General features: G+C 37.9%; 4 protein-coding genes across 6 annotated transcripts; 3 read left to right on the forward strand and 1 right to left on the reverse strand.

The window, feature by feature from the left end:
* Nucleotides 1-2,853: 2,853 nt before the first annotated feature.
* On the forward strand, nucleotides 2,854-102,918 carry LOC139127405 (uncharacterized). Its single transcript, XM_070693319.1, has 4 exons — nucleotides 2,854-2,897; nucleotides 3,378-3,761; nucleotides 3,989-4,402; nucleotides 102,319-102,918. The coding sequence occupies exons 2-4, from the start codon at nucleotides 3,434-3,436 to the stop codon at nucleotides 102,699-102,701; spliced, it is 1,125 nt and encodes a 374-aa protein (XP_070549420.1). The 5' UTR covers nucleotides 2,854-2,897; nucleotides 3,378-3,433; the 3' UTR covers nucleotides 102,702-102,918.
* LOC139127415 (uncharacterized) lies at nucleotides 50,730-52,408 on the forward strand. Its single transcript, XM_070693338.1, has 2 exons — nucleotides 50,730-51,096; nucleotides 52,003-52,408. The coding sequence occupies exons 1-2, from the start codon at nucleotides 50,730-50,732 to the stop codon at nucleotides 52,386-52,388; spliced, it is 753 nt and encodes a 250-aa protein (XP_070549439.1). The 3' UTR covers nucleotides 52,389-52,408.
* LOC139127394 (uncharacterized) lies at nucleotides 56,560-61,072 on the forward strand. 3 transcript variants are annotated; one of them, XM_070693310.1, is made up of 5 exons: nucleotides 56,560-56,737; nucleotides 57,264-57,359; nucleotides 57,634-57,720; nucleotides 59,095-59,165; nucleotides 59,432-61,072. In XM_070693310.1, the coding sequence occupies exons 2-5, from the start codon at nucleotides 57,273-57,275 to the stop codon at nucleotides 61,065-61,067; spliced, it is 1,881 nt and encodes a 626-aa protein (XP_070549411.1). In that variant the 5' UTR covers nucleotides 56,560-56,737; nucleotides 57,264-57,272; the 3' UTR covers nucleotides 61,068-61,072. The 3 variants fall into 3 exon arrangements, with proteins under 3 accessions (XP_070549411.1, XP_070549412.1, XP_070549413.1); XM_070693311.1 differs by lacking the exon at nucleotides 56,560-56,737 and adding an exon at nucleotides 56,863-57,080; XM_070693312.1 differs by lacking the exon at nucleotides 56,560-56,737 and having other exon boundaries at nucleotides 57,151-57,359.
* On the reverse strand, nucleotides 76,046-104,027 carry LOC139127406 (uncharacterized). The gene is made up of 4 exons (XM_070693321.1): nucleotides 103,862-104,027; nucleotides 79,729-79,828; nucleotides 76,978-78,184; nucleotides 76,046-76,703 (listed from the first exon to the last, which is right to left on the reverse strand). Exons 3-4 carry the CDS (start codon nucleotides 77,267-77,269, stop codon nucleotides 76,219-76,221), a joined length of 777 nt encoding a protein of 258 aa, XP_070549422.1. The 5' UTR covers nucleotides 77,270-78,184; nucleotides 79,729-79,828; nucleotides 103,862-104,027; the 3' UTR covers nucleotides 76,046-76,218.
* Between the last annotated feature and the right edge of the window lie 30,848 nt (nucleotides 104,028-134,875).

Raw genomic sequence — 134,875 nt, forward strand, 5'->3', positions numbered from 1 at the left:
GACAGGTTGTCAGATATCTACTGAGTTAGTACTTGAGAATGACCATTATTTAGCGTTATCAATGCCATTATTTTGACTTGACTCTATTTTCCTTTTCGGTATTTATGTTGCAGAAATTCCTGCAGTGTACCCTGACCTTATTCATGGATAGGCCACTCCTTCAATAGCATGGCATCGCTACGTTTTAGCAATTAACTATTGCAGTTAATGTGTGCATACTATCTTTATGTATTTTATGTCTGACTGATAGTCTTTATTTGCTCTTTTTGCTGTGTAGACGGTGGTTACTGGTCAAATTTACATTAAAACAAAACAGACTGAGTGGTAATCGTTGACACAGCGATGTCTTCGACAGAAAGTAGTTTTCGAGGTACAAGGTGAGTACGTCGATGCAGTCAATTGTTTCAACATCCAAATAAAAAAGGATTTACAACTTCTCTTCTTTGTTGCTCGTTTGTTGTTTCGCTGTTGTATCGCCTTTTACCGTTTTCTATAGCTTGATTTGTTCCGGTAACACATGATTGACGCCGCTGAAAACGCGTTTCTACGAGTATATGCAAAGTGAAGCGAAACCCTTTATCCTTCCAAACTTCTCCCCGTTAAGTTATCAGCTTTTCCATTTAAAAGACGTTTATTTCATGGAAAAATTACATCAATGTTATTCAAATAGTACTGCATAGTGACACTATAACATTTCATTGTCTGCCATGTGTTTCATATTACAGTAACAAAGAACGCCCGGTTGCGTTGGTCGTCTGCTCGTACCTTGGCGTGCAAATCACTGGTGGAGTGGCCGCTGCTGTTCGACAACTGATATATTATTTGCACGCAATAGGGTTGACAATTTATTGCACTGCCTTCAAAGTAAATGATGAAGAGCAGAACGAATTTCGCAAACCTGGCATCAATCTCGTTTATCCAAACCCTCCGCGTTTATATCGTCAAGATAAGCAAGAAATTGCATGGCTTCATAATCATAAGACGTATTTTCCTGACATCAGCAAATTAGAGTCAGTTAAAAATGATCTGCAGTTTAGTATGGTGACATCAATACCAGCTTCCGCTATAAGAGAAGATGTCTTTCCTGATGCGTCATTTTACGTTGTAAACCGTATAAACTTGACACCCCTTTGAGTATTCTTGGTTACGATGAATATCGATACAAAATTGGAAAGAGTTTGCAATAGATAGTAGTAAGGACACAAAAGCCGTATTTTCGATCGGTTCAGAAATATTTGACGACTTTGATGACTACTTTCAACGTGCTGACGAGGTTATAAATCACTTTTCTTTAATGCTTACACCCGATGACAATCTTTTCGACATTAAACGCTCCAGTAAAATCCTACAAGTGGCAAGTTTCAGATTGTGATGTTCGTTGACGAAGTTGATATTGAAGCGTTATCGAGCGAATCTGTATTAGCACAAGTTATGAATCATGTGGCTGAATCTTTACATACGATTAAAAAAGAACCTCCAAAGTGGGTCATTGTTTCAATACCGAAAGGTCGCGAGGATGATTTAAAAAGTAAATTAAATCCTAATTCTCATCCCCATCTCAAAATTGAATGTAAGTCATTCGAAGTTTCCGAAGCTATAAACCTGCTACAGGAATCGCATTTACTTATTGTGCCTCCATCTTCGAACAACTCAGTTAAATTGTCACTCTCTGCAATTGCAATCGGAATCCCACTTCTGGTACCACAGTATTCGTCTAGTCAAAAGGCAATCGACGAGTATTTACCTGATTTAGATGCATGTGAAAGCGCTGTTGATATGAAAAGTAACCACACCGAGCTTTTGAGAAAAATAAACGGCGCTATTAATAATTATACCCGGTATACTGAGAAGGCTGCGGCATTGAGGAAAATGCTGAAGGTAAAGGCGAAGAAAGTATCAGACGATGTAAAAAACTTGTTGATTACTTTCATAAATCAGCATGAAGATTTCAACCTTGCCAATACAGGGGAAGAAGAATCTGAGAGACCAGGTAGGCATCTTTTAAAGAACCGCGATCATCTTCATACTTGAGTAGCGACATCAAATTTTCTAATCACATTGGTGATGTCAACTTTATGATACACATTTTTACACTGCCATTTCCCTGAACTATTTTAGAAAGTCACCCTAGTATTCTTTGTGCCCTAGGTACATTTACCTACTTCGAAGTTGGTTTACAATATATTTCTACGTTTCCTTGCTACACGCCAGTTTGGCTTTCACTAGTCTAGAAACATATCTAGATAAGGTTGCCTTAATTTCCATTGATAAACACAGCTTTTTTGCTCAACATGTCTACAGGTCAAATGTCTCCTGGAGATGATAAATCCAGATGCCATCCTAAACCTGACCAAGAAGAAACAGGGACAAAAACGCTCAAGCTGAAAAACGGTCAGTACACCTTGTATCTCTTGTGAAAATATTTTGAAAAAAACTTGCTTAACGTCTGTTGTATGAAAATGAATGTAAAATGAGCACGCAACTATTCTAAATCGACAGTTCCCCAGTGTGTGTAGAACATGAAACATATACAGTGTTTTTTTTGGCATTTACCTGAATGTAATCCCGTGTTCTTAAGACATGTGACTGAAACGACTTCCGAAAGTTCTACTGTTCATTCTCACTCATTTTTGAACCGAAGGCAACATGTTATTGCTGAAAGAGGAGAAATAAATGATGTCAGTTTTACGGATTCTTTACAAGACAGACTTCTAGCAATAGGGTCTATCATATTTATTTAATTGAAGATTTAGAGTATTGCCCAATGTGTCTTATTTTAGGTGATGTTCACAGAAAGACAACCAGGGGACTGTTCAAGTACAAATAACGGCAGTGATGGTGATGGTAAGAAAACCATTCCAATCCTGATGACACAAATCGGCATCAAAATACACAAGGTAGATATCAATAGTAACTGTGATTTGGCGCTACTCCTAATCCACCAGTGTATTTCAGGGTATAAGTTCGTCTCCTACCTGTATCTCTTGATGTGCAAGGATCAATACAGCTCAAGACTTAGATAATGCATTGTACAAACTAACTTGGTCAAATCGCAAACGAAGAAATACTTGTTTCAGTCCGAAGTCAACTATTCAAGTACTTATAATTCATTCTCCCCGAATCCATGAATATTGCTGTTACTATTTTTTGACACGGCAGTAGATTAATTATTGGTTAAAATGTCAATTTATAGTTTCCGGTAGTTTGGAAAGTAATCAAACTTGTACTATCGTTGTTACTACTAATTTATTTTAATATTCGATTTTGTTGGCTGTCTCTGCCGATGATGACATTTCTGTCAATACTGCTGTAAAGTGCAACTAGTTATTGTGCCGTCTATTGTATTATTACATAAAACTATTCATGAATTTTTACAGGTCACATTAGTGTACGATTACGTGTCAATGGTGGTGTGCCCGAGAACGACAGACCAATGGCTGACATAGAGCATGATCTATTTAGACATGCAAGCACCCAGACAAATGCTGATGATTATATGAATAGAGTTACAGCGCTTCATCCAGACCTTACTGGAGAAGGCGTTAAAAAGGGGAGCCTGAACTTCATCATACGATGTGGTTCTTCAGATGCAGCGGACGCCTTGTGGAATGCCTACAGTAGAGGAATGCTAGATAGAATGGCGGATGAAACATTTCTATCCATACCTATTCTAGATGATATCGGTGCCAGGATGTTGTCTTTGGAAACATTTGTAGATTATCAGGAATACTTACAGTGTAAGGAAGAGATCACACGTGGAGGTATGCGATGGTGATTTTTCATTCATGTCTTGTAAATTTATAATTTTATGCACCTATGTTTTTCAATCATTTGCATTCGCAGGAAAAGTTTATTTTACACAAATATACAAATCAAAGAACTCAGAATCAAAGAAAAGACATTGTTGTAAGCATTGTCATGATATCTCCACGGATCACTCAAGACGTTATTACAGATTCTCCACTACTTGCACATTCTCTTTGCTTAGATATCCCCCGTCAGGTATCTTCAAAAGGTGCTAATTCGCCGGAAGATATGTGTGACGTCGAGCTGGTAAGCATAATGAACATGGAAGTTGAGAAACAGGCGAAAGAGCAAACCATTTGTATCCAAAGGAAGCAGATCAATGTGAAGATAGAGACCAAGGACAAGCTACAGTCGACAGTCTTCAGTGAGAGTCAAACCTTCAGCGAAAGTGAGAAAGCCAGTGTGGATGAGTGGGTGATGCTGAAAAGAAGAATGCAACAATCTATTGACAAGTTGGTCCTCAAGGAAGACGGGGAAAAATTGAAACAACAAAAGAAGATGCTCATCTATGATTTGTTATCAATCAAAACTATCACGAAAAGAAAGGTTGAAGAACTCGAGGATGTGAGATTATCTCATGACCGGATAATGAAAGGTTAGTATACAGTCATGTTAGAATAAGGCGTACATTTCCTGAGTATCACACACATATTTTTAGTCCTGTGTTCAGTACGTAAGAGATTATCCATACTAGTGGCTATATCTCTTCGGTTCAAAGATCATATTTTGAACTCATTGAAAATTGTTGACCATAATGTTTCTCTAAGCGTCGTTCTTAGCCAAGTCAAAATCAATATGTCTTTTATTTGTTTTCTTGTTAAGTGCACATTTATGTCGATTTTGGTGCATTGAAAATATTGTTTCTCCTCAATTCTGCTGGTTTCGTTTAGACCCCTGATGACCCCATACTTACTTATCGATTTTCTCTTGAACAAAAACGCTCAGTCTGATCTCAAAACTACAAGAAAGTGTTCTACATGGTATCAATTTAATTTAATTTTACAAATTAATATTGCCTAAATTAATGTTGCCAATGTTGCCTAAACTGTCATTACACCTGTTAAATGTAAACAAATCGTACTGTTTTCAATAAAATGACTGCCATTTTTAAGTTTCACACTTGAATACCAACTGAGTGCAACAGATTGATTTATTTACCCGATATTCAGTTATTGATGTGAAATAGTATTACCGCGGGCGCTAGAATCATTGCCAACTTCACAGTTCAAAAAGTTTTACTCAGCAAGTGGAAATCATGAAAGTTACATTAGTTTATAATGTTGGTAGAATGAATTGAAGGGACAGCTTAAGGGCAAATAAGGCGAGAGTGATACTTGGCCGCCTATATAGATCGTGATCAAAGGTGCCTACCCCTTGGCTCAATCACTCGACTCACTGATACCCAAAGGTGCTTGATTTGAAGATATTGTACTGAAGCCGATTAAAGAAAAAAGGCAGTACTAAGATTCAGAGAAGAAGGCGTTTCAGGGAAGATGTTTTTAAAAAAATAATAAGGAAATATTGGCTAAAATACAACATAAATTTCAACAAAATTTGAACAAACCTGACTTAGGCCACCCCTTTCAACCAATCGGACAAACGGTTTTAGGACAATGATTTTCTGACCAAAGCACGTAAATTTGCCCTGAATTCGGAGAAATGTTTTTAACAAAAAAGCTGGGACAACTACAAACAAAATCAAAATATGCAATTTCACTAAAATGTGAACAAACCTAACCTACGTCACCCCTAGAAACGTGCATACAAAATTTCAAACCGATCTGAAAGCTATTTTAGAAAAGAAAATTAATATACATCGATGCGAATTCTAACAATCTGCAACCACAGCAGCGAAAAAGGGGTTTCAGAGAAGAGCTTTCACTGAACGGGGGAACAATTTTCCCAAAAAATACCAAAATGCAAATCCTGCCACAATTGGAGCGATCCAGAAATAGGTCACCCTGAGCAATGAAATAGCGGTTTCTAAGAAGAAGAGGAATATTGACGGCTAAAAGGAAAAATCAGATGAGGACTGAAACTTGTCCTTGTTTCAGCATACTTCATCAGCAGAGTAGTCCGTAATTATTTTGGTTCATATCTTCCCAGTTCATACCTTGTTATGATAGTAAAATTGAAATTTGAAAACAAGATTTTAGTAGCTCATTAAACATACAACTTGTAAATCATGATATGCAACACTTATTTCAATTCATCAATGTTTTGTGAAGAGTAATATCTCAATCTCATTCCATCCAAACTTCGATTATGAATACGATAATTATGCAAATTAGACATTTTCTGGCTTGGCGCTGCCATACCTTTTGAAATAAATTAGCTGCTGTCACATTGATAAAGTTAATGCACTGTAGAACACTACCCTGATTTTTGTAAAGTCCCCATTGCAAAAGAGTTCTGCATATAATATACATCATATGCCCATTACCGTATCAATATCTCCTCTGACGTAAGAACATAAATTATCAGCTCTTATATGGCCCGTTACATGTTATGATGTTATTAACACTTTTTTGTTGTTGTAATACATGTAATTTTCACACGGCAACTCAGTACCAAAACTAAACACAAATTTCCTAACTAAGTAAATCGATAATCTGAAGACGGTGATAGCTCTGCATTAGGGCGAGGCGTGGGGAGCAGTGGTACTCAGGACATGTGCTGATATGTAATTTTATTAAAGATACAGAGACCATCTTTTGTGCATCTATACCATCAACTTACAAACACATCCAATATGGTGGATGTGGTATTCATACACCTAAACTATGAAACTCACAGCCACTGAATATCACAATATCCATAAGCTATTGCAATAACTTTTCCCTCCATTATTAGTCTTGCAGCAGTACAGGTTGTTTCTATTCTAAATTCCAAGGCATTCTCAGGTATATGCTATAAGCCTGTAATTACATGTCAACTTTGTGCTGAATATTTAATTCCCAATTCACATTTGTCATGTCTTGTAAAAGAACTCATCCCCACACAAAGAATAGGGAACATTGGCATGCATATGTGCACAGAAACAAGATTCTTCTGAGGGGAAAGTAAAAAAATGTCAGATTTGAAAAATTGCCAGGTGAAGCAGAGAAGAAAAATAGGGCTCTCTTCCAGTCCCAGTCAATCTTTCAGGTAACTTGCCCACGGGCATGACATCATATGGTCCATCGTCAATTCATTTTACATTGAATATTACAATGGGATCAGAATTCAGCTGCTAGAATAATCACACACAGGGGAAATCTTTGCCAATCACCTCAACTGCTGCCCATTTATATGCACTGACAGTTAGCTAGACAACTGAGTGTAAAATCATGTATTTATTTTCAATGCAGATTTGAACTAAAATCCTGCATTAGTGATCTAATTTATCCTCTTGTGCCATTTCCTTGTCTCCATTCTTCGAGTAAGAAATACCATCAACTTACAAACACATCACATATGGTGGATATGTCTTTCATATGATAGACCACAACTATAAAGCTCACTACCACTGAATATCAGTATATCCACAAGCAGAGCTTGCAAATATTTCTAAATCAAAGTGTGACTTGAGTGATCACCTTGGCAAATAGGTATGTATTAGGTGGACAGTGCAGTGACAAAGAATATCAATTCCAGCCAAGCACTCAACGCAGTCACTATTAATTATATGAAGATCAAAGTATGTGCATAGAATCATCATGTTGGCTTGAGTATGTTTTAGAAATGGCCGAGGCCAAATGATGAAAAAAGTAAATCGGAGATTAATATGCAGGCGATGGTCAACCAAACTGAATACCAGGTTACACTTTTAACTTTTGTTTATATTGTATCATAGTATGTACAATGTACATAGCAAGTTTCATCAACTTTGGTCAACTTTGGTACAAATGTATTTTTAACATGTTATACAAAAAAATTAAGAATTCTTAAGGAAAAAGGAGTCTTATCTATGCTTGTTCAAACAATTGCAGAAATTTCCATAAATTAAGTATTTGTTGATGAAGAGCTTAACATATTTTAAGCTTTTTTCTGGAGATATATACTTGTACAATTAGTTTGATCTATATCTATTTTTGACAGAGTTGTTGTTGTTATGTCATAAGATGATTTACGACGAATTAAAACACTGGTTAAAAAGCATCACCAAAGCACCAACGTTCAAAGAAATGTAAACACTTTCAACTGTGGTGAAAATTCATCCTCTTTTGTAGTTTACATAATTAATTTAAATTAATTAATTTGAATAGATTACAATTTTGTTAAAAACTTTACAAAAGCGTAAAGTATATCTTGAAGATCTAGACTACTGTTTCAAATTTTATCAAAATCCATCCAAAAATAAATGGGTTGCATCCTTTTTCATAGTTATCCTAATTAATTAGTCTATATGCATAAATTAAAAATTTTGTTAAATGAAAACAACGTCGTTCACTTATCAGTCTCAAAAACACTCCGATGTTTCAAATTTAATCAAAATCCATCAATAAATATGTGAGTACTGACTTTCGTTAGGATAATCTAATTCAATCTGCTTATTTGCATTAACCAAGTTACCTATTTGTTCTAAATAAAGTACACTTAGAAGTGAATGTTCTCTTTCTAACCAAACTATTCCTTGTCAGTGGTCAACTGTTGTAACTACATTCACTTTGTCTGTCAAAAGCAGAGATATTTGCATTATTTTTCACAAAAAATGAAAGAAAAATGGTTTTCAAACATGTTGCCATGGTAACGATGGTCTAACAGATTACTTTCAGTAATTTTCTGTTATTGCCATGGTAACAGTTTAGGGTTAATGTCATGTTTTGTTTACAAAAAATAGCTTTTGTGAAGCTAGTCTGCTTTGATGACCTTTGACCTACATTTGTAATGGCAGGCATTGTTCCCAAAGGCACAGTCAGAGAATTGTCAACGTATGGCAGTGGACGAGGAGAAGTCTGGAGGCCATGGGGATTGTCAATAAACCAGAATGGAGAAGTAGTTGTCAGTGACAGAGGACCTAATGACCAGCCTGGCAGTGTGAAGACAGTAAAAGCAGACACTGCACAGATCATATCAACAATCACTTTTCATGGCTTGCAACATGGCTTGCAAATATATTCACACCAATAGATGTGAAAATGTCTAAAAACAACTTATATTACATTGCCGACAAAGGTAACAATTGCATTCTAGTGTGCGATGCAAACGGTAGATTGAAACAAATAATAGATATTGGTGAAGTGAGGTACCCTATGATATGTCTTGGTCCAGACAACACTGTTTTTGTAGCAGACTACAATGGCCGTGTGATAAAATACAGCAAGGCTGGTGAAATGATATCAAGTAAAGAACTCAGTAAACCCTGGTATCTGGCCATGAATAGCAAATATCAACTCATAGTGTCATGTCGAGGTGAACATTGTATCTATGTTTTGGACAGTAATCTCAACACATTGCACACATTTGGACATAAGCATTTAGTAGATCCACATGGAGTCAGTGTTGATGCAATTGAAGAAAATATTTATGTAGCAGATAAGAATAAAATAAAGATCTTTAGTGCACAGGGTGAATACCTGAGAGATGTAACTGTACATGGAACACCTCAGTTCATTGCATTGTTTGCAGACGGAAGAATAGTTTATGTCAGTGGCACTGTGCGTGTAATCTACACGTAAGAAATATGAGAAGACAGTTTATGCAAGTATTGCAGCAAATACAACTCTACAACAAGTGAAAATTCCTCTTTTTTCATCAAAACTTTCAATTTTACGTTATGATGTAAAGAAAAGACTCAAGTGAAATTGAAGTCATTGGTTGAAATTTTGTATTCTTTAAGAGTAATTTTTTGTACAACTGTCAAGAAATTGTATTCTGCTTTGTTGAAGAGCAATTGTAATGAATGCAAGAATACAAATATTCTCATTTTTTTGAGAATTGTTGATATTTTCCCTACCATGTTTGGGTTAGAATTTTACGTCTTGATGTAATTGATTTGGGAAAGTGGAAATTTTAATGATCAGTTGAAATTTTATATTTGTTTACAACAATATGTTTGAAAATTGATGAAGGTATTATTTGTATTCAATGGTTTGAGATGATTGCATTGCAAAAATGTAAACAATATCATGGTTTTTCTTGGAAATACTTGACACTTTCCATGGCATGTTAGGGTTAGGAATTTCACTTCAGAATGTAATGAAGCTGGGAAAGTGAAAATCAAAGCAATCGGTTGAAATTTTCATATTTTTTACAAGTTGTGTTTTGATAATTTTATACATGATTGCATTGACAGTTGTATTCATTGAAACCATTGATCAAAGCATCGCTGTCAAATCTTGTCATATTTGCTGCAAATCAATAGATACAATGTTCAAACTTTACCTGTAGGTCGGACGAGGTCAAAAGCACTTGTGATTTCTTGCATTCCACTACGATCACTCAAAAAAGGTCTGAATTTCACGATTTTACACGGAAACACGGTCAATTCAGTCTGCTACTAATCCAAGACACACTGTTCATGTTGTATACGTCCGCAGGATTCTACGTGTGTGACGACTGTGTTGTTGACGTAATGTGGAGGGACGGTGACGTAATCAATTAATCCGCTGAAACGGACAGCGTATTAGCAAGTTGGCTATGTTTTCGGAGCAATTACAGTGGTATGTACACAAGTTGGAGAGGAGATAAGGATTTGTCGATAATGTATAAAGCAGTCAGATGGTGTGGAGTCAAACTCTTTATTTGAAATATCACAGTCAAAATTAATAAAATCAAATAAGGTAAACCATCTCACAAAAAACACATCCCTCCCCACACCAGGGGACTGATTTCTTTCCGCTGTGGTTGTACTAGACTTTTTAACATGGGTCAAAGGTTTGTGTGAACTTTTCATTGAGGTATTTCAATTTTATATTCATTTTTAAAACCAGTTCTACATTTTCCTATAACAATGGCAGACTGATCAATTCAATTCGTTATTACACCTCTTATATTTAGTCAAAACATTGTTTTCGGCAAACTAAATGTTTGGATTTTGGCAGATATTAATTGTCACAGTTCAATATGGATTATAGTTTACTGTACGATTGTCTTTAGAGTTTGTACTTTAAATGGGTTTTACTTCATGAATCACGATTTTTTACACTTTGTATGCTTTATTAAAATTACATATTTTCTATAAACATCATAAAGACTGTCGAAACATGATTTTCTTGTACACTAATTATTTACGTAATGCCTGTAAATTGTCAAAATTACTGTATAGATTTATATCAAAGCATGACATCTGTCTGCGGAATTACTAATGCTAGTAAATTTGGACTTCACATTTATTTAAGAACTTCGTTGGAAGTTAATCATGGTATTTTCTCGCCAGATTTTATATTGGATAAAAAAGAATCATTCAAAGGTCCTTGTTTCAGATTGTATTTTTGTCATAGATAGATTGAATGTGTTGTACGCCTGTTTTATGTAAAAACATGAAGTGATAGAGAGATTTCGGTCAGACATTAATTAGACTTTGGGCACGTTTTCTCCATTCAAACATTCTGTATCAGCAAAGTAGATATGTGAGGATCGAGATCCCACTTGACCTGAATTTGTAAATTTTGTATTGTCTATGTAGGAAGCCAAGAATTTTATTCATTTAAGTAGGAGTGAAAAGAAAGTCTCAACGACACTTACTTTCAAGAGTTGTATTTGAACATACAGGTACCGTAGTAAGAGACTTTATTGGCATTAGTAAAACAACCTTGATAAACATAAATAGAAATGGCAGACTGTTTCACAAATGTATACAGGAAAAATTTAAGCTGTTATGTGTCAGTATTTTCAGCATTATTCTTATCAGCAGTTTTTCAAACTTGCAAGTTTTCCTTTGACCATAATAAAATGTAGAAAAGTAACGAGGGCGGTGAACCTGTTCGGTATGTATTGTTTTCACGTTATGACGGTATTTGTACTCCATAGTGTCAGTAGTATCACCGGATTAACTTTGCCAGTGTCAACAACGAACGCACCAGCAAGGGTATAACGGATATCCTGCTTGTGCGTTCGTTGTTGACTTTGTGGGTGACTTTCTGGGTTCCATGTGTTTAGACTGGCGGTTCTCCTTCGATCGTATCTTCATAATGTTTCTGATGATGTAACAAATATTTAAAACACTTTCCATTTGAACTGCATTTTCAAAAGGCTGCATTTTAAGATTTGCACGATTGGCAAAATTGGATTTTATATTTGAAGCAAACACCATTTCTAACATTGATGTGATTTTTTTTTAATTTAAGCGGGCATGAAAACTGCTTTTTAACTAAGATGTGTGAATATTTCATTGTAGAATTGATTAAAAACTTGACCTTATTGATTGAGGTTTCAAATCTTTAATGAGAAATCTATAAACAGTGTATTAGTGACTTAACGTACGCAAGCTTTCTCAATATGTCAGTTAATTTTATTTCTTTAACATTGTGACTCATCTACTGTTTTCTTTTCACACACTTTACATTTGAAATATATGCATACAGAAGTACTTTTAGTTTTGTAACAATCATAATTTTGCAAAATAATATCACATAAAAACTCTTACAGGTTTATTTAACTTGAAGGGATTATTTTGGAACAACTGCTTTTGAATCATCACTGTGAGTAAAAAACTGCTTGAATTGCATTCCTGTCTCTGTGAATTCTTTACATCAGCAGCGTCCTGCTTACATGCATGGGAATTGTCAGTATAGAAGTATTGACATCAACAAAAGCGAAAAATTGTTATCCAAAATACAAATTCGAAACAATAGCCGTTACATTTATGTATACTTGCCCCAAAGGTATAGACACTCAGTCTCTAGGTCTATAAAGCTATAGCACAATACACGGAACAGTAGAGTGAAATCAAAAGAGGGGGATATTTTGAAATATCAAGTAAACCAAACTGTCTGGTAAATTCACCATCAACACGCGAAATGTTCAAAGTGACGATGTACCATAACAATCTGCAGAGGGCAAAGTGATTTTCAAAAACGATGAACGTTATCCAAGAACATTGAAAGAGTGCATCAAACGTGTTTGTATTTTTGCGCAATGGGTTGGTGCTACACGCACCGCCGAGGCCACAGAAACACACGTACTAGCTATAAAGAAAGGTTTCAAAGTTATCGTAACAGAGGGCGCACTCCTACTCACCGTCGCCGTCCGTCACCCTATCACCAATAGACAAAATCTACCTAAATCCTTTACCCTTGGTATCAACAAAAATACATAAACAATGGCGATTGACAGTGAACGGAGATTTGTTCAGTACTATAAAATGTGTAGACTCAAAATAAAAGTGCGCATGCCTAACGAAATTCACTGCGTGTCTGAGGCATGGAGTGTAGCTCTCACTTTCGGTGCCTTGGCCGGCCATGCAGTCTGAAAACAAACAAACAAACAAAAAAGAATTACTACTGTAGCGTTTTGTTCTATTGGGCGAAGTTCAAATCATAAGTTCCTTGGATAAATTTCGCACTCTCAGACTTGTTTGAAGCACGGCGGAGAGTTTCGGCAGACATAAGCGTGTGTAAATGTGGTTGCCATTTAGTAATAACGCAAAAATTAACAAAAATATTCTACCATGCATTTGGCATAAGAGATTTATTCCTTCCAGAGTGTTTCGGTCCTGTCATCTGAATATCTAATCACCATATTTTCAATTAATATTAGTTCCTCTCAGTAAATTCTAGAAAATGTGGGTAAAAAATGTCGCTTTGCCCGACGGTGTGTGACTCTGTCTGCCTCCAGGTCCCCAGCCCCTCCCCTCGCGTTTTTTGTCTCAAAATTTGATTTTGTCTGTAACGTATTACCAAGAGGATATGTTTAACGCTGGCGTTTACATGTTGCGTCAGAGTCGACTGAGAGCGAAAATATTAATAAACTGTGAATACGACTGTAACTATTCAGGATAATTGGATTTTCATATTTTTCAAATTTCTCAAAAGTGTTAGGTGCCCTATAGCTGAATGAATGTTGCATATTGTAAATTATTCATAAAAACAAGTGTGTAACTCAAAAGAAAAGCAGAGGAGATTACATTTGTAGATTAAATCGGCATTACTTCACCATCCAATTATACTAAATTAGTTGTAATCGTGTTTGTGTCATTCAGGGCGTATGTGATGAAGAATATATATCGCCCCCGGGACACTTGAATTCATAGGATGGGCTCCCTACCAGACGTCATGATCTCATATATCCTATCGAAGATTATTCACAAGGGGAACATTGCCATCTTCTACAAAGCTGAACCGTGTATTTTTTTCTGGACACCTCGAACTGCAGGAGTTCTAAAGAAAGAGCACATAATTATATAATTATGTTTCGTCAAGCCGACTTTGGTTATGTCCACATCATATTGCCTGATATTTTTCCTAAATCACCAAACATTTACCTAAAGAGCGTAGTTTTGATTACAAGAAATCGCAACACACACTTCCTCGGATGCTGCCGATCGCAAAGTCGATATCCAGTCTATTTGACACCCGTGACTTGTCCCAGTCTGAGGTATTACATTTCCCAAGGCGATGGACGTCATAAAATTTCAGATACCGCTGTGCTATGTCATTCAACTTTCATGTAATGTTAACACAAAATGCTTGCATTGACAGTGAACCAGGATGAACTGAACGTGAGTACTAGTATAACATCCGCGCACCTAGGATTTGACCCGTTTGTCTAACGCTTCGTCATAATCGAATCTCTATTATGTGACAGGGGTTTCATCAAGAGCCGGCAGCCGGCGAAATTGACCGGTTACTCTCACGATTTCGCCGGCTACTTTTTTAGAAATTTGAACTCTTTCATAGCTAAAATATGTTTTACCTTCTGAAATGATACGGACAAGTTTCATAAGCTGTGTAATCAAACTTTTCAACGGCTTTTATGTGAAACAAAATTTAGAAGACGAGCGACTACTACGATCGCCTTGTACTACGATGCTGCACGGTCTTGCGTATACTGCCTCAATAAAAATTCGAATTGCAATTGACGATTCTATTGGCTACCTGAATTGCTGATTCCTATTTGGTGACCTTTATATACGCTTTACTACACTTGTCGGCCGTCATTAGGTCAACTCAAAATGGTCGATGAACAAATGAAGACGGAAGCGATCGCAAGGTCAAGCTTCGCTGTACGATCCTCGGTTTTGAAGTGGACCAAGAAACAAGAGAAGGATAACTTACCTGGATTTAAACTGTTTTCGAAGGCAATGACCTGATTTTTTTCTCACGAAAAACATTCCGATTACAGTATGAATTTTAGTAAGCCGATGTGCGTTGCACTGCGATTGGCGTAATTGTGAAGGAGTATAACCAGCTGGACGTATGATATGTACTGACTGCTCTTCGGTCTATCGACGCCAATAAGAACGTCGCACAGAGTGGTTACAATACGATCAGACCTCTAAATTCACTTCAAAAGAGTTCGTCAAGTTCAATCCAAATGTGCGCTTCTGCATGAACGTACAAATTTTCATATCCTTTATCAAGGTTCTTACTTTGCATACCCATACAGTCAAATAACCTTGAGGATCTTTGATTCTATTTGCGAAAATGTGATAATGATTGTCATTTTTTATCATTATTCGTTATATAAATTATCCTTTTTACCTCCCCAGTGGTATAAAAGTTTTTCATCTACAGATTTCCATACCAAACATCAGGGTTCTTAATTTTAAGCATAACATTATGCATTAATGAAAAGTTTCGAATTTAGGGACTGGTCAGTTTCTTCGGCCTGGGGGAGGGGGGCGGTGGATTATTTTTTGCCAACGTCAAAAAGTGGCTGACCCCCCTATACCAAATTTTGAAAACAGGGTGACCCCCCTATTCCAAATTTCGAAAACAGGGTGACCCCCCCCCGACCCCCCCGGGATGCGACATAGGTAAAACAAAAGTTGGACATAAATTTTATATATATATATATATATATATATATATATATATATATATATATATATATATATATATATATATATATTATATATATTATATTTTACATTTACATATAGTTATATTTTAAATAGTCATTCTATGTTAATGAAATTGTTGACACGTCAGTTGTAAGATAGGAATTTCAAAGTGTCAATCTTAAGTTTGAATACAGTACATTTTGAATGAGCTGTATTTGAATGAGCTGTGAATGTATTTCACACTTTCTATGCTTAAGCAGATGTCCTGAACTGTTGTACAGAAATGGATGTCAATCATTAATATTAAAGAGGAAAAAGCAGTGAATCAAAAACTTTGATGGGTGTTAAGACTTGCCAACCATCCAATTAAATCTCCTGAGGAGCCATAGAGAGCTTTTTTAGCCAAATCTGATGTGTACAGTGTCTGAGAGGACCTTTTCTTGTAACATTGAAACCATAAAAGCACAGCTAATAATGACAAAAACTGCCTTTTTAACTGTTATTTTGTTCATAAAAAAGCATCTTTCTACAGAAAACCTGTGGAACAAAGGAAAATAATTGCATCGATGAGAAGGAAAGATGTCTTGTCATTTTTCTATCTCTAAAATAAGTCACTGTATCAAATATATATTGTGAAATATTTGTGCATGTTGCTTTCTCATACTGAATTCTCATAGAGAGAACAAAAAAGTATCAGGAATTTGTCATCAGTTTCATATGAAATGCAGATTTCATAATGGTACACTTTCACTCAGCAAACATCAAGATATCTCTGATTTATTAAAGTATGGCGCCCGAAGGGCGCGCCGAAAAATATGAAACATCCTGATATCTCTGATATATATGCCTTGTATATTAAAGTCATGCACCTGAAGGGCATGCTGAAAAATGTCTGATATATTAAAGTAATGAGCTTGAAGAGCACGCTGAAAAATATTGAACATACAGATATCTCTGATGTATGTATACTTGATATGTTAAAGTTGGGCGTGCTGAAAAATGTGACTGATTATTAAAGTTACGCGCCCGAAGGGCGCGCCGAAAAATACAACTGAATGATGAAATTTGTGGCTGACACTAACATTTTAGGCAATGATGAGCCTGTGTCAAAATTCAAAAACACACTGACCCCCCCCTATTGGGCATTTCAAAAACATGGTGACTCCCCCTATCACCAAAGTCAAAAACAGGGTGACCCCCCCCCCATGAATCCACCGCCCCCCCAGCCTAAAGAAACTGACCAGTCCCTTACTGTGCTTAAAATATGAGTTTTTCATCCAGATGGCATCAATAAGGGAATTTTCCCCCTTTACCAGAAAATTTCGGGGGATTTCACAGTTCATGTGTCTACTTGTACCTCTAAGGTGTGACTGGCACCATTTCATGGCAGGGGGGGGGGAGTGGTCCCCTTGACAAATTAATTGGGGGTGCCAACATTTCAACAGAGGGGGAATTCCCTATCCCCTATCTAGATGTAACACTGTATAATATCATCTACATATCAAATTTATATCATTAATAATAGCGAATTATTATAGTTTACCTCCTAAAAGCATAGAGGCTCTAAAGACTTCAGTTTTCTTTGTTGAAATTATCGTCAACATTACCACATTTTATCATTTTTAATTATGAATTATCATATTTAGGCCTAATCTCCCAGGAAAATGGCTTTTAAGATATGAACACAAATTGCCCTGGAACACTGCTGACAATTCTCCTGAAAATACTAGAAATTCAAGTGACTGTAAGCTGTAAAAAGTAAATTTTAGCTCATTTTTCAGGGTTTTCAGGGAACACCCCCTCCCAGACCCTCCCCCGGCGACAACCGCTTTGTGGTCATGGCAGCTGCAAGCCGCCTACTTTTCCATTCTTGCCCCCCACTTCAAAACTTAATGAAACCCCTGATGTGTTTGTTGTTTCTCTGTTTGTTTCTTTTGTTTGGGCGTTAGAAGAATCGGATGTCTTCAAAAGTACATGATCATTTTACTGAATTTTGAATTATACTCTCGGTCGAAGGCTTTAATTACTTCTTACGTGCACCCGATGTCGTCTACAGGAAGGGGGTCGGAAATTCGCTAGTGTAAAATTACTTTCTCGTTTACAAACGATGTATTTTATGCACGATTACTAGATGCATCACATCAACATAGCCGTAACATTTATATTTTACAGTGAACGTCATGGTAAACATGTTTGAACTTTCATCAATCGCCAACTTACCTTGGACAGTGTATACATTTATCGCACGATACGGGTCCCCTACGAACTTTGAACTTTGACTGTTCTGATGACTCCTACCCTCACAAAGTACAAGTTCCAAACACCTTGCACTGTAAATAAATAAACAACTGTGATTTTAGGTTATCGATTAGAAGTTATCTTTTTCTGTGTAGATTATATCTTCGTTTTTTGCTCTACAATGGCTAGGCAACACACATTAGGTGCAGTATGTTAGTTACACCATTGCTTACAGAGGGCGCACTCTTATCGCATCGATTCGTCGCGCGTCTTGCGCTCTCCCGCTGAGTGACATCTCAGTAAGTGGTAATGCAATCAATCTAATTCCCGCAGATATGCAGCTGCTACCTTGAATTTGGAGGATAAGGCGGGATTTGCCATCATACATATAAGTGATGGGGCTGTTCCCTCGTTTTACAGTGTCCGTTGTCTGTTTCACTGGTCTATCGCACAGTCGCCTGTGGTTACAAGGCGAAGAGCCTGTGATGTCTTTTTTGTATAGCTGATCGCTGTGTTTGTGTTTTGTACACAAGTAGAGGGAGTAAAATGTTAACACCTTTAACATCTTTTAAGCACATTTTGCGTAATACTCGACATCAAAATCATATTTTCCTTTTCAATTTCATTTTGATTTCGTCCACAGAGTTTCGTCTGCTAAGATATTCTTTTTTAACTTTCATGTTAGTGTTTTCACTATTACCTCATCTGGCCCACTTGTATTGGTAACATGATGTAGTTACTAAGATTGGTCTGTTTAGACTACGTTGGTTCTGAACGGAATGTGAACCTAAATCTATGGTTTTCCAAGGTATACAAAATTAGATAGATAGAAAAGTTTATTTCAGTACTGATGGCCTCGGCCAAAATGTACAAATCAAAAAGCAAAAATTATAAACTGGTCGCTAGAAATGTACAGATGACAGCAAGGCAACGAATAAAAATATTATCTTAATTATTAATAGTGTCATCTCTGAGTTTTGTTGCATAGAAAATAAACCTACTGAGTTTCCTTATTGTATTTGTATTATGAGATGTTAAAAGTATCTTGAACTTATGTACAAGAGGTGGATTAAAGTAATATTGTGGAATATATTTCTGTCTCAGATTGTTATACAGTGGACAGACAAGTAACAAGTGAAACTCGTCTTCCGTGTGGTCACCTTCACACATTTCACATATTCTTAAGGCCCTTGGAATATTATTCTTGCGCCCAGATTCAATTTTCAAATTATGGGCAGAAGTTCTAAATTTACATAGTGCAATTTTGAAGATAGATTTGTCAATACAGATTAAATATGGTTCTAGAGTAAGGTCTCTTTTAAAAGTGGCATATGTATCTAATTTTCTTGATGCATTCATTTCGTCTGACCAAAGCTGTATATCTATATCTATACAACGCTGTTTAAATGTTTTCAAAAAAACAGTCTCGTTCCCAACTCCTTGCTGCTCTCCCACACTTATCCAAAGCCATAGCTCTGAAGCAAATGCTTAACATCATTTGCCCAAAAGTTATATTTTTTTACACCAATATTCTTGAGTTGAAATCGTAACATTTATAAATGAGTCTATTTTTATCCATATTTACAATTCTTAACCAATATTTGATAATCTTACAAAATCTTGGTACTCTCAACGACATTCGACCCAATTCCCCTCTAATGGCAGCAACTGAAGTATTTGTATACAAACTAAGTATATAGCGCAGCATATTATTGTGAACCCTTTCCGTATCTTTAGCAGGATGAAAGCCCCAGATTTCAGAGCCATAGAGGAGGATTGGCAAGATTTTACTGTCGAAAATGTTTAAAGCTAATGTTGGTTGAACGGTTCCAAACTTACACAAACAACTTTTTAAGCTGAAAAAGCGCCCTGTTGGCCTGGTCACTCAAGCATTTCTGAGCTTGGAACCATTGGCCAGTCCAGGATAAAACAATGCCCAAATAACTTTGAAAAGAAGTAACTGCCGACCTTTTCCCGTCATAAAACCACTTCTCATAATTCTTCAGGCTCCCACCCCTCCTAAATACAATAACTTTAGTTTTATCAATATTAACTGACAGTTTCCACTTACTACAGTAATCATACAATTTGTTGAATAAACGTTGTAGACCAATTTTAGAACTACTAGTTAAGGTAAGGTCGTCTGCAAAAAGTAAATAAATAATTTTCAAAACATCAATATCGACTCCAGAAAAATGTGTACTTTGTAGTGCTTCCCCAATATCATTTACAAACATAGTAAACAAAATAGGTGAAAGCACTGAACCTTGCTGGACACCATAACTACAGGTAAATAACTCAGTAATACAATTCGGTGTTCGTACACAGGATTTGACATTTTGATGAATCGAGAAGATAATTTTGTACATTTTACCGTTTACACCAGATTTAAGTAGTTTGTAAAACATACAGTAATGGTCAATTCTATCGAAAGCTTTCTCGAAGTCGATGAAAGCTACATACACTCTGCCCTTTTTATTTGCTAGGTATTTTGAAATAATTGTGTAAAGAATAAAAAGATTATCAGAAGTACAGTATGATTTTTTTTCTTTAAAATAAAAGTTTTATTCATCATCAATACATCATCAACATAAATACCTTTCAAAAACTCAATTTTCTCCATATTACATATCATTATATCACTTATTTAAATATTCTGTTGTCATCTACTACTTGTATTATCTCACAAGAAAAATTCACAAGTTCTTCAAGATCCTTGTTTTTCCTTATCATATTGATATAAGTTAACTCTTCTCTCAGAAATCTCCATATGTTTCCTGATTGACAATTCTTTCTTTATACACACAAAAGGTTGAAACCATTATAACAAGATTGAATATTGCTAACGGTTCACAATCTAAAAAGAATCCATATATTACATGCTTCCACATCAGCTTTATTTGTGTTCTATACTTCCTATTCAATATTTCCATCAATTTGTTCCAAAAATTATTTACAGCCTTACAATCAAAGAGAAAGTGCTGGCAGTCTTCAACGCCATGACATAATTCACACTGTGGGTGTTGTACTTTTTTCCATTTCCATAAGTTTAACTTGTGTGGTATTTTGTCATGTAATAGATAATAATTAAATTGGGATATTTTTTTTACAACCATGTTTTTCACTTTTATTGTCCAAATAAGCTTCCAATTATATGTAGTTCCTAATCTGTTGGTCCAGAGTAGGTGCATATGAAGTGACAGCACTTTTTTCCAATAGATTCCAGTATAAATCTTTGCATGTGAATTGGTATACATCTCTATATTTTCCTTGATAATTTTTCTCAGTGTTGTTTTGTTTTTTCTTCGAACAAATAATGCATTCTTAGCCATCAACATGATATTTCTCCATTCACGTGGTATGGCATTTTTCAGATTAATATATTGCATAACCACTGTTTCTTGCTATGCAATTTACTTAACACACTGTTTTGTTTGATAAAAAACACATTTTCGAATAGATCTGCCACATAGATAAAACCTGACTCAATCCATTCTACGAAAAACATGACTCTCTTATTACATGTAATGAAGCGATTTCCCCAAATGACCTGTTCACCTATGTCATTTGGCGTTTTTCTCAATGTATCATCTTGCATGACAACATTATACCAGCTCATTAAAACGTTGGCATAAAAACTGGTAATCTTTTCTTTATAAAACAGAGACCTTTCAAATCAAGATTATATGAAAAAACCAATGATGTACCCACCAAAGTCTTTAAAGTGATACTCAGCAACAGCTTTCCAAGATTCATTCCCACATTTTGCTAATCTTTGAACCCATCTACACAAGAGCGCTTTAATCATTGTTTGACATCAACCATTTTAAGACCTCCCTTTTCATATTTATTAATAATAATTCTTTTTTATTTTCCCTTTTTTACCGTTCCAAATAAAATCTGTAAATATGTAATTAAGCCTTTTATTATGTCTTCTGGGGTGTCGATCATTGAAGCCAAGTATAATATTTTTGCCATTGCCAGACTTTTTATGATTGTAATCCTCCCAAATATTGTCAAGAATCTTTTCTTCCAGCCATTTAGTAAGGTTCAATTTTGTCAAGTTTGTTATCCCAATTTAATTTTTTCACTTCATCTTCTATCCAAAGTAAACCCCAAGTGCTTTAATCGGTTTCTCTGGCCATGGAATCAAACCTAAATCATTTCTTTTCCTCCATTTTCCAAGTTTTAATCCTTCAGTCTTTCTCTATTTAATTTCAATCCCGAGTACTTTCCATATTGGTCAATTATATTTAACAATCTTGTTAATGACCTTTCTTTACTAACATATCTTGCATATCGTCTGCTAATTGTGTTATTTGCATGCTTGTCTTATTAACTTTAAAACCAGTATCTTCTTCATTTCTTATCGCTTGTGCGAGAATTTCAGTCAACTATCAAAAATAGCAGGTCCGAAAGAGGACATCCCTGTCTGATTCCCCTTTGTAACTTAAAAGATGTTGTTATCCAGCCATTATTGATTATTGAACTGGTACAATTTACTTAGATTATTTTAATCCATTTTACGAAGTTTTTTCCCAAACCAAACTTCTCCAAGGCAGTGAACATAAAATTGTGCTCTACAGTATCAAATGCCTTGCAGAAATCTAAGAATAAAATCGCTCCTTCTTTTTTTATCTTTTCTGAATAATCTATAATATCTTGAATTAGACGAACATTTTGCCCACTGAAACGCCCTTTGATATAACCCACCTGGTCTGTATTGATTATTTTTGGTAGAACCTTTTTCATTCTATTTGCGAAGACACATGATAATATTTATAGTCATGATTCAGTAGGGTATTGGCCTCCAGTTTTTTAAATCAAGTCGTGACCCTTTTTTATGGATAAGTGTGATAATACCACTATATTGTGACAGTGTCAATGCTCCTTCTTTATAACTTTCATTGAATGCATCTACTAATATTGTGCTTAAACTTTCCCAAAACGCTTTGTAAATTCAATGGGAATCCCGTCCGGACCTGGCGTTTTATTTTTTTTCATTTGAGACAGAGCTTCCATGCATTCCCTTTCAGTTATTGGCCCTTCACACATTAGTGCTTGTTTTTGCGTAAGTTTAGAATGGACATGGATGGAATTTATGTATGTGTTTACATCTGCATCGTCGGCACTTTTTGATGTATATAATTCTTCATAAAACGTTTTTTCTGCTATTAATATTTCATCTATCTTTGTAACTATTCAATCCTTAAATACTAATTTATCAATTTGTTTTTCTCTTGATCTCTTCTTTTCCAATCCCAAGAAGTATTTGGTATTTCTTTCACCTTCCTCGTACCACTTAATCCTGGAGCGAATTTGAGTCCCACGTAATTTGTTTATATATATTTGTTCTAGCTCCCTCCTTTTATCTTCATATTCTTTCAGGAGAGCTTCCTTATTATTTTTCCCATAAAAATTAAATTTTCAAGTTCTTCTATTCTATCCCGAAGAATTATTTTCCTGTCTTTCCGTTTCTTTTCCCTTTCTTTCGCATATTTGATACTGACTTCACGGATTTTAATTTTTATTAAGTCAAGCAATTTTCTCGTATCTTTCATTTTTATATAATTAGCGACAGTGTTATTTATAACCCCATTCACTTTACTTTTGTATTCCTTCTCTTGAAGCAAGCTGGTGTTAAATTTCCAGTACCCTGGGCCCTTGTGACTTTGCTGCAAAACCAACTTTACAGACACGGCATTGTGATCTGCCCTTACTGCAGGGCGGATGTCAGCAGATTTAACACAGGACAGAAGCTCTTGCGAGATCAACCAATAATCTAATCGACTCGCAAGACCTCTTGTCATTTGTCTCCACGTGAATTGCGATTTATTGGGGTTTAATTCCCTCAAAACATCGCACAACTTAAAGATTGCGTTTCTTTTGTTAGCTTTTGTGATTGCACTGTGTGGCATGTTGATCCTCTTAGTCAACCTTTGCATCCCATACTGTATTAAAATCTTCTCCTGTAAGAATATAACCTTTGTTATTGGCATGTTTATCAATCCAATACTTTAAGGAAGTAAAAACTGCTCTCTTTCTCTGAATTGATTCGAAGCATATACATTTACAATGGTAAACACTTCTCCCTTAATCTCTAGAGAGACAAGCACCTTTCTACCCCCATAGCTACTTTCTGAATACAAAACGTCATGTTCGAACTTTTCATTTATCATGATAGCCACCCCTCGACTATGATGTGAACCGAACGAATTGATTATCAGACCTTTCCATTCTTGTTTAATTTCTCTTAAAATATCTTCGTCCCAATAGGTTTTTGCAATATAACAATGTCCGCTCTTTGCTCTCGGCACCATTGAAATATTTGTTGTCTTTTGTCACGTGCCCTTAAACCTCTACAGTTTAACGTCAGAAAATGCAAGTCATTTTGCAACATAGGCATGGTGTTTTAGAATAAAAATTTTACTTGAAGCTTTTATCGCCTTCTTTGACGTTGACGTTGAGGTTTCTTTCTCTTCATCGTTTCTTTTTTTCGCCTTTGTTCTGTACCGCGCAAATCACTAGCAGCTACTTCAGAAGCTGATCTCTCGGACTCAGCGTCTATATCTGACATTTGAGTCGATGTCGACAACTCTGTTGATGTGCTGGCATGCTTACGCTTTGCATCACCTGTTCCCGCTATTGTTCTTGTTTTGCTCGTATCTGCTACAAAGCTTGTAATTTTCGGTTGAATCGACTGCTCCTTTCTGACCGTGCAAATTCCTTTTGCGATCTCCTTTCTCGGTTGTTCGCTCACTGTAGTTTCTTCTGTTTCAGCTTCTGCCCGACTTTCACTCTCAGACTTCTCCGGGCTCCTGGCCACACTTTGAAAGTCCACCTGGTTCATTGGGCAAGTTGATCGCATGTGTCCGCTGCTCTTGCAAAGCCTACATACCACAGTAGCTTGATTTTCTAAAACCCGCTTGTTCTTCAACGATGGAGAGTTTTCTTCTATCCATTTATGCAATCTTATATCAAGAATGTTGCAAAAAATCTTTCCCATTATTGGTAACAAGGTAATACCTCTATAGTTACTTGCAGAGTTTCTGTCTCCTTTTTTGTAAATAGGAACAATGACACCTTGAGCCCATTGAGATGGGAAAATTCCTGCTTCAAAGACAACATTGAAAAGTTTACACATCATTTCTTTCATGACAAGTGGACAATTTCTGTAAAATTCTGAACTAACACCATCGATACCCGAGGCTTTGCCTATTTTAAGCTTATTAATACACATGTCGATTTCATCCAAAGTAATTGCAGAATTCAAAATATCTAGGTCATTATAACCGCTTTCTTCTCCCAACTCCACGTTATCAACAAAACCCTTAATTTCGTCATAAAAATTAACAAAACTATCATTTACTAGACCTGGTGTATTTAAAAGGGATTTAAAATAATCCAACCAGTCATCAGTTATTATTTTACAAGAAGGTGGAGTTGGCTTCCCCTTCACCAATGACCAAAAAAATACCTTGAGTTCGTTTGTTTGGCCAGCATTCAACCACTTTTTTGAAGATTACAACTCGGTACTCACGCTTACATTTTTTCAATTCTTCTAAATAAAATATTGATCTATTATTTCTGTATCTATTTACACAAGCATTTAAAGTATGTTTAAAATTCTTACACTCATTGTCATACCATGAATTCCTAGAGCCGTTGCAAAGTCATTTTGTCTAGGAGCACAGTTACGTGTATGTTTCATATCATTGGCCGCAGATTGCAACATCTTCAAAAGGCAGCTAGCGGCCTCATCAATATTAAAATTCGACACATGTAACTCAAAATTGTCTATCTGTGCTCTAGCTTGAGTGGAATCCCAGTATGAAAAAAATTGCTCAGACTTTTCCTATCCCAAATATATTTACAAAGCTTGTAACTGTGTTCGGGTTGTCAGTGTCATCACCGGTACTATCACGAACATTTTGTACAATATCTGACCCTGAAAAATTGGTTACAACATCAAACAAAAGGGGTTGATGGTCTGACTCAACTCTGACATCAACTTGAAATTGTACAATATTGGAAAAATTATATGGAAAGCTTAACAGATAATCTATTACACTGGATCCTGAGCCACTTACAAATGTAAAATCCCCACTTCCGTTCTGCTTACATAACCTACCATTAACAATACGCATGTTAGTGGTTTTACAGAAGTCAGGAAGTTTTTTGCCAAAATTATTACACACATTATATTTGTTTTCACAGATTGGTACATCCATGTCAAAATCGTTCAAAACAACACTGTCTGGCCATACATATCTGGATACATCATCATTTGTAAAATCCGGTTCGTTCGCTGTGCGGGCATTAAAATCGCCACAAATGTAATATTGCGAAGAAGGAAATTGTACCAAAAAAACTGTGCTAACTCATGGCTTAAAATATCAAAGGTGCTCCCCGAATCATCACTTTCAACATTTTCGGTGAGGTGGAATGTACACAACAGAAAATATATATACTGGAACTTGTACAGAATTTTCATTGTACATAAACACCCAGACAATATCATTAGACTTGCTGCAAATAAACTTCACCTTAAAGTCTAGTGATGCCCTGTAAAAACGACTATACCCCCAGGGTGTCTTCCATACTTTGATTTTTTAAAACCTGGTTTTTTGAATGATTTAAAGCCAGGAATAACTATGCTTGAATCTTCTGAAATCCATGTTTCTACCAGATAGATTAAATCAAATTGTTGAAGGTACATGACAAAATCAAAATCACTCAGTTTTGACACTAATCCATGGACATTCCAAAAAGTGCAATGCAAGTAATGCTCACTTATGTGATCACAATGTGGAGAAATGATACACTCTGTTTCATTATTGCAAACTCTTCTCTCTTGACCTTGGCCTTCATCCTATCTGCGATCGCGGTTCACTATTCTATCGGATAATGGACGGATATTGTCTCTCGCGCTATCATAGACATACAAGATACCATCTATTTTCAGTTTATCGTATGATCGTATACAAAATTACTATTCATGGTCTAAATATCACTCTGACACCTATATCTTTCCCTATCAAAAGCTCACTTAGGTTAGACGATAAGTCGGAGATAAGGTCATCACTTTATTCCTTAGCTTTCGTTTTATAGTGTATACTTGGAATTGAATCTCTTCAAAATGTGCTCGCTAGATCAAGCAGATCGGAAAGTTGACAGAGTGCGCATCACGTTTGCGCACAACAAATTATCGTTCCCTCCTTTCCGTACCAAACCAGTAGCATGGCATTGGTGAGAACGCGAGATGAGAACCAATAAGGTAAGCACCGCTTTAGACGTCATACAGTTGCAGATAGTAAGTAAGTACATTATATTTAATACTAAAGCTTACAAAATCTCATTTTTTCAAGAATTATTTGAGCAGCAACCAGGGATACGTCACGGTTTCAAGCTAAATAAAGTTGTCCGCAGCAGACTACAGCTGACTCGAATTTACCTGCCGTACGTTCAATGCTGGCCGGAGAAGTTCACTGATGAAGAAAATGTGCACACAGACGTAGAGGCAGTATCTATTATATGATGTTTATAATACATAGATCCGTAAAACTGTGTATTAAGTAGATGGTGAAAGTTTTTTTTAATAAATCGAATAGCTAAACGTTGTTTAACGTTGTGAATCAAACTGTAAATGTTAGGGGAAACGAAATGTCGTTCAAAACAAGCGATACTTGAACATTATAAAATTTATGTAAAAACCTGATGATTTACTCTGATGATTTCGATACGGCAGATAAAAAACGGTTGTAAATTTGGTAGTTTTGTTGACAAATGGGGGCACATATATCACATTCCTCTAAGATCTGTCTTGTTTTCATGTTTGATTAACATCAGTGCAAGTCTAGAATACTTGAATTGTTCAAAGGCAGTGAGTCAAGCTGAGTATTTCATCATGGACGATGCAAAAAACACATTTTAGGAATTTCATTGGTGGACTACAGCACTGTGCGTCTTATATTGGCGGCTGACGACAGAAAGTCGGACAAGTTTTATCTTTTTTGCGACTTCGTTTACAGGTACAACGTTTGGTCGGATCTACTGATACTTGATTCATGTGATTTACATACTTTCAATTCACTTCAATTACTGTGAGGGTAACTTCCAAAAGTATCGTAAACAAATTCGAGCATATATTTACTTCGATACGATGATGCAGACTCATCTGTGCAGACATACCATACTCTTGTAGCTACATACTCTGTACTGCACCGGAAAATTATCTATCTATCAAGAGCTTTCGACAACTATCCAGCCGTCTTTATCGATGGTGGTGATTAGCACCACTAGCGCATGCGTGATCTTGAAATGTTATCCCAGATTCGAGGCAGTTGATACCGTCTGCCATCGCGATTCAACGTTGCTTTATGTGTTCTTATGTATATCGCTTCCTTAATACCTCTCTGAAACCAATCCGGCTCGCGATCAAACATTTTCACATTTTCTACCATGAAATTATGACCCGGGGAATCATTGTGAATAGGTTTAGAAACCTCTGAAGTGACGCAGCTTGAACGCCGATGTTCTCTCACTCGTGCTTGCAAGGATTGTTCTGTTTCTCCGATATAGTCCATTTTGCATTCACTATCTCCACAATCCTCACATCAGATGTGATAAATAGGACCACATGCGTCTTTCGATGGTGTGGGATCCTTCGGGCATACCAGTAGTTGTCTGATGGTGTTAAATGACTTAGCGTGTAACTGCACACCATATGTTCTGAAAGTGTGCTGCAATATTTCTGTGAGGTTTAAAATATATGGAGCCGTTACATGCACTTTCTTTTGATTTCTATTCCGCTGTGCTGAGTTAGTGTAGGCCTTCTTTCTGGTACGGGTTGCCTGCTTAATTGCCCAGGATGGATAGTTTCAAACTTGGTATACAAACAATGTGCATTTCAATTGGTGTCGCAACACAATGCAATATGGCTGCAGGATATCAATTTTGTTAGGATGTTTTCGTGTCCAGAGACATTACAGAGACATGGCCAATCAAATATCTTTCTAATTTTGCACAAGGATATTGTAATATGATTTTCATATAAGTGTCATAGATAATCTATTTCCACTACCAGGTGGCCTTTTATTTCATTTTGTCATATCAAGAACCTTTATGTAAACATATCCTTTAAAAGCAGATCTCATTCAAAATTGGATTAAGGATAAGGAATCTGACAAACATAATGATGGCTGTATTATGGCGTGTTCCAATATGGCTTCTTGGCAGCCATTCATTTCAGCATGGTCTTACTTCAGTTCACGGCAATGGTCGGTTTCCACAGAAGCTTGGATCCCAAATTGCGATCAATTACATATTCCAAAAGAGATAAAAAATTCGTACTGACACTTTACCCAGCGGGGACTATGTCATTGGTGATTACTTTTTATAAACACCAGAGTACATCGGGAATACTGGTAACATATTGTCGGTAACGTGCGAAAAAAAATGAAAATATGCTGAATGAATAGAGCTAGTGAAATTAGGAAAAGCTTACATAATGCAAATTTGCACGGTACAGATCGCCACGTTCACTCAATGCAGAGGTCAAGTCAAGCTTAAATATTATGATATTATGCTGGTATGGAAACAACTCATATTGCAAAATTATTGCATGTTTCAGAACTGCGACAGTGTGTTTAAATCTGTTTTTATTAGCAGCTCTGTGATAGGTCCAAGTGCCGCTATAGTTTGAAAGAAAACATAAGTTTACGGCAATCTGTTCACTATAATAGTGAGTGATCTGAACCACGCTGCCGAACACCGCTCAAGCAACAGAACGGAGGGATTACTCGGTACATCATGGTGTGTCGGCCACTTGCATTTTATTTGATTTAACGTAGTATGCGCTCCGAAAGTGATAAAACCCATATATAAACTTTTGCTCAAACTTTCCTTAAAGAATGTTTCAATTATTCTCTTTCAAAATCACGAATAAATATCGGCCGTCACCGTGCAATTTTGTAACTAGAGAAACAAATTACTCAGGATATACCGAAATGCAAAATAGACGCTAACCTTGTGTTAACTCTATGGAGGACAAATAAAATTTTCGATTTTTGAAGAAACTTAGCCGGTGAAGTTACACCAAGAGCTTTCAAATGAACCCCCACAAGTAATAGATACGAACAGAAATGAAAAAGTTTGAGAGTCCGAATATCTGTCCCCGCGGCGCGTTCTACCTTACATCGTTTTGAGTGTAAATGTAGTTGAACAGTTACATGACGACCATGGAGATACCAATGTCACAGGCACAAGAGGGCTTCAGATTTATGTGAATATCCGATCCAGTATGTGTTGTATAGAGTGTATCATCTGAAGAACGAACAAAATCAATGTCATAAATACTGGTAGTTATCTAAGTTTGGAAACACGAACTGAAATATTGGCATGGAATTAATAATTTTTATCAGAGCATATGATTTACTGCCATACTTTTATTGCCTTTGAGATTGTCGTTTGTAATCTTCAGTTGTAGAACCTTGCCTGGCATTTCACCACAAACCTACCTAATAACCTGTCCAGGGGCGAGTTGTCCTTTTAGGCCGTTCCTGGTGACCTGAATGACCCACACTAGTCAACAACTGATGATAAAATGAAATGTCGACGTGCAGCGCTTCTATAGAGTAAATATGTTATATCTCGTTGCTTAGATCCCATGAATAGAGCATTCGAGAGCCTCGCACCAGGCACCGTCAACTTGACACACAGAGAATCACTAGCAGAAAAGTATGGTCTGTATTGTGTGTGTGCTCTGCAATACTAGAAATTGAAACACAGGAGCTTCTGACTGTGGAGGCAATGTGTAAAAAACATAATATTTAATTTACTCTTTATCTTTTGCCAGGATTATTCCAAATCTGCTTTGCGTCAGAATTACCTTGATGATATGGATCCCACTGATCTTCTGAAACGATTTTAAAACTTGCAACATTATCGTCCTTACATTAATCGTGAAGTTATTAACCGTGAAGTTATAGCAGGCGAAACGCGTGGACATCACGAAGTCTACTGGGTATACAATGATACAATATTAAACAGTCACTGTGATTTTTTATGAGGGAAAATTTGAATCCTTTGAAGCATTGTACATACAAGTCATAAATGTGAGCGTCATGTTGACTTCATGTTGTTTAACAGATCAACCTGAAAGAGGGTGAATGGCTGAGTGGGCACGTATGACCATGCCGTCCTCCAGGGGACGCGTGATAAGATAGTTTACTCAGATAAATCTGCTTGCCAATGACTAATCAATCAATTAAACGACGTGACGGTTTCAAAGACCAGTGTATGCTTGTATACCTGTTTGAAAATTTTGAATGTAAACTTTCTTCTCGAAAGTCTGGGGCCAAATTAATATGTTGCAAACAGATTGGTGGTTACACCTCCTTAAGCTTTAAATTTTCATTCAGGTCAGCGTAGACATGGCTTTGTTGATCTATGAGCTTATTGATCGTTCATACCACCTAAGTTCGTAGATCTTCAGGCAGGTTTAGGCCATAATAGTTGAGTTGTCAATGTTACCATCTTAGTAACACAGATATTTCAAGGCACCCAAGGTTGATGCAAACAATCGAAATTGGAGATGAATCGATGATTCGGCACTGCATGCACATGCCTGTCAGCTTTCTTTGATGGATCTCCTCAATCACTAATGTTACCTCCCAAGTGACTTTAAGGTATAATCGTATTTGTAGACATACCCCTCCCCCGTATGAGTAATATTGACACCTAGGTAATACACTTTCTATAGCAGCTGAGTTTCATGTTCTGTTTCGGATATCAAAGACTGTATCAATTAAACTTGCGCAGATCTCATTTCTGTGACTGGTCTCTCTGCAAGCAAATTATTCTAGAATTCGAATTAAGAAGATCAACACCGTCATTTTAGAAGGCATCTAGTGACGATCATGTGCAACTTCTGCAGCTAAAATGAGACATAGGACGCATTTCAGTGTTACAGTTAACGGCGGGTACCAATCGTTAATCATTACCTTAAACCGTCGGAAAATTGGACGACTGGTTGACACGCATACTGCGCATGATCAACCCCATTTATTCACCGTAACTTAGCATGCTTAGTGCAGTAATATATATTACTCAGCGATATAATAGTGTATTGATAGTGTATTGTCTCAATGTTCGTAGCCTTACACGAGTTTATAAATAGAATTACACCACTGAAGTTCGTTTCCGATCTTAATATTTTACTGTCGCATCATCTTGAGTCTTAGAGAGGCATTTAAAAATTGAGGGGCAGCTTCCATCTCACTCCTATTGAAGTTGAGAAGGCTTATGTTTACAAGAATTTATGTTTATCAACAAAAAATTTGCGCACGCGCAGTGTGACGACCACTGCCCTTTAAACAATTGCCTTAAACAATTGCTTTTCTGACGGAAACGGTACGCCCCTTTCATAATCAAGAATGGAAACTAGGGGTCACTGTGCAATGTTTATGATTAGAAAACTATGTTGATCTTGAAAATGGCAGTTGCACACTGCATTGACTCTGTGAGGAAAATTGTACTTTCAATGTCACAAGACAAACTTCATTAACTTTACAGGATAAATATGATTCCAAAAACATTAATATTAGATGAGAAAAATACTGCTAAAATAATTGTCCATAAAATATCCTAGAGGATTATTCGTCCTTAAAACCAATGGCCCTCCCGCTTTGAGAAGTGGACTGGTTAATTAAAATCATCAGATTTTCCAAATCTTAAAGCTGTGGGATTCTAGGTTTCAAAATCTCATGGATTTGCCCTCCAGAACATTTTCTTTAGAACATCTAGAATGAATCACTTTCTTCAAACTCTTCCACAAAATATAGGCTCTGAAGTTTTCAATGATTCATTCACTGTAGGCCATGTAAAGAGACCTTATCTGTCTTCTGGAAAGAGCTGTCGAGTATACTATTAAAAAAAAAAAGTTCTAAATTGCCTTGTCAAAAAACTTGCTGTATAGGTGTATGCTAGTGATCTGTTTATGAATGTGTCCCTCATTGACAACACTGCTTTTGCAGTCTTCAATGATGAAAGGATGTCAGGAAACTCAACAGTCATCTTGTCTTGACGATTTGTCCATTATCAGACCAGGAAGACGAAGTGTTCAGGTCAATAGAGAAATCACGACTCTTTGATGAAACCGTTCCCAGAAAACCATGGAGACAGAGAAAGAGGTGGGCTCCACCAAAGAGATTTAGGTAAGAGTTTCCAGTGTTTAATTATGAAGCCACAGTGTAGCTATAGTTTTGGACTGTTTTGTTAAAGATCTTTTGTGCCCGAGCTTGTGCTTTTCAATCTGTTCCGTCCACTTCCTGCCGAAGAGTAACTATGTAGACTTTCTGAATGGAGAAAATATTTTCCTATGTTGTACATGGCTGAACTATTTTATACTTTACATTTGTTCCATGTAGGAAGAAACTCTCTCTTTTTAAGTCTTATATATATTCACATTACAGCTATACTCAGCTAATGTGTTTCCTGAATCTGTGTGGTCGACTTACACCACAGTATCCCAACCTTCTCCAGAGAGCCATTGTCAATGACTACACACTAGCAGCACCATATCGCAGAGGTAAGACTCTTTGGAGAAATTTCATTGATCCTATTGTCTCAAATATTCTAAACATGCCATAAGTGACATTAAGCATGTTTCCAAGACTTTCAATTTTATGGAAATTATACTTTCTTAGTCGACTCTCTCTTAGAGAAAAAAATGAACCAAACAATTAGGAAATGCATAGAAAATTCAAGATAATAGATCTTTCATAAAATCAAACTTCATATTCCCTGGTCTTTCATGTGCTGCAAGCAGGCAAAGATCGCATACAGATTGGTGGAAGGGTAGGCTCTCTCATCACCTCAAAGCTACCTCTGTCGCCACTGGCAACAGACGAAGAAGTCCAGGAGACGGCATCACATCAGTTGGAGTCATTGTACCCCATCGCGCACACCATTGACTTGGCACCACTCCATCACTACAGAGATGATCATGTGACAACAGGTAAATTCTATAGTATTATCTTACATCCAGAAAAGTCGGGGATTACAATACATTGGATCACTAGAGATGGGTTTATAATAATTTATTTATGGTTGGAGCACAAGTTTTCACAGTACCAGTATGTTTCTTTTTATTGGCACAGCATATGGCAATGTGACAACTTTTACAATCACATTGTGCAACATAATATTATACATCGCAAATTAAAGAAAATAAAAGTTGAATTCTATTTTTTCCCTGCAAACTGTCCATAATACTACCAGATTGTAAATGTTAATGTTCCAGTATTTTCATCAAGTTGTCAGCAAAAATTGCATGACATGTCTTTCCATGTTCAAAGACTAAAATGAAATAAAATTAAATACTTTTCTTCAGCTACTATTTTATTGACCATCCTGCTATAGGAAGGTTCATACACGTATGTATACATGGCTATACAGTGGCCGTGCACATATTTTTCGGACACAGGAAATGTAGCCATGCTATTAAATTGTACTGTTCCACTACTGGTATACAGATCATTTTTATCACGTGTCTGAAGCACTGCTACAGTGCAGTGTCACACACAGCAGTGGAATTACTGGAGAGCATACAAATCTTTGTTGGCAAAATCTGCACACACTTGAATCACCTTCATCAGCTAAATTACAGTTTGGGGACTGTGTCATTTACAATGACTTGTTTACATATTTTCAGGTTTAGCGGAAGGATATCCCTACCCACATGCACATCTACTACTGGTACTGAACACTGAGGGCTGGCTACCTGAGCATCTCGATGCCAAATTAATTCTCTTTGCCTTTGGCAACTGTTTAGCAAGAGCTAAGCTACAATACGGTGTCCAGGTAAGAATGAAATGGCTGGGATTGGATGAAACATGAAAAAACAAGTTCCATTATGACACAACAGAGAACTTTCGTGATAGTGTATTTATGTGCAATGTTCTTCTTAGAATACAATCAGAGTGGTGTTGTCACCAATTTGCTTCGATGTGCTGTCTCTCTATGCTCTGATGGCCACCACTATTCTTGGCCAGATCACCGTTGCCTACACTTAAAGAGTTGTGTACAAGTGGTCAGTCCATTTCTTTCCATTTCTTTACTGGCCTTTGATCATATTGTTTACCTTCAGTGGTGCTGATAGATGCAGTACATATTTAGTAAAATTGAGTTGAAAAGACAAGAGAGTATTTTCTGGACACCAAAGACTCAAAACTTACATTAAAAGGTACAATACGAGGTAAAGCATGTCAGATTTTGAAAAAAAATAATCATTTTACGGTTTCATTTACTGTCCTGCAGAACGAAGATGTTGATTTGGAGACTCCCATTGTCACACATGCTGTCGGTACCAATGGACGGCGGTGGTCATTTGCTAGCTTCCAGCTGAACACTCTGAAACTGAGAGATGACGATGGAATCAAAAACATGGTGTGGTTGGAGAGTAATAAATTGCTTTATTGGACAATTACAAGGAAAGACAAGAGAATCGCTGGTGTGAGACCTGAAGTGTTCAGGAAATTCCTTGCATACTACCTTGATGGCGGGGTTTCAGTGTAGAACTGTGGGTCTTTTGTTTTGCATTACACAGAAAATTTAATACAACAATTGTTTGCAGTCCAATTTCCAAGAGCAGTACATAATCAAATGCAAATTTAATTGTGTATTTTTTTGAGACAGAAATATCTTACACATTAATGTCATAAATGGACACATGTTTTCATACCTGGGTTTGACATCCAGTTTCACCATAAGTGTATCAGTTTCCACACAAAATTGTGAATAAAGCCTAAACTTCAACATTACAGCTTCAGTTTTCATTAGACTCCTCTTTCTGTATGTATAATCTAAGGGAGTTGTTGGTCTCTATAGTTTGTATAACACATATTTTGCCCCAACAAGGGACTACTAACTCAAGGGCAGTTGACTGTTTAACCTTCTGACATCAGGCAAATGGTGTCTGGCCTCAAGGGTATTTAGTCCCATGTTTGGACAAAAATGTTTTTATTTAAAAAGTGTCTCACAAAGATTTTGCTCTAAATTTAGGAGTTTATTTGCAAATGACATCATACACTTTATCTCTATGTTAGATTAAAAATCATTTAAAAACAACTGAATAATTTCATCATCAAATGGCGCATTGACATAATTACATACTGTTATATTGTTGATCGATTTTCGTGAATAAGTTTCGAAAATCTGGATTTCCCATGTAAAACATGATTTGATCATTTGTATATCCAAAGTTGTCAAGATGACTATGTTTGGACAGCTACATCATCAACATGTTGCTATTACATCATGTGGGGTATACCTTCTTTGATTTTAGAGGCATGTAATAGCTCGTCTAGTGGGCTGCCGAAGGTGGTCACAAGCTGCACACTAATATTCCTGTGTCAGTTATCATCACGATAAGCTTAAAATTCTTCATGGCATGGTCACTGCCATTGCAATCTCATGATTCTTGTGATTGCATCATCGTGCATCATGGCCCAGTTTCCATTGATTTTTACACGTAGACACTTGATTATTGATATTAATGTACTTGAATAGACTGGGGTGGTTACAAGAGCATATGTGTACAAGCATTTACTTTGGAATTTCACCGAAAATATTAATTCACTATACTTCGTAAATTATGAGAAAACTATGAATATTTTTTTCAGTACAAAATCAGCTAAATCCGTGTATTAAAAAATGTTTGATAATTGATATATAGTTTGCCACATGTCCCATATGTTTTTGTCTCTTGTCTGTCATAAGTTTTAACTGTTCAAGGTGTTCAATGTAAGATGCCTTGCTTGTTAAGCTTGTGGATAATGTGTATGTATTTAAAAGAATAGGTGAATTTTGTCGGTGATTTTCTGTTCGGGAAATATGACATAGACAATTGAAGGTTAAAGGTATACAGTCACCTGTTCAAATTTTACCACAGTTACCATGGAAAGAGAAAATCTTACCAATCACAGACTTTAAGTGGTGGCGGCTTTTTAAAAACAGCGCCTCGTGTTGGCATTTTGAATAACAAGGAACGGCCCTTTGACCATATATGGGCATATTTAGATTACAGGTGACTGTATACCTTTAAGCTCTAAAATCAGCTTTTGTTAAAGGCGACCCTCCCTCAATTACCCAAGCCCACCCCCACCTGTAATCACTGAAGACTCTTCACAGGGCAAAGTGTTTGGATTTAGTCATAACTATGATATTTTGACGTCTGCGTGATTTTCATGAGGGAAAATTTAAATCTTGAAAAGGAAGGATCGTACTGACTACAGTTACAAATGTGGGCTTTATGTTGACCTCCCCTTGTTTTAACAAAAAAATGAACAGAACGACCTGGAAGATGGTAAATGAGAGAGTTTGCATGTAAGCCCATATGTCGTACCCAAGGGATGCATGAAAATAGATAGTTTACTCAGGTAAATCTGCTTACTAGCTAACGGGTCAATCAAAATCAAAGTGTTGGATATGAACCATGGTATGATGTCATATGCGCTGATGTGCGTATTTAAAATTCCAGCTGACAGGCAACGTGCCTGTACTTGGGAACGGCAGTTTTATGGTCACGTGATTTATATTAAAGAATACCTGCTTGCCAATTCAATTTTGAAGGAAAACTTTCTTCTCGAAAGTCACACAGTCAAACCATTGGGTTCCAAATTCCCCGGTTCCAGGGGTCAGTGTTGTCGTGCATGTAAACAATATTTTCATCTGTCACATGCGTTTATTGATGGTTTACATCATATAAGATCGTAGATCTTCTGGCAAACCTTGGCCATTTTGTTGTCAATGCGAAGTCTGAGTAGCTCAAGAAATTTTAAGACACTAAAGATTGATTTTAAAAAATAGAAAATCGGGAGATTTATCTGTAGAGCGGCGCTGCATAAACATGGCTGTCAGCAGTCTTCGATGGACTTTCTCTATCACTTTGAAACTTTCCAAGAGACTTGTTAGTTTTACTTTTGTTTTAGCGAATGGTTTAATTAACCCACGTTACTTGCAAATCATGACAACTCAGGAGAGTGCATGTACCTTGAACAGTGAAGATTACAAACTTACAACGATTTAAGTCAAAAGTTTAATGACCTTAAGTAATATCACACCTGATTACCATAGTGGTACATTCCCGAATGCAAAGACACTCCACACTGACCGGTAATAGCACACTCTTATGGTGGGACCATAATAAAATTCTAGCCTACAAGACTTTCATAAACACATTGCTGATACCGTGCTAAAATAGTGTAGTGGCTGAAGATTCACGCTTTGAATAGGATGTCAGGGGCTTATAAATTAATCTTGTACAGGTCTCATTTCTACAAACTGCCTCAAAGGTTAGTAATAACTTCGTGGGCTATCATCAGTATATTGCGATCATTTCAATGACTTGGCTGCCTGTCAGCAAGCAAATTATTTATTATAGAAATAGAATTGAGATAACCGAACTGGTGATTATAGAAAACATCTACATAACGTGATGTGCAACTTATGCAGCTATAATGCGATATAAGACACATGTCTGTGTTACAATTGACGACTGGTACGAGTCGTTAATCATTACCTCAGTTCGACGTAGTGGTTGACATGCATACTTTATAATGAAGTATGGCGTTCCGTTGGTAATATCCCAATTCCCATACGGGCCTAAAACGTTTTGAAATCTTGCTCGATAATCATGGCATGAATACTGAGTTTTGTTAAGAAAATCACACATATCCTAGAAATTCAAATCACTGGATTTCAACGGTGCGAATATTTTAGAGTTTGAGTGAACCCATGACCTCGTAAACGTTTTGAATGTTACAGTACTGAACCTCAGCATTTGTGTACACAATTGTGACACACATCAACCCTTTGAAGTGTTTTCATTCACTGCATTTGTATACCTTTGTAAGACTAGACGTCTAATTTTATCTGCCAGTACCTGGATATCCAACCTCTTTAATATTAAGGATATTAGTGAGGACAAGACTAACAACATTTCAACAGTCAGTAATCAGATTGGTGAAAAGCTACGAAACAGGTAATCTTATAGTTCACATTTTTGACTGGGCCGTATCTAAAGTATCCATAAACTAGTCTATAATATTTAATATACATGTTGCTGTGGCTTTATTAAATACTTGAAAATATAGTCCCAACACGGAACAGATTCTATATGCAAAGTATTGTATGCTATTATATGTTAAAAGACGTATGTGTGAAAACAGAGCAGAGAACAGGTGGCGTTGAATACAACGAGAGTACCTGTAGGCAATAGTGGACGCCATTTTGTTTGAAGTTGTGGAACACTTCCGTGACCCAACGGAGTGTGACATGTCAAGTTACTGAACACATGTCGAAAATGTTTAGCAACTTTGGTGAAAACGTAAATCAAAATACCCTTTAAAACATGGATTTCGTCCGTTTATGCACGAAACGATAATGAAACACCGGTAATAGTTCTGTCGCAAAATGGGGACTTTGTTTATGCAAAAGATTATTTTAGGTGTGAGACGTTATGAAGGATTTAGTGTACCACACTCTCTCAGCTCACGCAGCTGTAGTACATGAGCCATGCTCCAAAGATTATAAGACTGGCTGATTTTTGTCTAGTGTGTAGCTGTGGTAATGAACTCTGCATTCGGATAGAGTGTCATTGACTTTCAGATGTACCAAGTCCGGTTTCCTGTCATAAGTTGGTCATATTTATTCGTATTTAAACATAGACGGACTATAGTTTGCAGTACTGGTTCAGTAGGTGTCGAACCGATAATGTCCCAGCAAAGAAGAGAGTTTTAAGTTGTTAACATATCTTATCTCAATGAATCAATATCAATGTGGCTTATTCTTTGCTCATGCATCGTCTGATACATAGGTTAGCCCAGAAGTTGTGTCAAGTAAATCCCTATAATACAACCAAAAAACCGAATAGATAGTTTGAATTTTACGGATTCTCCACCAAGTTCAGTTTCCCCGTATGTAAGTTTTGCAAATGCAATAGTTGATTGCACGACTAATATAGTTAGTGGCCTGAGTCAAATGTCGTGCCAGTCGAGCAATATCTTAAACTTATATTTCGACGACTTATCCATTGAACATTATTGATATTCAATCTACAAAAACAAGAAATACTATACTTTTTCATTAGTAATATTAAACTGTATTACCCAAATATGAAATAGTCTCTCTTAAAACAGAACTTTTTTTCCAAACACTAATTATTCAAATTGGCACTTAGTATGCCTACGACACCCAAAACAATTAACGTGCATATGTATGGCATAGTGTATTATCCTTGTACCAAATAGTTTATTATCCTTGTACCAAGTTTGAAAGGAATAGAGGCTCGGGCGTTTCTGAGATATCTGCATGGACGGACAGACGGAAGCTCGGAGCTTAATCAATAAATATACCCTGGGCCTTTGAGGACTTAAAAGTTTCAACTAACAGTTGATCCAGTGGGGACTATGCCATTGACGATAACTAGTTTTTAAATATCACAGTATATCGAAAATATTTATAAAATGTTATCAGGAAAATGCTAAAAGAACGAAATGAATGAAAACAAATAGAACTCGGGAAAATATGAAAAGTGATGGCTAATGTAAATGCACATTGTACCAATTATAACGTTCACTCATTACTGCCATTGATCATCAGTAGGATGACATAGGGTGGACGTACTTTTGACATGATTCATGAAGTTAAGCCAAGCTTGAATGCTACAATTTATGCTTGTATGGAACCAACTCATATTGCAAAATTATTACATGTTTTGGTGCTGCGACACTCTGCTTTATTCTATGTTCATTCGCTGCAGTGTGATAGGCAAATGTCCAGTGATAATTTGAAAAACAAGCACCGATTTACAGCAGAAACTTCCGTTTCACTAAAATAGTGAGTGAGCTGAGCCAATCGACCGAGAATCACTCAAGTAAGAACGGAGGGATACGCGGCACACCATGGGTATGCCAGTGGCACCATCGTAGTTGATAGCGCTTTTAGTGCAGTATAAAGGCGTCATTCTACTACACTAAAAGCGCTATCAACTACTGTGGTGCCTGTGCGGTATGCCATCCGCCTACATTTATTTCATTCAACGTTGCCATTGAGTGTAAACACATTGGAACCGCTACGACCATGGACTTACCAGTGTCATGAGAGACAGTGGGCTTCAGATTTCTGTTTTGTATCATAACTAGTGTGGGTGTATTGAGATTGTCCCAGTTAAACAGGAAACAGATTAAATGTCATAAATACCATAGTAGAAATGTAAGTTTCGAAACATGACCTGACTTTTTTTCATGAGATTGTATTTTTTGAGAATGCCACTGAGATTAACGGTTGTACACTTCAGTTGTAGAACCTTGCCCGGCTTTTCACACAGGCTCATTTACAAACCTGTCCAGGGGTGAGTATTTGTTTTAGGGCTCCCTCGGTGACCTAAATGCTATTAATAAATAAAATGTCGACGTGCATGGCTTATATGAAGTAAACAAGTTTTATCACGTTGCTGAGATCCTAGTGAATGGAACCAATTGATAATCACACATAACTTCCGTCAACTTTGACACAGAGAGAGTCACCGGCCGACAATTATGGTCAGTACTCTGACATGCTCTGCAATATTAGAAGTTTCAGCGCAAGAGGGTTTGATTGAGGAGGCAATGTGTAAAATCACAATATTGCGTATACGTTTTACCCTTTATCCCTTGCATGGATTATTCCAAATTGCATGAGACATTCCTTGGTCAGATGGTTTCCACTGATTCCCTTAAATGATCTTCACACTTGCGACATTGTCGTCCATTAGATTTATTGAACAGTAAATTTACAGCAAGGCTAATGCTTTGTGTGGTTTTATAAATTCGAAATATGGAAATTTGAATTTTGGAAATAAAGGATCGTACACACTACAGTTATAAATGTGGGCTTTATATTGACCTGCCGTTGTTTTAACATACAATGAATAGAACGACCTGGAAGATGAGAGAGTAAATGAGAGAGTTTGCACCTAAGACCATGTCGTACCCTAGGGGACGCATGATAAGATAGTTAAATTCGATAAATCTGCTTTCCAACGATTCGGTCAATTAGGGTGTTAAATATGAAACATCAATTAACAGACGCTGTGCTTTCAAAGACCAGTGTATGCTTGTATACCTGTTTGGAAATGTTGAAGGCAAACTGTCTTCTGTTGTTCTGTTCACTTTTTGTCAAAAGTCACCGTCTGAAAACCTTTTAAGTTCAAAGATCTCCATGCAGGTTTTGACCATGTCGACCATCATGATACCGTGAATTCGTATCCGTTGAACTCTGAGTAACTCAAATATTTTAAGGTACCCCTCATTGATCCAAACATTGCCATTACTAGAAAAGTCAATAAGTTTGCTGTACATGAACATGTCTTTAAACTTTCTCCGATGACCTACTTTATCACTTTATAACTTCGCAGGTGACTTTTAGTACAATTTTGTCTCTAGCCATGTGCGTACTTAACATACGGTTTGTGTCAAATCACGTTAGTTTCAAATCATCACAACGCCAAGAGAATTAACTTATATACCTTGTACAAACTGTGATCGAAAAATTAACTTAGGCTTCGCATCTTCAAAAACATCGCACCCCATTTCCAAAGTGGTACATTCCAAAAGGTAAACATACTCTGAATTGACTAGTTACTCCACTCTTAGAAAGGGACGATAATACAATTCTAGCCTAACAGTGTATCATCGACATATTCATTGATACTGCACTATGGTTGGGAGTTTTACATTTTGTTTCGGGTGCCAGAAGCTTATTATATGAAAATTGTGCAGGTCTCATTTCTACAACTGTCCTTGAGGTAATTTAGTGAGCCTATATTAGCACACTGTGATCATTTCAATGACTGGTCTATAGCTGCAAACAAGTTATCAGGCCCATAGAAACAGAATTGAGATGATTGACCCTGTCACTTTAGAAGACATCTACATGACGTCATATGCAAATTATGCAGCTATAATGATACATAGGGTGCACGTCTGGGTTACCACTAACGACTGGTACCAATCGTTAATGTTTCATCCTTCTCTTTGTTGATTTTAAGTGTAAAGCGCATTGAGATTATTTTTAATGTAATGCGCTATATAAGAAATAAATATTATTATTATTAATCATTGCCTCAAACCCTCGGAAAATTTTACGACTGATTGAAGTGCATACTTACTGAAGTGTGGTGTCCCATTGGTAAAAATTGTCTTAATGCCAATGCGGGCCGGGAAGCGCAAAATCTAGCTTGATAATTATAACAGAATCCTGAATTTATTCAGAAACTGACCCTCAACCAAAAAAACACATGCTTCAGGTATTGAAAGCACTGGAATATAAGAGACAGAACTTTAAATTTTGTGTGAATCAGTGACCTTATTAACATTTCAACCGTCACAATTCTGAACACCTAGCGTTTGTTTACACAGTTGTGACACACATCAACTCGTTGAAGTATTTTCGTTCACTGCATCTGTATGCGTTTTCAACACAATAGGTCTATCGGTTCGAGCCTGGATATCAGACTCCTTATCCAATATACTTAGTGTTGACAATACTCATAGCATTTCAACAGAAAGTAATCAGATTGGTGAAAGGCTAAGGAACATGATTTCTCATTTTTGATGACGCCATATTTGACAAATTCCTAGCTCGCATGAAACATTTAAGGTAATTCTGGACTTTCGCTCCAAAAGCTAGTGTCGGAGGTTTTCTGTTGTCATTGTCCAGCTAGATGTAATACATCACGTTGCCAAAATAACTAGCAGTAGTTGTAAACAGATCTTATCATAATGATTCAATATCAATGCGGCTAATTCTTTGGCCTTAGATCGTGCGACAAATAGCCCAAAATTATATTACGTACCCGAATGTTACACCAAGACAGTTTGAATTTAACTGATTCTCCACTATAATAGGAATTCAAATCACTGGATTTCAAAGGAGCGAGGTTGTAGATTTTGTGTGAACCAATGACCTCATAAATGTTTTCACCGTTATAAATGCTTAACATGTCGCATTTGATTACACAGTTGTGATACACATCTACCTGTTGAAGTGTGTTCGTTCACTTTGTTTGCATATGTTTTAAGGATCAGACGTCTTGTTTAATCCGCTGCAGTCACTAGCCTTTCATCTTTGTATCATTCATTTCTTCAATTTATCATATTTAGGACCTTTAATGGCAGAGGAAAACACTTTTAATTGTTAACATATCTTACATAATAAATCTATTAATGCTGCGTATCCTTACACGGCCGCGGAGTTTTGATAAGTACTCCTGTGTTCGACCAGAAAAGCTGATTTCAACGGATTCACAACCAACTTCAGTCACCCGTATAATGTAACTCTGTGACAACGAAAATGACTTATGCCTATCAGCCTGAGTCAAATATATTGTGATTTTTAACGATATCTCAAACTTCTGTTTTGACAACTTCTTAATTAAAGGCTGTTGATGCTCACTTCGATAGCAAAGAGAGGAAAGCAATAGTTTTTCATGAATATAAATAAACTGTACCGCGAATTGTGTATGTCATTGTTGTGTCATAGTTGCTAGTGTGGTGGTTACTACTGAGATCAAGTAAAAACCAGACAGTATTGTTATCAACTCCCTTTTGCAATCCATAAGAGACTATGCTTGATGCTTATTGGCACATTCAAATAGGTGATATAACTTTGTAGTTTGTCATTCTAATTATGATGTCAATAAGTAGACCTTAGTCAATCTTTATTTTCAAATCAATCATGGCAAGTGTATAAGTAAACAAAATATGATTACACTTCACACTTTCAATTCAATTCAGTTGAACAAAACTTCATTCATTTACTCGGGCCGATTGTTGTTAACAGTTTACTGGGGATCACTCAAGTAGATCGTGCAAGTATACATGGCGGACTGATAACGTGAGTGCGGTGAACAGCCCGACAGTGATTTTTCGCCTGAATGTGGCATATATTGGTCAAATGCAGTTACCAGGGTGATGATTTGCACTTTTGAAGGCATTTTCGATCGCTCTATGTAACTTTGAGGAACGCAAATGTTTTAGTGTGTTGGGTTTGGATTTCTCGCCGCTTTGTTGTCTCAAACCCACAATTCTTTTCACTACTATACCGAGGTATTAATCAATTAATTAAGCAATTGATATGCTGTGTAAGCGGATCCTTCAGTGGAAATCTTTCAGCAGACACGGCAATTTGTGGATATATGGACATCATATGAATAGCCATGAAACAATCGCTGCTATAAAACAATGCGTATATATATAGCATATAGATATGTCCTTGCACGAACTTCAACAAAAGAATTGAAACAAAATGGACACGATGTCATGTAGGATCGTATCATAACAAAATTGAAGTATTTGTATAACACAGGGTGATGTCCTTGTGCAACCATTAAAAACTGCTCTTCAAGATCTTCAAAATAATCTTGTAGACGGACGGGCGAAGGATGAAAATGGTCAAGGATGGGTGGATATGGTCAAAACAATAAGTCTGCAACTTTGTCGCAGGAAGCTAGTAACAGTCATTTCATGATATTATCCGATACGCCATACAGTTATTTCTAGAATAAGCTGCGTTCGTATGTTCAAGCAATTTGGGATACTAAATCACACGTTGAAACCTTGGCATTCTTCATGTTCTATTATCATACGATTTCCAGTCTTTTTCAATTAAGATGCGTGTCTCTAATGTAGCAACTTGAAGAAAGCCACATATTCAATAAATGATTCGTCTTAACGAATACAGAAATTTGCGACATCCGGCACCGTGTTTCCGCATTATGCATATCTTCTATTTACATAATCTGTGGTGTAAAATATCGTGACACTCGTATTACAGTTTAATTCAAAGTCTTTTGTCGCGAGGATATGGTTTTATACTATACCGGTGTGTTTTCTGAACAATAAACATCTTATACTTCGTTCAGTAATGCAATCTGAAGTACATATTTTAGTCTATTTAAGACAGTCCTATTCTGAGTGTTATTTTGGTCTTTAGCAAGGCTTCTTTCTGATCTCGAGACAGTATGATCCGTTTGTTCTGTACTATGGTGTCTCCCACAGGTTTTGATATAGGCCGAACACGGGGCTCTTCTTGGTAAACAAAAATTCACAGAATTAATCATATACTTTGTTCCATTCTTCCTGACTTCAACCAAAGTACGCAGGGCATCGTTTGCTTTCCACTATCATTCCTCTTTTACCTTACAGTGATATATCATTTTATGTAATTCTTTACTCTAGATCACGGTTGATTTATCATCGAATTATATTCCCAATCGCTGAATTACTCTAGTCGTGGAAGCTGAAGAGAGATGTCTTCAAAGGATGGTGCTGTTAAGGATACAAGGTGAGTACATCTTGCTACAAACTACCGTAGTATCATCTATAACTATTCATCATTATGAGAGTATTGCAGTTCTGTTTTTCCCCTGACACGCGATAACCATATCTACAGCTTGGAATCAGGATATTGAAATGTTGTTTCGTATTACCATCCAACAATTTATCTTGTAATTTGTTTTCATATTTCAGTGAAAAAGAACGTCCAGTTGCATTGGTCGTCTGCTCGTACCTAGGCTGGCCAATCACCGGTGGTGTGGCTGCTGCTATTCGACAATTGATATATGTTTTACATTCATTAGGGGTAGCGATATATTGCACTGCCTTCAAAGTAAATGACGACGATCAAATGAGTTAAACGAATTGGTGTCAATATTATTTATCCCGATCCTCCGGAATTTTATCGCCTCCGACCGGCAGATATTAGCTGGCTTCATAATCATGAGTTCTATTTCCCCGAACTTTGTAATATCGAAGCGGTAAAAATGGTATTCAGTTTTAGTATGGTTACATTCTATCAAGCCTACGCGATCAGAAAAAACCTTCCCTGACGCGTCATTCTATCTTGTCAATCCTTACAAGCCGGACACTCCTCTAACAATACTCGGTTACAATGAAAAAGAGTATAGCATTCTGAAAGATTTCGAAGCCAAATTTTGTGCAAACGCCAAGGCTGTGTTTTCTATCGGTTCCGAAATTTTTAAACAATTTAATTCGTTGTATAAATGTTTTTCTACAGCTGTTAATCACCGAACATTAATGCTAACGCCGGATGATAAATTTTCCAAAATGAGAAGCCAACAGATACCCCGGAAAGTGGAAATTTTCAGATTTTGATGTTTGTTGATGAATGTGACATTGCAGAGCTGTCAAGCGAATCTAAAGTGGCACAAGCTATGAATGAAATGGCCGAATATCTTGACACATTGTCACAGCAACCTCCGAAATGGATCATTATTTCTATACCAAAAGGACGAGAGGGCGTTATTGAGAGCCGGCTCAAACCGCATCATCATCTACGAATCGAATTTCTTTCGTTTAATGGCTCGAAAGTTTTCAATCTGTTACAACAATCGCATTTAGTTCTCGTGCCTCCCTCTTCCATCAACTCGATAAATTTGTCACTTTATACAATTGCGACTGGAACTCCGCTTCTGGTTCCAAAATATTCTCCAAGTCAGAAGGCCATCATGGAATATTTATCCTACGATTCATACGCTGATGATATCGTAGTCGATATGAACGAAAATTCAACCAATCTTAGTAGAAAATAGCAAAAGCAGTTTTAAACTATTCACCTTACCTCGAGAGGGCCGCAATATTGAGGAACAAGCTAGATAAAAGGCAAATGAAATCTCCATCCAAATGAAAGCGATGATGTCTGAATGTATATGTCAAAATGCTGATGTCAAACTACCAAGTCCTGTCGAGACGACAACTTTCAGATCGGGTAGGTATCCATCCTCTTAGACTAATTGCATGCCAAAGTGCTGGCATGACATGTTACTGCCTGAGTTGAAATCGAAATTTGTGTATTGTGTTGCGTCATAGGTTATTTCAGATTTGACACATAATCCTTCCATTCATGCCAAGCACTCGGTCCAACCATGGATTTCATTACAGTTGGAAAAATAGCATTTATCAAGATGGATTCTAGCATTTAAATCCAAATGGAAATGTTATGTAACTTTTTTGCAATAGATGGTTTTCACATTATAAATGTGATGATAATTTTAATTGCAGAAATTGCATTATAGTCCGAGCAGTAATCAAAATGACAGTCGCAATTTGCTAACTTATCGAACGAGTGAATAAAAGCCGATGGACTTAAGAGTGTATGACAAATACTCAAATGACGAGTTTTCCAGTGACAAATATTACTGATTTTTTTCTGTCTTTACTCTGAACCGAATTTATTGTACCGACGGGCACATTTTTCATGTCTTCACGGGCTTGCATTCCTATATTGTTTGTCATCTGAGTTGCTCATTACATGAATTTTTGTGTCATTTATTTTAAGAAAACTCCACACATGCGGATTATTGCGGAAAAGATGAAAGGTCAAACACTTGCTCTGGAATGCCCAGTGGTGACACGGGAACAGAGGAGACTTCGCGTAAGTATGCACACTCCCTGACATTTTATTGGTAGGTAAACAATGCATGTCCAATGACAACGTAAGTCTCTTTTCGCCCTTGCAATGTGAGAATAGTTACGATATTACGAGTGACATCTCATATGTCTTACAGTCTGATGCATCAAATCTTGCTCCGAGTCATGGCAGTGTACGTTTTGGCAGCTGTTTTTGGTTTATTTCTCACAGTTCGTATCTCTAATAAATTGCTTATAATGTCTGATATGATCATTGATGATGTTCAAGTTGGAAGAGAACTCTGTCTGTATCACTCCTTCAGTAAGGGTGACCGTCGTGCATTCATAACTAATATCATTGACAAGGTATACGAAAAATATTGATAAACATACAATTTAGAAAAAGAAAACAATTACTAATGAAAAAAAGCGATAAAATTATAATACTTTTCCAAAGCTGAATTTTTGCACATTGTTCATGTATTAAAGGGCTTAAATCCCTATATTGAGTCGTTCTTTATAAGAGTTAAAAATAAAACTGAAAACACAGCAGCTATGGTCCCACAGCTAGGTGTACGACTTGAGTTAGTTTTAAATGCTAAATTTCAGCCTGATGCTGCTTGATGAACTCAAAAATACTTTGCACAACCAGCGACGGCGATGAAACAACGACATAATATTAAATTTCTCGTTGAGCGTTTTTTAAGTAAAATCCTTCAAGTTTTAAGTATAATCGATGCGTTGCGTTACCGTACTGTTTGCACGGTGTTGCATGGAATCAACTGTTATAGCACTCGCGATCTGACGTGTTCGTTTAGATTTTCTGTTAAGGCGAGGATCCTGAACCCACGTTCTTACTTCGCGTCAAAATAACGACATTGTTCACTTGTGTTTATTTTATTTTATCATACCATATTGACGTTATAAATGGTGCGCTCGGTATTTGGTAGCGGATATAAAACCTCCCTTCGCTCGGTTATTTTCCCGTCAAAGATGCCAATGTTAACCCTAGAGGTCTTACATACGCAATCAATACCCTGAGTCTTTCTTGTCTTTTATAACCTCTAAAAATATCATTGTCTCATAAATATTTATAGTAAGTTTGATGAACTTTGGTGAAGTCCTCCTATTCATATGTCCCTAATTGGGAACGTTTGATAAATAAAGGATGTAGTAGCTAGCAGACTTTTATTAATATTTTATAATCGCATCTTCAAATCCTTAGCAATTTTTTTTTTCAAATTTAATCACGCATGCATATTAAGGCATCGGTCTGGGACAGTTAATAGTTAAGAGTAGGTAACGATCAAGTTTTAGAAAGTTCTGTGGAAATTACTTTAAAGGACCAAAAATCTATTGAAACCTAATCTTTAGTGTATACAAAGTAGCATGTAAGCTCATTTAACAACCACTTATTCAGAATATTAACTTTTCACAATATTTTCTTCAAAAATCCGAAAGAATGCAGTTTTTTTACATTTTACGGATATCTTAAAATATTAAATATATATTCAAATTACGGAAGTCACGTTAGGGTGTCTGTTATGATGAGTGATAATTGATCTTTTTAATATACAAAAAAAACAGACAAAAGTTTCGAGCTAATAAGTTGAAATTTTACCTTTTGTTTACCTGTATTAATTTGGTGTGAAATGTCAATTTTCAGTCTCGTTACTATGCCTGTCACCATCTATTATATTTCATCTCGTAAAGTATAATAATTCTAAGAAGTCGGACCAAATTTCAGTCTATTCTGACCATTCCCTTAAATTAACACTGTCCGGTATATTGACCTACGTCTTCAAAATTTGGAGCATGAACGTAGTAATTTTGGTTTGAATTAGTATCTAGATACGTTTGCCACTATTAGAATCCTTCAACGTTGCTTTTACAACAAATCTGCCTCAGGTCAAATGCCTTCTGGAGTTAAATACAATGGATTCAAACCAAAGCCATCTCAAGAGGAAACAACGCAAAAAGCGAGCTGAAAAACAATCAATGTTCTTGGGAAATTTTGAGTGGTGCAGAATCCGGACGTTACATTGTTAAATTGTACTCCTTTTTCATTTTGACCCAAAATTTTGCTTTGGACATTAAATGTCAGTTTACGATTCTGTACAAGAGAGGCACGTAGTAACTTTTTATCGAATGTTTATAAACGCACTTTTTAATTTAATTGTCCGATAGCTTATACACACGAAAAACGTGTGCACCTTGTTGTCGTGCTTTCTATTTTTTAATTACAAAATACATATTCATGACATTTTTACAGGTCACGTGAGTGTAAAATGCGTGTCAGTGGTGGTGTGCCCAAGAACAACAAACCAATGGCTGACATAGAGGAGGATCTATTCAGACATGAAAGCACTGACACAAATGCTCAGCAGTACATGAATAGACTTACCTCGATTCATCCCGACATTTCCGGAGAAGGCGTTGAAAAAGGGTGTCTGAACTTCATCATGAGATGTGGTTCCGACGAGGCAGCTGACGCCTTGTGGAATGCCTATAGCAGTGAACGGTTAGATAGAATGGCGAATGAAACTTTTCTATCTATACGTATTCTGGATGATATCGGTGCAAGGATGCTGTCTTTGGAAACATTTGTAGATTATCAGGAATACTTACAGTGTAAGGAAGAGATCACACGCAGAGGTATGTGGCAGTGAATTTTATCTATGCCAGGTAAATGCAACATCACGTAAATAGGATGCATAGGAAAGGAATCACTTCACCAAAAAGAAAAACTTAGAATAAAAGTAACAATTCTGAATATGTCATCAAAGTCAGGAAAGATTACCGCAAACTTTCAGTATCTTCCCATAGCTCCATCACCAATGAATTTGACCCTTTTCTACGATAGCTAACAGTGTTCCTATTTTTTATTCAAGTTTAAAAATTCAAAGTTTGGAAACGATGTTTGTATAGTACATCAGATTAGTATGAGATAATCTCTTGGTACAAGAAAAATGCATATCGATTAATAAATTAAAAGTACACGTATAGCCGTTTTGATTAACTATTCAAACATTCTCAACAGATATTAAATAATTGATCGACCCATCTAGTGACTTATTGATTGATCGACTAATTGCAGGAACCTGGATATGAACACGTTACAATTCTCTGTTACGGTCAATTATCAACTTTGGTCTACATGTCTTGCCGAAACAACATCCAATATCTCATATTCTTGGTAACATATGAAATGACAAATCGAATCAGATGATTTTCACTTATTGTTGTCTTTCGAAATGTTCAATTGATGCCGCATCTACCAATGGATCACTTTTAATTTTATGCACCTGAGTTTGTAAATCCAGAGGTCTGTCACGTTGTCTAAATGCCAACTTTGAAAATGTTATTTTATACAAATATACAAATCAAAGGAAAAGCTAATTAAAATGGAACTTGTTTTGATATTATTTAGTCGGCAAGAAACTCGCCCGTGACTTGGCAATCAAACTGCTCGTTTCTTTTGAGCATTGCCATTAAATCTTCAACGATCGCACAAAGTATTGTAACAGATTCTCCCATGCTTGCACATTCTCTTTTTCTTAGATATAAACAGTCAGGTATCTTCAGAAGGTGCTACACCACCAGAGGATTTAGTTGACGTGGAGCTGGTAAACATTGGAAATATGGAACTTGAGAAGCTGGCGAAACAACAAAGCATCAGTCTCCAAGAGGAGCAGATCGAAGTGAAGATAGAGACCAAGGACAAGCTGCAGTCGACAGTCTTTAGTAACGGTCAAACCTTCAGCGAGAGTGAGAAATCCTGTATGGATGAGTGGGTGACGCTGAAAAGAAGAATACAACAATCTCCTGCTAAGTTGGTCCTCAAGGAAGACGGGGACAAATTGAAACAACGAAAGAAGATGCTTACCTACGATGTGTTATCAATGAAATACATCACCAAAGGAAGGTTGAAGAACTCGAGGAGGTGAGATTATCTCACGACCGGATTATGAAAGGTTAGTGTATTGTCATGTTTGACACAGGCGTACATTTGCTTTGATTTCATGACACATACGTGACTGTCCATGATAGCAGCTCTATCTCTAAGATTTACGATCTGTACTGAGACACTTGAATTTGCAATGAATGAGCCAGATTTACAGATCATATTTTGACCTCATTGATAATTGTTGACCATGGCGTTTCTCGTAGTTATTTTGTTTGTTACTGAGTTTTACAAGCAAAGAGCAACATATCTCAATTTTGATGTTGGTTTAAATTGATGATAACCTCGTACTCATCCCATGGATTTTCTCCTGAATGAACCCGTTTTGATGTAAGATAAGCAAGCAAGTGTGAATTGTCTGAATAATTTACACAGAGTTTACCTTTACTAAGATTACGACAGCGAAATGTAAACAAATCATACTGTTTTCAAAAAAATGGTTGCTGAAAGATTAGTATCATACTTGAGTTACAACAGAGTACCACATTTTGTTTATCTAATCAATGTGAAGTTATTGTTGTAAAGTGGCTTTACCACAGGTGCTCGAGTCATTGCTAAGTTTTTGATTTGATTACATAATTACACAATAAATGGAAATCATTGTAATGGTCAGTTCCCTTCGTTGGTTGAAGGAATTGAAGGGAAAGCATACAAATCTTGGGATGACTGTCACCATATTAATACTTTCACTAAAATTTTCACCATTATAACAATACCCCCAAGACCCTGCGAACCGGATTCTAAAACGATTGGATAAGCAGATCCTGAGCAATAGCTGTTTTCACCAAAATGACAAAATATCCTGAAAATATTTTGGCTTCTTTTATCATTTTTACAATATTGGAAAAGAACATCCCTACCTAATACCAATTCTAGTTTTATAGTGACCAGGCAAGTTGTTGCAGAGGAAATATTTTTTATAGAATTGAAAACTAAACATATGAAAGTACATGAAACAGACTATTCCAAATATTAGCACAAAAGTATCCAATACACGTGAAGTCTACTTTATGTACTTGCATATCAATTTTCAATCTCAGCAGTTGTTTATTGAGTTTTTTACCGATTTTACATTTTTCTGCTCATTTGCATGTTTTGGTAATGATAAATTTATTTTACACATTTTTATTTATAGTTCAGGATGCATCTGCATTCTAAATGCAAAAGTAAAATGTGCAGCAGTGCTCAATTTTTTTAAATCGGATGAGGGACTTCTAAGAATAAGATACTTGGCATTTGTTGACCAGAAGACATTAACCAGAAATGAACTGAAAATGTTTCCTTTTTTTTGAGTGTATATATTGCAGTTGTCGGTAAATTTAAACTTTCGCCACGATTTTGTAACATCATTGAAATTGTTATGATCAACATCATTAACACTTTTCACCATAGATTAATTCCAAAAGTCATTAAGAATACAAATATCTAGCTGAAATGCAATTGGTACATTTCTTTAACTGCTATCACGGTATTACCATTTTACATAGCTAGTGGCCTTGTCTTTCAAGCTTATACGCAATGTGAAAAGCTCATTAGATACGCACATTTAAAATTAGCTTACATGAAATTGGAAAATGTCTTTTGCTATGTCATTGTCACATCACTATACAAGTAAGTTTCAAAGCTTTTGGTAAAGCCCTTCCGATTTTATGTCTCTTATTGTAAAAGTTCGTTAAATATGCAAATTAGTACCTATCTGATCTCAAAATGCTGAACAACTTTCATTATGTTATATCAGAGTATCTCTAATTATCATAGAAAGTTTCATCAACTTTGATAAAGTCAATCCAGATATATATCCATAATCAGGAAAGTTTGTACTTAACTGAAGTAAAAGTAACTTTAAATAATACTATATGATTGTATCTTCAATGTATATAGCACATTTCTTCAGCTTTTACAAAGTCAATGCAGATGTATCCCTATTTAGGACAGTTTGTCAGATATGCAAATTAGTAAGTAGATTATCTCAAAATGCTTAATGACTTCCACTGCTGTTATATTTTACTATATAAAATTCTTAAACACACATAAGACATTTGGATATATATATATATATATATATATATATATATATATATATATATATATATATATATATATATATATATATTACCACTGATATATCCTTGTGTGATTAACATTTGTAGCAAATCTCATCATTTTTAAGCAGCTGTTCTCAACGTACATTTGTTTTTTTTCTAAAATAATTACATAAGCATAAACATGCAAGTAACATCCAAACAAAACTAATCAGTTCTAGCTATTCCATACAAAAACGAAAATTATGTACCATACCAATTATTGCAATCCTAACAGCTGTCTTGAGATATCATACAAATAGACAGATAGACAGAACACAGGCACACATCTCTGCCACATTTGTTATCCTGAAAATAAAATATTGCAATATTAAAAACAAATGTATGCATGCATGCATGCATGCATAGAATGCACATGCTTACATACGTAGATACATGCATTCATTGCATGCATGCAATGAATTCATGCATAAATACATACATCCATTCATGCATTCAAACACATATACATCCATAAAAAATGCATACATACAAATATATACCTATATATATACACACACACACACACACATACAGACGTACATTCATACAAACATGCATATTTACATACGTCCATTCATGCATGCATACATATATACATACCTCCATACATACATTTGTACATAAAAACGTACATTTATACATACATACATAATACATACATTCATACATACATACAAACATAAATACATACCGGTACATACATACATACCAGTACATACATACATACATACATACATACCGGTACATACATAAATACATACCGGTACATACATACATACGTACGTACCGGTACATACATACATACATACATACCGGTACATACATACATACCGGTACATACATAGATACATACATACATACCGGTACATACATACATACATACCGGTACATACATACATACGTACGTACCGGTACATACATACATACATACATACCGGTACATACATACATACATACATACCAGTACATACATACATACATACCGGTACATACATACATACATACATACATACATACATACATACATACATACCAAATGTGAGCTAAATTTAACTTTTGCATTATCTAGCACATACGGTGTAAATTTTTGTGCCATACCAGCACACTATGTCATTATATGACACCACAAGTCAAGTGCACAGCCAATAGTGAAGGATTCCTCTGCAAATAAGTGACATATTTGGTCGATATAGTACATCTCTGACTACTGTGATGTATACATGTAGTTTTTGATAAGCCATCAAATCAATGCACAATTCTTTGGTAAATATATGTCAAACTGAATTCTAATGTCTTATATGTTCACAGATTTCATACGTACATAAGAGAAATTCAATAATTTTGATTTGGCAAAAAAGTACTGACACAACGTTTATCATTTATTACTCTTTTTACTGAACAAACACAAAGAGCAGCCTGCACAATAAACTGAATACTAGCCTACAGGGGGCGCTGTTCAGTCACCAACATTTACAATGCTGTGTGTATCATGTTCGTGCAGAATCATTGGTTATCATTCAACTATCTAATTACTGAATTTGACACAAAATATCTGCAAACACACAGAGCCTCACAATGTGACGGTATGTGACCCTCGTCTTCATCAAAAAGCATGTCAGTCAGCAGAACATTGAAAACCCTGCAAGTTCTTCTACAAACTTTCTGCCACATATTAACTTCTAGAAGGATTTTTTTGAAAAATTTCAATACTAGGGCACTGTAATGTTTTTATCCCATGTGATTTTGAAAAAAAACAGCACGAGTTTTCCACCTAATTAATGCTAATTATGGCACCTGTAAAGCTTGCTTATCAAAGGATATATTGCTTTATTTTTAATATTCGCAGGTTTTGTGAGATTGTATGTGAATTGTAAGAAATGCAAATTTCAATCAATACTGATCATGAAGAATGAATTTATTTTGATATCAACAGCAATAACTTTTACACAGAAGTAGTACATGAGACAGTATAGGACACTTGGGTAAGTTAGGGGGTCTTTTTTGGGTGGGAAAGATATAGAACACTTGGTAACTTAGGGGGTCCTTTTTTTTTTTTTTTTCTTTCTTGCCATCACCGAGGAGACGTACTTCATTTCACATGCTAGGGGCCCTCATTTGTACACTATATATAAACATGGAGTACCTTCAGGGCCGTGGCATTCCAGGCGGGCATTCGGCTGTGCTGATGTGTCTCAGTTGGTTGGCTGTCATGTAATTTGCCCCGGCATACCAACACTATGAACACTGTGTAAGTATTTATCGATCTGTTACGAGTGTGACGATAGATCAGTCTGAGCATGCGTGAGGCTTACAACATTACGTCATTGCCTTAGCCTTTAGTCCCTCGCGCGCGCGCGCGGCCAGATTTGACAGATTTTATCGTTCACTGGCAGAGTTCCAAAAATCCAGATACTTTGTATCAAAGAGTGTTTCCTTTTAGGGTTGACTTTGACAATGAGTGTTTCCGTTTAGGGTTTAATCTTGGCAAATATGGACATGATCCGCCCAAAGTTTATAAATAGAGGTCAAATTATGAACTCTGGGTGCACTCAAGACCTTTGACACGGAGGTTAACTCAGCCCCTTTTTAAGGTAAATAGTAGCTTTTGTCTTTGTTAGCTAAGCTTCATTAGTAATAGAATATATAAAGTCCAAATGTTCATCGAAAAGACGTGCTTCGTGTACATATTAATTTGCTGATCGCAGTAATCACCGTAAACCCCTTTCTTTCAAGGAAAGTCTGTCTTATGTGTATTTTTAATTTTATTTGTACAGAATCTAACCATGGACGCCGAGTGGGATGACCTATCGCTGACAAATTCCCAATTGGACGCAGTATTTGCGTTGGCAGACCAACACTATGAAAATGCTGTAAGTATTTATTTATTTATTTTTCTGTTTATTTAATCGATTTTCTTTTCATTTTTTTTTATTTTGCGGTGATTTCTTTTCAGGGATTGGGGTTCCGTACTGTTGTGTTAGAAGTGACAAATCCGTGCTGCATGTGCATGTAATCAAGTTGACATAATTTAATTTCACGTCCGCTTCCCCCCCTACATATTTGATGTAAACTTTTTTTAAATTGTGAAGGGATTCCTTTGAAGGAAAATATTTCATGTAATTTTTTCATTTTTCATTTCTACAGAACGAGTCGCCTCTGTCGGAGTCCCACCAACCCGTTCAACAACCAGTAATGGCAGTATTGGGATCGCCGAAAAATCATGATCATGATGTAAGTAACATTTACAAATACATTTATTGTGTTGTCTGATTACCCCTACCCCTATACGGAAACGTTTTCCTCGCTGTACAGAGAACCAAAGGCAAAATAGTTGAAATTGGACAGAATTTTCATTTCAAATTCGATGCCGCCGTGCCGTGCGTGATCAAAATCAGTGCATGTAAACACTGCGTAACAACGGTGCGGTGCGTGCATTGCACTCTGTCGTGTGTTGTCTGATTACCCCTACCCCTACACGGAAACTTTTTCCTCGCTGTAAAAAAAAAAGAACCAAAGGCAAAATAGTTGAAGTTGGATAGAATTTTCATTTCAAATTCGATGCCGCCGTGCATGTAAACACTGCGTGGCGGTGTATATGGTGCGTGAATATTGCACTCTGTCGATCTTGTCATCAGCCATAGTGCCATTGACCCGTCACTCGATGCGTGATCAGTCGACTGGGTTGAGGTCAATGATCTTTTGCAATACTGTATTAGCCAGTCACACGTAAATATTATCTTCTCAAAATTAGGTTATGCGACCAGGTCGTGATCTTACCATGCAGCAACTTTGTAGCAATTTTTTTTTGATTGACAGTCAAACCTTGCTGTGCTGTTTGGGTATGGGGCCCTGGGGGAAGTGTAAAATTCCGTCTTTTGTTCTGCAACAGACAAACCTTCTCGCCCGTATCTGGCTCTGTTTTGAGCGGGGATCCCCCCACAAACTAAAATAAATAAATAAATAAATAAACGAAGTCTGGAGTATGCTGTGCAAATAGTAATTTAACTAAAAAATTATCACCTCTTCCACCGGACCGCGAGGAATTGAACTGTTGAAGTATCGTAGTGTACAGTGCTCGAGAATTTCTGTGTACGCACGCACAGGCGACCTCGATCAGGTCATGATTTGTTATTGTATGGAGAGTTCAACTTTGGTGTACATTTCTGATCGATAGTTATTCAGTGTGCGTCCGGACATGATCACAGGGAGTTCTGTAATGGTAGTGTGTTCGTAAACTACGCGTAGACATTTTAACAGATCAATAAATTTATCGATCGGTCTTTGAAATCTCTTCAGACGTGTTTCACTTGAAATCGTCGTTATGCACTGAACAGGGCTGTCGCCTGCACGGATGTATGTACACTGCGCAAGTTTGTTTTATGGTTTCATCATGCGTTGACCTCTGCAGACCGTACATGTATATAACTGAAGTTGGGGTTCAATCCAACTGTTTTGAGTAAACAAAATACGCTTTGTTCTGATTGCTCTTTGTATTATTTTGTGTATATGTGTTTCTAAAGAGGAAAGTGTAGGAGAAAAAAAAAAACTTTTTTTTTAAAAGCTTCATATATCGTACTGAGTGTGATTACATTTATTCTATTCTAGGACCTCAGTCAATGCATGATATATGATGATGAGGAGGAGGAGGAGGATGGTGGTAGTCTCAATCAATTTCCGTAAGTTAAAATTTTATGTTCATTCATTCATTCATTAAACGAAATAGGGAAAAACAGCAATTGTATTCCTTGACACCTCTACATAATATATTTAATGATCAAAAAGTAATAATGGAAAAAGAAATAGGGAAAAACAGTCAATTTTATTTCTTGACAAACTTGTATTATATATTTACTGAACAAAACAGTAATGCTAGAAAATCAGTATTCATGATTGCTGTGCCTTTTCTGCAAAGTAATATTTTTCTGATTATTTTTTTTTACAGACGAATTCCGCATAAACCGAGAAAGCAGTACATCAAACTCAGAAGAAATCTTGTCATGGTCAAGAAAACATGGGATTTTCCATGGGGAGAAGAAACCAACATCAGCGAAGAAAACGGTACTGTGGGGTCAACATCAACATTAACTGGTAGTAGTAGTAGTAGTTGTAATTCTCATAGCAGTTGTAATAGTAGCAGTAGTTATAATTCTCATAGCAGTGACACTAGTTCCCATGATAGTGATAGTGATAGTTCTAGTTGTCAAAGCAAAGATATTCATAGTTGTAATAGTGATCATAGCCAAATCACAGAAAGCGAGGATAATATTGCCACACAGGATTTCAATGTAAAATTAAAAGACCTCCTACACTCCTACATTCCTCATTCCCCCTCAAATATTCAAGATACTCAGCGTTCATCCAATTCTTCTGTCCCCATGAATACCCAAGAATTTAATACCAAATGGCAGGCCCTCCTCTCAAATAATCATCAGCCTTCTACACCAAGTTCTTCCCCCTCATCACATCCAACACGTCAGATTGGCGGGGGGTCAACTGATGACCTGTCGTCAGAAGATTCGCCATCAGATGAAGACAGCGGCGCAAAGTATTACACCATCATACGTGTCCGTGAACGACAAGTGAAGAAATTCAATGCTACAGCTCATGACTACGAGATACAATTCAATGACATCCAACCGGTGCGTGGTTTCGTGCAAGTGATGGCGGTGCTACAAGATGTGTTTGAGAGTATTATTAGCCGACTCACCCATGGCATCTCTCCAAGGGACAGAGTACGCATTACACTTGAAAGTCCGTCCCTTCCCTATCAAATCTGGTTACCTTTTTCCCCTGTTCAAGAACTGACTGTGGACAGAGTGTTGGGCGAAATTGAACGTGTACTGCAGTCCTATGAAGAATTCACCCTAGATGAGAATGTTTCTATCAACTTCATTCATGTGCACATGCCTGTTGGGACGGGAAAGAGGTGGGGATGGAGACCTGTCAACATAGCCCGTCGCCTCCGACTGATGAGAAGTATCATTCGCATCACTAATACCGATGAATTATGCTGTGCACGAGCCATAGTGACAGCAACAGCCCACATCAACCGTAACAGTGATCCAGGATGGGACTATGTGCGAAAGGGACGACACGAGCAGACAATACGTGCATCCAAACTAATGGCCAAAGCAGGTATTTCATCAGGGCCATGTGGACATGAAGAACTCGACAAATTACAAGCTGTCCTTCCATCCTATCGAATCCATGTTATTTCAGATGAGACGTTGGGTTCACTTGCTTATCAGGGAAAGGTCACCGCTGAACACAATATTTACCTGTACCATCATAACAATCACTATGATGTCATCACATCAATGCCGGCATTTCTACAGAGAAACTATTACTGTCACCACTGTCACAAAGGGTACCAAAAAAGCATGATCACATCTGTGAAGTTTTCTGCAAGTGTTGCTATGTTCCATCTGTATGTCCAGCAACAGATAATCAGGTCTACTGCAAAGATTGTCATCGCTACTTTCGAGGTCAACAATGCTTCAACAACCATAAAACACCTGGTCCCCTCGCTCAATATGCAACATGTCAAATCATTCGTCGCTGCAATTTGTGTGGTGTAACCATCATTGGGAAAACAGAAAGAAAGATAATGACCACAATTGTGGTGAAAAATACTGCAGAGTATGTAGACTGTACCAAGACAGTGACCATTTATGCTACATCCAGCCCATCCACGTAAAAAAGAAGAAGAAGTCCACCAGAGATAGTATTCATGACGATGATGTTGACTTATTCGACTTTGAAGCTGAAGAAGGAGCGAAGAGGACAGTGAAAAGAGATGAAGTACTATTTCTTTGATTTTGAATGTACCCAAGATGAGGGCGTCCATATACCCAACTTGTGCATTGTCCAGTCCGAGTCATGTTCAGAGCAGGTGTTCTATGGTCCCAACACCAAGCAAGAGTTTTGCGATTGGGCACTCACAGAAGAAAACGCCGTCAGTACTTTCATCGCACACAATCTGCAAGGTTATGACGGACAATTCATACTGCAATACTGCCATGAAAACAACGTTCAACCTGAAGTCATCATCAATGGAACCAAAATCATGCGCATCTTCATCCCCAACTTAAACATCAAGTTCATTGACTCTTATAATTTCCTACCTGTGGCTTGGCTCAACTTCCTGACATGTTTGAGCTGAATGAACTGCACAAGGCTACTTCCCCCATTTCTTCAATACAGCAGAGAATCAAGATTACATCGGTCCCCTCCCAGATTCCAGATACTACGGCCCCGATGGCATGAAACAGCATGCGAGAGAGAAATTCCTAAAGTGGTATGAAGACGAAAGATTGAAAAACCGCCCTTTCAACCTGACACAAGAGCTTGAAGACTACTGCAGAAGTGATGTAGACATCCTGAGGAGGAGTTGTTTGAAATTTCAAGACATGTTCAAACAACAGAATGGTGTGGATCCGTTCAGAGATTGTGTGACCATCGCATCAGCCTGCAATGTCGTTTTACGCAAGAATTTTCTCAAGAAAGATACCATCGGGGTCATTCCAGACCATGGTTACATCCACCGAAGAAATCAATCTGTCATTGCATTGCAGTGGTTAGAGTGGATTACATTCAAGAATGATGTCAACATTCAACACGTCCACAATGGAGGTGAGAAGAAAATTGACCGCTATTGGTAGATGGCTATGACGAAGAAAGCAGAACACAGTATATGAGATGCACGGTTGCTACTACCATGGCTGTCCTCGATGCTATGAAGACCATGACATTGTCAACACTAAAGTCGAGAAGACGATGGCAGATCTTTACCAAAGTACCCAAGATAAGATGCGATTTCTACGTTACCATGGCTTTAGAGTGATCGAAAAGTGGGAGTGTGACTTCGAGAAAGAAATTCATGAAAACCAAGAACTGCAAGAATTCGTCAAGTCACTTGATTTACAGGAGCCCCTTCATCCACGAGATGCATTCTTTGGCGGTAGAACCAATGCCACTACACTATACCACGAATGTGTTGATGATGAAGAAATTCACTACGTGGATTTCACCAGCCTCTACCCCTACGTCAACAAGTACTGTAAGTACCCTATCAAACATCCAGTAGTCCGCACCAAGAACATTGTACTCCCTGTTCAATTATACTTTGGTCTGGCAAAATGTCGAGTTCTGCCTCCTCGAAAACTCTACTTTCCTGTTCTCCCCCTCCGAGTGGAAAAGAAGCTAATGTTTCCCCTTTGCAGAAGTTGTGCAGATACCAAACAACAGTCACCATGTGAGCATAATGACGAACAACTTGGACAACACCCGAATTAGCGAAAGCTGTCGAGAAGGGGTACAAGATCATCAAAGTGTTTGAGGTATGGCACTACAGAGAAAGAGAAGTGTACAACAGAGAATCGCACACAGGTGGGCTCTTTACCGATTACATCAACACTTTCTTAAAGTTGAAACAAGAGAATAGTGGTTGGCCTTCATGGTGTCAGACAGAAGATGACCAAGATCGGTACAATCCGTGAGTACTATGACAGAGAGGGAATCCTTCTTGACAAGACAAAGATTCACCGAAATCCAGGCCAACGAGCATTGGCAAAACTAATGCTGAATTCTATGTGGGGCAAGTTTGCACAACGCAACAACTTTCCACAGCTGCAGTACATCAAAGAACCTGCAGAACTCTTCCGCCTGCTTACAAGTGAACAACACATTGTCAACAACTTGTCTTTCGTCAATGACGACATGGTTGCTGTTCAACATACGCTTCGGGATGAATTTGTTGAGGGGGCTGTCAACACCAATGTTGTCATCGCTGCATTTACCACTGCCTATGCTCGTCTGAAATTGTACGATCTCCTTGAGGCCATTGGTGAACGGGTCTTGTACTTCGACACTGATTCAGTCATCTTTGTCAGCAAACCAGACCAGTACGAACCACCTCTTGGTGATTACTTGGGTGATCTCACCAACGAACTGGATCCTCCCAGCAATTTCATCACCAAGTTCGTGTCAGGGGGAGCTAAAAACTACGCCTTCTGTCTAGCACAGCCCGACAGGAAAGGTAACACCACTCTGTGTAAAGTCAGGGGAATCACCTTAAATTACCGCAACAGCTTAGACGTCAACTTTGATGCCATCACTCGTCTTGTCACCACCTGTCCAACATCAACCATCACCGTGAATGACCCCGTCAAAATCCGACGTGTTGGATGTAATGTAGTATCAAAAGCGAAAGTAAAAAGTATGCCCTAGTTTATGATAAAAGAGCTCTGATTGGAAATTACAAAACTCTTCCCTACGGTTATTAAACTGTACATTGTATTTGAAACCCCCCCCCAAGAAATATCAATTAATGAATGTCACTAAATATTTGGCAAATGTTTTCTAGTATTTCAAAACATTGTGTTATCAAATTAGTTTTGAATGCTTTGTCAGATATTGTATTTTGCAACTCAAGAGGTTTTAAAGATCACATTTAAAGAAAATTTTAAGAATTGTCAATGTTTATACTTAGGCATGAACTCATTGTATTTTATTGTTGCATTTCAAGTTGTTTGAGGAGGATAATGTAAAGAATTTTAGTGAAGCTGTTTTCACAATTCTCGTGTGTTTCAGCAATCAATGAATCTATTGTATAAATCCTATTCAAAAAAAAAATGTCAAACTTGTGATCTTGTATACAGGTAGTTTTGGCAATTTAAAGAAAAAAGAAATCTGATCATTCTGTTTATTAGAGTTGTAAATTTCATTCATTTTTAAAGTCTTGAAATGTATGTGTTTGAATTTTTGAGAAAAGAAGATTTGAAATGAAATTTTGCAAATGAAAGAGATAAGAATGTACATTTTACTCCATGAAACTTTAGATATTGACTTTGGAATTGTTTTCGCGTTTTTTGAGAGAGAGAGAGTTCAAATAATCTGTAGATCTCAACTTTCATCTTTAAAATTTTTTATATGTGAACCAAACAAAAGTTCCTGATTAATCTTTTTGTAAAGTAATAAACTGACATCAATTGAGTTTATTTTAAATGATTCAGAGGCTGGTTTGAATTTATTTGTGAGTGTTTATGTGTAAACATTTGTTGAGTGAGGAAGTATGTTTGTGTGTGTGTGTGTGTGTGTGTGTGTGTCCCATTGCCCCGAAGGCCAAAAAGTGGGCCCTACTGCCCCGAGGGCCACCTAGGAAGATCGGTCTTTGTCGATGAATGAGATCACACTTTCCCTGTTTATGGACTCCCTCCACCCGTCTTGACCCTTTGAAGGCCCCTCAGCCCCTCGGGCCTTATTTTGCCCTCCCTCTGTCAAGAAATGAGAACATCCTTTCTAGTATAAGCTCGTACCATTTTAGAGTAAGGCTCATTTGACGTGATGGGTCTCATTCTGCAAACACTCTTGAAGCTGATCATCAATAATCGAGATTTCTCCAGTCCTATGTTCTTCCTGTATTTGTGTGTGCTGCCATACATCATCTATGGTAAATTTTTCAAAAGGAAGCCAGTCTCATGTTATGAAAACATTGATCTGAGTGGAGAGATTGACTGAAAGGAAATCAACCAAAAAAAAAGTCCCATCACGGTGAAGATCAAGTTGGTCAACTTGGTATAACCATGCCACGAATGCGAAAGAACTGTCCTTACCCTGGTTGTCATGCAAAACATCTCGTAAGACTGGCAAATCATCTCACACAAGTGCATAATATTGAAGATAAACTTGAAAGACAGAGATTTTTGAAACTGGCCAGACAATCTGACACTCATCAATTGATGTGCCAGTTGATACGAATCGTTCGTCTTCTGTCTGAACAACATCAATCAAGTCAATCATGGATGCAAGACTACAACATCCATTCACTGCTCTCATATGTGGACCCACACAGTCAGGCAAAACTGAATTCGTCAAACGACTGCTGAAGGAACGGGAAACTATGATTTTTCCGTCACCTGAGCGTATTGTCTGGTGCTATGGAGAATATCAACCTGCCTATACGGAACTGGCTGCCCTTATCCCTAGCATTCATTTTGTTGAAGGCATTCCTGAAGAGTTGACAGTATGTTTTCCCCTCACCAATCCAACTTATTGATTATTGATGATCTGATGTCAGAAATGGAAATGACAAGAGAATTACCAATCTGTTCACCAAAGGTTCTCATCATCGTAATCTCTCTGTCATGCTTATCTTACAAAATCTGTTTTCATCAAGGCAGAGAGACTCGAACCATGAGTCTGAATTCACATTATCTGGTCTTGTTTAAAAATCCAAGAGACGGATCACAGATCACTCATTTAGCCAAACAAATGTACCCAGGACACACCCGTTTCATCCAAGAAGCTTTCACCGATGCCTCCCGTGAACCCTATGGTTATCTCCTCATTGACCTGAAACCCAACACACCGAAGTCCTTCGCCTGCGCACGAACATTTTCCAGGAGAGACTGCCTTTGTTTACGTCAGGAAAACAAAAATAGACATGATGACATGAAATGCCATCATTTCATCATGTCTCAGCGAATGAGAAAACATGCTCATTTTCTCTCTGTGTTAGCCAAGGGCAATCCAAAGCAACAGAGGGGGATCATCGAGGGAGCCAGTAACAATTTAATCCATTGCCTCTGTGAATGTTGTCTGAACATTCTTCGGGAAGTGTTCCACTGTCATCTGCTCAAAAGAAGAAATTGAGCAAATACAACATCATCTTCGCACACTGTCAAATAAAAAGGTTTCAACATCAAAGAAGAAGAAGATACTTGTGCAAAAGGGTGGATTTCTCTCAGCCGTCCTAGGGCCTGTGCTGTCTGTGTTGGGAAGTCTCCTCTTTAAGTGAATTGTCACCATGCCCATGGAACATGCCAAGAAGATGGCACTTGTGCCACAGGAATTACTAGATACCATACAACTACAGCAGAATCAAACAACAAACCCTGTGACGAAGATGCTGTCCTCTCTCGATCGGAAGATGCAACAATTCTTGGAAAGAGAAGACATCACCGATGATGAAAAGGCAAAACTGTACCAACAGACTCTTCAGCAGTACAGGGCTTACATTGATAAAAGGAAGGAACCTGTTCAAATCAGTATCCTCCCCTCTGAAACTTCAACGGGTACCACTACCGCTGTGTCTTCTTCAGGGTCTCCATTAGCTAAGGGCACGGAAGAGGAAGGCATAGACAAGCCAAAGCCCTTGGGTAGTGTGGAGCAGGATGTGATGGAAAGTGTGCCAAAATCCCTCCGACGAAAAGCACACTTGCTCCTTCAGAAAGTGAAACAGCATGACTCCGTGGATTGGAATGAGAAAGGGGAATTAACGTACGACGGCAACCCCTTACCTGGAACTCATATGGTAGACCTCATCAACGACACCTTACGTCGGAGGAAAACCTTCACTCCTAGAGGGTGGCAACAATTTGCCCGAGTGCTGTCTGACATGAATGTACCCCAAGATCTGATTGGCAACAAGGAAAGATGGAACTGGATTCAGTCTCAGCGAAAATCAAAAGGATTGTTTCAGCCAAGAGGTGATGATGATGAAGAAGGTGATCATGGAGTATTTGCTGGACAATCATCCGCCAAAAAGAAAAAGATAAGGAGGGAGATACGTCCTGTCATTTCAACTGCTGCAAGACCGCAACATCGACCATCCATGACAGGGAATTGGCTCAACTTTTAAAACATCACTCGACAATTTGATGATAGTCATTCCAAAGGAGACCTCTGTCATGGAGTGTTGTCCACCTTCTCTATCCCTTGGCGATGTCCTCAAACGGGTGAGGTGCCTCTGTGCTTGCTGCTCTGGATCCATCGTCATCAAACATGAAACCTGTGACGAAATTGACGGACTTGGATCAGCACCTAAGCCAGGTGTATTACGATCCAAGTCATTCCGCAAGTTTTGGAGGAATCGATGCTGTTTACCGTGCTGCAAAAGAGGAGGGAATAAAGACCACCCGTCAGAAAGTGAGAGAATGGATGCAACATCAGGACACTTACACATTACACAAACCAGTGAGGTGGAAGTTTCCAAGGGCTAGAGTAATTGTCGGTGGAATGGATCAACAGTGGCAATCTGATCTTGCGGATGTCAGTTCACTAGCAAAATACAATTCAGGGTTCCGATACATCCTCACCTGCATTGATATTTTATCCAAGTATGCCTGGGCCATTCCCTTGAAAGACAAACGAGGAGCCACTTTGGTGGCAGCGTTTGAACAGATTTTGAAGACTGGACGAAAACCAGAAAAACTACAAACGGATCAAGGCAAAGAATTCGTGAACCACCTATTTCAGAAATTTCTGAAGAGTGAAGACATTCAATTTTTCACCACCGGAAACGAAACCAAAGCTTCTGTGGTTGAGCGTTTCAATCGTACCCTGAAAACTAAAGTGTGGAAGTACTTTACCAGAAACAACACCCTAAGCTACCTATCGGTGCTTCCTCAGCTAATGCAATCTTACAACAACACTTGGCATCGCAGCATCAAGAGAAAACCAGCGTCTGTCAACAAGACCAATGAAAAAGAGGTGTGGGATACTCTGTACAGTGACTATGAACAGAAGACGGTGAAATTCAAATTCAGTGTGGGAGAACAAGTGAGAATCAGCAAAACTAAACGTATGTTCAAGAAAGGTTATCTGCCAAATTGGACAGAAGAAATCTTCACTGTGTCGAAAAGGATCTCAAGTCGACCACCCCTTTACAAGCTGAAAGATTTTGATGAGGAGGAATTAGAAGGTACTTTCTATGAACAAGAACTACAAAAAGTTGTCAAGAAAGAGGACGACGTCTTCAGAGTGGAAAAAATACTCAAAACAAGAAAGAGAAAGGGCAAGACTGAATATCTGGTCAAGTGGTATGGTTGGCCATCCAAATTCAATAGTTGGGTCAGGGATCTGGCAAAACTATAAGAGGGATGACTCTGTTCGGAGAGTCACAGTCTGACCCCCACTTTCATCATGGCTGAACATCCGTTTTTCATGACACTACCGAGCAATGCATCGATGGATGTTTTCCCAGACAATGCAGTGACAGGCTACACTGTGAAATTACCCAAACACATTTCTCTGCGGGGCAACTGGAAGTGGCCTTGATGGACATACACTACCCTTTCTCTTGGTACAATGTGGTCGAGGGTAGAAACGTGCTGGCGTACGAAATTCAAGACCATAGGAAAACACTTGTCAAAATACCTGCAGGTTACTACGATGATTTTGGAAGTATACTGACCACTCTGAGAGAGCAAGGTTTACCCGACAACGTCCAATTGACATTTGACCCGGTATCAAGAAAAGTAACTGCTGATGTGAGTGAGGGTACCAGCCTCTACTTTCTACCAGGTCTGGCTGAAATCATGGGATTTTATCCCAATACCATCTTGAGGCAGAAGAACGATGCACCTTTCATGTTCAGTGTTCGAAACCTCTCTTCTCTGTATGTGTATTGCGACCTAGTGGACGACCAGTTGGTGGGAGATACCTTTGCACCCCTGTTGAGAATAGAAAATGTGGAAGGGATCCATGGACAGATGATCAACCGCACCTTCCACACGCCATACTTTCTTCCCCTGAGAAACCGTGAATTTGATACGGTAGAAGTCTACATAAGAGACGACACGGGTCAGAAAGTGCCATTTCAGGTGGGAAAGTGATCGTGACACTAGCCTTCAGAAAACGACGCCCTACACTATTGTAGCCTGAACCATGCCGTATAGACGTAAAATCTATGAAAGCAATCCGGCCACATACAAGAAGTTTTATTTGGATCAGGTGGGAAATGGAGCATCGTTCCAGGGGGCAGCCGTGCAGAGAGGATATGGCTTGGGCGGTATTTTGGGAGGCCTCTTCCGTGCAGCCACACCACTGCTCAAACAAGGTGCGAAAGTCTTAGGGAAACAGATGTTGAAAACGGGACTCAACATTGCAGGGGATGCACTCAGTGGACGTAACATCAAGCACTCGGCAAAACGACGGTTGATGGAAGCCGGGAAACAGTTGATGGCAGGCAGGGTTCCAGATACTCAGTTCCCCAAGGCGGCGGTAGTATAAACGTAAAACTCCGAAACGAAGAGTCATTTCCTCCAAAGCCAAGCGAAAGAGAAGATCTCCTGACATTTTTGACTAACATGGCATTTCTTCACGAACACTCCTGCGAGTGCACCAAGAGTGAACTTGACTTGTTCACAGTTCCTCCAACGCAGACTATGTGGAAGAGGGACAATGGGAAGAAGTGCATCCCCTGACCCACATTGTGGAATCGGGACCCATCGAATTTGTGATTTCGGGTTCAGGGGAAGACTACATCGATCTGTCCTCGACACTCCTTCTGATCAAGGCCAAGATTACAAAAGTTGATGGTACTAACCTCGGTGCAGATGCAGCAGTGGGTCCCGTCAACTTGTGGCTCCATTCACTGTTCAGCCAGGTGGATGTACACCTCAATGGCAAAATGATATCCAACCCTTCCCCTACTTACCCCTACCGAGCCTTGTTGGAGACCTTGTTGAATTATGGTAAGGAGGCCAAAGAAACCCATATCGGTTCAGCCCTATTCTTCAAGGACTATCACTTGAAAATGGACGAAGTGGACCCCACTAAAGAAGGTGGAGAAGTGAACAAGGGACTGAAAAACCGATATGCCTTCACGTCTGGCAGTCAAGATGTCGATATGGTAGGACCCATCCATTCAGATCTCTTCTTTCAGCCCAAGTATCTAATGAATGGTGTCGAATTACGTCTCAAACTCAATAGAAGCAAGAATGCCTTCTCCCTTGTGAGCTCTGCAGAAAATCCAGGCTTCAAAGCTGTAGTCACTGAAGCCACACTACTGGTCAGGAAAATAAAACTCAGTCCATCGGTACAGCTGGGCCATGCAGAAGCTTTAAAGCAGGGACCGTCCAAGTATCCTATACATCGTTGTGTGATGAAGGTTCTGTCTATTCCTGGAGGCACCATGTCCTTCAACAAAGACCACATCTTTCTGGGACAGCTACCGAAACGTGTGGTCTTGGGTCTGGTGGACAACGATGCCTTCAACGGTTCATACAAGAAAAATCCTTTCAACTTCAAACATTACGACATGACGTCGCTGGTCCTTAATGTCAGTGGAAAGCAAGTTCCGAGCAAACCCCTGAAACTGGACTTCACCCAAGCAGGTGGTCAATCGTTCATCATGGCCTACTATTCCCTGTTTACTGGGACTAATAAAACAGGCAGGGATGAAGGAATCAACATCAATCGCTATGAATACGACAATGGATACACACTGTTTGCATTTGATCTCACACCGGACTTGTCTGCCGACGGAGGACATTTGAACCTGGTCAAAGAAGGCAACCTGGGCATCGAACTGCAGTTCAGACAAGCCCTGCCAAATACTGTGAATTTACTGGTGTATGGCGAACTGGATAACATCATTGAAATCGACAGAGACCGCAACGTCCTCTTTGATTACTGAAGTTGATTCCTCGACTGAAGTGAAAGATGGACACGTTAAAGTTGAAAGAGATCTTGAGTACAGATCGATACACTGCATCATCTTTTGGCGGGGTGAAACCATCAGACCGATTGCCTAAGACCAGACTAAAGTCCTATCCTGCTGCCTTTGTGGCCAATGTGGACCCAAGTACCCAACCAGGGAAACACTGGGTGGCTTTCTACTTTGCCGATAGCAACTGTGGTGAATATTTCGATTCGTACGGACGTCCACCCAACAGGACACCTTTCAAGGCATTCCTCAACAGGAACTCTCTCGACTGGATCTACAACAGACAAAGGCTCCAGGGACCTCTTTCTTCAGTGTGTGGACAATACGTCCTTTACTATCTGCTACATCGTTGCCGGGGATGGTCCATGTCGAACATTGTGAAGCAGTTTACAGAGGACTTGACTTTTAATGACTTTCTCGTGAATGATTTCATTGAAAAATTGACTGGTGTTGATTTTGACATTTATGATGTTAACTTTTTACAGACTCGTTTGACTTATAGGCGAGCGGCGAATCCACAAAAAGGGCCTTATTTTAGGAGTTTAATGTACCCACCTTACATACGGCCACATCATACGTCATTTGAAAGCTTATTATCTCTACTTTAAGAATATTGACGATGTGGAGCTGCCAAGTAGGGCCATACCCCCTAATTTGCATAATTCACACGGGTACCAAATTTGCATAAGTGCGATATAAAATTAGAAAATTCATTGTTAACTACTGTAAACATACTTTTAAACTATCGAGTGATATATCAAATGAAAGGTATTTGCATGTAGAATACAACTTTGATATCCAAAGACATATTCAAATTGATTTCACTGAAATATTTTCATATTCATATTGAAAATAATATTTTCCTCTCTTGAATAACAATATTTTAAAAATTTTAACACATACAGCTACAACATACAGCTACATCATACATCATTTGAAAGCTTATTATCTCTACTACAAGAAAATTGACAATGTTGAACTGTCAAGTACGGCCCTAGCCCCTAATTTGCATAATTTACAAGGGTATCCAATTTGCATAAATGCAATATAAATTTAGAAATTCATTGTTAACTACTCTAAACATACTTTTAAACAAGCAAGTGATATATCACATGAAAGGTCCTTGCATGTAGAATACGAAATGGATATCGAAAGAGCTATTTAAATTGATTTCACTGAAATATTTTCATATTCATATTAGAAAAATATTTTCCCCTTTTCAATAACATTATTGTAAATATTTCATCACATACAGCCACATCATACAGACACATCATACGTCATTTTAAACTTATTATCTCTAATTCACGAAAATAGACAATGTTGAACTATCAAGTAAGACCGTATCCCTAAATTTGCATGATTTACACAGTAAGCAATTTGCATAAATCCAATATAAATTAGAAAATTCATTAACTACTCTAAATATACTTCTAAGCTATCGAGTGATATATGAAATGAAAAGTATTTGCATTTTAAAAACAAAATTGACATTCAAAGAGATATACAAAGTGGTTTTACTGAAATATTTTCATATTTGTAGTGAAAAAAAGTTATATTTTCCCCTTTTGAATAACGGTATTTTAAAAATTTTAATAGCAGTATCAATGCAACCACATGCATTATGATGTGCAAAAAGTGCATAGATCACGGAGAACAAACAGCTGAAATGAGGTCTGGAAATGAATATTTTGTTTGTTTAATGAATGTTTCAAAACATATGAATAGCTCTTCTTGTCTGCATTATTATCCGATACCGATGTCCAGTTTTTATAGGTCAGAGAGTGTTTCTCCAAACATGCCCTTTGTATGGAGTATAATATACTCATTCACAGCATATGAATACCTTTTAATGTTATATATATATATATATATATATATATATATATATATATATATATATATATATATATATATATATATATATATAATATATATATATATATATTTATATATATATAGGTTAATGATTTGAACGCCGACATTTTTTCGTAAAGATGTGGTGGGAAAATATCGCTAATTACTATCAAGTCCAAACATAAAGAAAGATCCCCATGAACGACACTATTGTAGTTGTTGAAAGGCAACTATGTAGTCATCAATGTGAAAGAGTAAGCTGTAGTCAAATTTATGGCATGATTTATGATCCAAGTCATTTATGGCGATACAGTGTCATGCATTTCCAGTACATCTAGTAATTCTACAAATTCATCATCCTCTTCTTAAACAGTTTTGTCATGAGTCAAAGGGTTGCCACAGTTATAGCTGCCTTGTGCATGGAAGATTAATTTGGCAGCAGACACAACTGGTGACAGGTAATAAGAGAAAGCAAACTCCACACATCGTTCATATTTTATGGTTGTTTGAATTTGTGTGTGTTATGTTTGGCTGTTTTGTGTAAAGTGTTGATTTGCCATGGCGAGACGTACCCCTAATCTACGTATCCTGCCCTGACGCCGCACTGGAGTTGAAAGACTACTGTGACACTGCGATCCTTTGATGCTACCTTTCGAGAATAGAGTTGTCTTCATCAGTCACTTAAAATTCATTTTCGTCGGTGAAACGTGTGCACTGCTGGACCACGTTGTTTCACTGAAGTTGTTTGTTCAAGTAAGGAAGCTAGAATGTCTACCGTTTCGGTCTGGTTGTGTTTGTGAGTGCTCATGTGATTCGGAGATCGAGCTATTGTAGGTGTTGTTTGGCATAGGTGTAACGCTTATATTTCTATTTCATATGTATGTGATTAGGCTGCGTTCACAAATAATGGTGGTGAGGGGCGGAGGAATTCAGGGTGGAATCGAAAATTTGAGGGATAGTAGAGGAGCACTTGAAAGTTTTGATCTGCCTATAGGGGACCTGAAAATATTTTGGTTCCCTTTTACTTTTTGCGATTCCAAGGTTTCCAAGGCAATTCAATGAAAATCGAATAACAATTAAATGTCATCCCATTGTTCTAAAGTTAGCAATAATCCAACAAGATCTAGAATTACTTTTACTTTTATTTTTAACTTCATTACTTTTATCTCGAAAAAATCTTCCATTTTGTATCGTATTGTTGTGGCATAATTGTTCTAATGTATCGTTCGTAATGTTTCACCTTTAACGAATCCTTGAATGTTTTGCTGCTTGATTGCATGAACTGGAATCTGGTACCTGTTGGTTTTGTGTGTGTGTTCTTAAGTCGAGAATGTTAATTTGTTGCATCGACGACCTTCACAGATAATGAGGTCTAAAGATGTGATTGTTTGAGAAGAGCTTTCGAAAATTTCAGAGTAGGATGCATTTTTTATGTTTGATATGAATTTATTAAGCTCGAGTTTGGTTCCAATAAAAATCATACATTGTCTCTAAATCTCAGTCAGAGCGATATTTATTTTGTGTGTTGCTGAATTATTCTTATTTTGTGTATATTTTATTCTTATTTTGCATAATGTGGGCATTATTCGTATTTACTGCACAATTTTATGAATATTAGAAATAAGTCAAGATATTCGCGATTTAAATAAAAATGTTCAATAAGAATATTTTAGATACGTGTTTGGAATTCATAGCTCTATTCTACATGCCAATACCTTTCATTTGATATATCACTCGATAGTTTAAAAGCAAGTGAACAGTACATAACAATTGATTGTTATAATTTTATATCTGACTCATGCAAATTAGGTACCCACGTGCATTATGCAAATTAAAGAATCACGGCTCTATTTTGCAGCTGCATATCGTCAATTTTCGTGAAGCAGAGGTAATAGGCTATAATGTGGCTGTATGATGTAGTTGTATGTGTTAAAATTATTAAAATATCGTTATTCAAAAGGGGAAATATATTTTTCGATATAATTATGAAAAATTTCAATAAAATCATTTTGATATCTTATTGGGTATCTATTTGTATTCTATATGCAAATAGCTTTCATTTGATGTATCACTCGATAGTTTAAAGTATGCTTACAGTAGTTAATAAATTCCTAATTTTATATCACATTTTTGTATTTTGCGTACCCGTGAGAATTATGCAAATTAGGAGCTACGGCCGTACTTGACAGCTCAACATTGTCAATTTTCTTGAAGTACAGATAATAAGCTTTCAAATGACGTATGATGTGGCTGTATGATGTGGTTGTATGTATTGAATTTTTTTAAATATTGTTATTCAAAAGGGGAAAATATTTTTTCAATATAAATATGAAAATATTTCAGTGAAATTAATTTAAATATCTCTTTGGATATCAAAGTTGTATTCTACATGCAAATACCTTTCATTTGATATATCACTCGATAGTTTAAAAGTATGTTTAGAGTAGTTAACAATTAATTTCTGATTTTACATCGCATTTATGCAAATTGGATACCCGTGTAAATTATGCAAATTAGGGGGTATGGCCCTACTTGACAGCTCAACATTGTCCATTTTCATAAAGTAGAGATAATAAGCTTTCAAATGATGTATGATGTGGCTGTATGATGTGGCTGCATTTGTTAAAATTTTTAAAATATTGTTATTCAAAACGGGAAAATAAATTTTTCACAATGGATATGCAAATATTTCAGTGAAATCAATTTAAATATCTCTCTGAATATCCATATTGTATTCTACATGCAAAGACCTTTCATTTGATATATTACTCGATAGTTTAAAAATATGTTTACATAGTTAACAATGAAATTTCTAATTTTATGTCGCATTTATGCAAATTGGATACCCGTGTGAATTATGCAAATTAGGGGGTTATGGCCCTACTTGGCAGCTCCACATCGTCAATTTTCTTGAAGTAGAGATATAAGCTTTCAAATGACGTATGATGTGGCCGTATGTAAGGTGGGTACATTAAGTGTGAAAAATAGGTGAGTCTGCCGCTCGCCTATTAGAAGTCATATTCATTACATTGTTACTAGTTCTTGTGTTGGCTTTCCTGTTGGTGTTCAATAAATTTTCAAACTTGTTCAATTGAAAATACAAAGCATGTGCGTCTGTGTTTTTTTTTTCTCTCTCAAGGATGATGGGCATAAAGGGGGAGGGGGAAGGGGAGGGGCAATCAATCATACTCGTTCATAAACAATCATACTTTGCTAGCTCACAAAGAGTATAGACGGACAAGATATTGGTTTTTCATTTTAAACAATAACAGTAAATTTTATTTTCTCAAAGTTAACAAAATTTAACAGGGCAAAAAACATGAAACACAACACTTTTTATTGCAAGTGTCTTTCAGTGTCCTTGGCAAACTTGTAATGTCCGAAGAAAAAACACATTTATAAATTGAAGGAAATTGAAATGATTAACTGCTTGCAGAACTAAATGTGGAACAAACTGCGGTGATCATGTCGTTGCACAAGACCATTCCATACATAGACAGACTGTCCGATAGAGCTTCAAAACATCTTTCAGGGTCTTCACTCCAGCGGTAGTACAACAACTCCAACAGGTCATCAAGATCAAGTAATCCAAGGGGGGTATTATGATCCAGGGTGATGTAACACAGTTCAGCCATGGCAAGAATAGACTTCTGCACAGCCAGCATGTTGATTCGTTTGGCAGCATCCGTAAAGTATTTGCTGATGACTTCTCGTTGACCTGCTGGGGTATCGCCATAGTACAGGCACTCATGGTCCCTCTGAGATGGGTAGTCTTCTCGGCACCCCTCACAGTTTTCGTTGATGATAGCATTGACTTGGTCCAGGATAAACTTGGCGTAGACATATTTTGCCACTCTTCTTGCCACTTTCCTGTCCAAGTCATTTGGCATGTCGCTGAAGGAAGGCTCTGAAAAAGGGATGAAAGACGGGTCTGTGAGTACCAGTTCAATTGCACGTCAGTGTCTTGGCAGCCTCATCGATACTCTGCGCAATACTTTTCAGTCGACTCCACTGATCCAAATTCAAATTGATGCCCTTCTTTGTCGGTATCAGTTCTCCAGTGTCAGGTTTCTTGAAGAATTCACGTATCCCCACATACACATTTCCCTTGTACATCTGCACACTCACAATACGAGCTGACGTCTCTGTGTCACGCAGAAGAAATCTCAATTGTCTCTCACCTGCTTGACTGGTGGTGCCAGGCTTGGAAGGTGGAGGGACCAAAGCAGCTGCTGATGGCTGACTGGACGGAGTCTTATGAGGCAGGGGCACTTCCTGAGAAGGCTCTGGCAAGTCGGGGCTCTTCCTTCCTGGAACATCAGCATACCTCTCATCTTGGTCAGAGACGGTGGGCATTGTCCAGACGCTGGTGTTAGTCTTAACGTTGAAGTAGTACGGCAGTTCTGCCTTCACTGAATAACACTTGCGCCATCCCTCTTCCAGTAGTCTTGGTGACAGTATTGGAGTTGCCATGGTTATGAAGAGTTGAGTTGTTGTTGTTGTGGAGGGTGGGACTTCTAGAGCAAGACTGGCCCTTAGATGGCCCTCTCAGAACTTATATACCCTCATTTTTGCATATATTAAGCAACTAACCAATCAGAAAAGCACATTGCTATCCCAATATCCCTTGCGGCATTTAAATGAACCAATGGGAGAGGCGGGTTAATGAGGGCCCCTAGCATGTGAAATGAAGTACATCCCCAAGGTGATGGCAAGAAAAAAAAAAAAAAAAAAAAGGACCCCCTAAGTTACCCAAGTGTTCTATATCTTTCCCCAAAAAAAGACCCCCTAACTTACCCAAGTGTCCTATACTGTCTCATGTACTACTCACAGAACATCAACTCTTGCATAAATGTCTTTTACACCATGATACAAATTTCATTTTTATCCATTTACATCAAGGCTTAAAATGTCATATTTGGTAGATGTGCTATTGTTGAGTGATAAATGCAGGGATTTTATAAGGTACCTGATTTAGTCCAACAATTAGTGTACTTTATCATGCATCAAATCAGTCTCATTTTGTTTGCAGGCTAAAGACTAAATAATGATACAGTGTGGCTAAACTAGCCATCATGTTGGCTACATGCCAGTGATCTTACTCAACACATTTTTGATGATGAAATAATTTGGCGTTTTATGATAAGGCTTTCCACATGTAATGTTCTGTCTCTTAGTCTATTGGCTTAAATGATGTAGACCTTTTCAGCAAAATATATAGTGATATTTCCTTCAGCATATTGCAGGTACTGTGAATGCAAACTGGAGTCTTGTTGGAGTAATTGGTGATTTTTTGCACAGCAGTTCATCTTCTAGTCCTGTATATCCATTTCTGGGTCAAACTTCAGAGTCACTGTCCATGGTAGAGTGTATGGCTCCATCATGTGCCTGAAAATATACATTAAACTTCATTAGAACATCCCATGATGCAATGCTATGTTTACTTGAAATGTTTGAAATATTTACAACCTTGCTGCGCAGCTCAATATTGCCAACAGTGTAAAATATTAGCAGTGAAGCATACAATATACGACATATCTATTGACCTTGTGAAATATTCCTATCAACAAACAGTAAAGACACAGGTTTCACTAACATGAAGCATGACATGAAGCACATATATTTTACAAAACGGTCTTCAAGATCCCTTACAATAAATGGAAACACACTTCTGATTTTTCTTGCTAAGACACACATGAATGCATTGATTTTCATTGATTTCACCCTATAGTAATAGAGTTTTTAACAGTGGTGTGTTTCACAGTACTCTATGTTTTTTGATATTTAATGTTTGATGATCCAAAATGAAGCTGGTAAATAGGGAAAAATACTGAATGATGCAATCCTTGATTCATTTTTTCTGACCAATTAGTTTCTTTTAACATAATTTCATTCACACTAACACGTGCACTAACATATATTCTCTAAATGCTGATAGCTTGATTTCTGCGAAAAGTAGTTAATTTACATGCTACATAAACACAGTTTAAGCTGCTAACCTGTGACCAGAACAGTGAATGGTAGAAAATGCATACTGGACTGTAGAGGGCGCTATTCTACTAACAGGCTTAATGATTCTGCATGTACACAACTATAAAGCTATAGATTCTGATGATAGTAGTAGCCTTGAGTGCTGACAGAGGGCAATGGTGCCAAAAGTGAAATAAAAGCTAGCGCACAGGCCTTGATTTCTCATTAAACTTATAAGGGTGTTTGCAGAAAATGGAAAGGTTTTTTTTCTTTTGAATTTTGGTCATAGAATGACAGAACGATTATTCCCCAAGTTATTTTGATCATCTGCATTGATTAACTCTATGGTTTTTTGTTAAAGCAGTGTTTTTTGATTTTATGTCAACAAAAATTACTTGCTCTACTCCCAAAGCATCCAGACTGCATTGTTATTGTTGACAGGTGAGTTCTGGTCTGGACCAAAATTCAAATGGAAACAATAGCAGTGTATCTTATCTGTACATACACTGCATCAACAAGCTGTAGCAGGTGTTTCACCATGCTATGGGGAGTACAACAAGAGCTCACTCCTGATATACAAATCGAAAATAGTGGAATAAATCATCAAAATTTAAAGCTACTGACTGTTTGAGGGCAGTGTCCAGCTTGATTTTATATCTCATACAAGGGTACTGATTAGTATATTAATACAGTCCTACTTCCTGGGCAACGGATGTTACTGGAACCCCTAACCAATCTACTTCAATTCAAACCTAGTAATTGTTCTGGTTCAGAATGTCAAGAATAAGTGGTTATTTTGTTTTGTTTTTGTTTCCCATTTTTCTCAAAACTCAAAGGTAGCTTCTCGATTTTTTGGTAACACTGTGACCCCTATAGTCACATTGTTACTGTCGTAAAATTTGACAGAGGTAATTAATAGGAGGTCAAAAAAGCTGACATGAAAGGACTGTAAAACACATTACCTGTTTTCCAAACACCATAGCTGTGATGTGTCCTCACTTTGTACCATGCACACTATACGATAATACCAACTGACAGGAATCACGGATGAAATCTTGATAACTGAAAAAAAAATTGAGAACAAAACACTTGCAATTCAAATTGAAAATAAGGTGGTTTCAATCAGGTTTAAACTCACAGCGTACCGTACTCAGTCACCTAGCGGAGAAGCATCAGACAAACTCGCTCGACCAAATGTTTCAATAACAAAGCTAAGTTGTAATCACATAACGGTATACTGGCTCTTTATATGCAAAGATTGTTCTGACATTGAAGCAAAGAACACTAAATTCCCAGAAGGCCCAATCGACAAACACCTCATCAACAAACACCCAATCAACAAACACCCCATCAACAAACACACCTCATCAACAAACACCCTTTCAACAACACCCCATCAACAAGTCATTGTCAATGACATAGTCCCCACTTGTAATAGGAGTATTAGTCTTGATGGGGCAGGGAAATGAGGTCATTAAGAAGTATCACTGGAGTGTATATGTTCAGATCTATGGATCTATGGAGGTTAAGCATGTGTTGTCATAAGGTCTTCCATCCTACTCAATATAAAGGACATAGCACTTGTGGTTACTTATTTATTGACATTATCGTGTATTGTAGTAAAAGGTTATAGAGGTCACATGACATTTTGTCAAAAAATTTCTATCCTATAGTCTATCCCTATATACTAAAAAATCGTACATTTACCTCTATTGGCTTGCTCAAAATTAGATATGCACATAATTAATGAGGTACAATATGTGGCGGCATAAGGTGTCCCATCATACCAAATATAAGGGTGTAGCATTAATGGTTCCTGAGTTATGGACAAATATGTATATTTGAGGTCAAAGGTCACCGAGGTCACATGACATTTTGTCAAAAAATTGTATTGCTAAGTTATCCCTACATACCAAAAATCATACCTCTAGCTCTATTGGCTCGCTCAAAGTTAGATATGTGCATAATTAATGAGGAACAATATGTGGCGTCATAAGCTGTCCCATCATACCAAATATGAAGGGTCTAGCACTTGTGGTTACTGAGTTATGGACAAATATGTATATTTGAGGTCAAAGGTCACCAAGGTCACATGACATTTTGTCAAAAAAATTGTATTGCAAAGTTATCCATATATACCAAAAATCAGACCTCTAGCTCTATCGGCTCGCTCAAAATTAGATATGTGCATAATTAATGAGGTACAATATGTGGCGTCATAAGGTGTCCCTTCATACCAAATATGAAGAGTGTAGCACTTGTGGTTACTGAGTTATGCACAAATATGTATATTTGAGGTCAAGGGTCATTGAGGTCACGTGACATTTTGTCAAAAAATTGTATTGCTAAGTTATCCCTACAAACCAAAAATCAGACCTCTGGCTCTATTGGCTCGCTCAAAATTAGATATGCACATAATTAATGAGGAACAATATGTGGCGTCATAAGCTGTCCCATCATACCAAATATGAAGGGTGTAGCATTAGTGATTACTGAGTTATGGACAAATATGTATATTTGAGGTCAAAGGTCACCAAGATAACGTGACATTTTTAAAAAAAAATTGTATTGCTAAGTTATCCATATATACCAAAAATCAGACCTCTAGCTCTATTGGCTCTCTCAAAATTAGATATGCACATAATTAATGAGGTACAATATGTGGCGTCATAGGGTGTCCCATCATACCATATATGAAAGTTTTAGCACTTGTGGTTACTGAGTTATGGACAAATATGTATATTCGAGGTCAAAGGTCACCAAGGTCACGTGACATTTGTCAAAGTGTCTGAGATATCTGCGTGAACGGATGGACTCACATACTGACATGACCCAATCTATGAGCCCCCTGGATTTTATCTGTGGGGACTAAAAACTGTGTCACTGCATCCTTTTTGCAATATGAATACTATGAGAAACTAAATTGTTTATTTTTCTTGGCCTTATACATGGGAGTCTATGGAGATCTGCTTATACATGGGAGTCTATGGACTGCCTTGTACATGGGAGTCTATGGACTTCCTTATACATGGGAGTCTATGGACTTCCTTATACATGGAGTCTATAGACCGCCTTACACATGGGAGTCTATGGACTGCCTTATACATGGGAGTCTATGGACTGCCTTATACATGGGAGTCTATGGACTTCCTTATACATGGGAGTCTATGGACTGCCTTATACATGGGAGTCTATGGACGGCCTTATACATGGGAGTCTATGGACGGCCTTATACATGGGAGTCTATGGACGGCCTTATACATGGGAGTCTATGGACGGCCTTATACATGGGAGTCTATGGACTGCCTTATACATGGGAGTCTATGGACTGCCTTATACATGGGAGTCTATGGACTGCCTTATACATGGGAGTCTATGGACTTCCTTATACATGGGAGTCTATGGACTGCCTTATACATGGGAGTCTATGGACGGCCTTATACATGGGAGTCTATGGACTGCCTTATACATGGGAGTCTATGGACTGCCTTATACATGGGAGTCTATGGACTTCTTTATACATGGGAGTCTATGGACTGCCTTATACATGGGAGTCTATGGACCGCCTTATACATGGGAGTCTATGGACTGCCTTATACATGGGAGTCTATGGACTGCCTTATACATGGGAGTCTATGGACTTCCTTATACATGGGAGTCTATGGACTGCCTTATACATGGGAGTCTATGGACGGCCTTATACATGGGAGTCTATGGACGGCCTTATACATGGGAGTCTATGGACGGCCTTATACATGGGAGTCTATGGACTGACTTGCCTTATACATGGGAGTCTATGGAGGTGAAAACTAAAAAGTCCTCTAACACCGCCAAATTTGATCGCATTGTGAAACAAATCGACGTGCATCTGTATGAGGTAGGGTACTATCCTTGTACCAAGTTTGAACGAAATCGCTCCAGGCGTCTCTGAGATATCTGCGTGAACGGACGGACGACGGACGGACGGACGGACGGACGGACGACGGACGCATGGACGGACGGACGGACGCACGGACATGACCAAACCTATAAGTCCCCCCGGACGGTGTCCGTGGGGACTAACAAACACCTCATCAACAAACACCTCATCAAAAAACACCTCATCAACAAACACCCCATCAACAAACACCTCATCAACAAACACCTCATCAACAAAGACCTCATCAACAGACACCTCATCAACAGACACCTCATCAACAGACACCCCATCAACAAACACCCCATCAACAAACACCCATCAACAAACACTTCATCAACAAACACCCCATCACAAACATCCCATCAACAAACACCTCATCAACAAACACCTCATCACAAACACCCATCAACAAACACCTCATCAACAAACACCCCATCAACAAACACCCCCATCAACAAACACTCATCAACAAATACTCCATCAACAAACACATCATCAACAAACACCTCATCAACAAACACCCCATCAACAAACACCAAATCAACAAACATCTCATCAACAAACACCCATCAACAAACACCCCATCAACAAACACCCCATCAACAAACATCTCATCAACAAACACCCCATCAACGAACACCCCATCAACAACACCTTATCAACAAACACCCCATCAACAAACACCCCATCAACAAACACCTCATCAACAAACACCCCATCAACAAACACCCCATCAACAAACACTTCATCAACAAACACCTCATCAACAAACACCCCATCAACAAACACCCATCAACAAACACCTCATCAACAAACACCCCATTAAAACACATCTATCAACAAACATCTATCAACAAGTAACTCATCAACAAACATCTCACTGATACAAAAGTATAATTATAAGCAATATCTAATATCTAATTTTTATGCTGAAACCATTATAGTTATGCTGAGAATGTTGGCGATGTGTCACATATGCTCAACATACATTGTTTTACTTTCGCATATTTAATGTGGGGCATACTTTGCTCCTAGTGGCTATCAATACATACATTTGATTTTCTGAGTCAAATTCTCTGATCAGTGCAGTTTTGTGGTCTGAAAGTACATGTGTTTCTATCAGAAGAGGGCAAACCCTACTATCTGGTGTGATCATGTTTTATCATTGCAAGTCTATTGCTAAAATGCATTCACTGTCACTCTGTCAGACACTGTCCAGCTCCGGGAGATAAGATGACCCAAGATGTCTAAGGCCCCTTATGCAGATGATCAGAAAATCGCTCTTTCACACCCCTCATAGTTCCACATTCACAAAACATGCAGAAGAAGTGTTCATTCCTTTGCACTTTGTCACTCAGTCAGACACTGTCCAGGAGACAAGATGACCCAAGATGTCTAAGGCACCTTATTCCAATGATCTGAAAATCACTCTTTTCATTGTTCCACTTTCACAAAACATGCAGAAGAAGTGTTCATTCCTTTGCACTAATATTGTAACAATATGACATAATCTGTTCAAACGATTGTATCAAACAGACACTGCATGTGAAAGACCTTATAAGGAAACTTCCTGCAGTTAGCTGCAACAATAGCAGCTCACAGGCCGTGCACCGGCGTTCTTTGTCGTGCTAGTTGTGTGACACGGTGCTACACAGCCACATGACAGAAAATCAAGCGTATAGCCTGTGGGCTACAATTATTGCAGCTAGCCTGCAGATGGAGTAATGCATAAGACTCTTGGCTGGTGGCATACCAGTAGGTGCGTGACAGCAGTTTGATAGTCGATCGATGGCCAGATCAAAGTGTGGGGCGGAAGGCTGAATCTCAGTACTACCTGAAGTAATATCTATTTAATGAAATGGAGCGGCATGGCATTTGTCAACATTGGGCTCACAGCTGTTGACGTAGGAGGATTGGTTGTCGGAAATTTGTCTCAGGTTAACTCAGGTATATGGATTTCCAGTTAACCGTGGGCCATTTGATATCCTTAGGGACTTGGAAGATTTTTAGAGGAACAATTCCAATAGGTTATCTCACCTTTGAAAAAGAGCTATGGCCAGTAGATGGTAAAAATGCACGTTTCACATTGTTGAAGCTATCGTGCTATGGGGAGTTGTATGCCATTGTACATTATAGAACCCAAACGTGTAAGGCAAACGTGCATGACTAAACACTGTAAAAGTCTGCACGTTAGACATTTTAGACACGTTAGGTCCGTACACGTTGGGTTTGCACCATACACGATAGGTTTGCATGATTGGCATGATAGAAATTGGACTCATGTGGAGAACCTAAAATGACATACACGTTAGACATTTTAGACACGTTAGGTCCGTATACGTTAGGTTTGCACGATACACGATAGGTTTGCACGATTGGCATGATAGATTTTGACTCATGTGGAGAACCTAAAATGACATGCACGTTAGGCATTTTAGACACGTTAGGTCCGTACACGTTAGGTTTGCACGATACACGATAGGTTTGCACGATTGGCATGATAGATTTTGACTCATGTTGAGAACCTAAAATGACATGCACGTTAGACATTTTAGACACGTTAGGTCCGTACACGTTAGGTTTGCACGATACACGATAGGTTTGCACGATTGGCATGATAGATTTTGACTCATGATGAAAACCTAAAATGACATGCACGTTAGACATTTTAGACACGTTAGGTCCGTACACGTTAGGTTTGCACGATACACGATAGGTTTGCACGATTGGCATGATAGATTTTGACTCATGATGAAAACCTAAAATGACATGCACGTTAGACATTTTAGACACGTTAGGTCCGTACACGTTAGGTTTGCACGATACACGATAGGTTTGCACGATTGGCATGATAGATTTTGACTCATGTGGAGAACCTAAAATGACATGCACGTTAGACATTTTAGACACGTTAGGTCCGTACACGTTAGGTTTGCACGATACACGATAGGTTTGAACGATTGGCATGATAGATTTTGACTCATGTTGAGAACCTAAAATGACATGCACGTTAGACATTTTAGACACGTTAGGTCCGTACACGTTAGGTTTGCACCATACACGATAGGTTTGCACGATTGGCATGATAGATTTTGACTCATGATGAAACCTAAAATGACATGCACGTTAGACATTTTAGACACGTTAGGTCCGTACACGTTAGGTCCGTACACGTTAGGTTTGCACGATACACGATAGGTTTGCACGATTGGCATGATAGATTTTGACTCATGATGAAACCTAAAATGACATGCACGTTAGACATTTTAGACACGTTAGGTCCGTACACGTTAGGTCTGCACGATACAAGATAGGTTTGCACGATTGGCATGATAGAGTTAGACCTTACCGTGTTTGTAGGCCATCACGTGAATCTTGAGACATATCGTATAACGTGCCGACCTAAGATTTACGGAGCTAACGTGTCTAAAATGTCTAACGTGTATGTCATTTTAGGTTGTCCACGAGTCAAAGTCTATCATGCCAATCGTGCAAACTTATCGTGTATCGTACATATACCTAACGAGTACGTATCTAACGTGTCTAAAATGTCTAACGTGTATGTCATTTTAGGGTCTCCAGATAAGTTGAATGGTACAGTCATGATATACACGTTAGACATTTTAGACACGTTAGGTCCGTACACGTTAGGTTTGCACCATACACGATAGGTTTGCACGATTGGCATGATAGATTTTGACTCATGATGAAAACCTAAAATGACATGCACGTTAGACATTTTAGACACGTTAGGTCCGTACACGTTAGGTTTGCACGATACACGATAGGTTTGCACGATTGGCATGATAGAGTTAGACCTTACCGTGTTTGTAGGCCATCACGTGAATCTTGAGACATATCGTATAACGTGCCGACCTAAGATTTACGGAGCTAACGTGTCTAAAATGTCTAACGTGTATGTCATTTTAGGTTGTCCACGAGTCAAAATCTATCATGCCAATCGTGCAAACCTATCTTGTATCGTACATATACCTAACGAGTACGTATCTAACGTGTCTAAAATGTCTAACGTGTATGTCATTTTAGGGTCTCCAGATAAGTTGAATGGTACAGTCATGATATACACGTTAGACATTTTAGACACGTTAGGTCCGTACACGTTAGGTTTGCACCATACACGATAGGTTTGCACGATTGGCATGATAGATTTTGACTCATGATGAAAACCTAAAATGACATACACGTTAGACATTTTAGACACATTAGGTCCGTACACGTTAGGTTTGCACGATACACGATAGGTTTGCACGATTGGCATGATAGATTTTGACTCATGTTGAGAACCTAAAATGACATGCACGTTAGACATTTTAGACACGTTAGGTCCGTACACGTTAGGTTTGCACGATACACGATAGGTTTGCACGATTGGCATGATAGATTTTGACTCATGATGAAAACCTAAAATGACATACACGTTAGACATTTTAGACACGTTAGGTCCGTACAGGTTAGGTCTGCACGATACAAGATAGGTTTGCACGATTGGCATGATAGAGTTAGAGACATATCGTATAACGTGCCGACCTAAGATTTACGGAGCTAACGTGTCTAAAATGTCTAACGTGTATGTCATTTTAGGTTGTCCACGAGTCAAAGTCTATCATGCCAATCGTGCAAACTTATCGTGTATCGTACATATACCTAACGAGTACGTATCTAACGTGTCTAAAATGTCTAACGTGTATGTCATTTTAGGGTCTCCAGATAAGTTGAATGGTACAGTCATGATATACACGTTAGACATTTTAGACACGTTAGGTCCCTACACGTTAGGTTTGCACCATACACGATAGGTTTGCACGATTGGCATGATAGATTTTGACTCATGATGAAAACCTAAAATGACATGCACGTTAGACATTTTAGACACGTTAGGTCCGTACACGTTAGGCGTGCACGATACACGATAGGTTGCACGATTGGCTTTTTTGGTCACGTTAGTTCCGACCTAACATGTCAAACATGCACTACTAAAATGTAAAAATGTCTAAAATGAAAAAATCCCGACTTCTGGCCATGGATGTGAAATAAAGCTCCAGCTAAAGATGGCAGTATGGTTTTGTCCACACACACCTGATTTCCATTGTTGTTCTTTACTATGGACCAGGTGTATGATGAGCTGTCAACAGAAAGTTTTATTGCATTAAGAATGGGATACTGAAAAAGTTTCCTTCTTTATGCTGCAGCTTTAAATATAACTTTCCTCCATGTGGATATTCACTTGTGTCTGTTGGCAAGGTAATAATGAGAAATCATTTTGTGTTTTATACAATTTGAGTGTTCATGAAAACTGCATCTTTAACCCTTTCACCCCAGTTCCCTGTATACAGTCCGGGTCAGCTCCAAAATTGGAGACGCTATACCATAATATTTTCCCCCTCTCATTAGCCAATCAGCGGCCAGCGCGCCATCAGTAAAAATTGTATTTCCTGGCAACCTCTACATGCGTCCTTCGTTACGTACGCCATACTGTGTCGAACTCCCGCGCCGTATTCTGTCATAATGTCGAACAGTTGTGGGGCCACTCTGTCAAAACACAATTTCAAAATCGCGTACCAGTTTTATTCTGGCTAAGACAACCAAACCCCATACATCGCTGTGATTCCTAGACTCTGGCTTGAAGTCCTGCGAAATATAAATCGTGTACCTACACAGATCGTTCAGAATACCCATTAGTATCGGAGATGCCAGCCATACAAATTCTACCGTATGGGGAGCAGTTGTGTGGCCACTCTGTCAACACATTTTCAAAATCGCGTACCATTTTTAGTCTGCGTTTGACAACTACAAAACAGGTATCGTTTTAAAGCTCTGACATTGCTCTTCTTTCTTGCAAAATGTTATACGCGTACCTACACAAATAACCTTTATAACAGTATTTCTAATAGAGATGACGAACATCCACAAAATGATTCTCGGTACTTGAGCGAAATCGATAAACTGGGGGTAGAAATGAATCGTCAATATTTCGAATATTTGTTCACTAATCGGACTCCTTGTTGGATATGACCTTCTGCAGAACACGTGGATTATGTTGACTGTCGAAATTCGTCGAAATTCACAAGACAGGGACTTAATAAGCGGCCCAAACTGCCGATCACACTTGGTGGGTAATTTGTGACCCAGCGTGACCTGTACTTTATTAATGATGTAATCTGGTCGATGATTGGCTGAATGCCGGAATACATTATCATAATGAGTCTCCAATTTTGGAGATGACCCGGACTGGTATACAGGGCCAACTTTACCATAGAAAACAATGGATTTGGGACAAACCATGGTGGTGAAAGGGTTAAAATATTCCATATAATGACCACAAAAATAACTATATCTAAGTTTTAATATTGAAAAGTTTCTGTGTCGGAGGGGGACAACTATTCCTAACCTTCTCAAGAAAATGGAATAATTTGTGTCCATTCAGTGTATATAATTCACCTGACCTAGAATTACCTATATCACTGAACAGCATTATAAAGATGGACCGTGCCTCAGGGACAGATCATTGACTCAAATTTCTACAATTTTTCTTCTGATCAACTTGTGGGGGCTCATTTTAAAGCTCTTGGAGGAAAAAACTTTCACAGTCTTTGTGTTTTGAAAATCCAAAATTTAATCCCCCTAAGAGTTAACACAGGAATGGTGACCATTTGAATTTCAAATATCGCAAAATGTTGGGTAATTTGTTTTGTTAATCCAGGGCTGTCATTATAGCCGGTCACCGGCGGCAAATCGCCGTCTGACACGGGTCTTGCCGCCGGCTGTTTTCCCTGTTCAAGGCCTGCAGTACACACGTTATGAATTCTTTCCTGTCCCAATTCTACCGTTGGCTGCGCTGTGCTACAGAGGCGCAGCCCCTAAGGCTCGTTGGTAGCCGATTTCTGATTGGTTTCAATGGGTACTGTCAAAAAGCTTTGCGTGTTCTGATTGGTTTTCGGACGTACACATCGATATGGCTACGAAAAGAACGACAGCCACGTTGAATTTATGGGTCCAAAAAAGACCCCGAGAGGCTTACACTAGCTCTGGATATAAAAGTAACGTTCATATTTGTAAATAATTTTATTTTCCTGAAGAATTTCAGTGATCGGGGGTTCAATCCATCCATGGTATAGCATGCAATGTAGATTTCACGCCGCGTGTGAGCAAAGTGCCATAGCATTACGTGTATTTATCACATGAACTGGCCCGAATTCCCACCTGTGTGACGTAGAACAGGACGGATAAGAAATCCGAATTACCCCTGTTGTACGTCATCAACCGGAACTTTTTTCTTTCATGGTACCGTTGTCATACGTCGCAATACGAACAGATTTGTTGTGATCGATGCCGTGCTAGCTCGCACGTTATTTTTACAAAAAGGTGACCCGATAAATCCAGACATGGAAACATAGAAGGCATATTTGTCCAACGAAATTTCAAGTCGCTAAAACAATAGCTTTTCCCGAGAATCGAATGGAGATACCGACGATCGTTATTTTATTAGGTCAGTATTATAACGTCTCGGCTCCAGTCGAGTCGTGTGGACGTCGTACCTGGCGATCCCGGTTGGCGATAAAACCGAAACCTACACCTCAAACTGAATAAATGAGTATAGTATAATCTACGGGAAAGCGACATAGGAGGCACAAGCCTAAAGTCATTCGACTAACAACGATCAATTTCCTTAATCACACAAAAACTCCGTAAAGTCTCGCTCGGAATCAAACTTGCAGCGCGGTATAATGCTGTAGCGACGACATAAGCTGTCGAGCTGTGTGCAGCGCTGTGGAATCCCATGTACTTCCTGCACTTCGAAAGTTGACTCAGACAACACTCAAAACAGAGTTTCCGTCAACAAAATTAGGATGTATCCATGGACGAGATATGTGTCAATGCAAACATAAAAGTTCGTAAGACGAAAACATTGATGACCGAGATAGGGATTGACGAGTTGACACCGGCACGGCAGAGACCGGTGACGGCAACGCTGTGGGCACCTACATGCAATGAGTGTGTCATCGAACGGAATCTTTCGCGCTCGCAAAGGTCGTAAACTTGTGTGATATTTTGAAAGCCACGGCATCTCTGGGAATGAGAATTACTGTTTCGATCGTGTCGTCTCATTTACTTCATAAATATAATTGTAAATATAAAGTAACTCTGAATACTATGGTTATCCGTCGCTAGCACGGTGAAAGCTATGTCCGCCGCTGGCCAACTTGTCTTGGCATCGATACAGCGCGAGACAATGATTGACACGTTCACGTGACCGAATCCGTACGTCTGGTTGGTGGAGATAACCTGTAATGTAGCAAATTTCAGCTTGATGGGATTTATGAATGAAAGTATCTCCTGGGTGACGGGCCGCTTTACTCTTTAAATGAAAGTAATCCGCGTAAGTAAAACACAAATCGCGACGAAATTCATGCAATTTGTTACGATAATTTTGATCCATCTACGTCAAAAGAAAAATAAGAAGACTGTTCATGTGATAAATATATAATCCCATGGTATTTTTCTCTGTTTGACGTCATCGTATACTCGTGTTTTTCGCGGAGCCGCACAACTTCTCGCCTTCGGCTCGAAGTTGTACGGCTCCGCGAAAAACACTCGTATACGATGACGTCAAACAGAGAAAAATACCATGGGATTATATATAATTAGCGACTGGTTGTTTTCCCGTTTGCAGATCATGAACACTTTACAATGAGTAAGAATCGTTTACTCAGCGCAAAAAAAAAACTTTGTGGGGATTGACATAATTTTTAGTGAGTTTTGACTACCACTGAATTTGTTTGCACCAAGCCGCCGTTCTATCAGTGTTTCCGCTGCCCGCTCGCCAAATCGCAAATGCGAGAAAAAAGTAGCGTTTGGCGAGAAGATTTTGGCAAAAGTTAGCCAAACTTGCGAATCAAAAATTGCACTATGACGTCATCACTTTGTCTGTCCGCGCGCACACCGATGTCCTGCATTCAACTTGAGACGTCATGCTTTATCTCTCTACATCCCCGACCTTTAATGCGTCAGGAGATCCTATTTGTAACACGTACAGTATGAATAAATTGTAACGAAATAACTCACAAATCAATAGTACCGCATGTATATCATGACCAGTTGACTAAAATGTTGCGAAGTTTTGGGTTTGACTATACGCAATGTGTGATAACTCCGTGCAGTGACAGCCATGTCATCGTCAACACTGAAGGATCGTAGTGACTGTGAAACTAAGCAAAAACAGCAAACTTTCCTTTTTGACTTTGGCTGCTCCACCAATATGGGGGAACCACCCCTACAACACACATTCTACGCGCAAGTAAAGCTATGAAATGGAAAGAAAGATTATGATCAATGTAGCTGTAGGAAAGTCGACCGTGAATTTGGAAAGGAAGGCATGGCATTTGTTAGAACGTAGAGCGAGTAAGGCACACTTGAATAGCGAAAATGTTCGTGGTGTATTGCTGTCAACAAGAAAATACCTTTACTGGCGTTAGAAACTTGTGTGAATTGGCTTCCTTAAATATAAATTCACGGCAATTTTCAGAGTATCACAGACCGTGGTGTATTGTGACGTGACATCGTATACAGACTTTCAGAGAAGGCGCTCGCTCGTCCGTCCGCTGAGTCGGCCAAGTTCCGCATTCACATCGTGCAAATACGCTAAGTCTTGTCGCGATATTTGAGCATTTAACTTGATCGTCAGTGAAACAAAAAGATGTTTCTCCATATCAAAATGGTATACATTTGATATTTTACGGTTCTGTTTAAATAATAGACGTGAACATTTGGATTTATGATCCGTGATTTCCGCGATCCATGGCATGATTCAAGTGGCTGTGAATACACACTTACGTCTTTGATGATGACCCCTGACCCAAGCGCCATTGATACGCTGTGCGCTGTCCGAGCTTCGCTTGCTAAACCATGAAACTTCAAGCGTAAAGCAAATGTATTGGAAGTCTAAAAAAACGCACATATTTCTCAAGTCTGAGAGTATTTTACTTTCGAACTGCTACGATAATGGATATCTGATTCGTTTGAAAAAACTAGTATGCTGAACCAGGTTTGGTGCCGTTGTCTGTAGCGATATGTACAGTATCGCACGATAGCGATTTCAGGTTTCAGGTTTGTTACTGAATCGAATATAGTTGCATACGCCTAACTTTGGACAAGTGTCGCTTGAAATTCGGACAAATTTTATGTTGTATGCGTGGATGATGTTGGCACCTTGTAATCTGAACCATAAATTGGTGTTACTTTTAGTATCCATAGTAGCACTAACAGGGTTTATTTCCGTCATTCTTACGGAAAATGCAGACAAATATTTATTTTTGCATATTAATGAGAAAGAAATGACGTCATTTGTGATCAGTGGTATCGGCTTGGCTAATTGAATATCTCGTTTGGCGAACAATTTTTAGGGCTTCTAGCCAAATTTGCTACAAGATTTTGGAACCCAGGGGAAACACTGCTATGAAATGTATTCTTACGGTAGTACATGCTTTGTACTGTGGTTGTTTCGAAGGCCCGAGTGTTGAAGTTTGATAAATATTTTCCGACATCCGAAATCTTTCCTCAAAAGCAAATATCGGTATTCCAATCCTTCAAACTCATTTACCAAGACCAACATTTTTTAATGTTTAGGGCAATCGCAAAATTTAGCTTTGCTTGACTGTATACTTTCGCGGTATCTTGCACGTACGTATGGCGGTAAACCATGTTTTGAATATGGATATATCGTGCATGTATTGTAGTGAGCCTATACCCACTTGGCCGGCGTGGGTTTCAACAAAACTCAGACTACTGTGGGGGATATCAGAATAGATAATCATCAGGAGAAAAGATTTGATCGTTAACTTTCACGCGCAAGGATTTACTACGTAAATTAATCAACATATTCTCAATCTTGTCGATTGAGAGGCCGACGGACAACGAAGCCACGCAATGTCATGTCATCAGCGGATGTAAACTTAAGTATTGTAATTGTTTGTATGACGTAGCGTCTACTCAAATTGTCTCAGGTAATGGTCTCGTATTTACCCCATTACATTTGTAAATTTCCACACTGGAAATTCATAGCGGGTAACTCTGAGGAGAAGTCTTGAAACAGACAAAATAAAATTACAGCAGTATCAACCAGACGTAGATTGGAATTTTTTGTCGTGACGTTATGACATTTTTACAGTGGGGACAAGATTTTTTTTAATTCTAATACGATTAGCTGTTTTTGAATGGGAACGTATTACAATTATTGAATTGCTTTCTGCAGATGTTGTTTCTTAAGAAATAGTTTCTGCAGGTGTAGTTTCTAAAGCTACATCTGAGGAAATAGCTTTTGCAGATGTAGTTTCTGAAGCTATTGTTTCATCAGCCTGAGAATCGCACAATATTGAGGTATTGTCAGCTGGTACTGCCATACAAGCCTTGGGCTTAGATGAGTACTCCCGTGATTCTGATTATGGTTCAGATTATGATCTTTATTAAGCAGGTTATAATTCAACAGAATTTGTATGCAAACAATAATAACCTGGTGTATCAATAAACATATAAACTCTGTAATACTTCTGTTTGTCTTTCATAATTTATTTCACAAGATTCAATATGTTACTTTGATACTTCAGTTACAATAAACTTGACAGTAAATTGCCCTCAAAAGTGCCACCACAGGCCACCAATAGAAGATGAATAATTAGAAAAGCTTCAGCTTCAGGAGGGGGACACCCCCCTCCTGGCCTCCCCCCGCGTGCGCTTGCGCGCACGCCTTGCTCCGCTTCGCTCCGCACAAGGCTTTACCCTCCTGTTCTTTCACTTGTACCCTTCTATTCTGAAAAGCATTGACAGCTCTGTTAATCCCTAACTTTGCACAGTGACCCCCAACTTTTATTGTTAATTATGTAAAAGAATGGTGAAAAGTTTCATTCAGCAAAGTTTGAGAAAAAGTTTAAGTCTTTCACTTTGAAGGCGCATACTACCTTAATAGTTTTTCACAGACTGAGTACACAATGAATTCCATTATAATCACTGTTTCCCACAACTTTAATCTTGCTGTAGTACAGGTTGATCTCTTTTCAACTTTCCAGCTTCCTGACACAGACCATCTTTTGTGCCGCTATAGTTACATGTCAACTTTGACTTTGAGCTGCTCTTTCTCAATTAGCTTTTGTCACGTTATGCAATATAAATCATCTAAACAAAAAGAATAGGGGAAATTTGCATGCAATCCGGTACAAATCAAGATTCCTCTGAGGGGGGAGGGGAGTAAAAATGCCACAAATGGCAGGTTGAAAAAAATAATGCCAGGTGAAGCAGGGAGAGAAAAAACATACTCTCCAATCAATCTCCCAGAACTCAACCTCTTTCCGAGGACATGAGACAGTCCACGTCTAATTCATTTTTAAATGAACCATTTGATTACAATGACACCATGATTAGCTGCTGGAATAACCACACACACACACACACACACACACACACACACATAGAGAAATTTTTGCCAGTCTCCTCAGTTCCTGCTATTTTATACTGACCACCAGTTTGCTAAACAACTGAGTACAAAATATACATATTGACTTTCAAAGCCAAGTACATGACTCCTGCATACAACAATTAAAGTGATCTGCTCTAGTCTGACTCTTATTCTCTCCATTCTTCAAGTAACAAATACTATCACCTTACAAACACATCACATGTCAGGGCTCAAAATTAGCGGTAGTCCCGCGTCCACAGACTACCATCTTTCCCTGGGGCTACCAAAATCCATAAAATGGTAGCCCACACGGACTACCAAAGCCTGGGACATGAAATTCAGTCGGTCACTTAGAAGAAGAGCTGAACCCAGCTAGTTAGACGGACACAGGAAAGCAACTATGACTTTGTTATGCAAATTGCAAATAGGACAGTGGAATTTTGCAACAAGTTTTAATACCTGAACTGATGTACTTGGTTGACAGGCACAGGAAATGATGGCCAATGGAAATGCATTTTCACTACATTTACATCATTATTTTTTCCTCCCCTGCACAGAAAGTCCATGATCGATTTTTAGCCCTGCTGTTTTACAGTGTATGTCTTATGCACTGGGCTGAGCGAAAGTCGTTGTCATGGCGACTATCAAAATTTGTGTACAACTCTGAGTATGAAAGGGGTTGTCAATAGCTAACCAAACTTTTGAGTGTCACTGCTGTCCAATTCATACGGTATTACTGGTTTCCTTTGGGTATTAAAGGTGGGCAAGTATTCAAATCAAATGAACAGAAAATTCACTTCATTGGCAGAGTCTTGAAAAATCGGTCTTTTCTTGCCTGGTTATTAGGGAAATGCATGGGCTACCAGCCATTGTCACTGGGCTACCAACTTCAGAAAATGGTAGCCCAAGTGGACTACCAGGGAAAAAAGTTAATTTCGAGCCCTGCATGTGACTGATGTGTCTTTCATATTGATACACTTGAACTATAAAACTCTCAGCCACTGAATATCACGATACCCATAAGCTATTGAAATAACTTTTCCTCCAACATTAATCTAGCTGCAGTACAGGTTGTTTCTATTTTCATTGCAAACTTTCCAGATTCTCAGGTATACATGCATGCTGTATGTCTGTAAATACATGTCAGCTTTGTACTGTAATTTCATTCCCAGTTCACATTTGTCATGTCCGGTAAAATAAATTATCTCGAAACAAAGAATAGTAGGGAACATTAGCATGCATATGTAAACAAAATCAAAAGGGAGTAAAAAAAATCAGAATTAGCAGACTGAAAACAAATATCAAATAAAGCAGGGAGGAAAATTAGCGCTTTCACAGTCTTAGCCAAATCTTTCAGAACCCCACACCCAGGACATCACATGGTCCATCACCAATTCATTTTTACATTGACTATAACAATGAGATCAGAATTCAGCTGCTAGAATAGTCACACACACAGACGAAATATTTTCCAATCACCTCAGTTCTCAGTTCAAGCTCATTTACATTAACTAACAGTTTGCTAGACGACTGAGTATAATACATTAACTTTCAAAGCAGATTACAACCAAACTCCTCCATAAGTGATAATTCATTCCCATGTGCCATATCCTTGTCCTCATTCTTCAAGTAAGAAACACCAACAAACACATCAAATATGGTTGATGTATCTTTCTTATGATACACCACAACTACAGAACTCACTACCACTGAATATCAGTACATCCACAACCTACTGTAAGATTCCAAATATTGCCAAGAAAACTGAAAACTCATCCCTTCAACAGACCATACAGTAGCTGTGTGTCACACAGCACAACCTGTAGCTTTGGATTTTGGTGATACCGTATATGCAGTGTGTGTGAACTGTGTTGACAAGACTGACTGATTGATTTCAAAATTCATGTTTTGATTAAGATTGGAGAATTTGATAAATACATGCATTTACACTGTTTGAACCACTTTGATGTGTGAAAATCTGAATACAAACTGAACATCATATCAGTAGTCTCAAAATGTACGCAGAGATCTAAACAGTACTGTAGAAATGCTTCACTGTACATAGACCAAATCTATGTTTGATCAAAAATCCTATCAATATCAAAGGAACTGCAGTGTTTGATTAAAAATCCTATCAATATCAAAGGAACTGCAGTGTTTGATCAAAAATCCTATCAATATCAAAGGAACTGCAGTGTTGGATCAAAATCCTATCAATATCAAAGGAACTGCAATGTTGATCAAAATCCTATCAATATCAAAGGAACTGCAGTGTTGATTAAAATCCTATCAATATCAAAGGAACTGCAGTGTTTGATCAAAAATCCTTTCAATATCAGAGGAACTGCAGTGTTTGATCAAAAATCCTATCAATATCAAAGGAACTGCAGTGTTTGATCAAAAATCCTATCAATATCAAAGGAACTGCAGTGTTTGATAAAAATTCCTATCAATATCAAGGGAACTGCAGTGTTTTATCAAAAATCCTATTAATATCAAAGGAACTGCAGTGTTTGATCAAACATCCTATCAATATCAAAGGAACTGCAGTGTTCGATCAAAATCCTATCAATATCAAAGGAACTGCAGTGTTTGATCAAAAATCCTATCAATATCAAAGGAACTGCAGTGTTTGATCAAAAATCCTATCAATATCAAAGGAACTGCAGTGTTCGATCAAAAATCCTATCAATATCAAAGGAACTGCAGTGTTAGATCTAAAATCCTATCAATATCAAAGAACTGCAGTGTTTGATCAAAAATCCTATCAATATCAAAGGAACTGCAGTGTTGATCAAATTCCTATCAATATCAAAGGAACTGCAGTGTTTGATCAAACATCCTATCAATATCAAAGGAACTGCAGTGTTTGATCAAAAATCCTTTCAATATCAGAGGAACTGCAGTGTTTGATCAAAAATCCTATAAATATCAAAGGAACTGCAGTGTTTGATCAAAAATCCTATCAATATCAAAGGAACTGCAGTGTTTGATAAAAATTCCTATCAATATCAAAGGAACTGCAGTGTTTTATCAAAAATCCTATTAATATCAAAGGAACTGCAGTGTTTGATCAAACATCCTATCAATATCAAAGGAACTGCAGTGTTGGATCAAAATCCTATCAATATCAAAGGAACTGCAGTGTTTGATCACAAATCCTATCAATATCAAAGGAACTGCAGTGTTTGATCAAAACTCCTATCAATATCAAAGGAACTGCAGTGTTTGATCAAAAATCCTATCAATATCAAAGGAACTGCAGTGTTCGATCAAAAATCCTATCAATATCAAAGGAACTGCAGTGTTAGATCTAAAATCCTATCAATATCAAAAGAACTGCAGTGTTTGATCAGAAATCCTATCAATATCAAAGGAACTGCAGTGTTGGATCAAACATCCTATCAATATCAAAGGAACTGCAGTGTTTGATCAAAAATCCTATCAATATCAAAGGAACTGCAGTGTTTGATCAAAAAGCCTATCAGTATCAAAGGAACTGCAGTGTTGGATCAAAAATCCTATCAATATCAAGGAACTGCAATGTTTGATCAAAAATCCTATCAGTATCAAAGGAACTGCAGTGTTGGATCAAAAATCCTATCAATATCAAAGGAACTGCAGTGTTTGATCAAAAATCCTATCAATATCAAAGGAACTGCAGTGTTTGATCAAAAATCCTATCAATATCAAAGGAACTGCAGTGTTTGATCAAAAATCCTATCAATATCAAAGGAACTGCAGTGTTTGATCAAAAATCCTCTCAATATCAAAGGAACTGCAGTGTTTGATCAAAAATCCTATCAATATCAAAGGAACTGCAGTGTTTGATCAAAAATCCTATCAATATCAAAGGAACTGCAGTATTTGATCAAAAATCCTATCAATATCAAAGGAACTGCAGTGTTTGATTAAAATCCTATCAATATCAAAGGAACTGCAGTGTTTGATCAAAAATCCTATCAATATCAAAGGAACTGCAGTGTTTGATCAACAATCCTATCAATATCAAAGGAACTGCAGTGTTTGATCAAAAATCCTATCAATATCAAAGGAACTGCAGTGTTTGATTAAAATCCTATCAATATCAAAAGAACTGCAGTGTTTGATCAAAAATCCTATCATATCAAAGGAACTGCAGTGTTTGATTAAAAATCCTACCAATATCAAAGGAACTGCAGTGTTTGATCAAAAATCCTATCAATAATCAAACGAACTGCAGTGTTTGATTAAAATCCTATCAATATCAAAAGAACTGCAGTGTTTGATCAAAAATGCTATCAATATCAAAGGAACTGCAGTGTTTGATCAAAAATCCTATCAATATCAAAGGAACTGCAGTGTTGGATCAAAAATGCTATCAATATCAAAGGAACTGCAGTGTTTGATCAAAAATCCTATCAATATCAAAGGAACTGCAGTGTTTGATCAAAAATCCTATCAATATCAAAGGAACTGCAATGTTTGATCACAAATCCTATCAATATCAAATGGAACTGCAGTGTTTGATTGAAAATCCTATCAATATCAAAGGAACTGCAGTGTTTGATCAAAAATCCTATCAATATCAAAGGAACTGCAGTGTTTGATCACAAATCCTATCAATATCAAAGGAACTGCAGTGTTTGATCAAAAGCCTATCAGTATCAAAGGAACTGCAGTGTTGGATCAAAAATCCTATCAATATCAAGGAACTGCAATGTTTGATCAAAAATCCTATCAATATCAAAGGAACTGCAGTGTTTGATCAAAAATCCTATCAATATCAAAGGAACTGCAGTGTTTGATCAAAAATCATATCAATATCAAAGGAACTGCAGTGTTTGATCAAAAATCCTATCAATATCAAAGGAACTGCAGTGTTTGATCAAAAATCCTATCAATATCAAAGGAACTGCAGTGTTTGATCAAAAATCCTATCAATATCAAAGGAACTGCAGTGTTTGATCAAAAATCCTATCAATATCAAAGGAACTGCAGTGTTTGATCAAAAATCCTATCAATATCAAAGGAACTGCAGTGTTTGATCAAAATCCTATCAATATCAAAGGAACTGCAGTGTTTGATCAAAATCCTATCAATATCAAAGGAACTGCAGTGTTTGATCAAAAATCCTATCAATGATCAAACGAACTGCAGTGTTTGATTAAAATCCTATCAATATCAAAAGAACTGCAGTGTTTGATCAAAAATCCTATCAATATCAAAGGAACTGCAGTGTTTGATCAAAAATCCTATCAATATCAAAGGAACTGCAGTGTTGGATCAAAAATGCTATCAATGTCAAAGGAACTGCAGTGTTTGATCAAAATCCTATCAATATCAAAGGAACTGCAGTGTTTGATCAAAAATCCTATCAATATCAAAGGAACTGCAGTGTTTGATCACAAATCCTATCAATATCAAATTGAACTGCAGTGTTTGATCACAAATCCTATCAATATCAAAGGAACTGCAGTGTTTGATCAAAATTCCTATCAATATCAAAGCAACTGCAGTGTTTGATCAAAAATCCTATCAATATCAAATGGAACTGCAGTGTTTGATCAAAAATCCTATCAATATCAAAGGAACTGCAGTGTTTGATTAAAAATCCTATCAATATCAAAGGAACTGCAGTGTTTGATCAAAAATCCTATCAATATCAAAGGAACCGCAGTGTTCACTGTTTTGTTCAAAAATTTTATCAATATCAAAGGAACTGCGATGTTTGATCAACAGTGTTCATCAATTATTGAAGATTTTATTCACTTATAAGCAAATAAAAAATTCATCTATTCAATTTCAAATGAAGAGCCCAGTGTGTCAAATTCGGTCAAAATCAGTCTAGAAGATAATACTGTCAATATTTGTTTATGAGATTCACTGACCCTACTAGCGCAAGTTTCCTTGATCGTCTGTCTAAACTAACGAGAAATGTTGTAAAACTGTAAAAATGTGAGTTCAGATGAATGTGCTAGATTTTCACCAAAGTCCAGGAATAATACTAGCCGTTTTATTGTTTACAGTAGAATAATATCTGACGAATGAGACACAAAGTTTAAACCTCTGGTTCTGTAATAATATCTCATAACAGGTGTGAACAAGATCCATTCAGATATTATTGTATTCCCTTCAGGGCTATCCAGGTGAAATAGATAATTTGCCTCATAAAATATTTTATGTAAAATAGTTTGATAGACATAAGTAACAATCAAGTTTTCCAAGTCTTATCTATAGTACCTCACCAATACTCCAGCACTAGTTAATGTTTTTTCAGTATTATCATGGTTAAAGACATTTTGCAACAAAAAATTTGGTAAGGATAATGCAAACAAAAATTCAAAGTTTGTCTCATGATACTTTGTGAAACCTGGACTCAAGTTCATTATAAACTCAATCTGTATTAATATATAACTATTCCAATGGCTAACTCCATATAGAGATCCACTATATAACATGTTTATACAATAAAACTAAGAATTCTTGAGGAAAGGAGTTTTATCTATGCTTTTTAAAACAATTGCAGAAAATCCATAAATTATAATTGTTTGTTGATCATGTTTTCAAAACATTTCAAGGTCTTTCTACAGATATATTTGAACTACCAGTTTGATCAATAACTATTTTTTGACATTTATGTCATAAGATGATTTAAAAAGAATTAAAACACTGATTGGAAAGCGTCATAAGAATATCAATTTCTCAATGAATATTAACTATTTCAAATTTGGTGAAAATCCATCCAAGATGGAGGAGTTGTATCTTCTTTTGTAGTTCTCTGAATCTAATAATGAATTAATTAAATAATTATTAGAATAATTTGAATAAATTACACCTTTTGCATAACACTTCACAAAAGCAGCAAGAATTTTATTAGGATCTACTAATTCAAATTCGGTCAAAATCGAGGCAAAATAAATGTAAATCGTCAACTGTAGCATTACATTCACTTTTTCTGTCAAAAGCAGTGATATTGGCATTATTTTTCACAAAAATGAATGAAAATATGGTTTTCCAACATGTTGCCATGGTAACGGTGGTCTAATGGGCTAGTTTCTGATGTGTTTGTCGATTTCTGTTGTTGCCATGGTAAAACTCTAGGTCAATGTCATGTTTTGATTTCAAAAATAGCTTTTGTGAAGGTAGTCTGCTTTGATGACCTTTGACCTACATTTGTAATGGCAGGTATTGTTCCCAAAGACACAGTCAGAAGATTGTCAAGGCAAGGCAATGGACCAGGAGAAGTCTGGAGTCCACAGGGATTGACAATAAACCACAATGGACAAGTAGTTGTCAGTGACTATGGAGATGGTACCCAGCCTGGCAGTGTGAAGACAGTAACAGCAGACACTGCACAGATCATATCAACAATCACTTTTCATGGCTTGCCAAATACTTTCAAACCAACAGATGTGAAAATGTCTAAAAACAATTTGTATTACATTGCCGACGATGGCAACAAATGCATTCTAGTGTGCGATGCAAAGAGTAGATTGAAACAAATAATAGATATTGGTGAAGTGACACACCTGAGATATGTCTTGGTCCAGACAACACTGTTTTTGTAGCAGACTACTACGGTAACCGTGTGATAAAATACAGCAAGGCTGGTGAAATGATTTCAAGTAAACAACTCAGTTCACCCTACGATCTGACCATGAATAGCAAATATCAACTCATAGTGTCATGTCAAGATGAACATTGTATCTATGTTTTGGACAGTAATCTCAACACATTGCACACATTTGGACATGAACACTTAGTAAAGCCACGTGGAGTCAGTGTTGATGCAATTGGAGAAAATATTTATGTAGCAGATGAGAATAAAGTAAAGATCTTTAGTGCACAGGGTGAATACCTGACAGATGTAACTGTAGATGGAGAGCCTGAGTTCATTGCAGTGTTTGCAGACGGTAGAATAGTTTATACAGATCTCAGTGATATCAGTGATTACACTGTGCGTGTAATTTACACGTAAGAAATATGAGAAGACAGTTTATGCAAGTATTGCAGCAAATACAACTCTACAACACAACAACACCATCCAAAGTGAAAATTCCTCTTTTTTCACCAAAACTCTCAATATTTCTCAGCCAAGTTTGGGCTAGAATTTTACGTTAGGACGTAAAGAAGAGACTCCAAGTGAAATTGAAGTCATTGGTTGAAATTTTGTATTTTTTTAAAGAGTAATTTTTTGTACAACTGTCAAGAAATTGTATTCTGGTTTGTTGAAGAGCAATTGTAATGAATGCAAGAATACAAATATTCTCATTTTTCTGAGAATTGTTGATATTTTCCCTGCCATGTTTGGGTTAGAATTTTACGTCTTGATGTAATTGATCTGGGAAAGTGGAAATTTTAATGATCAGTTGAAATTTTATATTTGTTTAAAAGAATATTTTTGAAAATTGATGAAGGTATTGTTTGTATTCAATGGTTTGAGATGATTGCATTGCAAAATGTAAACATTATCATGGTTTTTCTTGGAAATGCTTGAAATTTTCCATGGCATGTTAGGGTTAGAATTTCACGTCAGAATGTAATGAAGCTGAGAAAGTGAAAATCAAAGCAATCGGTTGAAATTTTCATATTTTTTACAAGTTGTGTTTTGATAATTTTATACATGATTGCATTGACAGTTGTATTCATTGAAACCATTGATCAAAGCATCGCTGTCAAATCTTGTCATATTTGCTGCAAATCAATAGATACAATGTTCAAACTTTACCTGAAGGTCGGCCGAGGTCCAAAGCACTTGTGATTTCTTACATTCCACTCCGATCACTCAAAAAGGTCAGAATTTCACGATTTTACACGGAAACACGGTCCATTCAGTCTGCTACTAATCCAAGACACACTGTTCATGTTGTATACGTCCGCAGGTTGACCTCATCGCTGTGATGAAAAAATAGTGCGTAAGAGATTGCTTCCGTTATTTTTACGCGCGGTACGCGTGACTTTTAAAGATTTTACTGATATTATAAAGCAAGCTTTTTTGCTTGAAATTATTTTTCTTACCTTTGTACAACGATATAGGATAAAATATTCCTTGTAAACAGTGTATCAAGTATGTTTACCCACAAGACGAAATATCAATCCACTGTAGGGGCCGTTGATAATGTCGTAACACACATCACGGACAATCCTATAAATGTCTGGCCGTAAGCCTTTACCCATCTTCCCTAAGCTATAATTTGAAGGTGAAATCTTGAACTAGGAAACTGTGATGTTGACTAACCGCAAATTGGAACAATTCATGCAAAAGAGCCTAACAGATCATGCCTTCTGTGCCTTGACCATCGGCGCCTGACATGATGTGAGCCCGCTAGGTGGCGCCGTCATCGTTGAACCTGACCATCACCAGAGATTTCAGTGATCGCATTCCTATACTGGTTCTTTTTGAATTTGAAAGACGGGTAAATAAAACAAAAGTCAATAATTATATTTATGTTTAAATTGTGAATATTATCGCTCACAGATATGTAGGCCTATCATAGTTACTTTAATCAAGAATGTTCTATTACTTTATGTGTTTCTGAACCTATAAGCTTAGATGTGCTAGACTTCTAGCGGAGTAAAGGGCTTTGTCTGACCTTTCATTGAGTTGTTTTCAATTCTATGTACACGTCTGTAAACAAGTTACTTCTATATTTTCTAATAACAATGGTAGACTGATTAATTGAATTTTTTCATATACTTCTTTTGATATATGATCAAAAATTGTCTTCACCAAACGATAATGTTTGATATTGGTTGGTACGGTGTGGATTGTATTTTACTGTACGATACTCCTGGGAGCTTGTACTTTAAAGGAGATTTAAATCAATGTTTCCTAAACTTTGTATGTTTTATCAGCATTAAAAATCATATATTTTCTGTAAACATCATCAAGACTGTCGATTACTTGATTGACTTGTACACTAAATATTTACGTATTGCCTGAAAAATTGTCAAAATTACTGGAGATTTATGTCAAAGTATGACATCTGTCTGTGAAATCACTCATGCTAGTAAATGTGAATTTCACACTTTTGAGAACTTTCTTTGTAAGTTAGTCATGGTATTTCGATACAAAATTTTATATTGTTGAACAAATGAATCATGCTAAGGTCCTTACTTCAGATTGTATTTTTCTCATAGATAGATTGAATTTGTTGTACACTTGTGAAGTGATAAAAAGATTTTGGTCAGACATTAGACTTGGGGATCGTCGTCTTAGTTTAAAAATTTTCTTCTGTTCAAGCAAAGCAGATTTTGTAGGGAGATCCCACTTGACCTGAATTTGTAAATTTTTGTATCCTAGGAAGCCGAGAATTTTATTCATTTAAGTAGGAGTGGAAAGAAAATCTCAAAGTTACTTACTTACAAGAGTTTATTTGAAACATAGCGGTAGTCATGGGTTAATTGGCATTAGTAAAAACGCTGATAACATAATATAAATAAAAATGGCAGACTATTTCACAAATGTATACAGGAGAAATTTAAACTTTTATGTGTCACAGTATTTTCAGCAACATTTTATCAGCAGTTTTTCAAACTTGTAAGTTTTCCTTTGGCCGTAATAAAATGTAGAAAAGTAACGAGGGCGGTGAACCTGCTCGCTATGGATCGTTTTCACATTATGACGGTATTTGCACTCCACAGTGTCCGTGGTGTCACCGGATTAACTTCGACATGTCAACAAAGAACACACCAGCAAGGGTATACTGTGGTTGCCCTTGCAGGTGCCTTCTTTGCTGACTTTGAGAGTGACTTTTCTATGTTAAATGTGTTTAGACTGGCGGTTCTTGTTTGATCGTAGCTTTGTAGTGTTTCTGGTGATGTAACAAATATTTAAAACAGTTTCCACTTGAAGTGCATTTTCAAAACATTTTAAGATTTGCACGATTGGCAAATTAGATATTATTTGAACCAAACACCGTCTCGATTGAATTATCTGCGAATATTTGGCAGTTAATTACTATTGATGCAATTTATTGCTTTTTATCAATTTTTATCAGCTTGTTTTAACTAAGATGTGTGAATATTGCACAGTAGAGTGTGATTTAGAACTTGGTATTGTTGATTAATGAGAAATTTATATTCATTGTATTAGTGACTTAATGAACATAACTATCCCAATATGTCATTTAATTTATTTCTTAAGAATGTGAGTCATCTACTTTTTTCACACCCTTTACATTTCGAAATCTATGCATAGAGAACTTTGAGTTTTGTCATGATCATAATTTTGCAAAAATAGTATTACAGCATTAAGCTCTTATAAGTTTTCTTCAACTTGAAGGGATACTTTTGGAACATGTACAGCTGCTGTGAAATCATCACTATGAGTAATAAACTGCTTGAATTGTATCTATGTCTCTGTGATTTTTTTACACCAGCATTATACTGCGTACACGAGCATTGCTAATTTCCCCGTACAGAAGTACAGACACCAACAAGAAGCCAAAGAAGCCAAAGATTCTTATCCAAAACCTAAACATCAACGGAAACAATAGCCATGTTAGATGTACCTGTCCATAAGGTATAGACACTGAGTCAAGGGTCCATAAATCTATAGCACAGAATACGGCATGGTAGAGTGAAATCAAAAGAGAATATATTATGAAATTCAAAGTAAACCACAGAAGTTGTCCGGTATTCCGAAGGAAGTGCAAGCGTCACCATCGACACGCGAAATGTTTAAAGTGACGATGCACCACATCAATGTGCAGAGCATATAAACGTTACTTAAAAACGATAGAGGTTACAGAGACATCAAGAGAGTCTAGTGTGTTTGAATTTTTACCTAATTGGCTTTTCACATGTCCGCGAGTATGTCTATGGGAGCCAGTGGTTGAGAGAAACACACGTACTGGGCTATAGACAAAGGCTTCAAAGTTGTCGAAATAGAGGGCGCACTCATATTCACTGCATGAGGTCGTCATACAATCGGTCGCCAAAAGACGTAATCTCAAAAAAAAAAAAAAAAAAACTGTACAGAAAGTATCAACAGAAAAACAGAAATACTTCCGATTGAAAAACAAAGAACAAAGTTTGATTCAGCGCTGACAGTAAACATGCGCATGCTTAACAACATTAATCGCTTCAAGTTGTCAGTGAATGGGGTTGTAGCTCTATTTCACTTTATATCGTACACTAGTGTATGTCAGCAGTCCAGCAATCTAAAAAATCTAACCAGACAAACAAACTAACCGACTAACAAAAGAATAAATCTTCTGATAATGTATCAAATATTTAAAACACTTTCTATTTGAACTGCATTTTCTAAACCTTTTTAGGTTTGCACTATTGGCCAAATTAGATGTTATATTTGAAGCAAACACCATCTTTGTTGAATTATCTACAAATTTGGGGCAGTTGATGCAGTTGCCTCTTTCATTTTAAGCTGGCATGAAGACTGGATTTTTTACTAAGATTCGTTAATATCGCATTCTATGATGTGATTTTTATTTTACATTGAGATTATAGATCTGAAATTTATTATCTATTGTATTGGTGACTTAATGAACACAAACTATCTCAATGCATGATATTTCTTTCTTAAAGATTTTGAGTAAGCTACTGGTTTGTTTTTCACATTTTGAAATCTATGCACAGAAAAAGTTTTAGCTTTGTATCAATTAAAATTGTGCGGAAATAATATCACAGATGTTAAAATTCTTACAGTGTTTTTGGCGAGTTTTTGCATTCGGGTACAAGTTCTTTTGAATTGTATGAGTAATAAACTCTTTGAATTGTATTCCTGTCTCTGTGGATTCTTCACAGTGGCAGAGTCCTGCGCATGCGTACACAGAACTGCTCATTTCCCCGTCCAGAACAACGGTATTGACACAGCGAAGAAGAGAAACATTCTCAAAAATACTAACGCAATCCACGGGACTGTGGGCAATTGAAATAATAGCCACGTATGTGCAGAGCGTAAAAAGCCAAAAAATAGATTGTACTAGCTGTTCTGATAACATGGTTTTCAAAAATAGGGTTGGTAGGTCGTCAGGATTTTTTTCCCAAAATATGTTCACTTTTAAATATGCATTTTTCAGGGGTTCAGAGCTGCCAAACACTGGCCACAACATTTCCAGAAAAACATATCATACATATAGAAGGAAAAGAAAAACATAAAAGACATCCTCGTTCATGCAAAAATCAAATGCCAAGTAACGAACGCGTGATTTTATGGGGTTTCTTTCTTTTTTGAATAATTAGGGTCGGCAGGTAAAAAATAGTGAAGGTCGTCGGGTTATCGGAAATACAATTTTTTTTCGTTCGGCTTAAACGTAAAGTTAAACAATAAAGGTTGTCCAAGAACATTAGAAGAGTCTATTATGTGTTTTTAAATTTTTACCTCATAGGTTTTTCACATGTCGGTGAGTATGTCTGCGCGAGCCAGTGGGAAATAGAAACACACGTACCAGCTCATACTTAAAAAGTTTCAAAGCTGTCGTGAGAGGGCGCACTCCTCTTCGCCGCATGCAACAGTCCGTCACCAAATAAATCGGTCCCAAACAGGCGAAGTATACATAAAACCTGTACACAAAGTATCAACAAAAGTACAGAAACACTAACGATTGACAAACAAAGAACTGAGATTCGTCCTACACTTCAAATGTGTAGGCTGACAATAAACGTGAGCATATCTAACGAAATTCATTGCGTGTATGAGGCAAGGGGTGAAGCTGTATTTCACTTTATATCGTGCTCTAGTATCTGTCAGTAGTCCACAATCTAAACAAACAACAAACAACAAAGAAAGAAAACCAAACAAGTAAACAAAGAAAAATGTTTAGCGTTTTATTGTATTGGAGAAGTTTAAATCATAAGTTCCTTGTCGGAATTTCACATACTTACGGACTTGTTTGAAGTACGGGGAAAGTTTAGCCTGACGTGAGCGCATGTTAATTATCTGCGATTGCTGTTCAGTAAGTTATGCAAAAAGTTACAAAACTATTCTATCGTGTATTGGGCATTACTGATATATTCCTGCTAGAGTGTTTTTGTCCTGGCATTTGTAAATCTAATCACAATAATCTCTTCAATCGATATTTATTTGCCACCAGTAACTTCCGTATGCTCTTTCAATGTTTTGTACGAGAAATCGCGGGAAATGTCGCTTTGCCCGAAAGTGCGTACTAAGCCTGTCTGCCTCCAGGTTGCCCCCCCCCGCACCCTTTTTGTCTCAAAATTTGAGTTTGTCGGTAACGCATCACCGAAGGGATACATATTAATACTGGTTTTACATATTGTATCAGTGCTGACTGGAAGATTGAAATATCAACCTAAAGTTCCTGATGGCCGACCGACATTTGAGTAACGCAAGGGACGATAAATTGCGACCTCTTGCGCCAAGATTTATTTATGTTTACAACAAAAGCGTTTTGTACTGAAAAGATCTTCAGGTTTTTATATGAATTCACAGTAAAATTAATGGCATAATTGTAGGATTTATACATTTATTGAAATTCAATCACGATTACAGGAATAGTAAAGAAAACTAAAACAATTATGAAAACGCCATACAGTCTTCTTCTTTCTGAATATTATCAATGAAGTTCACAGTCCTAACCAAGCCCTTTGCAGTACTTAGTCATCAGGCGTATGTGGTGAAGAATATATTTATCGCCCTGGGACTCTGATCATGAATTTATAGGGCTACCAGACGTCATAATTGCAGTATTAGCCGATTGCAGATTAACCAGGCGGTATCATTACCATCTTTTGCTAAGTTGAACAGTGTAATTTTTCTGGAAATCTGAAACTGCAGTAGTTCTGAAGAAAGTGGACAAACCGACTTTGATTATGTGCATATCATGTTGCCGGATGTATTTTTCCTCAAACGTCAGAAAAATTTACCTGTAAGAGGCTGTAGTTTTGATCACAAGAAATCGCAACAAAACTTCGCCGGGCGGGCGCGGTCTAGCACACTAAAGTCGATATTTAAGTACGGTTGAACATGTTTTACACTGTGACTTGGTACAGTCTCTCTTTCCCTGAAGCGATTAATATCTTAAAGTTCAAAGTTTATGCAGCTTTGAGGTAGCGTAGTAGTATTTTATCCGCGCATCTAGGATGTGACCCGTTCGTTTAGAGCTTCTTAGAAGAATTGGGTGTCTTCAAAAAAACAAAAAAAACCAAAAACAACAAGCCAAAAAACAAAACAAAAAACAGAGAAGTAATTATTTTCCGTACTAAAATATAAATTGTACTCTCGGTAGAAGGCTTAAATTACTAGGTGTACCCGATATCGCTTACTTCACTGTGCATGGATTTAAGTTGAAGAGGAAACTCATTATTCTAAGGATTTGGCACCTCGATCGCTTCCTGTGGTTTCATACTCACGGATCAACTATGTAAAAGGATTGGGTGTTCGATATTGTATCAAACGGGATTAACTTTTGGGTTTGTCTAGTGCATTACAGGAAAGTTTTGCTGACATATAAGGATTAGAAAAGCAACGCCTGGGCAGTAATATTCAGATAGCAACTTCTGTATCAGCTTAAAATGTGGTCTTTGTATTATTAAAGTCAAGTTTAAATTTTTTGTTCTTGGATAAGTTTCGATAGCGCTGAAGTTATTGGATTTTTGTCTTTTTTATTTTTGTCTTTTTTTGTTTCTTTTTATCAATTACTTTTGCTAATGAGATTCGATTCAGAATGTGAAACTTATCGCTGAGCCCTCATACAGGTCAGGCCTGCCTCATGAGCATCCTATGAGGGCGCCATCTTCTGTTCGGGCCTTGGGTCAGGGGTAATTCTTTCAAATGTCTGCGCCCATGTGAGCAACTCCTCGCCAGTTTGGTACTTGCAACACAAATACTTGACACGTCGCTTCGCGAAGCGACGTGTCAAGTGCCTGTACCTGCAAACATGTGAGGTAACGTAACTTTTAATCGACTATCCTCTGCCCAGGTTTTAGATTTTCAACGAAATTCCTGAGATGATTATGACTTCATTTTGCTTTTGTAAAATAAGAGAAGCCCAGGCCTCGTTGATTAGATGTAAAGGCGCAGTCTAGTTTAGCCTGTCATGGACGCACAGCTAGGCAAATGTAGCCCTGCGTACGATGCTGTGTGTTCCCGGCGCTGCATGGCCTGGTGGGGCCGTACAACGCTGGGAACACACCGCATGGTACGCAGGGCTGGACCGAATGGTATCTGTACGCTACTACCGGTATATCGGCATGACAGGGCAGTGTCACTCTATGTATGGGCCTCTGGCGTCCAGCATATAGCACAGGGCGCAGAATCAGTCCCTTGGGGTGGGAGAGGGGTGGGGAGGGATTTTTTGTGCAACGGTTTACTTTATTTGATTTTAATATGTAACGGGTCTGACCTGAGAGCGAGCGCAGCGTAGGGTATATGATACTAGTCATTGATGTTTTCAGGCAATTCTTGACCGTGGAGTGACGTCACTTTCACCTCACGCACGCGAGTGAGGTGAATTTGGATTTTACTATACAGGACAGTGAACAATGCAAAAATTATGTGATAAAGGACAGAATTTAGTGTTTATCATTGACATAATGTTAAAACTTTGAATACTGGTGTAAAGGTTGAAAAATCCACACTTCATATTTTGTTCTCACAGTAGTGGACGCAAAAATGAAGTAAAAAACCGCAAGTTCCCGGATGTCCGCGGTCAAGAATAGCATGCTAATTTCTGTGTTTGATGCATGATGCATATTTTGGTTGAATTGCTGTCTTTTCTAGAATAACATTTAATTATTATTATAGCAATTTAACTCGGAAACGCCAAGTTCACTAACGAAAATTATTTAAAACTGGTAAATTATATGATTCCGATCAGTTTATTGTAACAGGGGTGGGAACAGAGGCAGTCTAATGTAAAACACGTACTTCATATTCCCGTCAGTAGCTCTCAGCACACGATTTTTAATTCTCGCGTGAGTTGACCGTTCATTCTCACAAGAGTTGGCTTGTTTCAAAATGGCGGTGCACTGTGATGACTGAATCGGGCTTTCAAAAGTGATGGAAAATAGTCATTTAGAACCAAATTTCACACTTTCTTTGAAACAGAGAGATTCTTTTGTCGGAAATACACATTGTAGAGTAGGATTTGTGGTAGATGATAACTTTAATTTCACGCAATCCATGTAAAAGTATTCAAAATGGCCGCCTCCATGGAAGTGCTCCTTTTTCAAACTCGTAGGTATATAGAGATTCCATTCTAAATTTTGTGTACACGGGTTAGTCTTAATGCTTGCTTGGCGAGCAGCCTTCGGCCGCTCTCGCTGCGCTCGCTATTAATTTTGACTGTGGTATTTCAAATAAAGATTTCGACTCCACACCGCCTGACTGCTTTATACCGGTATATTACCGACAAGTTATTGTAAATAGTAAAATAAATTTTAATGCGCGTGGGACGGCTGTGGTGTTGACTCAATCAATTAATCCGCTGATACGAACAGCGGATTAGCAAGTTGGCAATGTTTTCGGAGCAATTACAGTGGTGTATACACAGATTTGAGAGGAGATATGGACTTGTAGGAATAAAGAAAGCAGTCAGACGGTGTGGAGTTGAAATCTTTATTTGAAATACCACAGTCAAAATTAATAAAATCATGTAAAGTAAACTGTTGCACAAAAAAACCATCCCTCCCCACCCCTCTTCCATCCCAGAGGACTGATTTCTGTGCCCTGTGCATATAACCGGTAACACACAGCCCTGCCAGGCAAAATCAGCCTACTGTACTCCCAAATCAAGCGCCGGTGGGCCATGGACTCCTGCTTGCTACAGTTTTGTAGCCCACAGCTTTCCATGACAGTGGTGTGTGCTTTTACCATTTCCCAACACACAAAATCCCCAAGGAAATTGTGGACCATGAAACTTTTACAAGGCAATTTCTTGGCGACAATAAAAGAACCCAAATTACGTACATACTCTGACCATCTAGTAGCTGCAAAATTGTTGCTCTACGTTGCTTATACGGCGTTACGTACGACCTTCCACTACAGCTCTGCTGACTGTCATAGGCAATATTCTCAATTTGTATCCCCTCACAAAAAACTACTTTTCTAACTACTTTCGGCTGAAATGAACTCAATTCTGATCTATGCCCACCTGAATAACTAAACCTCTCGCAAACTGCAAACAAATTTGCGGTTGTGACGTCCCAAACCGTAAGTTTTCCAGCGAAGCTCAGTCAAGGGCCCACTGGGCAGCCAACATGTGTATCTTGTATGAACCACAGTCCCTCTGTGCATGGACGTATCTCATGGCGAGCTAATGGTTTGGGTTGTCACAAGAGCAAATATTTTCTGCAGGACTCTGCGAGCGGTTGAGTTATTCGGATAGGCATAGATCGGAATTGAGTTTATTTCAGCCAAAAGTAGTTAGAAACGTAATTTTTTGTATGCATTCCGCTGGTTTTGTCTATGGCAGTCAGCAGGGGGCTGTGATGGAAGGCTGTATAATGCCGTGAACATACGGTACAGCATCATATGCAAGGCTACCATCTTGCCAAGTGTCCACCCTTGTGAGATACCATGGCTAGGTAGAGCAGGCACTTTTTAAATACTATTATCATATACCCATGCCCATATTGCTACATCCTAGTGACGTTCACTGTAAAATATCAGCCGTGATATTTCACGGTAAACGTTGAGATATGCACGATGAACGTCATCAGTTTTAGAGTTTTCTCGAACTACATTAGCAGTTTGTTGGTAAACAACGTAAACACAAAATGGCTGCTGCTCCCTGCCTGCGAAGCGATGTCGCCGACGTAAAAACTTGAAGGGCTGCGAGGAACACGGGTATTTCTGGTTGCAAAATACGGAAATATCATGTTGAGTCTTGAAATGTTTTCCCATGGTATTTTTTTGGTCAAGTTCTAGCAAACATTCTGCCGTTCGCACGGCGCCGGCACTGTGCACGGTCTCCACCGAACAGGTAGTGAGCGCGTGGCGTGACAGCGATGTCGCGTGCGCGACGACTGTTGACATGGCAACTCTAAAGGTAAACTAACAAAATTGCGTCCCCTCTCCGCGCGAGCTCCGTGCCGTACGACGATCAAAATCAGGATAGATTTAAAGCTGAGCAGTTTTTGATCGGATACAGTTGTACTAGCATATTGCACCTTAAAATGTTCCTTCTGTATGACGAGTTTTGTATCCCGGTGTCTTTCTTCTTGGGTTTCATTGAGATATGGACGACTTGCAGCTATGTTGCGCGTGATGGTGACATCTTCGTCGTATACTTTATGAATGTAGGCTGTTCACATAAACATTCTGATATTTATGCGCAAGGCGTAATAAAGTAAAGCCTCAAAATTAAAGGTTTTTCGTTCTATTAGTAAAAATTCCCTAAAATTATGGGCATGGGTATATGATAAATCGGTTATTACCCAATATCGCCTGTTCCTTGTGTCGTATCAGCATTAGTGTCATTTGTGCTGCATCAGACACTCGACTTCGTCTCGTGTCTGACGCTGCACTAATGACATTCATGCTGATACGACACAGGAACAGGCGATATTGGGTAATAACCTCTAAGTATTCAGATATATGCTAAGATGATACTCCCAGCCTGTGAGGGTAGTGGGGACAAATTCATGTATGAATGAAGGAAAATCTTCTCTAATATTCATAGGATCAAAATAGCCACCTTTTGATAAACCTGCCATTTGTTGTGATCTTTTGCCAGAAAAGTAAGCAAATGAAGCCCACAGGACTAATGACAAAAAAATGTTCGCATCTAACTGTTACTCGACCTCAAGTTTGATCTAGTGAGACAGATTATGTTTATGGCAATCAGTCCATGGTATAGACTGTAGAAGAAACACCAAAAATATAGAATAGACAAGGGATTATGAATACCGAGAGTCTTGTCCTTTCTGTGACCTACAGTATGTTGCTAAGCAATGTTGTGTAAACTACTGCATATATATCATAGAGACAAACCATTGTTTCAAATTGAAGACAGATGTGTTATACATGATGGCACAGTGTTCAAAAGAGACGTTCAAGTGTTCTTCACTTCTGCTTTTGTAGAAACACATTTTGCTTAATTTCACTGCATCAGGTAACTCTATTCGGTCACATAGGGGAGAGGAAAGGGTAACAAGTACCTCTGTGGCACTGGTTAAGCCCACTAAGCTATCATATGTTAACCACTCAAATACAAAAATATGATGTTTCTCGCTATTTTAGCTGTAAGAAATTCCTCATTTTCAGATTAATTCATTGCCAAGTTCAACTTTATCATCCACATGACTGTACTGTATGACTTGAACAACTTCTGTTTGTGTGATTACTCATGAGTATTAACAAATTTAAAAACAAATATGGCATCAATCTTCATTGTACCCCATTGTTGACAAATTTAAGGTTCCAAGACAAGAAATTAACCATTTTAAACTAACAATTCTCTAGTGTTTAATAAGCTCAAAACCCCTGTAAATTGTATATTTTCAGAAAGCCTAGATATAGGGTAACATTTTGGTTACCATAGTGTCACCATTGTTTACATAACTATCACGTGACAGGTAATTTACATAACCTTTCAAAAATCGGTTTTCCCTATGTTTTGTTTCAATGCTTTGAGATATGTGGCTGAAATTCATGTGAGTGCAAGCTATCCAACAGGTCTTCAAAACCTTGTCTCAGAATTTTTTTAAACCTCCTTAAACAGTTTTTATGCCAGAAAAACTTCCAGAGCAGTGAATTTTACCATAGTTGATTTTCTTTAAAATTGTGCTCCAAAAAAACTAAGCAAGATATAAAAAATCTGAGACACACTTTGAAAGGGCATTGTGACAGCTTGCATTCCAGCAAGTTTGAGTCAGATATTTTGAAGTACTGAGACAAAACATAGGGAAAACCGACTTTTGAAAGGTTATGCTAATTATCTTGTCACGTGATAGTTATGTAAACAATGGTGACACTGTGGTTACCACAATAGTTCCCATATATGTAGGCTTTCAGAAAATGTATACTTTACTGGTGTTCTGAGTTTATTACCGTTAGAGGATTGTTAGATTAAAAAGGTCACATTTCTTGTCTTGGAACCTTAAAAGTCTGTAAGCAACACCTTGTCTAGGTATCGCCTCTTTTGCACGATTAAATTTGCATATTAAAACTAAACCACATTGACTCAATTCATAGTCCAGTCTTATTTTGGCTGCTAATTTGCCTTTGCATCAGATATTTTCCTAATTGTCTTATTCCTCGTCATCCCCACGGCTGATGAATAGAAAAATCCAGGGTCTGTCTATTTTTGTGGAGTGCTGGTGGTTCTTCCTACCATGACATATCCTTTGGGGTATGTCTATATTCACTCATCACACAAACATCTTCAGATGAGCAATCGTTAATACTTAGACACAGGTCAAGTGTATTTCAGGTGCCCATTTCGTCAATGCAGTATGGTGTTTAGAATCCTAAAATATAACTACAGATAGTATTTTTAAAGAAGCTATCAAGTATCTTCACAATTTTTCAAAAAAAAATTTAGCTGGCATGAAGACCTCCTGGAGTTTACATTGTCTTTGTATATATTCACACAAAACTGGCAGTTCAGTTACACCAAATGTAGCTGTACAGCCATGTGGGTGCTTCCTGTGTCAATTACCCCCGGTTGAAGTCTGTGTAGCTCTGCAGATAGAGCTTTACCTTCCCTGAAGTTCAGGGCTTGCTCAAGGGTCTGAGAATTTAAAAGGTTGTGGAAATTTTAGAAAATGAAGTTTTGACTTTTGCCAGCAAGTAGGTGTTTGTGAAACTGTGTGAAGACATGGTACACCGGTGTTAAGTGGCATATTTTATTGTACATTGAACTGTGTCAAGCCATGTCAAGCCAAGCCAAACAGATACTGATACAAGAGTGAAAGTCCAGCCTTGTCACAGACCTGTGTACACAGTAATGTCTTTGCAGCACTGTATACTTACTGTACCTGTTCTGTATCAGCACTCTACAGCCCTGTGCTGTGTCGGCAGATGCAGGCGTGTGACACAAATTTTTGACGGGAAACACACTGTCTGTTACAGGAGTGGACATGTTTATGCTGTTTATTTGAGAATTTAACAAGCATGGCACTCTCTTGGCCGTATGGATAGTGAACTTTATTACCATTGCATGCTATTTACAGTACAGAAGTGATTTACTGTTTTATGCTTTACATGAATACTGCGAGAGACTCAGTACTGTGTGTTCAATGTAACATTCATTGTGCTTAGATGGCCTCTTGAAATAGTAATGCTTATCTTTGTTACAGGACTAAAGATTTACAAAGGAAAGGGAAAAAATGGAAAGCTGTCACAGACTTGGGATGCTGTTGAGGATACCAGAAATCCGCAGGATACAACTACGTCACTATAAACCTGCAAAACTAGAAGAAATTAAAACACGGAGGAAACGCAATCCAAGTGTTTCAGTTCTCAATGCAAGGTAAGTATGCAACATTGTGAAGTGAATTCTGTTGTAGTAACTATGTATTCTTTTGAAAAAATTCTCTGATCAAATTTTAGAGACATCAAATGAAACAGCTGTGCTGTGAAGGGGAGACTGCCTCTTTGAAGGTCAATGGCCTTGAAAACAGTGCCATCAGTGGTCATCCCGTTTACTGTCATTTCTTTTGTTGTGTACATGCACGAATGTATTCATTACATTCATTGAAGCACACTAACATTGATGGAAAGTGCAGAAGGGGTAGATCTCTTACGAAAGGCAAGCTTCATAATAAATTGACTGACAGATTGTGAACGTATCCTACAACAGAGCTGCCAGTTTACAAATGTAGGTCCCGATATCATTCAAACTGTCACACCTGATTATGAATTTTCCTTCAGGATTATAGGAGTTGAGCAAAAACATGAGCCAGTGGAGGTCCATGATTTTAGGAAGAAGGTGAAAAAGCCGATAGAGGAGCATGTCTTGTACAAAGAAGAGGCATGTTACTTCTTCCAGCAGAGAACCAGACTACTGGAGGGTGTCAAGCAAGCATTGTATCTATCCAAGTCTAAAATGATGGCAGAAGAGGTAGGAATAACATCAGACACTGGTGGGTTAGAGATTGTCATTAAAAATGGACATTACAGACTTTACAAAGTCCTTTATATCTATAGTCCCGCGGACGCAGTCTGGCGGGGACTTATAGATTGGGTGCCATCTGTCCGTCCGTCCATCTGTCAGCAGCCGTTTCTCTGTCACCCCTGTGCCGATTTTTTTCAAAATGTGTGCAAGGATAAAGTACTGTGGCATACAAATGTATGTCAATTTATTTTGCGATACGATCCAATATGGCCGCCAGACGGCCATTTTGTTGCAAATTTTTCATGCATTTGAACCATAACTCAATTATCTTGGAAACCAGTTTCATTCAATGTTGGTACACAGGTAAAGTACAATCATGGCATGTGTATGCACGTCAATTTATCTTCTGATACGATCCAATATGGCCCCCTGGGCGGCCATTTTGTTGCGATTTTATATGGTTTTGAATCATAACTCAACTATCCCTAAACTGATTTCACTGAGTGTTGGTACACAGATTAAGTAATGTACTATGGCATATATATGCATGTCAATTTATTTTGCGGTACGATCCAAAATGGCTGCCAGGCAGCCATTTTGTTGCGATTTTTTAATGTTTTTGAACCATAACTCTACTATCCCTGAACAGATTTCTTTCAAACTTGGCACACAGACATTGTATTGTAGTGTGCATGTGCATGTCAATTAATGGTGCGATGTGATCCAGTTTATAAATGCAACTATTGATCTTGCCATGGAAAACACCAACAGCCATAATGTTACTCTCCCAAGTACACAAACATGACCCCCCCCCACCACAGACAACTATCATGTGATTTCCCAACATTTAACAAATTCACTCCTCTTCAACCGGTACACAGGGTCAAAGTAAGTTTGACTTTTTCATCCTTCCTTTTTCGTTTTTTCTTAGTTCAGATTTACCAAATTCTTAAACCACACTCATATGTAGAAAATATATCTTGAAAGAATCAGTTTTGTTGTCTTCAGAAAATAGTTTCTCGCCATTGAGAAAAAAGTTTATTCTCTGTATTTCAATTTGCTGCTCTGAGAAAATCTTTTTTCCATAAAGAAATTAATTTTACTCTTGGAAAAATAAAACTTTTCTTTAAAGCCATCGCTTGCGATCCCTGGGTCCGGGAGTGGCAATGAATAATGAAGGCAAACCCATGTTGACTTCGTGTTTAATCCATTATCGGCTTAGATAAGAACCCACTTCTACGGAAATCCTAATCCAGACAGTTTTGTTTGAATACAAATACCATAAGCTAACATAACAGACGATGTTACCGGTAGTTAGTTTTTGCTGTCATATTCCTTACGCTCAGTATTCATGTACGATACCGAGTGAACCAAGAAAAACCGAGTACATAGCTCTGCGTACGATGCTGAGTGTTCCCGGCGTTATACGGCCTCCCACCACAGTCCTACTGACTGCATGCCACAGACAAAGCCGGTCACCGCGGTCCCAATTTGGACCGCGCATGAAACACTACTTTCGGTCGAAATCAACTCAATTCCGATCTATGCCTGCCTGACTACTCAAGCCGCTCACAGACTGGAAAAAAAATTTGCTCTCGTGATGTCCCAAACGCTTAGTTTGCCGGCGATGCACGGCCATGGGCCCATTGTAGCCGGCCATAACTACTGTGTGGAAGGGAATACAGCACATTTGGTTCCGGTCACTCGTCCTGTCAACATCGATCTCACCTCGGTGCGTGAATATGCTATTGAATGCGATCACAAAGGGAGGTGGAAATCGTTCAGCGGGATGTGCTGTAATTCAATATTCATTGAAAAAACCACGTTACTTAGGTAAAAAGGGTAATATACGGAATAAATGTGAGGTACTGCTTCGTGTTTCACAGATCCACATGGTCGATATTGTTGAGTTCAATGAACGCATACTTCCGGGCTGAGGCCTAAGGTCTGAGTTATTGGGCTGAGTGTTACCGGCGTTATACAGCCTCCTGCCGTATAGCGTTAACTTTGTGTCTGCTCAGTAGTGGGTTAGTTTCTGCCGTGGTTCCAGAAGAAACTCCCCTGTATCACGTACATCCGACTCATCGCGTACACCCCACTCATCAAGCTCACCCCACTCTAACATTCAAAAATCACAGACTTGAACCAAGTTTGGGGACAAGGTTTTTTTACGAGAGTAAAACGTCTCTTTGATACGTAATTGGTTTTCATGTGGCACTATTATTTCCCGATTTTTTGCTGTCGTTAGGTAATTGTCAAAACAGAGCATAGTGAGTATCGTTGTCTAAAGCAATTCACACCTATCGTGGGAATCAATCTGGAAGACGTTCACAATGTGACAAGATATGGAAATAGGCAATACGTTCATACAAGCATGCGGGTAGTAAACACCTGTGTTCTAAAATTCCATGATTAGGATGATTGGCGACAGGACTCCACGGAGAACAGATTTATTTTCACCTTGACTACCGTGGTTTCAGTGACATGTGTCTTTTGCAATGATTTGAACGCTTATCAGATCGATGGTCCGAAACCTTTCCAAGACCAATGCTAACACTGTAATATCATGGAGGTAGAAGGAGAGAAGACTTGTTGTCCAAGAAACCGTAAAAGCAACAACAATACGTCGAAATTCTTCATTACTGCTCCTTCATATCGTAAGGAGGAAACAAATTCTTCCCTAGCCTAAGGCCATGGCATAGAATATGTACATGAAATTAACTACGGTATCCAACAAGTAACCCGAAAGCGAGGCCACGTTTTTTTTTCAGTATTCATATTTTTGGGACAATAATATGTAAGCGGAACAAGTTATACATGTCAACTGAACATAAGACGAAAGGTGACGTTGACGTAAAACGACTCGAAACTAAAACACTGAGGATCAAGTGGGTTAGTTTCTGCCGTGGTTCCGGAAGAAACTCGATCCCCTCTATCGCGTACACCCCACTCATCAAGTTCACCCACTCTAACATTCAAAAATCACAGACTTGAACCAAGTACTGGAACAAGATTTTTTACGAGAGTAAAACGTCTCTTTGATACGTAATTGGTTTTCATGTGGCACTATTATTTCCCGATTTTTTGCTGTCGTTAGGTAATTGTCAAAATAGAGCATAGTGAGTATCGTTGTCTAAAGCAATTCACACCTATCGTGGGAATCAATCTGGAAGACGTTCACAATGTGACAAGATATGGAAATAGGCAATACGTTCATACAAGCATGCGGGTAGTAAACACCTGTGTGCTAAAATTCCATGATTAGGATGATTGGCGACAGGACTCCACGGAGAACAGATTTATTTTCACCTTGACTACCGTGGTTTCAGTGACATGGGTCTTTTGCAATGATTGGAACACTAACGCGATCGATGGTCCGAAACCTTTCCAAGACTAATGCTAACACTGTAATATTGTCCCTCAAACCGTAAAAGCAACAACAATATGTCGAAATTCTTCGTTACTGCTCCTTCATATCGTAAGGAGGAAACAAATTCGAATTACAGTCAACTCGCACTTTTTATTTTCCAACCCGCCCAGAACAAACTCGCCCGATTTCAACTCGCCCGATTCCAACTCGCCCGATACCAACTCGCTCTATGCCAACTCGCCCGTTGTTTTGAGATAGGGTGTTGTAGATTCCATGTACGATAACCCGATGGCCCGAGGCCAGCTATTTTCATGTCATGCCAGGCCAGTAACTCGTGAAAGACGGTCCTGCTGTTCCTAAAGAAGTGAGCCAGTACGCAGTAACTATCCCTATACGTAAAGACGCCGAACGAAATTTATTCTTTCAAGAGATTTGCAAAACGTGAAATTCGCAAATAAAAAGTTTTCCGTGTTGGCACATATTTCAACCCGCAACCGTGGTTCTCAATGTTAGAAATAATTGTTGTTAGAAATAAAACGTTTTATACGTACCAGGTACTCATAAAATTGCAAAATAGTATCGGGCGAGTTGAAATCTGGCGAGTTGGAATCGGGCGAGTTGGAAAAAGTGAGTTGACTGGTACCCAACAAATGAATAACAAATTCTTCCCTAGCATAAGGCCATGGCATAGAATATGTACATGAAATTAATTACGGTACCCAACAAGTAACCCAGAAAGCGAGGCCACTTTTTTTTCAGTAATCATATTTTTTGGAACAATAATATGTAAGCGGAACAAGTTATACAATTGTCAACTGAACATAAGACAACGTTGACGTAAAACGACTCGAAACTAAAACGCTGAGGATCAACACGAGAGACAAAATAACGATACAAAACGAAGGTGGGGTGGGATTGGGTGGTAACAAGTGTAAATAATAAATCATTTTTACCATTCGTAATTGGTATGTATGATAGGTGCATTCAGCGATTGAAAACATAGTAGATTTAATAAATATGAAAGACACATTGAAATTGATAAAGTGGAAGCAACACGTATTTTTAGTATTATTAGATATTAAAAACAATTTTTGTCAATTGTTTCAAATATATATCGTACCGTAATAATTACGTTTTCTGTATGTTGATAATGTTAAGATTTTGTCAACAGTTTGGGGTAAATGTAAATGATATTTTTTTAGGGTCACGTGGTTTCCTCACAAAAACCTTCGCCCAGCTTATTGGTCGATAACCAAAGGTAAGCGTCATCGACACTTACTCTATTTGCATATTTAGTGACGCATCAAATGATCTCTTGAGAGTAATTTTCACATCATTACAGTTCGCGAACAGACCATGAGTAGGCAATTCTCTCTCTCTCTGAATCACGAGCAAGAGGCTGTCATACGTGGCATTAAACCCAGTTTGGATGGGAGATCGATCTGGAAGAAACGCATGGACGTCGAAGAAATCGGAGGTAGATCACTATGCCGCAGGAAAACCGCCGACTGTCCACCGATATCCCTATACAGAGGGATCAGAATGCAGAAGAATGTCGGCACTGCTTTTGTCAGCCCTGTGTAACAACAGTACGGCAGAAGTGGTTGGGAACTGGACAGCAGGCTTGCGACCTGAACGCTGGCATCAGAAGAAATTTGTACAGAAAATACTGGACTCTTCTGTGCAGGAGAGGTACCTGGCTAGATGCCAGGTACATTGATCGCAAGGCACGTCTGATGCGGGCCGAAGGGGCTGTTGTCACAAAGAGGGAAATTATGCCCGATTGTGTTTTGCAGCTCATACGGTCCCTGTACCCAAATCCTCCGAATCGCTCGTACATGGGTCACCGTTGGCAGTAAGTCGTGTCTTTGACACAAACCAAACGGCCCTTTTGAGGGCCACCACATCTTCCAAAAAGAGAACTACCGTAAATACTACACTGGCTTTTGCCGTACACACATACCTAAATTATGCGCATTGTCACAAGCAAAGTTTTATGAAAAATTGAATGAAAACCTTCTTAGCTAAACTGCGGCAGTATGTCTTCGGCCGATTTCGGGGTTTTATTGATTGAATGCTATTTATTTGGGGATTGTTTTTCATTGTGTATTTCGTAAGTGATCCGGTGTACACAGCAAATGTTTGATCGTTAGCACGTTCTGCGCGTCACTTCATGATTGACAGCAGTTTGAAATGGTCAACGGCTATGTTGTCGACGCCACTGATCGTGTACAGAAAGAGATTTTTCATGAATAAGCCGCTTGAAACTGTAAAACAGACAGTATTTGGCTCACAACCTTATGTCTAAAGTATTCACAAAAGGTACTATGGTGGCACAGCGCTATATTTATCTCCGTGGATAAGATTTATGCCAGTTTTCTGGAGCAGTTGCTCGCGTTGCTTCCGTGTGTCAGTCATTTGAAACAATGAACCCACTGAAGTTAAGCTGCCTTTTATACCCAAGTAATGGCTTTAAGAATTTAAGTTTTCTGCTCCAAGACATAAGGTTATGTCATTTAAGTAACTCAGTTCGCGCTTAGCAAAAATCTTCAACTCTTGCTGTGAACAATTTTTACTTCTTTTCGAATAAAAACGCTTTTGAGAAACAGATATTTTGTTCAAAGTTAAAGTTATTTTTTAAAATTTAAAATGTTTTTGTTAAAAGTTTAAAACAGTTTACCCCAAAAATAGTTTCCCCGTTAAGAAATAAAAGTTTGCTGTGGAGAAATAAAATTTCTTACAAATATTAAATATATTGTTAAGAAATATGAGTTTATGTTCAAAAGTAACAAATTTCCATGACGTGTAGGGGAGTTTGTTATCTTGAAAATTTTTACTTTGTTTCACAAAATAAAAAATATTTTTGTGAAACATATTTTGTTTATGGTTAAAACGAAAAATACTTTCGAGAAGTTAAAGTTAAGATAATGTTAAGATAATGTTGCCCGTACAAAATTAAAAGTTTGCGGTGGAGAAATAAAATCTCTTACAAATATTAAAGATATTGTCAAGAAAAATTAGAGTTTATATTCAAAAGTAATAGAGTTCCGTGGCGTATAGGGGCCACCGTAGTTGCCGGTTTGTCTGATGGCTCGCCTACCACTCGCGCAAATCAAATTCCGCGAGAGCGATTAGCCGCTCGCGCCACGGCTGGGACCCAAGTTTTTGAGACCAAAGGCACACGTCACGTTGTATCCAAAAATGCAAAATGTAACATACTCTAATCTCCTCCGATCGACGCCCGAGGCACAGTGTAGCGAATAAAACTATGCTTTCAATATTCAGTTCATTTAACATGAATTACGTTCTCGGCAAGCAATGGAATGGATTGATTTAGGTGCAACAATGTGATACAGTATTACAATAGCACTGTACTTGTCTAGCGATAGCGTATCGGCATCGGGCCTGTACACTTCAATAGCACCACTACGGTTCAGAATTTACACGTATACAAACAAATGTACAAAGTACAGCCCTTCATTCTTACAAATTCTAACCAACTCCGTTTTCTTGGCTGCTATATTCTTTCTTAGTGTTCAAAACATAAACGGTTATCCTGCCGCAGCAAGATTTCATAGGAAAAATATTACGCTATCGAGATCGAACGTGGAGAAAATGTCTATGACATGATGAATGGCATTACACGTCGCAACTCGCGGAAACAAACGCGTAATCTCTGATTAAACAGTTTAGCCTGAGCAACTGCTAGGTCTCTTGGTCCTTTGAAAGCTTAAAATAATTAAATTGACTCTGAAAAGTTGGACAGATACCCGATAATTCTGAAAAAAGATCGCGAAACGATCATGAGTTCATTCTACCATAAAACTTTGAAAGACGTAAATTTTTGCAACATTTTGGTACACAGCGCATAGGAGTTCTGTGTGACTGTCGTAAAATGGTACCTATTGAAACAATTGGCAGCCCTCGGCCCTCTTCGCCTTCGAGTGTACACACCGCGGATCGTGTACCTCGACGTGCCTATTATGATAAATTCGTCTTGCTTTGTGGAATGTAAACTTGTGATCACTTCGATATATCGCGGTAACAATTGGCCAAGTTAACTTTGGTTGAAGACCAACGTCGAGCATGCAGGATGTTTCAGTGTTTCAACGGGCCGCAAACGTAAACAAATGAAATATAACCTGACTGTGGACTGCTGGTAGCATGATTCAGTGTAAAATCTCGTTCTGTACGCGTACTCGGCGTAGTTCAAACTATGGAGGTAAAAAATACTTCCATGTTCAAAACCAACATGCTTAATGACAGCACTGTTGTCTTGGTAGGTTTTTGTCTTAAAGGAATAGTCCACCCAAAATGTAATCTGCCTTATACAGGTTTCTATGTATGTCATAAAAGCATTTATCATAACTTTTTGAACAGAAACAGCGATTTTTGAAGTTATCTATGAAAATAAATATCAAAATCAGGCAATATGGAGACCTTTTTAGCCGACTGTGCGCGACCATATTGTCTACTTCCTCGCAAAGCATGTCGGGAGAAATGCCCGGATGATGACGTAAAGTTTTCGTGTTTTGGTGCATTGGCTAGGGGGTCTGATCTAGGGAGTCTCATAAATAGCTTATGCCTGCCTGTAAGTATTACGGATGTACCAATAATCGTGAGCGAGATTTCGATAAGGCATTCTGAATGATTCGAAACCCGAAGTGAAAACACCGCCTCTAGAAATTGTTGCCGGTGAAGATTGCCACTGACGTAAGTTTTCAAAATTATAAGTGCAGTGCATGTTTTTACGTATGCAAAGGCCGTTTCCAAGAGAAGGACTTCGTCGGCAGTTTGACGACCCACAATCAAATTTGGATTAGGAAAAGACTTCAAGATGATGCTGTACCACAAACTTACACTGGAAAGCAAATGCATAGGTGAAAAGAGGACATACAAGGGCGATTGTGGGAGAGACTCTCCATAAAAGAAAAGAGGTTCATGGTTTAAATATTTATGATTTTTCTGAACCGCCGGAGAGTTTGTTGAGATCATCTTTCTTACAAAAAGTTTACTTATTATTCTTGTTATTTTTATGACATCGCATTGGTATTTAAAACATAATAAAGTTTGCGTGATCAATTGAAATCAGAAAGTTGTATTTTTGCTCGGGCATGTTTAACCACATCAACGCAACTACCGTATAGCATCCACGCATCAAGTCAACGGAAACGATCCATATGTTGAAATGAGTTATCTGGAACCAAGAATAGGTTCAAAAGAGTTCGAGAAGAAGTAGATGCGTAGATGACAACTTTCATTGATGTCGGAAAATTTCAGACATGTCTTTCCTTCCTTTTAGAAAAAATAGGCACGTCAAAGTAAACTTTATTATCGGGCATCCATGCTGTAAGTTCAATGTTTCTACGATACCACGGCAGCGAGTCATATTTTTGTGGCGTCGAAAAAAATAATGAGCAATTTTGCCACTAAATTGTAAATAAAAACAAGAAGCAGTAAGTGAAGTTCGTTACTGCGTTGCCAGTGCGGAATTACAAGGATTTTCCCCAAATATATTATCACATGGATTTCAATAAATGGTCCAAAATGAACCAACGTTTCATATAAGCACGCTGCACGACCGGTCGTACGACCATGTTGGATTGTAGTGAAAACGAGGCTCTCTTTTGTGGGGTTTCTAGAAATTTCCATTCAACTACGCAAAGATTGAGTGCATCGTATCGTAATTCAAAGACGCCACTCAACCTCAGCAAGCACATAGAATAACATCATTGAGCTAAAGCCTGAAAACTTTAAGTTCCAAAGTGAAAAAACGGAATCAGATACTCAATATATGTGATCGAAAATATTTAACGTTTCTCAGTCAGGCTATTCAGACACCATTGCTCTTGTAGCATCATAGAGTAACCGTGACGCGTGATTCAGATTTGTTTTCTCAGAGCTGTTTCTCTCCATATTGCTATATAATAGTACATGACTTTTTATTTTTGCCATCTTCCCGCCCCTGATCTGTCGAAGGGTAGTTTATTTCATTCCCTTTTTCTGTAATTTTTCTCTACGACCAGTCGCGAGGTCGTGGCTGTAACTTTAGTGTTGAATTTTTGCCGACATATTTCTCCAAGACCGGCCGCGAGGTCGTGGCTTTCAGGTTTATTTTTTCGGTCGTTTCTCTCCACGACCTGTTGCCTGGACGTTGCTGTAAAGTATTGAATTTTCCCAAAAGTTTTCCAATGACTGGTCGTGAAGTCGTAGCTTTCAGATTTTGACCATTCTCAATTATTTTTTTCCAAGATTGCACCAAGTTGACAGCAGCAACGGCTACTAGGATTCGCGATATCTTCCCATGGCGGTTTCTAATTACCGGTAACTTACGTTTAAAGTTCAATGTGAGTTGTGAGAACAGGAAAATTTTAGTGTGTTTTATGACTGTACGTTGAAAGGATAAATTGATACTTTAGTACTCCTAAAACATGAAAGTGTGTTTGAAGTTTAATTTAGTGCCCCGGAGAATATGAAAGTGTGTATGTATAAATGTTGCTTGTTAGATGAGGGACATACCATTTAGAGCACAGTTACGAGTGGAGTGATACGTACCGGCCGCCGCGTACTATGCATATAAGAAGGGGAAGTTGGGAAACGGAATGGCCGTTTTACGCACCCCTCGCCGAGTTTGGAGGCCGATTTCCCTCACAATAAGCCTCAACTATATACTAAACCAGCATCGATGGCCTCCAATACATCTTAGAATTCATACCTACAAGGCTCTTTGCGTCAAAAACGACCTTCTGTCCGTTTTTGGGTGCGATTTCCGTGTTTTTTTACGTGATCGCACACTTTCATTCTACAGCTGTGGGCGGGGTCAGACCAGCCGCGCTGTGATTGGCTAATTTTTTTCCGATCGACCCATGATGACCTCTCTTGTTTTGATCGCTCGTTTGAGGCATAAATACGGCCCGGTATTTTCGACGGGTTCGAACTCATATAGGAAATGAAGGCTACTTCACATCTGCTCTACCAAAGTTGTTTTATATTACGATATGGTGAATAACAGGATCATTGTAGTTATTTTGTTTGGAATAAATGGCGAGACACTGGCGAATCGATAGTGCTATGACCCTGTATAAATATAGTAAAAGGGAAAGCAATTCCACACGTACACATCGTCCGCGTCCATAGATTGGTGGTTTGCGTTTAATGTATAGTAATGTGTAATTTTTGTTTCACTGTCTTGTATATAGAGCCGATTTCAGGATTTTTAATAATTCCAAGCGCGCCGTCCTCCCTGTCACAACGCTTGTCCCACTGCGAAACACACACATCCTGTGTAGAAAAAAAAACACCAACAAACACTGCAGACTCACTAGAATGCTTGTACAAAACAGACAGCCGAGAGACACCGAACGAAGTTGATACATCAACACAGATGAGCGGCAACTTAACCACACAGTTGGAAGTCTCAAGTAAAAAACAGTTGGTGAAATCATGTACCTTCACGTCTCAGAACTCGACATCACAGTACATTCGCGCGCGCAGTGATGATTCAGTGTCTTCACCACACATCATCGGGCACATCATATCACAGACAGTCAAATCCGCCTTCAACTCTATGTTTAAAATTTCGCCAAATTTTCTCCCTGCACAGTTTAATATTGATGAAAGCGTTGCAGATTCAATTCCTTATATGTTGACCTTTCAATTATGACATTTTGGCATCTGAAAATAGCTATGCGATAATTAATTATTCATATACACAATAGGTGAAAAACACAGTCAACAGCCAAACGATCGTTAACTTGTCATTTCATAAAAATAAGAGGGAAACTCAAAAAAATATAAACGAAAGTTTCATCAGCTGTGTTATCTCAAACACTTTAAGAATTAAAGCGAAATGAAAAAATTAGATTAATGTTTTTTGGGTTTTTTTTCAGATATATTTTTCATTTTACAACGCGGCAAATAGGCTTGATTTCCCATAGAAAACAATGACGTATAATACACCGAACAGACTGCACACTTCTCGCCGGTGCAAATTCCTCAATTTTGAACGAATAATGATGAAATTGAATGAATAATGATGAATTTCTCCATGAAAATGTTTTATTTGCATTTTTTTATTCCGATCACTGAAATATACGGACTGTTGCCGTCCATAATTTGGCGATCTTACGGCGTGTACATATGCAGAACAAGGGTCTTAAATTGACGCATTTTAACCAGTATGCGTCTCATAAGTTGTACAGCCTAAATATCTGTCATTTTGTTGTAATATAGACCAAATTTGGGCGAATATCAACGATAAAAATTCCAGTAAATTTGAAAAAATAAAACAGAACGGAGGCGAACGGGCGCAAAGTGTCCACTGTCATCGAGCGGTGAACGTTATCGATCGATATTGTTTATTGGAAATTGATACTATGTTGTGTTGCTCACTCGCATGACCTTCCCAGCCAAAATGGCGCAAAACTTGGCCAATGTGCACCAAAATGTGCTGAAACATAAACACATCACAAAAACTGTAAAGAGTGTCGACGATTCAATTTAAGTTCAAGAAACCAACGGATACGTTGGTACTATGGTATGTAAGTCAATATATACGGGTTATTGTGGACATGTCATATTCATGACGTGACCTGAACGCATTAGCCGATACGCCAGCAGATTTCGATCGATATTCTATCGAAAATAAATTGATACAATGTGTTCGCTGTCGTCACTAGCAACCGGCCAAAAAGTGCTCTGAGGTAAAAATATGCTTCACAGAATATGAGACACTCGGGCATAGTTTCGCCCGGCAGTGGTTGTGGCTTTTGAGTAACGGTGTAACAGTCTTCTCGAATAGGCCTATCAGCAATCCCTTTCTATAGCCTAATTTTAATGTCTCCGCTAGGTGACAAGATACCATACGTTGTGAGTTCGAACCCGATTGAAACCACCGGGCAGTGAGCGATCTAAACAAGAGAGGTCATCATGGGGTCGATCGGAAAAAAATTAGCCAATCACAGCGCGGCTGGTCTGACCCCGCCCACAGCTGTAGAATGAAAGTGTGCGATCACGTAAAAAAACACGGAAATCTCGCCCAAAAACGGACAGAAGGTCGTTTTGACGCAAAGAGGCTTGTAGGTATGAATTCTAAGATGTATTGGAGGCCATCGATGCTGGTTTAGTATATAGTTGAGGCTTATTGTGAGGGAAATCGGCCTCCAAACTCGGCGAGGGGTGCGTAAAACGGCCATTCCGTTTCCCAACTTCCCCTTCTTATATGCATAGTACGCGGCGGCCGGTACGTATCACTCCACTCGTAACTGTGGTGTAGAGTCGGACAGCTGAGCCGTTTCCGGTCGTCCGCTTTGTCTCTCCTCCCTCCCCCATGGAGAACGGTGCTTGGAATTTTTTCTCATTCGTTCATTCTTTTTCTATATGTAACTAAAAACTAGCACTTTGAATTGGCAATTTTCGCTAATCATTCTTTGTTATAAAAAGAGTAACCGTATTTTAAAACCAGCGTTGCAATGGCTAAACATGCGGAGCGATGTCGTCACAAACAGTTCTCTTTGGGAGTTTGAAATCCAACATCGTATTTTTCAAGTGATAACAGCTAGCTTGCAATGCTGATCAAAATGTTCTACCCAAAAGTACAACCATTGTGAGTAAGTTAGAGTTCGTTTCGTCACCAGGCGATATCGAAGATGTGTTCAGCCACGGTTGAGGGACCGTGGTTCAGCTCCAAACATGGCCACGTAACAGTGAGCTACCAAAAGAGCCATACTTGTACAGCTTCCTTCGGTAATTGGTGGAGCCACGTGCCCTTCTTTTACTTCTGAATTTATCGATGTGTCCGTCTTTTCGTCGAAAACACCAAGTTCGAATCCTGGAGTTCGGAGTCGCTGAATTCCGGTTCAAAGTTATAAGGTTGAAGGCAAAGTGTATCCATGGGGCAGTAGCTCAATACAAACGTACGGTAGACCAGACCCCCTAGCGATACCCCCTAACTTCCTCAACCAAACACGAAAACTTTACGTCATCAAAAGTTAAGCCTCTCTGAGGAATTCCGATAGGTGGCGCTTCCATATCGCGAAAATGGCGTCATACACATCAGTTAATAAAACATTAATTTCTAGGATAATAAACAGCACATTTTTCATCTTTTCATCATCAATGTTACAAAAATAATCTTCTTCAACTTTTAAAGGCAGGTTGTTATTTGGGTGGACTATTCCTTTAATGCCAATATATCTAATGTGCATACCATAAGTCGTATAGTATTTTTAAAAGGCTTGTAAGCTTATGAAAAAAAATCATGAAAAAGTTACATGTCCTTTTAAAAAGTAGAACTTCATCTATTTGTCCGTGAATGCAACAGAGGCCACATTTCTGCATATTTATTGTTCGAAAAATGTTCACAGTTAGCCAATATGCTATGAACATTTGGATGGGAGAACTCTGCTTATCCATTTAATAGGTATTATTTTTTTATCCACTGTACAGACATGTACATTTTGGGTACAGCTATGTTCAAAGACTCCCACCATAACATTGACGTCTCTTTTCATGAATACAAAAAGCCTGATAATATGATTCAGTTAAAAAAAATATTGACTACCAGTTGCCTTAAAATGACCACCAAATTTAAATGTGGTGGTCAAAATGACTACCAGGATAAAATGTTAATTTCGAGCCCTGAATTAAGCAGGTGACCGAAATCTACCGTACGTAGCTCACAGAGCAGTGCCCGCTGCAGCAGCTGCAAGGAGAATGTGTTCCATGGTCTGTGTGAACGTCGATGTCGAGAGATCGGGTATATGGCGCTCCCTGTTCGGCTGTGGAGAATACGACTCCACTACAAAGTGCAACCTATAATTCCGAGTACAGTTATCAAGTCAAGCGAAGGACCTTTGATTGGTCTTTTTGTGGTGTTATCTCATTTGAATGAGGACTCAGACCCTCCCAACACTCATGAGGTAAAGTTTGCATAGCAGCGGTACGCCTACAGTGGGCCGTTCGATCGTTGTCATGACTGTTGTACTCACAGGATCTCTCAACATGTCCCTATGTGTAGCCATGCAATTTTCGCGCCAAATGCAGTGAAAACCCGCTCGTTTTGTCTATTTTTCCTGTTATTTGACTATTTCTTGCCACGCATTGCTAGAAGAAGTTAGCAACTGTGATCAACAGTGGGTCATGAGTCAAGTCTGTCGTGAAGCCGGTACATTGTGGGACCGAATTCTCTTATATCCGTGTACGTCAACGTGGTGACCGTTCTCCCTTATCGATGCAACAGCGTCTCCTGTCTCCTACTCTTGCTTGTGGATCATTGTGTGTAATTTTTGTGTGAGGCATTCCACTTGTTGCTGGCCTAAATATATATACAATGTTGATCATTTTACCGATGTTTTATTGCTGTACTCTACATAGCATTGTGTACAACCAACGTGACCGTGCGTGATCAAACCCCATTTGTTCACCGTAACTTAGTGCAGTAATATATACTCAGCGATATAATAGTGTATTGATAGTGTATTGTCTCAATGTTCGTAGCCTTACACGAGTTTATAAATAGAATTACACCACTGAAGTTCGTTTCCGATCTTAATATTTTACTGTCGCATGATCTTGAGTCTTAGAGAGGCATTTAAAAATTGAAGGGCCGCTTCCATCTCACTCCTATTGAAGTTGAGAAGGCTTATGTTTACAAAAATTTATGTTTATCAACAAAAAATTTGTGCACGCGCAGTGCGAGGACCACCTCCCTTTAAATCAAGAATGGAAACTAGGGGTCTTCATGCAATGTTTATGATTAGAAAACTATATTGATCTTGAAAATGGTAGTTGCACACTGCATTGACCCTGTGAGGAAAATTGTACTATTAATGTCCAAGACAAACTTAATTTACTTCACATATGATTCTAAAAACATTAGTATGAGTTAAGAAAAGTACTGCTAAAAGTACTGCTTGTCCATAAAATATCCCAGAGGATTATTCAATTGCCCTCCCACGTTGAGAAGTGGACTGGTTAATTAAAATCATCAGATTTCCAAATCTTAAAGCTGTAGGATTCTAGGTTTCAAAATCTCATGGATTTGCCCTTCAGAACATTTTCTTTAGAACATCTAGACTAAATCACTTCTTCAAACTCTATCACAAAATGTAGGCTCTGAAGTCGTCAATGATTCATACACTGTATGCCAGGTAAAGAAACCTGATAGCTGTCTTTTGGAAAGAGCTATCGAGTATACTGTTAAAAAGAGAAGTTCTAAATTGCCTTGTCAAAAAACGTGATAAAACAGGTGTATGCCAATGATCTATTTATGAATGTGTCCCTCATTGACAACACTGCTCTTGTAGTCTTCAATGATGAAAGGATGTCAGGAAACTCAACAATCACCTTGTCTTGACGATTTGTCCATTATCTGTCAATCTTGAACCCAGCTGTAAATGTATATTATTTATTATTTTTCAGATGCCATCAAGGTTACAACATTTGGCAGACACAGTGGAGATACCACACCAGGAAGACGAAGTGTTCAGGTCAATAGAGAAATCACGACTCTTTGATGAAACTGTTCTCAGAAAACCATGGAGACGGAGAAAGAGGTGGGCTCCACCAGAGAGATTTAGGTAAGAGTTTCCAGTGTTTAAGGTAAAGGGCGACGAATTCGGACGCGCACACGCTTTAGAACGTTTCTGCGCAGATTTAACTCCAGCCTGTCGCAAATGGGTTACTTTGTAGCGCATGTATTTAACATCACCTGTCATTGTTGAATTGCGCTTTTACCTAATTTTTTTGACCCAGTCTCTTAGAAATACATGTGACCTATAATTTTGTGATATTTTGACCCCCTAGGAAGCTGGCTTTTATTCAATACGAGCGAAAAATTAACATTTCTCTCCCATTTACATGGCGCATATTACCCATTCACCTGGAGATATTGTAAAAAGTAGCGTGGTGACACCCTTTTATTAAAAGTTTAAACTAAATGGTATTATGTCTGGATTTTATACGCCAAGTTTGCTCAAAATGACACCATTCAAAGCAACAGGAAGAAAGTTCGAAAATTAAGTACTGATATAATTTGATATCGTCATTTTGTAATCGATACTTATGTAAAATTTCTTTACAAACATCATGAAAACTATACATTCGATAGATATGGATCTTAAGTCATGGTATTTATTAAAATTAACTCATTTGCTAAGCTTTTTATAATTGCTTTCGTTAGTTTAAGTGAATTATATCATTTTTATTTATTTCTAACGACGCCATTTTAACGTCCGTTTCCATGAAAACGAGCGTGGTGACCCCCATTTTATTTATTTTTGCACTTGCACAACTTCAAAGAATATTTGTGCAAAGTTTCAAAAAAATGACACCACAACTTAATTTTGTCGTAATTCGTAGTACTTCACCTTAATCATGAAGCCACAGT

This window comes from Ptychodera flava, unplaced genomic scaffold (genome assembly GCF_041260155.1).
Source record: "Ptychodera flava strain L36383 unplaced genomic scaffold, AS_Pfla_20210202 Scaffold_31__1_contigs__length_3010019_pilon, whole genome shotgun sequence".
NCBI classification, from domain to species: domain Eukaryota; kingdom Metazoa; phylum Hemichordata; class Enteropneusta; family Ptychoderidae; genus Ptychodera; species Ptychodera flava.

Bases quoted from the DNA above. Each gene is read 5' to 3' on its own strand.
- LOC139127394 (XM_070693310.1), top strand. From the start codon at position 57,273: ATGGACGCCGAGTGGGATGACCTATCGCTGACAAATTCCCAATTGGAC. The intron at 57,360-57,633 runs GTAAGTATTTAT...TCATTTCTACAG, and splicing joins ACCAACACTATGAAAATGCT to AACGAGTCGCCTCTGTCGGA. The intron at 59,166-59,431 runs GTAAGTTAAAAT...TTTTTTTTACAG, and splicing joins GGTAGTCTCAATCAATTTCC to ACGAATTCCGCATAAACCGA.
- LOC139127405 (XM_070693319.1), top strand. From the start codon at position 3,434: ATGGCTGACATAGAGCATGATCTATTTAGACATGCAAGCACCCAGACA. The intron at 3,762-3,988 runs GTATGCGATGGT...CTCTTTGCTTAG, and splicing joins GGAAGAGATCACACGTGGAG to ATATCCCCCGTCAGGTATCT. The intron at 4,403-102,318 runs GTTAGTATACAG...TTGTAATGGCAG, and splicing joins TCATGACCGGATAATGAAAG to GTATTGTTCCCAAAGACACA.
- LOC139127415 (XM_070693338.1), top strand. From the start codon at position 50,730: ATGCGTGTCAGTGGTGGTGTGCCCAAGAACAACAAACCAATGGCTGAC. The intron at 51,097-52,002 runs GTATGTGGCAGT...TCTTTTTCTTAG, and splicing joins GGAAGAGATCACACGCAGAG to ATATAAACAGTCAGGTATCT.
- LOC139127406 (XM_070693321.1), bottom strand. From the start codon at position 77,269: ATGGCAACTCCAATACTGTCACCAAGACTACTGGAAGAGGGATGGCGC. The intron at 76,704-76,977 runs GTGAGAGACAAT...TCCCTTTTTCAG, and splicing joins TGGCACCACCAGTCAAGCAG to AGCCTTCCTTCAGCGACATG.